At 35.7% G+C, this 144179-nt stretch overlaps 1 protein-coding gene and 1 pseudogene across 1 annotated transcript; both read left to right on the forward strand.

The window, feature by feature from the left end:
• The first annotated feature begins 21946 nt into the window (after positions 1–21946).
• LOC122019353 (serine/threonine-protein kinase ATM-like) lies at positions 21947–105371 on the forward strand. Its single transcript, XM_042576827.1, is given in 78 exon segments — positions 21947–22151; positions 22218–22326; positions 23975–24118; positions 24769–24930; positions 25022–25215; positions 25645–25677; positions 25769–25905; positions 25969–26056; positions 26154–26266; positions 27892–27990; positions 29000–29053; positions 29637–29727; positions 31055–31138; positions 31306–31347; positions 31466–31536; positions 32531–32565; positions 32638–32708; positions 32852–32925; positions 36437–36614; positions 38414–38518; positions 38596–38783; positions 39311–39914; positions 40034–40102; positions 40194–40358; positions 41103–41228; positions 41311–41438; positions 43165–43321; positions 44404–44450; positions 44539–44602; positions 44846–44920; positions 46040–46159; positions 47477–47662; positions 48129–48250; positions 48347–48413; positions 48523–48650; positions 50335–50488; positions 50587–50727; positions 54327–54425; positions 55323–55391; positions 55465–55534; positions 56338–56452; positions 56561–56684; positions 56768–56896; positions 59356–59454; positions 61746–61793; positions 62017–62121; positions 62214–62305; positions 62422–62437; positions 62868–63098; positions 63195–63235; positions 63237–63305; positions 63964–64129; positions 64200–64322; positions 64637–64801; positions 64878–64979; positions 65711–65862; positions 65946–66147; positions 66223–66270; positions 66419–66502; positions 74604–74687; positions 79111–79191; positions 79321–79410; positions 79482–79544; positions 93572–93712; positions 93780–93836; positions 93940–93999; positions 95288–95382; positions 95456–95564; positions 96520–96609; positions 99805–99884; positions 99962–100040; positions 100147–100193; positions 100350–100449; positions 100569–100700; positions 100793–100927; positions 101023–101088; positions 101943–102083; positions 104874–105371. Coding segments are annotated over 78 exon segments (8571 nt in total). The 5' UTR covers positions 21947–22082; the 3' UTR covers positions 104952–105371.
• A 35221-nt stretch (positions 105372–140592) lies between these two features.
• On the forward strand, positions 140593–140698 carry LOC122022195 (annotated as a pseudogene).
• Positions 140699–144179: the final 3481 nt, after the last annotated feature.

Genomic DNA, 144179 nt, shown 5'->3' on the forward strand with positions numbered 1-144179 from the left:
ATTTACCAATCCTCAAATATCTGATGTTTGCATACACAAGCAAAGTTGAAATGAGGGTAATTGAGTTCAGCCAATGGTCATTTTCTTGCATTCTAATCACCATCTGTAAAGCCAATTCTGCTATCTTGTTTTGTGCATATCCAGCGACAATGGCATTCCAAGCCACCAAGTCCCTCTCAGAAATTCTATCAAACATCCTCCTTGCATCATTAATTCTGTGACATTTATCATACATGTTGATGATTGTGGTCATGGAAAAACACATTGGAGCAGAAACCATTGGAAAACAATTAAGTGTGTATCTCTCTTCCTATACGAAGGTCTGACTATTACTGTAGCCTTGAGGAGATAGGTGAAGTTGTACATGGTAGGGTGAATGTCAACATGCCTAATGGCTAGAGAAGGTGAGGTTGCGGTCAAGGGAAGAGTATTTGGTGTGGCCTTTGAGCATGGAGTGGTAAAGCTCCTCAGGTTTGTGCTTGATGTCATTGAAGATGAGGGCAACATCGCGAAGGTTGCCGAAGCAAGATAAGAGGGCAACAAGGCGAGTCTAGAAGATGTGCTCGTGGCGGATGTCGGGGTCGATGACTTGCAGGAGGAACTGCCTGAGCTCGTAGCTGTCGGAGTAGAGTTCAAGTAGAAGATAGGAAGGGTGGGGGAGGAGATGGGGGAGAAGCGAGGGGAAGGAGGAGGAGATGATGGAGAAGGAATAAAATTGGAATAGCATTTGTTTTGATTCCCCTTGCCCTTCCTTACACCCCAAATTGGGGTGTAAGAAAATCTTCCATTTCATGAGTAAGGAAGATTAAAACTTACATTTCCTTTCTTTAGCTCACTCCCTCCCAAATAAAGTTCAAAGTTTCTCTTCCCTCACCTTCTCCCAAATAGAGGAAATAAAAAAATATTGTCTTCTAATACTATCTGGACTGTGCAGTTCAAGCATTGCTTCAACACAGGGAATACATATATTGGAGGCTTGAAGAATAATTAATCAGTATAGAAACTGACAATTATAGTTATGCCCACTCTTGCATATATGCATAAACATCTAGAATGATTTATATGTATTTGTTCAAAGCTCAAACACCCTGCATAAAAGGGGAGCATTTATCTTCGTGTTTTTTCATCCAACTCCTTAATTCACATGAGAAGTATAAATCCCTCCTTATAAGAATGAGTGAATGTTGTGTTAGCTAGAGCCCTAAAGCCAATCATTTGATGATTGTATTTTGGACTTGTTGTATCATATTCTATATAAATAAAGGTATTTGGTTTTTGGTTATTATACTTACTTGTATTGGTGCCAAATAAACTAAGTATAATAACGTCCTTGAGTAGACGGTTCTCACCTATATCAATCGGTTAGTTGAACCGATAGTGAGATGATATAGGGAACACTACTCTTAATCATTCCTAGTCGAGTATTAACATTCAAGGACAATATTAATGCAATAAGACTAGCATGTAGGTCAACTCGATGACTTGATCTCACAAGTCATGGATATAGAGATATCAAGTTGACACATGGGTATGCATTGGAGAATGTATACTGAATGACCCATCATGAGAAAGTATTATGGATCATTATATGAGTGTCATATACTTTCTCATGTGACTATTAGTATGACTACTAGTCCTTAGACCTGAAGTCACCATGGATCCCTACATAAGGAGTTATGTACTTTGGTTTCGTCAAACGTCACCCGTAACTGGGTGGACTATAAAGGCAATTACTGCGTATGTAACGAATTATGCAGAGGGATGTGAGTGATGTAGATGGGATCTATCCCTCCTATATGACGGGAGCGACATCGATATTCTTGATAGAGTGAGACCACAAAGTGCATGATCATGCCCAAATGAGTCAATATAGGATATTGAGCTCATTTGATTGAGTGAGTCTACTTGGAGTTCAAGATTTAGATTGATCAGAGGATGACACGGTCTATGCCTCACATTGATCAATCTAGATGTCTAGGATAGAAGGACACTTGTCATATATTGTGAGGAGTCACAAATAGTAGTTACAAGGTGATGTTGGATCTCAACATTCTTGTAACTTGGGTAGTAATGATGTATTGCTAGATACCGCTCATTACTTATGTTTATAAATGAGTTTAGGGGCATTGCCAACGTTACAAGAACCTATTGGGTCACACACAAAGAACAAGTGGATGGATATTAGGTTCATATGATGAACCAAGATGATTAGATTCATTTGATGAATCAAATTGGAGTAAGAGTAATCCAAATTGGACTAATTAAGTTAAACTCAAGTTGATTCATGTATTCAATGAGTCTAATTTATATTATGACTCATTAAATCAACTTAATTTAATGAATTAGATTCATTATATTAAGTTGGCTTGAATCAAATGGTTAGATTAGATCAACCATGGAAGAGATTTGGTCAAGTTTGACTTGACTTGAGAGGAAGAGGAAGAGTCAAGTTTGACTTGACTAATTGCCACATCATTAGTGAGATGGCAAGATGTGGACCAATGATGATGCTCCATATCATCATGGTGTGCCACCTCATGGAGGTTACAAGCCTCCTTTCCCATTAATGTGGCCGGCCACATTAAATGAGTGGGAGTTACTCATGTGGCCGGCCACACAAGAGAATGAATGGGGAATTAATTCTTATTCAAGACTCTCATTCATTTCATCTTCTTCCTCTAGCCATTCTCTTCTCCCTCTCCTCTTTCTTGGCCGTGAGTTTCAAGGAAGAAATAAGGTGAGTGGTTTTGAGTTTCATGAGAGAAAAGTAGAGTGATTGTCACATAGAAGAAGAAGAAGAGTGTTCTTGTATTTCATCTTCTCTATTTTTCTTTCCAATCCCATCCGAGAGCCCTAGAAAGTGCTAGCACGCTTGTGGTGCTCCCTTCTCCATCCTTGAGTGTTAGAGAACACTTCTTATTCGTGTGGATATCACTAGAGAGTTGTCTACGTTGACAACTTCGAGATCCGGCGTACCGTTGGACGAGCGGGATTTGCGAGGACACGCTTCAAAGGTATAAAATGTTTTTCCTTTGTAGATCTACTGTAGATCATAGTTTGAAACTCGTACTCGTATTTTGAAATCTATCCTTCGTACGAGATCCAATGCATGAGTGATTCGGGGTTTCCGCGACGCGAAAAGTGGTTTTCGCGGCCCGAAAAACCCAACAGTGGTATCAGAGCCATGTGCGAAGCAAGTACGAGTTTATATTCGTATTGTTATGAAAATATAGATCTGTAAACTTTCTGTAAATTCATGTTTTTATAGTTTTAATGGGTATTTTTCTCTAGAAGCGAAGCACAAGTGTTTAGACACTTGTAGGCTTCGACTACCGGGAAGAATTTTCCGAAACGGCAATGTTTCGCCCCAAAATTTTTTGGGACAGCGGGCTTAGGTGCTGTTAGATTGCAAAGGAACCCTCGCGATGGTTAGATCGCGGGTAGGGGCGCTGCCCCTGGCCCCGCAAGGGGATTCGTTCCGCGATTACGCCCGAAAACGCTAAACGGGACCGTCGGAAAAAATTTACTCATAAAATTGTAAAAATTTTGAAAATTACAGAAAATTATGAAAAAATATATAATTTAGAATTATATATTAATTTTGTGATAGTCATGGCCCAAACGACCCAAATTGGATTTAGAAATGTGTTGTAATTCATAATACGGCATGCGTGCCGTTATGTGATGTGCGTGCTGTATTTATTTATTTTATTTTATTTTCACAACCTGCGCGTCGTGCCTTTCTCTTATATTCTGGTTGTAAATTAGATTTAGACTCGAATGTAACTCGAGTTTCAAAATTGTAATGTAAATTTTGAAGCGGTGGAAGGTCCACATGAGACGGAGTTACGAGGAGGGCGCGAGCAACACAAGGTGGTCAAAGGAAAAAGCTTGAGAAGCTGTTGACCTTAGGTTGACCATCCGATCTTCTCATTGGCTTGAGAAGATCGTAGTAGGGTCATGACACAATCACAAAATAATTTAATTAATTGCTTATATGTATGTGATGCTTGTTTAATTAAGTAGTTAATTAGTGCCTAGCGATTAGATTAGATCTAAATCGTGCACATGATGCACCCTTCAATTAGATTAGATCTATCGAGTATATGATACGCATCATCGTTTAGATTAGATCTAAAATGCATTAACTCGTAATACCTACCATGCCGTGATACCTACCACTACCTCGATCGCATGTTGTTGTTGAATCTGCCAAAGCAGAGCAACACATACTATCTTGGTAGGGTACGGAGGGACAATCTTGGTCCCGCCTATCAACGCATGGGTGAGTACAACTCAATTAGATTGAGTATTCCTAGTTAACTCGGTTGGATCGAGTATAACTATAGGCATTCTTCCAACGGTTGGAAAGATAGGTCAAAATCATATATATATTAACTCTCGAGCGTATTAGCCAAAGCTAACTCGAGTTTTAATATAAATGCGGATATTGATCCTATAAACAAGAGTTGCATAGAGATGTAATTGGTAATCGTTACCTACCGATCATACTAAGTCTTGGGCGTATTAGCCAAAGCTAACTCAAAGGGTTACTATAATGTGGATCTTGTCCCACATGAATTATAGAATTCAGTGGGAGCGTCATTTAGTTAAAGGTCTAATTAAATGATTAAGAATATGATATTTATTTCTACATTTATTTCTGTTGTAGATTATCATGACGTCGAATACGAATACCTTCTCCCTGCGTTCTGTCCTTAAGAAGGACAAGCTTAACGGAGCGAATTTCCTGGACTGGTACATGAACCTGAGAATAGTTCTCACCCAAGAACGTAAACTGTACGTTCTAGAGCAGCCCATTCCGGAGGCTCCTCCTGTCACTGCCACGCGAGCAGACCGAGATACTTACAAGAAGCATCAAGATAAGGCATTAGATGTGTCCTGTCTTATGCTCGCGACCATGAACTCTGAGCTTCAGAAGCAACATGAATTGATTGGCGCATACGATATAGTTGAACATCTTTGTTACCTATATCAAGGACAAGCAAGGCACTGGAAGAGGAAATCCAAAGAATACCTAGAAGACCTTACGAAGAAGAGAAATAAGATTTCTACTTCAGGTATACATGTTATAGAAGTCAACCTCTCTATTTCTTCATCGTGGGTATTAGATACCGGATGTGCTTCACACATTTGTACTAATGTACAAGCGCTGAGAAATAGCAAGGCATTGACGAAGGGTGAGATAGACCTACGAGTAGACAATGGAGCACGGGTTGCTGCTATTGCTGTAGGAACTTACTATCTATCTCTACCCCCTGGGCTTGTACTAGAATTAGATGATTGTTGTTATGTGCCTGCCTTGACTAAGAACATAATTTCAGTTTCTTGTTTAGACAAGAAAGGATTTTCGTTTACAATAAAGAACAAATGTTGTTCTGTCTATTTAAACGATATGTTCTATTGTAGTGCACCTCTGATAAACGGACTCTATATTCTAGACCTTGAGAGCCCTATCTATAACATAAATACCAAGAGGTTCAAGTCAAATGACATGAACCAAACCTACCTCTGGCACTGTCGCTTAGGTCATATAAATGACAAGCGCTTATAAGGATGGTTTGCTGGACTCATTTGATTTAGAATCATATGAGATATGCGAGTCATGCCTACGAGGCAAGATGACCAAGACTCCCTTTAGTGGGTACAGCGAAAGAGCGACTGATTTGTTAGGACTCATACATAGTGATGTATGTGGCCCTTTCAATGTTGCTGCTAGAGGCGGTTATAGATACTTCATCACATTTACTGATGACTTCAGTAGATATGGTTATGTGTACTTGATGACACATAAGTCTAAATCCTTTGAAAAGTTCAAAGAATTCAAGAATGAAGTACAGAACCAGCTTGGCAAGAGTATTAAGATACTTCGATCCGATCGAGGTGGAGAATACCTTAGCCATGAGTTCCGTGACTATCTAGCTGAGTGTGGGATTCTATCTCAACTCACTCCTCCTGGAACACCACAGTGGAATGGTGTATCCGAAAGGAGGAATCGTACCCTATTAGATATGGTACGATCGATGATGAGTCACACAGATCTTCCGACATTCCTTTGGGGCTATGCTCTAGACATGACAGCTTTTATACTCAACCGAGTTCCATCAAAGGCCGTGATAAAGACACCATATAGGATATGGACTGGGAGAGATGCCCAGGTATCTTTCATGAGAATTTGGGGTTGTGAGGCTTACGTTCGACGTCAAGTCTCAGACAAGTTAGGACACAAATCCGACAAGTGCTACTTTATTGGATATCCCAAGGAAACTAAGGGATGTTACTTCTACATTCCCAGTCAGCACAAGGTAGTTGTGGCAAAGACTGGGGTCTTTCTAGAAAGGGACTTTGTTTCTAGAAAGACTAGTGGGAGCGTGTTCGATCTTGAAGAAGTTCAAGATGCGAACAATAGCACTGATGCCTCGATGAAAGTTAAACTGGAACCACAAAGTGTTGTGGATGATGTTGTTCCACAAAGAGTTGAGGAACAACAACCAGTTCAAATAGACATATCTCTTCGCAGGTCTGATAGGGTACGTCGTCAGCCTGAGAGATACTCATTTCTCTTGTCTGACCATGATGATGTTGTGCTCATAGATGATGAGCCTACCACCTATCAGGAAGCTGTGATGAGACCAGATTCCGAGAAATGGCTAGAAGCCATGAGATCTGAGATGGAATCCATGTACACCAACCAAGTATGGACTTTGGTTGATCCACCTAAAGGGGTAAAACCCATTGGGTGCAAGTGGGTCTTTAAGAGAAATACTGACATGGATGGACTTATCTATAAGGGTCGCTTGGTAGCTAAAGGTTTCAAGCAGGTTCATGGTATTGACTATGATGAAACCTTTTCTCCAGTAGCGATGTTTAAGTCTATTCGGATCATGCTTGCTATTGCAGCTTACCACGATTACGAGATCTGGCAGATGGATGTCAAAACCGTATTTCTGAATGGAAACCTACTCGAGGATGTGTACATGACACAACCTGAGGGTTTTGTAGATCCACAGTATACTAGCAAAGTATGCAAGCTGCATAGGTCCATTTATGGACTAAAGCAAGCTTCTCGGAGCTGGAATCTTCGATTCGATGATGCAATCAAACAGTTTGGTTTCATCAAGAACGAAGATGAACCTTGTGTCTACAAGAAGGTTATAGGGGATATAGTTGTCTTCCTCATATTGTATATGGATGACATACTACTCATTGGGAAGGACATCCCTATGCTTCAGTCTGTCAAGACCTGGCTAGGGAGTTGCTTCTCAATGAAGAACTTAGGTGAGGCATCCCGCATTCTATGGATACAGATTTATAGAGATAGATCTAAGAGATTGTTTGACCTAAGTCAGAGTACATACATTGACAAGGTACTTCTTTGGTTTGCCATGCAGAACTCCAAGAAGGGATTTCTGCCGATGTCATATGGCATGAGTCTTTCGAAGACTCAAGGTCCCTCTTCTAGAGAGGAGAGAGACCGCATGGATCAGATCCCTTATGCCTCAGCCATAGGATCGATCATGTACGCCATGCTATGTACTCGACCTGATGTCTGACGAGCAGATACCAGTCAGATCCAGGTGAAAGTCACTGGATAGCGGTCAAGAATATTCTTAAGTACTTAAGAAGGACTAAAGAATATTTCTTGATATATGGAGGCAATGATGAGCTAGCTGTAAAGAGTTACAGTGATGCTAGCTTCCAGACCGACCAGGATGACTATAGATCGCAGTCGGGGTTCGTATTTTGCATTAATGGTGGTGCTGTCAGCTGAAAGAGTTCGAAGCAGGACATAGTAGCTGATTCTACAACAGAGGCCGAGTACATTGCTGCATCAGAGGCAGCAAAGGAGGCAGTTTGGATCCGCAAGTTCATCACTGAACTTGGGGTGGTTCCTAGTATTGCTGACCCCATTGAACTCTATTATGACAACAATGGAGCTATAGCACAGGCGAAGGGACCTCGCTCATACCAGCGGACCAAACATATACTACGGCGCTTCCATCTCATTCGAGAGATCATCGAGAGAGGAGATGTGAAGATTTGCAGAGTACCTACAGAGGCTAACATCGCAGATCCCTTGACCAAGGCTTTGGCACAGAGGAAGCATGATGGTCACACTAGGTCATTGGGGCTTAGAGCCTACACTGATTGGCACTAGTGCTAGTGGGAGATTGTTAGCTAGAGTCCTAGAGCCAATCATTTGATGATTGTATTTTGGACTTGTTGTATCATATTCTATATAAATAAAGGCATTTGGTTTTTTGGTTATTATACTTACTTGTATTGGTGCCAAATAAACTAAGTATAATAACGTCCTTGAGTAGACGGTTCTCACCTATATCAATCGGTTAGTTGAACCGATAGTGAGATGATATAGGGAACACTACTCTTAATCATTCCTAGTCGAGTATTAATATTCAGGGACAATGTTAATGCAATAAGACTAGCATGTAGGTCAACTCGATGACTTGATCTCACAAGTCATGGATATAGAGATATCAAGTTCACACATGGGTATGCATTGGAGAATGTATACTGAATGACCCGCCATGAGAAAGTATCATGGATCGTTATATGAGTGTCATATACTTTCTCATGTGGCTATTAGTATGACTACTAGTCCTTAGACCTGAAGTCACCATGGATCCCTACATAAGGAGTTATGTATTTTGGTTTCGTCAAACGTCACCCATAACTGGGTGGATTATAAAGGCGATTACTGGATATGTAACGAATTATGCAGAGGGATGTGAGTGATGTAGATGAAATCTATACCTCCTATATGACGGGAGCGACATCGATATTCTTGATAGAGTGAGACCACGAAGTGCATGGTCATGCCCAAATGAGTCAATATACGATATTGAGCTCATTTGATTGAGTGAATCTACTTGGAGTTCAAGATTTAGATTGATCAGAGGATGACACGGTCTATGCCTCACATTGATCAATCTAGATGTCTAGGATAGAAGGACACTTGTCATATATTGTGAGGAGTCACAAATAGTAGTTACAAGGTGATGTTGGATCTCAACATTCTTGTAACTTGGGTAGTAATGATGTATTGCTAGATACCGCTCATTACTTATGTTTCTAAATGAGTTTAGGGGCATTGCCAACGTTACAAGAACCTATTGGGTTACACACAAAGAACAAGTGGATGGATATTAGGTTCATATGATGAACCAAGATGATTAGATTCATTTGATGAATCAAATTGGATTAAGAGTAATCCAAATTGGGCTAATTGAGTTAGACTCAAGTTGATTCATGTATTCAATGAGTCTAATTTATATTATGACTTATTAAATCAACTTAATTTAATGAATTAGATTCATTATATTAAGTTGGCTTGAATCAAATGGTTAGATTAGATCAACCATGGAAGAGATTTGGTCAAGTTTGACTTGACTTGAGAGGAAGAGGAAGAGTTAAGTTTAACTTGACTAATTGCCACATCATTAGTGAGATGGCAAGATGTGGACCAATGATGATGCTCCACATCATCATGGTGTGCCACCTCATGGAGGTTACAAGCCTCCTTTCCCATTAATGTGGTCGGCCACATTAAATGAGTGGGAGTTACTCATGTGGCCGGCCACACAAGAGAATGAATGGGGAATGAATTCTTATTCAAGACTCTCATTCATTTCATCTTCTTCCTCTAGCCATTCTCTTCTCCCTCTCCTCTTTCTTGGACGTGAGTTTCAAGAAAGAAATAAGGTGAGTGGTTTTGAGTTTCATGAGAGAAAAGTAGAGTGATTGTCACATAGAAGAAGAAGAAGAGTGTTCTTGTATTTCATCTTCTCTATTTTTCTTTCCAATCCCATCCGAGAGCCCTAGAAAGTGCTAGCACACTTGTGGTGCTCCCTTCTCCATCCTTGAGTGTTAGAGAACACTTCTTGTTCGTGTGGATATCACTAGAGAGTTGTCTACGTTGACAACTTCGAGATCCGGCGTACCGTTGGATGAGCGAGATTTGCAAGGGCACGCTTCAAAGGTATAAACTGTTTTTCCTTTGTAGATCTATTGTAGATCATAGTTTGAAACTCGTACTCGTATTTTGAAATTTATCCTTCGCACGAGATCCAGTGGCATGGGTGATTCGGGGTTTTCGCGACGCGAAAAGCGATTTTCGCAGCCCGAAAAACCCAACATGTTAAAGGTGTTGCATATATATATATATATATATATATATATATATATATTCAGAGACAAATTAAATCACATACAACACTGTCTGATTAATAACATTTGACATATTCTAACCATTCCTTGCAGCTCTAGACATAAGTTAGCAGTTATAAATGTTGGATCGTGGAAGTCACTAGAGGGGGGTGAATAGCGATAAAAAAATTTAAATTGAGTACGCAGCGGAAATACGAAAGACAACGCTAACACAAACCAGTTTTACTTGGTTCGGAGCATTCTTCGACTCCTACTCCAAGGCTCGCACTCGTTGAGTGTTTCATTGGGCAATTCGCTAACAGTTCATAAAAAGATTACAAAAATAAGTACAAGAATTTTTTAAAGGAAATACCGACAACAATTGAAAATAAACTTGAGCCACAAGTTGTCGGAGAAGCTTCGTAGCGAAGCAAGAGCATCTTAGAAGTAGCACGCACGAGAGCAGTCGTAGTAAGAAGTTGTTCTCTTTAGCTCCAGAGGAAGGCTCCTTCTATAGGAGTGCTCCGGGCGCCCGGATCCCTTCCAAGCGCCCAGACCGTGACGTCAGCCCAGCCAATATAATCAACGTGCTCTACATTTACGACGAGATAGACTTTTGCCTTCCGGGCACCCGGACCACCATTTTCCAAAAAATCATTTTCCTGTAAGAAAATGTTAGTCCGAGGTAAAAATACAATTTATACTACCCTACAAAATAAAGTGTTAGTAAAATTATATTAAAAAAAGATAGTAATTAAATTCTATCTCACCGAGACCAAAATCTAGTCACGATCTCAACTTAGACACCCAAAATGGTTCTAAGTTAGATCGACGCCTACTGTTCCCTCGACTAGGGAACACATTCTCACCAAGTCACTCCTCTCCAGTGACTTACCTTAATTTACCTATTAGACATCTGGTTAGCCCGTCGACTTGTGTTGACTTCTGTAACACCCCACCCTCCTCACTACTAGACTGTGAGGGCGGAGCGCTACTGGACTACTAACTTTACTTAATTAGAGTTGTTCACATGTAAAGATCAATACATAAACTCTAAAAAAACTCAAAACATACAATTAACTAGCAGCAGAAGACTAAATGACTCATCTAGTACATTCTACTCAACTACTCTTTGTTAATAAATTCTTATGCTAAATCCCAAGGCTTTTATAGTCCAGGCATCACACATCCATCCGTACCTCCTTGTCGCCTTCCTTTACTATAGCTTTTCCTTTCCTTTATCTGCAGTAAAAGGAAATGCATCTATAAGCAAAATTGCTTAGTAAGCGCTATCTAACTCACAAAATCTCGATATGCATGTACATATACTGAAAACTAAAACTTAATGCTTAAAAGGGAAACTACTCATGCTCATCTACTAGTAAAAGAAACAAACATACTGAAATGCTAAACATGTAAAGCTACTCATGCTCTTCTAATAGCAAAGAACAGTAAGCTAATCTAAATAACATGCTAGCATAAAAGAAAACTCAACTTGCTATTTTTTAAAACAAAATGAAACTTATTTCATTTGTTCTAAACTTATTCTTTTATTTCACTTGTTTAAAAACTTATTCTTTAATACTTTTATACTGATGTAAAACTTACTTTACTTGTTCAAAACTTATACATATAATACTTCAAAATAATAATCAACTTTCTTCTTGGGCCCGACAACTGTACTTGCTATGCGCGCATCCCTAACTAGACCCGAGATAGCTGGTCCCGAATCTAGTAAGGTTTACTATTGTAACGACCCAACCCATTTGGAGGCCCATTTGGCGACCCTCGGGTCGTCGACTGTCGACCGTCGGTCGTGCCGTTACTACTAGGTTATCTAAACCTAGGGACGACTATGGGAGCCCAAACCAAGGACAACTGAGAGTCCAGTACAGTGTCATTGATAAAAGTAAAATACTTGTTATCTTTTAATACTTCTAATATATAATGTCTCGGCATTTTCTTTAGCACCTTGTGTGTCAAAATCCCTAAAGTCTTGACTTTAGGATCTACTTAAGGCCTTGGCCTTTTCTTTCTTTTCTTTATCTTTCTTATACTTATTAATACTTCTAATAAAAGAATGCTTCTTTAAAAACTGAAATGTTTAAACAAAAATCTGCATATAAGCTTAATCAAAATCTGCATTCAAGCTTATTAAAAATCTGCATTATAATCTTAATAAAATCTGCACTTGTAAGCTTAATAAAATTCTGCACACTAATGCTTAACAAAAATCTGCACTATAAGCTTAAATAAAAATCTGCACTATAAGCTTAATTAAAAATCTGCACTATAGGCTTAATTAAAATCTGCACTATAAGCTTACATAAAAATCTGCATTATAAGCTTAATTAAAATCTGCACTATAGGCTTAATTAAAAATCTGCACTATAAGCGCTTCTTATGCTTCGAATTCAAGAAGAACAAAGGTCCAAAACTACTCCTACTGTAGGTGAGAAGCACTTACCTTAATTCTTGGACTCACAACCAAACAAAAAGGGCTTCTAGGACCTTGGTCGGCCGCCGGAGATGATGCCCTAACTCCCTTTCATTTTCTGCCCGAGCTCCGCCATCGTATGCAGAAGAGAAGGAGAGAATGGTTTAAGTCACGGAAAAACAGAGCATCAACTTATCCCTTTTTATAACTTAATATTTCTGTTAACTCCTTAAATAAATTCGCTATCTTTTCTAAACAGACAAATCCAACATCAACTTATCCTTTTTATAATCCAATATTCTGTTAATTATCTTAAATAAATTCGCTACCTTTTCTAAACAAACAAATCCAACATCAACTTATCCCTTTTATAATATTCTGTTAACTATTTTAAATAAATTCACTACCTTTTCTAAACAAACAAATCCAAGATCAACTTATCCCTTTTATAATCCAATATTCTGTTAACTATCTTAAATAAATTCGCTACCTTTTTTAAACAGAAAAATATATTTGCCCACCTGGTCAGCCTGGTTTTGACCGAGTCAAAGGTAGTGGGTTCAATTCTCGACTTGGACATTTTTTTGTCAAAACTTTCTTCGTTTAGTAAAAATACCAAACGACCTCCAAAAATTACATAAAAATACTTTAAAAATTTATAAAAATCCCTAGAATATTTCTATAGCATTTTTAAATATTTTTAAATTACTTTTAGGACTCTAATTGAGGAAATTTGGGTCGTTACAACTTCCCTGCAATGCTGAGTTAGCACAAAATGGTAAGGTAAAACAGAATTCAAGTATAACCTAGGGTTATCTCCCCCTAGGGTTGACTAGCTTCACTCACTAGGACTTTCATTACCTAGCTTTACTCATCAGGACTTCCCCCATCTAGCTTCACTCGCTAGGGTCCGGCTTGACTCACCAGGACTGCCTCCACCTAGCTTCACTCGCTAGGGTCTGACTTCACTCACCAGGACTTCCACCACTTAGCTTCATTCACTAGGGTCCGGCTTCACTCACTAGGACTTCCATCACCTAACTTCATTCACTAGGACATGACTTCACTTACCAGGACTTCCACCACCTAGCTTCACTCACTAGGGCCCGACTTCACTCATCAGGACTTCCACTATCTAGCTTCATTCACTAGGGTTTGGCTTCACTCACCAGAACTTTTCACCTGCCTATCCTTTAGATAGGACTTACCTTTGCTAGTCATCTAGTCCTAACTAGACTTCTCTCTTCCAAACACCGAGTCCTATTTGGATTAACCCTTGGTCAAATTGATCAGACTTAGATATATTGTCAAACATCAAAACCCTAGAGGTCGACTACACCAATAATAAATGCTTTAACAAACTATTTTCTAACAACCATACAAAAGCCAGCAGGTAAGAAATTCTTTTGTTATGTAGTCTTCTCTAGACCACAAGCTGGGATATATGCTACTTGGGAAGAAACAAATATGACCATACAAGATCTAGAACATCATTTCTTTAAATAGTACTATTCACTTGAAGAGGCTTTTAATGCTGCTAGAGCCCAACTTGGTGATAATTTTTTTTATTAGCACTTTATTAAAAACAACAATCATGTTGACAAACCTAACTAGCTCACAAACTGAAGAGACTCATACATATGTACAAATTACTGAAGGAACTCATGGGTCTTCTTCCTCTTTTATAGCATTAATAGACAAAAAGCCATAACAACCTAACTATTTAACACTGGCCCAATTAAAAGAACAAGCTGCTACAACCTTCGCAGGCTCATATATTGAGCCTGCCCAATTCTATACCTGAAGACATCAACTTTTACGTTCGAAACTTAGCAGAACAGTCTATATTACAAACCTTTATTAAATTATGTGAAGCCTTAAAGGCCTTCCATAAAAATCCCCCTCCTGGGATAACTATTGTCTATGAAGCAGAATTTGGCCAAAAACTCAAATGTCAAAAAATTGACCCAACCTGTGAAGACTCTGCTAAATACGGATGTCCATGCCAGCTGTTATATTCCTTCCGTAAAGTTAACTTGGACTATGAGAAATATAAAGCAACCTCTTACAAAGGAAGACTTATTACTCCTTTTCTTCTGATGGACTATGGACTACTTTACAAAGTTTGGATACATGATCCAGATTTTGTCAAAGATTTTTCTAAGAAGCTTGGTACTATCATTTCTCTGGCCTAGAAGAAGAAGAAACGTTTGTTGTATGCACTTTTGATAGCTCTTCACCTGAATGGCTTGACCTTAACATTGAACCAGTTAAACATCTGGTTAAACTTGACATCGATGAAGTTGGAGGTATTCAGACGGAACTTGAAGATTATCCTTCCAACCCAAATCTTAATTGTGAAGCTCCTCCTACTATTGGGGATCAACTAAAGCACTGGAGAGCATCAGTACAAGGAACTAATTGGGCTTGAGACTGTTTGACAGATCCAGATAATTACTTCCTAGTCGGAGAAACTTATACTGAAAAAATCTATGGGCCAAAAGATATGGGTACTAGATTCTTCTCTTTCTCTTTTAAAACACAACACATAACTTTGCTTCAACATTATAAAAGAAAAACTAAAAGATACTGCCAGAAGAGACTAGCCATCTCTGTCCTCTCTGCTAGAGCATACAGAGTAGCACTTCACAAAAGTATGCAGTTAGACTTAGTCAGAAGCTCACAAACTCCCTCTCTGGACCTTACAAGTGATAATAACCTAGATAACCTAATGGAGACTTAATGACAACATTGCCCATGAAACGTCATCTATAACGTCCTTTTCTATTGACACAACACCATAGCAACATCTACTAAAAACGTCATCCATGACGTTTTTTTTCCATTTCTCCAACAATATGTCCATCCAACTAAAATGCAGTCATCTGCCCCTCACTAAGCCTCCTTTTGCCATACCCTCCTTCTTCCAATCTCTTACTGCTTTCCACCTGTTCTTCACCAAGCCTCCTTTTTCTTGACCCCTCTCTTCTCTTCTCTCCTTGCTTTCCTTCTTCTCTAAGCAAACACTCTCTCCTCTGCCTATAAAAGCCCCCAAACCTCTCCTTTTGGGGCATCCACTTCTCCCACTGCCATCACTACTGTCCGAAGTCCCTCAGTGTCCTTCAAGTGTGCTCAAGTGTGTTTGTAAGTTTTCTTTGTAAGCTTTTTTTATGTACAAATGTGTAACTATCTCAATTTTCTGATTGTAATTCCTTGTAAAATTCTCCGCTAAATAAGATTTATACTTATTTTTATAATAAACTGAGTTTAGTAACAAAGATATTCTACCTATCTTTTCTTGGTTTTTTTCCTCAGTCCTTATCTTAGTAACCAACAAGTGAACAGTAACTGTATCAAGAATAACCAAAATCATATAAGACCTATGTGAGCTAAGTAAGAAGGGTATCTTTAATCCAAAATCTTATGTATAAGCCGGGACAATGGTTAAACGGTTATATCCTAAATAGGTGAGACTCCCTAGAAAACAAATAAGAATAGAAAGTAAAATAAGCATAAAAAAAGAGTAAAAATTTACAACATCATTACATTACTGTTGTTATTTACTTTACTGTTGTAATTCAATGCTACTACACTTTCCTTTCTACTATTTACTGTATTTTTCCAACGTAAATTTTAAGAAGAAGCATAAAATTTAATAGTATATATATATAAGACCAAGGAATATAACAGAGGGGGTAAAGGTGTCTCATCTCACAACATATCTTCTATAGTTCTTCTCTCTTCCTTGGTGTGTGGTCGACCCTATTCTTCTCCTCTTCTCTTCTTCTTTAATGGCCGATGCATCCCCTTCTTGGAGTTCTTGTGGTGGCCGGTTCTTGCTAGGAGAAGAAGGAGAGAAAGGAGGCTTTGCTCTTGCATCCCTTGGAGCTTGGTTGCTGGCCGAGAATTGCTATCTCTTTGAGAAAGGTGCTTGGCCGAAACTTGGAAGAAGGAAGAAGGAGGCTTGGTGGATTCTCATATCGGTAGATCGTTGCCCACACAATGTCTGAGATAATAAGAGGAATACAATAGAAGATCAAGAGGTTATTTCTTATAAAGAAAGGTATAACTAGTAATTGTTTTCCGCATCATACTAGTTTTCTTTGTATAGTTTTTGAAATACCAAATACAAGAGGCATATGATTCTAGTTTTCGAATTTGTGATTCGAGTTTGTGTTTTTTTTTTATTTTTTGAATTTGTGATTCGATTGTTCCTTTTGGTTAAACCTAGGGTTATATAAGGAAATTAAATATTAGCTTTCATTAAAAGACTTTGTCTAGGAAGTGGTGGATGCTCCCATACCTAAGAAAGCCTAGTGTCTTGCCATGTTTAACTTGGAAGTCGATTTCTGAAATTAATATTTAATTGAATTTGTAACATGGGTGGATTTGGATCAATAATGTTAAGCATCGTTTGCGACCCAAGTCTAAACCACTAAGAACATATAAGTTAAATTTGGAATCAATAATGTTAAGTTTCATTTGCGATTCCTAATTTAATTTTTAAAGAACACAATAGGTTGTTAGTAAAAGGTTCAGGACTTGTACAAAATTTTTATACAGGGGAACCGGTATGATATTCCGCATAGCAACCAACATTTTCTCCCTACTTGGATATAATCGTGGATCAAGCTATTCGCTCTCCAACTTCATGGATACTCGAGTGTTGTGAGATCGAGTTTGCTATTTTTTCTGACTTAGATATAGTTATGAATCGAGCTATTCTTTCTCTGACTCATGGGTATTCGGGGGTTGTGAGATTAAGTATATTATTCTCTCTCGACTCATACATAGTTGCGGATTGGGTTATTCTCTCTCCGACTCCATCTATATTCGAGAGTTATGAGATCGAGTTTATTATTCTCTCTCAACTCTGACATAGTTGTAGATTAAGCTATTCTCTCTGTCAGACTTCACGACTATTTGGGAGTTTTTAGATCAAGTTATTATTTCTCCTGACTCGAACATAATCGTGGATTGAGCATTTTCTCTATCGAGGACGAAACCACCACTTATTCTGTTGACTGGGACTTAGTCATGGATTGATTCTTGTCCTAAGCCTCTGTTGGTTAGTCCTAGGAAAACGTACCGGTTCCACTGTACAAAATTTTTTTTACAAGTGTCGAACCTTTCCTTAAATAACCTATTGTGTTCTTTAGAAGTTAAATTAGGAATCGCGGACGGAACTTAACATCATTGATTCCAAATTTAACTTATCTATTCTTAATGGTTTAGATTTGAATCGCAGGCGGAACTTAATACTATTGATTCAAATCCACCTATGTTATTAATTCTATTAAATATTAATTTTCAAAATTGGCTTCCAGGATTGCATGGCGAGGCATATGACCTTCTTGGATATGAGAGCAACCACCACCGCCTAGACAAAGCCTTTTAAGGAAAGCTAATATTTAATTTCCTTAAATAACTCTAGGTTAACAAAAAAGAACAATTGAATCACAAATTCGAAAAAGAAGAAACACAAACTCAAAAAACTAATTCGAAAAACTAGATCTAATGCCTCTTGTGTTTGGAATTCTTACAAAAAAAAATAACTAGCATGATGCGGAAAACAATTGTTAATTATACATTCTCTTTGTAAACTAATGACCTCGAGATCTTCTGTCGTATTCCTTACCTCGCCTTGGACGTCTTGTGGGCGACGATCCTCCAAGATGAACACCACCCAAAAGCTTTCTTCCTCTTCCTCTAAAATCCGGCCACCACCACCACCAAGGAGAGAGAGCAAAAGGGAAAAGAGAAGGGGAGAGGGAGGGCCGACCACCTAGAGAGACTCCACCAAGAGAATAAGAATTGTGTCTCATGAAGCCTCATCACCCCTTCTTTTATAATACTTACCCAAGAAAAATAAGGGAAGAACTTTTACAAAAATTAAAATTTTCCTCTAGTTTTTCCTTTTCCCTTTTTATTTTCCTTTTCTTTCCTCTTGATTGAATCAATCACCAAATTAGTTAGATGATGATTTTATTTTAATTTTTATTTTGGTCGGCCACCTTACTTGGGCACCAAGCAAGGGTGGCCGACCCCTATAAGAGGAAGGAAATAATTTTTTTTTATAAAATTTTACAAGAAGAACAACTTTTATAAAATTTTACAAGCTCTCTTTCCTAAAGTAGGAGTTAAAAAAGGAAAGTTCTAAACCATGTTTTAAAATTTAAAACTTCTCTTATAAAATTTTCTTTTTTAATATGGTGATAGAAAATTTAAAATTTAAAACTTCTCTTCCTTTTTATAAAACCATGAGAATGGTTAAAAAAGGAAAGTTTTAAAATCTTTTAAACTTTCTTTTAAAACATGTGACCTAATTCAAATAAGGAAAATTTTTAAAATTAAAATCTTTCTTTTAAAACTTATAGTTTTCTACAAAGAGAATATTTTAAAAATTCAAAACAACCTTCCTTGTTTGATTAATGTGGCCGACCCCTACTAGTTTGTTCATCAAACAATAGGGTCGACCCCCATGGAAGAGGATGTGGCCGACCCTTGCTTGGTCACTAAGCATTAGACCGATCCCCTTCTTGGACACCAAGATGAGCTTATATTTGGATGGAATTGAGGCTTTAATGAGGCTACGACAGGGATCTATAGGAGAAATTGGTTTTGGCCTTCTGATGAGCTTGAGTATCCCGTGCTCGCCCCGAACACACAACTCAAGTTCATCGATAATAACTCATTCCACTAGAGAGTTATTATCGCACTACCGCACCAATCCCAAATTACATTATGGGCTCCTTCTTATCATGAGTGTGCTAGTCTCTCTGTGTTTAAGATAACAAATGCTCACTAATTAAGTTAAGTTACTGACAACTCACTTAATTAATATCTAGCTCCAAGAGTAGTACCACTCAACTTCATTGTCATGTCGGACTAAGTCCACCTATAGGGTTTAACATGACAATCCTTATGAGCTCCTCTTGGGGATATTCTCAACATAAATAACTAGGACACAGATTTCTTCTATAATCAACAACACACACTATAAGTAATATCATTTTCCAACTTATCAGGCATATTGATTTATCGAGCAAAACCTCACCCTTTGATAAGTCAAATAAATAAATATTAAATATATGTGCTTGTTATTATATTAGGATTAAGAGCACACACTTCCATAATAACTAAGGTCTAGTTCTTTTACTAAGTCAGTACAAAAAGAACTTACCTAAATGGTCCTACTAAATACACTTAGAGTGTACCAGTGCAATTTATTAATCAAGATAAACTAATACTTAATTACACTACGACTATTCCGATGGTTTGTTCCTTTCCATCTTAGTTGTGAGCAACTATTTATAATTTATAAAGAACCGACAACATGATCTTCTGAGTGTGACACCACACTCCATGTTATCTACTATATAAATTAATTAAACAATTACATTTAATAAATAAATACAGATATTAACCAATGTGATTCTTTTTTTTCAAAAATAAATGTTTACAAAAGCTAGACTTTTAGTATACACTCCAACAGCCTCAACAACTCTCACTTGAGATACTCAGCCACATGGACTAGGAGACCGTTAAATAGAATACCTGTCTAGAAGCCTACACCATGTTGGTGTCTCTATGCACATTTACAATTTTTATTTTTGAAAACCATGCAACAGAAACATAATTCTTTTCTAAATTATTATAATACACATTACACACAATCACAAGAATACACATGTGTAGACATAATCATAGAAAGCTTTATTTATAAATTATACCTGTTGGATAATGTTTAACAGGAATGACATCAACTAGCAACTCTCACAAACATTGTCTCTATTCATATCCACATGGGGATACCTTTGAAATGACTTCTCAAATCCATAAATTCCATCTTCATTTTTGTACTATCCAAATAAGGAAGACAACACGATCTGAGAGAGAACCCTAGCTTGATTTGATACCTGGTGGCAAGGGCAACCCGGCGACACCAAATCGTGGGAGAGAGAGGACAACAACCTTTTGTTATTGTTCGGTGGCACAACAGATGCTGTTGGTAGCTTTAAAGGTCGACGACAAGGGGCTTATGGCCGTCAAGGGGCGACAGCAGGTGGCAAGGATCCAATGGTGGCAGTAGATGGCGTCAGTGGGGTTGGGAGGTGGCGACATAAAAAGGCATTATTTCGGTGGCGGCACAAGAGGCAGAGAGAGAGAAGAGAAAATCCCTAATGCTATATCAATATTTTTCTCCTCGTGGAAGGGTTTTATACACCTTTATTAGGGTTTGATAAGCAAGATCAAACAGATACCCATTACGCCAACCTGATTCATTATCATCGAGGTTTAAAACCAAACTAACTTAGTTTAAAATCAATCTAATTTTGGTTTATTAAACCTAACCAATTTGGTTCATAACTAAACAAAAATGGGTCCAACTCATATACAAGAGGTGTGACCACCATTGCTTCCAGCCCAATAACTATTTTTCATATTTTCTCCTTTGTTTGGTTCTATCAGACTTAATATATCTCAATCTGAGAATTCTATTCTCAAACTTATTTTACGTTTTTCAGATATACTCATAGTGCATGTGATCCAATAGACTTTTGGTTATATTGACCCTTCATAATTAACCATTAATTATGAATCGGTCATGAGTTATTCAAATTTATTTTCTAATTAATTTTGTATATATTAAATGATTATAAATAAATTTTTACAAATTGAATACCAAATTGACCTAGGAACCCTAACATTTACAAATCCTATCTATAAAGAACATTCTTTAATTAACAATTTTCTCTTTAAGCAAATTTGAAAAGTATTGTAGTAAAATATAAGGATATTTTTGAATAATCATAAATAAATATTCTTTTTAGTAAAATATAGGTAAAAAAAGAAAGATAGTGTCTTTATTTGTTGAAAAAAACGAGAGAAAAAAAGAGGAAGCCATTAAAAAAGACGAGGATAAATATGTCCAATGAGATATTCATCCTAATTTTCGTAAAGTTCTTATTGGCTTTATATGTTATTGATTTATAATTAACAACATTTATAGACTACAGTGACAAGGAAAAATGGCAAACTAATTGTTGTTTTATTTCATTCCTTGATAATATATGTCTTTTTTAATATCAATTAATATGTCATGAACATAAATTATATCTGGACCATCTGATCCATTTTTGTTTCTCGATTTAGGCTAATGTAAAATCCTATTCCCTCCCGAATTAATCAAACACTAGGAATTGGATCCATATCGTAAGAGCGGAATATTTAGATTAAAAAAAATAAAAAAATATTAAAAAAAATTAATGTATCCTCCTTACTCTCTTCCTTGCTGATTATTAAAACGAGGAAGTATACAGGAGATTAGAAAACCCTTGCTCTCTTCCTTCGACGTCTTCTACTATTCCTCCGCATCCGCGGTCGCCGTGCTCCCTTGAAATCCTTCGCGCTCCATCACCATGGCGAAGTAGGAGGCGAAACCATTTCCGGAGCCATGGCGACCTCGAGGGATGTCCAGGAGATCATCTCCAAGCTATCGTCCGATAAAGCCAAGGCTCGGGAGGTGAGCTTTCTCCCTCGCATTGTCCTTTATACTCACCCTAGTTGATACTTCTATCGTCTCTGCCAGGAAGGGGTAAAACTTTTGAGTAGCTGGTTAGAAGGTGAGCGATCGGTGGATTTCTGCAAGCTTCTCAGCCGGAACACTGCCAAGATCAAGCCGGATGAGATCCCACACTGTGAGTTGTTTGCAATGCAAGTGTTAGTTAGATCACAAATCGTATGACAAAAAGATACTGTTGATAGTTAGTTCTTCAGATGGTAGAATGATCCAGTTGTTACTTGGGGTTTGAACACTTTCCCGTGGGTAAGGTCCAAAGTCGATCAGAGCAGGTAGCATGGGACTATAGGATGTACACCTGTAAATGAAGCACGAATAGCTCCTACTATGGGTTCAATAAAAACCTTGTGAAACATGTTTTTGCCAATTGTTAGTAGTCAAATTCATAGTGCTATTTTCCTGCAATATAGTGTGAATCCATGTCCAAATAGGGCAGTAACAATTTTGTTCTGTCTCTTGATTGAATGATGCTGACCAGCATAACTGAAAACATCTTCTGATGTTAGTCATGTGAACTCTGTGGCAGGAGACATTTCCACCATATCACAATGGTAATGTCTTATTGCCTTATTCTTCTATCGTCCTCCTCAGACCTGACCTTCACCCCCAAACACCCAACCTCTCATCTCATCACGTATTATTGTCATTCCAGATGCTTGAATCTGAAAGGATGTCTATGTAAGTAGTTTCTGGTTGTTGTGCTAGACACCGACCCACCCTAGGTTGCCCCTCAATGCTTGATTGCCTGCTTCCCTGTGCATCTTCAATTCTTGAGTTTGACTCCTCTACAACTTGTATCTCCTAGGTAAAGTGCTTGGTACCTAGCTAGGCACTATGCCAACTTGATCCTTGGTTACAGGTTTCTGGAAGATGATCATTGTCTCAATTGGTGTACATAACTAAAACAATCCCTCTCCACCATTATATACATCATGTAGAATGCTATGCGAAGCTGCTTAGCATTACATTGATCCATCACTTAACAAAGTATTCATGCTTTTTTTGAAAGTTGACATTGGCCAATTGCTGAATCTAAAGATCCTATCTTGCTATGCATATTGGATTAGGTGTTTACTGTTCCAATGCAAAGCTGTTAGGTTATTATGAAGTCAAGGAGAAATATGGTTAATCCTTTTGATGCCAGCATGAAAGACTCTCCATCACCTCAACTGTAAATGCATTTTTGTCTAAAATAGCATGTAAACATGGAAAAATTGTAAGATCACATTCAGTGGTCTTTTGAGAATTGAGATTGATACTTGTATATCCAGTTAATATGCACCTCATGCTCAAGTGGTAATTAAAGCAAGGGATATCATATATTAAACATGAAGAAAGTTTTAGGGATGTGTGGATGAAATCCATCTCTGCCACCAACTCTAGGGTACAAAGATGGAGGTGGATGCTGCGTCAATTGCTATTTATTTAGATTAGTATGGCGATCTAACTATGTTGTAAGGACATTTATGGAGAGTGACACTGATCATTGATTTTTGTCAATTTAGTGAAAAATTAATGATTGTTGGAGAATGCTGCAATATATCACTGCGTTAACAAATGAGAATTGACTCAATACTTGCTGTTGGCCTACATGTCAGCATAGGTCACAACAATTTTTGACACCATAAACCCTCCATGAGCTTGATGTTAAGATATTTACATTTCATATTCTATGAAAGTTACTAAAGATTGTTTATGTTTAATCTTTAAACAACAATAGGAGTTTGATCTTTGCATCCATGTGATTTTGTTGCTAATTTTGGCAGCTGAGACATGGCCTTTTCTAGTCACGTTGCTCATGAGATGCATCTCGTCAGAAATTTCTACAAGTAAGAAACGCCCACCAAAGTTGATCTTTGCGAAGACTCTTCGAATGACAATTCAGTATGCAGAAGATGCAAGGATCTCAGGTATGCAGAAGAATGGTTTCAGATGATTTATCCATTTCCTGTTGTCATGTGTTCTTGATACTTAACTTGTTAACATTATGTAGTCTTGAAAATTTTTTATTTTATCTCCATCTTTTAACTATTGCTGAATCCTGTTTGCCATCAGACATTCAAAATTCCAGTAATGGAAAAGAATAATAATAAGAAATTGATGGAAAATAATTTAGATGTTGCATTTGAATTTATTGTTGAAGAGTTTAGTTGCCACTCTATGATTGATTGTTCGTTGAAGGCTTGTTGCACATTTCTACTTTATCATTCCCTTGAATATGCATGCTTCAACCATATTTTGTTCAATTTAGATTGCTATGCATGGATAATATACTAGTAAACTTGTCAAAAGGCCCTTGAAGAGGGAAACCTAGTAATTATAGGTTTTGCTTTATCTTTTTTAATGCAATAACAATTTTACCAAATGATCATCAAATTCATAAATGAAAATTTTAATTTTTTCTTTATTATTTAATTACTTACCCTTAAATCATTTTCATTACTATATTTTATCTAGAAACAGTTCTGTCAAGCATGTATTTGTTTTTGTAGATATTTTAGAAGTCAAAACATGTATTTTTATGATTTAATATCTTTTGAGAAAATATGTATTGTTGCAGGAAACAGTTTTCTTTTATTTTCTGTTGTGAAAGTGGTATTCAATCATGCATTGGATGTTATTAAGGATGTTCCTAGCTATCAGTTAGAATACAACAGCATTCTTAGGCATCTTCTAACTGTCAAAGAGTACCGATATCAAATGAGGAAGCGGGTTTATTGCGGTGGGTGTTTCTTGTATTAGCTCTTGCAACCATTTAAAACAAACACTATAAACTTTGTTGTCATTGACACTCTAGATCTCTCTGCTAGCAGGTCTAATAGTTCTCTACACCACCAAGTTGGGTACATTGATGGATTTGAATCCTAGCCAGGCCGGTTCCAATGAGGATAGTTTCCGCACTATCGTAATTCTTTATGTTCTCTTAGAAAACCCACCTGGTGATTATCCAGATAACATTCGAGAAGATGTTGTGCAGACATTTACAAAAATTTTCTTCAAAGTGCGGTAAGGAGTATCTTGTTGGCTCTTGATCTCGTCATATTCTATATGCTTTTACTACTTGAAATAGAACTACTAATACTGACTTCAAAACAACAACTATCAATGCTACTAATAATGTTCTTTTTCCAACTGGATTCAGTATCATTACATGTATGATTCTTTTTCTTAGACTTAGACCCCCTATTCAAATAACTAGAAACAATAATTTCTAGTTCACTCATAAAGGAACTATCATTGTCAACCTCAAAAATATGATTTTCAATATCAAAAAATATAGAGTAATGATCACCATTACTATCCTTAACAAAAAAAGTGTCATCAGAGATCAAACTCCAAATATTCCTGATATCAAATAAATAATCAACATTATTGAAACTATAATTACTAATACGATTCCAACTAGGAACCTTTTTCTCCATATCATTTAGAATAGGTTGTTCACTTCTATCTGTATCAAGGACTAAAGGTTGCCATAATCTCTTGAACCTTGGTCGTGGCTACTAATTTTTGGAATTTAATTGATAAGCTTTGTACATGGATATCTCTTCTCTTTGCAGAGTTCCTTTATTAATTATATGAGGATTCAACTAAGCCTGATTCGAAGTTTATCAGAAGGAGCTCCAATTATAGAACAATTTCTTGATGTTATCACCAAAGAATTTGACCATGGCATAAATGTTGCTGGAGTGCTTTGGTTGGTTGTAGTTCTTTGCTCAGTTAACCTTCTATTGCTTTCTTATGCTAGCATTGCGTTCAGGTATGATGTATCTAAAGATGATAAATCTGGATCTCTTGGTAGCATTCGACAAAGCCTCATGGAGCTTGCAGCCACTGTTTTCTATCAGGCAGTTGCCCTAGATGATTAGTTCTTTATGCTCCTTCTAAATTTATTCTTCAATAATTTCAGATTTTTGATCTTTGCAAAATCTTATTATCCTCCAGGCCTGCAGAATTAAGTGCAAAGCGACTTGTAATGAGAGTAATGAGAAACGGTTGAAGATGGAGCATGCTACTGGTCGTGTTAAGGATGGGATCATGAAAGCTTCTTGCCTATGGTAAATACTACCTTCAACAGAGAGATGCTTGTTGGCATCTTGTTTCAGCATTCATCCTTATTTTATGAATTTCTTAAAAGAATTGAATCTCCATACGAAGTAGGAATTCTCATTTAATCCCTAGAATAACAAATCTGGTTTAAAATGTTCTATTATTAATTTATTGTTGTTAAAGATGATTGGTTAAACACTTATTTGAAAAGCTCAAGATGATAGCTTCAACACTTCTTCATGCCCAGCATGAGGTATGAGCCCAACTATATGCGTGTATATGTTTGATGCGTAGGATTCAAACTTTGGACGTCTTGCTTTGTTAACCACTTATTCCAAAGCTTGAGTTGCATAGAAAGAGACCAATTTATCTAATGGATCACTACATTCATTCATGTGTGATTAATAGTTGCAGAGTAGCCTAGTTTTGATAATTGTTTTATTCTTCCTTGTTATAATTGAGGTTAGAAATCTTTCGCGCATGATAGGATTATTAGTGCATATGTCATGCAGCATCCTTGTAAATTTTACTAAAGGTCTTTACGACCTATATATTTCTACTTTTTTACATGAATGAGAGCCTTGGCACAATAGTAAAGTTACTGTTGTGTGACCTAGAGGTCACGAGTTTGAGTCTCAAAAACAGCTTATTGTAAAGGAGGGTTAGACTATGTACAATAGTCCCTTTCTCGGGACCCGTATTGGGATTTGTTTCGTGCACCTAGTTGGCTTTTTTTTTACATGAAGAGATCCTCTGTCCTGCATAAACTACCCAATTTTTTCAATTGGAACTTGTATAGATGTAGTGCATGGACACATCATATATATTTGCATTTGGTAGGTTCATCAAATCATGAAACATTTGCAGTAGCTTGTATAAATTTGACTATTTTTTATTAGGGGTGTCAAAAATGAATCCGACCCGAAAAAAATCAGGTTCGGCTTGGGTTTTCAGGTTCGGGTTGGAGGGTTTTCAGGTCGAGTTGACCCGGGTTTAGGTTTTAGTTTTTTTTTTGTTAAATTAAATTTTATTTTGAAAATTAAGATGTTTTTATGTATATTAATATCAATGTTAGTATGATAATGATAGAGTATGGACATAAAAGTGAAGAATTATAGAGAAAATAACCAAAAAAAGAAGTCGTCATTTTTAATCGGGTTATTCGGGTTGGTCGGATTTGAGTTCGGGTTGTATTCGGATTCAGATTGGGATTTTTTATAATTTTTTTCCCGACCTGAACCCGAACCACCTGAATTGATACCCCTAATTTTTATGCTGATTTTCTTTGTCTATGGATTTGCATTTTTTCAATCATAGTCTTTATGTTTCTATTCCAGTGGAAATTCTGCTTCTGCTATTACAAAGATAAATAAAAATGTCAGATTTTTTCTTTACAATTTGTTCCGTAGTCCAACCAAAACTGCTTTCTTACAGTTTGATTCTGCAATTAATTGATGACACAATTTTTACTTATACCGCATTTATGCTTGTGTTCTAACTTCTAAGAGTATTGTTTTGACTAAACTATCTTCTAGCAGTTTTAATATCTTATAATTGCTTATTGAGTCAATTTTTGCTGAGAATCTTAACTCCAAATTTGACTTTATGATATATCTTTGACCTTGTATTTCAGGAACGGGGCATTTTCTTTTCTTATTCATAATTATGGTCTTCGACTGGATAAGACCTTATTAATCTATTGGTTTGAAGGTGCGATTGAAGGTTTGAAAAGGTATTCTGTGATGTATAGTGGAAATTTGTTAATGCATTTGAAAAAAAGTCTTAGAATTCTTGTTATCTCTATAAAAGGTACTCTGTGATGCATAGTGGACATTTCCTATGCACTTGAAAAAGTCTAAAACCTCTTGTTACAAATATTGAATGTCTTTTAACATTGTTCTCGTGTGCTCTCTTTGTAAAGGACTCTCCTATGCATTGAGTTTACTCTCATGCATGTAGCTTGTTTCCTGCCCATATCAAAACAAATTGGCTTTGCCATGTCAAAGCAGTTGAAGATTGGAATAACATGAGAATATATATCCACTAGGTGGTTTGCGTAAACTCTAATTCGATAGTAGTTTAAGGTCAAGTGCTGAATCTTGGATGCAGTGAAAGTCTTTGTATGTGGTAAACAAATGAATAGGTTTTTAGTATTTCCACACCAAAACATGATTTCTCTATTTTCACTATGGTATCATTTAAATGCATGTTCTTGTGACGGATTCTTTTCAGTTAATCTTCTAATGAGAAATTATTCAAGCAAATTCAGATTTTATTATAGAGTAAGTTCTGTCAGGTTCACTTTGCAAGCTTCCAAATTTCTACATTATGGAATAAATCTAAATAAAAAACTCAATGTCACCTTTTTCTCCTCTAAGGTTTGCTGTATATTGGGGTCAAGTACAAGAATCTGACTCCATGTTGATTGGGAGCTAAATAGATTATATCATTCCAATCTGATTCACTTCTTGCTTATTCGACCACCTTTTTCATAAGCATGACTTATAGATTGCACAACCATCTTTCTCATAAGAAAAATATATGGAACACAGTGCGATCATTGTATCACTAGGAACCTCTACTTCATATCTGCTAGGGCTGTAGTTGCACCTTTCTTTCCTTCTATCTTATCCAAGTTTTTTTAAAGATGTTATGTTTTATATTTCTTCTTTTGACTTCCTTTTGTGATACTTGAGTAGCTTATTTGCCTAGATAAAGATTGAAATTCCTTGTCTTTTCAGGATACTAGGTGGTTCTACTTTGAATTCACATGATGCACTTCTTTGGCTTTTACGGTATTGCATGCAATCCTTATAAGGGCCACAGTTTTTTATTTTTTATGTTTATGCTTTCTTATTTCCTAAATCCTAACTATTTTCTGTCTACCTAAAATGTTTATTTCCAGCAATTGGGTTCATTAGATCCTGAATCCTTCAGTATCCATATGCAATGATGCATTTTGCTCCTATTTTCTTTCCTTTTGCTTTTGAATTGGCTTTTCAGAAGTATTCCTAATCCTATCAGCTTGCTGTGTTGGTAGGATAGACATACATATTGCATAATCTGGTCACAAACTTTGGACATCATTAATTCATTGTTACTGAGCCATTGTTTGTCATAGCTGCCCATGGGCGTGTTGGAATAGATTATCTTGATTGTTATGAACATTACATACATCATCATCTCCTGACATCCACCTATCTTCTGTCGTCTTTTCCTTAAAAGGTTATTCTGATGTGATCATAGATCTTTGCCTTTTGCCTCACAGGTAGTCTTTACATGTATTCCAAGTATTATCTTTAGTTTCTTGTTAGTTACACTGATTTATTATCTTACAATTTGTTTATCATGATTTTTTACATCAAAACCACTATGAAGGGCATTGCAGGGATTTTCATCTGTGTTCCTGTTTCATGGTTTCCATCACCTAGAAGAGCGTCCCAAGAACTCATGGTTCACCTCAAATGAGGTCATTTCTTGCATAGGTTTAGAGTATTTTTTTCTTGTAACAATAGTGATGCAGTTTCTATGACTGATCCATGTTAAACTTATGCGATTTTGAAATTTAAAAATAATCAATTGATCAAGTGCCCCAAAATATTCAAGCTGATTGCTTTATAATTTTAAAACAGTTCATTTAATTCAATGTCATCAAATACTATTCCAGTGAAGCATTTATGTAAGATTTTGCAGTGTACCATACTAGAATTTTATCTTTTATACTGTGAATCTGCTTCAAAATCTATCATGTGTATGTTAAAAATGATTTCATTATATGAGTTCCCAATATAAACATTTCATTAAAATGTTTTTCAATGTATCGCTCATGACAACATGAAGATATTCTCTTACATGAATTGCTCTTGTTAATTAACATGAGTAATTGTAGATGATATGATATCCACTTGTCCGTCAACATATATCTATTTATTTATTTATTTATTATTATTCCTCCTTTCATGTGCGTGTATACTTGACTTGAATGCTTTAAACTTGAATTGAACAGGTAGGACTTGAACCTAAGACCTCTTGCTGTGCTTTGATGCTATAGTCATTCCTAAAAAATTGAGTTGTTAGGAAATGAGCCAATCAATATATTTATATATTAATGTTAAAAGAAAATGTGCTAGAGGAGGTAAAGGATTGGGAGGTCAGAATTAACACCTGTTTTGTCTTTGATTGTTAAATGAGATTCTTAGGCATGCTTAAATATCAAGAGGTCCCTATCTATGGTTGTGTAGTTGGAGGTCATGGAGAGATGGAAAATGACTCCAAATCCATTTACTTGGAATGCTACTGCTGAAAGGCAAGACGAAACAGAAACTCAACAACAGCTTAAGATGTATACTGCAAATTAAAAACCTGAAAACTGCAAAACTGATGTAAAAATGTAAAATTAAAACTGATGCAAACACAGGTTACAAACAAGCACTAATTTACAACTTGTGTCAACTCTACAACTTGGTACAAACACAAGGCTATGAACTCCTGGATACTGATACAAATATACCATTTGAACCTATATCAATGTTCAATAGAAAGTTTTAAGATCAATTAAAATATTGTTATGTGATGTGCCAAGATTTTCAAGAAGAGGCGTTTTTGAAGTATCAGAGTTCAATTGAATTTAACTTTTTCTCTGATTTGTGAAAATTATGCATGTTTATTTTCCAATGTAATGTTATGTTGGTTTATCATTATCATGAATGGTTTATTTGAATGTGCTATTTCATTATTTTTTTTATTAATTCCTTTATTGATATATGCCTGATAAGCTTAATTTATTTTATTTTAAGATTACAAATCTCAGAAATTGTTGGCAAGAGATTTGGAGTTATTTGATGCGGGGATTACTTGTTCTGAGTAGTTTCTCTTCTATTGTGAGTAAACTTTTGTAGTTATTTCATAATATGCTATTATTATTTTCATTCTGGCTCTCTTTGTAAAATTGTGGTCCTTCATTAACCAAGTGGGCAGTTATTGTTCATGACATTGTTTCTTTGTAAAGTTTATGGTCCTAAGTAAAGTAAGTGGGGCATTCGTGCAGATTGATGTTACTTTGACACTACTTGGCAATATGATTGAGAGGGTAAGCTTCTTTTACCTTATATGAATTCTTTCTGTATGTTTGCTTTGACTAGATTTTTGAGTTATATTTTCTGAATTGAATTTGTGGATATTACTCACATTTGGTTTTTATCTTTCAGGATCAAGTTAGTGTAATTGCAGTTCCTCGAGATATATGGGATTTGAGGACATTTAAGCACATGCCTACAATGTATGTGTTTCCATGTAACCATATTGCACTGCAAGAGTTGTTGATTTTGGGAATCCATTTTTTGTTTTTAAAATTTTCTATCCAATTTAATTAAAAACTTTGAGATAAAATTTTTCTTTCTTTTTCTTTTTAAAATTAGAATCTGTTTGGTATATCTTAATAAGAACGTTCTGAAAGAGATGAAAGTTATAAATCTTGTTTGGAAAACTCACTTTTTATACTCATTTTTAAGGGGGGAAAAAATTAAAATATGTTTGATTTGAAACATTTTCATAGTAAAAATAATTCTAGTAATTGAAAATCTTGTCCAATTTATGCAAATATATCTGTAAACTATAATAGATTAAAATTATATTCAATCAATTAATAAATTGACATGATAATAAATTATATCAGGTAGATAAATATCCTTATAATAGAATTTGTCTTTATTATTAAATATTTTAGTAATAAGATATAAGGACTGAAATAATCAATGAAATGCGAAGTGTAGTTTTTATGAAAAATATATAAGGGTGAAATAGAAACAAACAAATCTTAGGTAAAAAAATTTAAATTTTAAAAAATATGTTGGTGGTGTAAAATTCTGAACTGAAATTATAAATACAAAAAATTAGAGCTTTGCATCGAAGATGAGATTAACTTGTATCTTCGTTGAGGTTGTCTATTAACTCTTCTTATAATTAGGGTTTTGCATCATCATCAAGTCTCTTACTGTCACAATAATGTTGCTTTAATGCTTTTCCTTATCATGTTCCTTAAGGAGTTTTGCTTTTTATTTTTGTGTAATAAGTTGGACATCAATCAATTTATGTGACAATTGAGACAGTGCTGCATCAATAACATTGCTACAGTTAGTAGACTACTTGGTATTCTTTTTATATAGCCTTTTGTCCACATTATGCACTGTTTGAGTAGTATGTATTTATTCTTGGGCAGTGGGCTTTTGAGGTTGTAAAATTTTTTCATTTCATTTTGTGCTTCCTATTAATAGTTTGAGGGCATTTGATCATCTTATTGAGGCACAAGGTATGTGTTTAAATTGTGTTTCTTCATTTTGTATTTTCTTAGACGCATTTTTCAATTGCTTTTATTTTTTAGTGGTTGTAAGATTTGAGATTAATGTTTCTTCCATGACTACTTTCAGATCTTTTAGAACCAAATATAATGTGGTAAATTGTAGTGTAGCCAAATCATGTCATGTATAGATAGATATTAGTTTTATCTTGGTGGGCATAAAACAACATCTTTGTTGGTTATATAATTTTTGTTGTATGACTTAGATGTACTTGTTACTGCCTAAAACATTTTGTAGCTTAAGAAAATCCTTGTTTCAGTTTTTCTCTCTGCTATTCTTTCAAGGAAGTGTTGCATCTGTGTATTCTTTCTGTTTGCTGATTTATGTTCCAATTTATTTTTTTGTGTTATCAATTGTCAAATTTATTCTTCAGGCTTTAGCTTTGCAATGTTCATGATATTTTGTATCTTGCAAAAGATTTGCTTAGAGTAATTTTGTAAACATTTGAGATGAAGGTATGTTCCATGTATTTTATGTTAGAGTATCACTTTTGCCATACTAGTTGCTCTATCATCCATCATTTTCAATTAAAATAATTCTGAAGCATATAAACATGTTTAATCATAATGTCTATATATTTAAAAAAATAATTGTACACATGACATCGTGTGATAGGTGATATTTACTTGTTTCTCCCTATTTTTCAAAGAGGTTGCTGACATAAGCTCCGTTGGTATTAACAAAAAAAAAGGAGCTCCGTTACAATCTAATAATAACTATTAGTACATGGTCACCTAAAAAAAAGAATTATTCTATTTAATATAGCAAGATGAAAAGTACATATTGCTTTTGATGCTCAAACTGATCCCAGTCTTTGGAATTTTCCCCTCCCACTTTACAGTTTGTCAATTTACTCTAATATTTCTGAAAAAACAAGTCAAAATGGCATTCTATTTGGTTGTCTCTGTTTTCACATGCACAAATATCATATGACTTGAAGTCATTGATGTTCTCATTTGGTGATCCAAAAAATTGATTCACATTATGAACCAACTTTGTTGCCACAGTGCATTCATAGAGTTGTGTGAGAGTCAATTCACATTGCAAACTGACTTTGTTATGATGGTACATTCATTCAAAATTGGTCCTGTCCATGTTGCATTCAAATTGAAGCACAAAAAGAGAGGTTATTAATTTAGTCAATACTAGCTGTTTCCATCTGCAGATTGAACTAATTTCAGTAAAATGATTTCTGTTTAGTATAATTCATCACAGCATGCGTAAATCCGTCATAAGTGTTGCAACATTCAGTATAAACAAATCCAGTCTCTCAGAGCACACATGAAAGCACATAATCAAGGAAATTACTCAATTAGCCAATTTTTAATGAATAAAAGAAAATTGCATTTCTTTGATGCTAATAGGAAGCATTATATAAGGAAATGCCATTGAGTCATCTTCCTTTTTCAGTTAGCAACCATCACAGAGTTTGATAAAGAATTAGCTAACGTTAGCAAGTGCAAAATAGTGGCAGGTAGTTTAAATTGAAATTTATTTTGCTCAAAGTATTAGAGCCCTGGTTTCTGTTCTTGGTGATGAATCAATCATACAACCACATTTGAATTACATTTATCAATGAGGGGACTACTAGGCTAAGAAAAACCCTAATCAAATTTTCCCATTAACTTCTTCATGATAATATAACCAAGTTCCACTCACACTGCTCTTCCCTAAGATGGCCTTTATTTTCTCCCAGGTGCAACTTATATAGATTAATAAGTATTGGGGTTTTATTACTATTAATAATGTAATAATGTTGACTTTAATTTAATGTTATCATTAATTAATCTTTATAATGTTAGGCTTTATATATATATATATTTATATATATATATATATAAAGCCTAACATTATAAAGATTAAGCTTATATATACCACAAAATAGTTAATTGTGTTTATATATGCTTTGGGGTTTATAATTAATTAAACTTTATTAATGATATATTAATAATTATTAAATATTTAATTGTGTTTTTATATTAACTACCTTAAATTTAATATTATTTTTTATAGGTTTATAAACTAGTAAAACACCATTACCTTAATAATTATTTAGTTTATAATACTGTATACTTAGTGCGTATTTAAATATATTTAAATATCAGTATATATTAACTAACTTTAGTTTTAATATTAATTAGCTGAATTTATAGTTTATACTTAGTTATATGAATTATATTCTTTGTCATTTAAATTAGCTATTAGATTAATTTGATTCAGATGATATAGCTTCACAACCTGTTCTTGGAATGCAATCAAGCTATGCTGAATGAGATTAAAAATAGAATTACTATGAAATCATTTCATGCTTCAACCTATGTTGAAGCATGCCAATTGTTGACACGGCATGGTGAAGAACTGTATCGTTGTAGTCAAGTTTTAAACTTTGTTCTAATTCAGAGTTTTGGTTAGAGGCTGAAATAATACTATTTTGGAATGGGATTGTTTCGTTCGATTGGGTGCTGGTTGCTCGAAGGAGGAGATAGTAGGAGGTTGAAAATGAATAATATGAGGTAGCTGAAGAAGGGGCCGATAATGCGGTGGAGGAGGAGGTGGACGAGGTAGTGGAAGAGAACTTTCCTGAGTATTGCTGTGGAACCTTACTCTACTTTGCTGCTCCTTTGTTGTGTTGCTCATGGAGGAGGAAGGCAGCTCATGATTCCTGCGGCATGTATCTCATGCCTCGTTGCATGCTGACCTTAGGCCAATTGAAAATTTTTGCTAGTGCAGATCAACATAGAATTAAATTTGATTCCTTGGTTCTAGCCAAGTACTGAATCTTCAATTCAAAATGATACATTAAATATTGCTGTACAGTATCTTAAGAACACTCTTAGAAATAATGTTTTGTATCAGTATTGCCATCATGCCCAAATTTTGAGATATATTGATGTTGGTGGGGAAGTTTATCCATAATAGAAGATCCACATCAGGTGTTATTACATTGTTTTGATGGGCAATTTGATCTCTTGGTATGGCAAGAGGTAAATTCTAATAGCCAGATTATAGAGCTATGAGGCAATCATCATGTAAGTTCATAATTCTTGATTCAATTAGGACATGTTCCTATCGAGTTGATGAAGTTGTATTATGATGAACAAACTGTGCATGCAGCCTTTAATCTATTGTTCCATCAGTGGAGATCGAAACATCCTCTGGTATCTTGGGCTGATATGTGTAAACCAAAGGAGGAAGGAGGCTTGGGATTCCGGGAGTTAAAAAGTTAGAACTTAGCTAAGGTACTTTGATGGATTAAGGTGAAAGCAAACGTTCTTTAGATCAAATGGGTCCACCACAGGTACCCGAGGCGTGCAGATGTGTGGTCTTGGGAAGTATCCCCTTCAAATTCACCTTTGATTAAGAGGTTACCGTTAATAATGGACCAAATTCTTTCGGATACGGGCTCGGCGTCTGATGCTAGACAAAGACTGGCAGGACGACATATGAATTCTTTAGACGTCCCAGTCCTAAGAAGGTATGGGCGCGAACGACATGGAAAATTTACTTGCAGCCTAGTCATGCCGACACTTGCTAGATGCTGGGCTTGGGGCGTCTTCGCACTAAAGATAGGCAAAGTACTTGGAGGATAAGCGGATTTGTTTGTATGAGTTGCATTTCTTTTCAATTATAGGAATCTCTATATTTCTTACTCATATTGATTTTGCATTCTTTTCCTGACATGTATATTTAAAAACTTGAAGAATGGTTTGATAAATGTCGGTGTTTATGTTGACACCGCTATCAAATTCCATTTGTGAAGTCTCTGTTTGTATGTTTTGGAAGAATATTCAACCTTGCCTGCCTTTTATATTTCGTTTCTAGGTCAACTTTTTCGACTACTAAACTAATACTTCTTAAGTTGCAGCAAGCTGGTGTATGGAATGCACAAATGGTTGCACTCGTTCCTGAGGCTGTATTTTCTCTTTGTGCTGGTACTGTGTCTCCTGTTCCTTCTGGACATTTATCCATGGCTCCTAGATCTTGTGAGGACTGTGCCGAGGTTATGCTACTTTTCACTTTTTTATCTGTATATTTGTTTCATCGGTCATTTATTCTTAGGACTGATTGCTATTTGAATGGTACTCATGTGTTGCTCCATGAGGCATTTTAAATACTCCTTGCATCATCACCATTCCAAAGGAATCTTGATATAATCGGTTGCTTATACATTTCTTAGGCATTTTACAAAAAGTTCAAAAAGAATTTTCCCATATATTTCATTTCTTGTAATGTCCAATTTTCCAGCATAAGATAGTTTGCCTATGTTTCAACAATTCTTGAAGTAGAGCTTCACATATGTGACTGGAAAATCGAAGTTATATTGGTAGAGCATCAAAATTGGTACCAAATACTTCAGCTGTATTTTGCATTGTAGCTTGATCATGTGTCTAAAGATCTGAGATCTTGACACATTTTTCCAAAAATTAAGAGACAACAAGAAAAGTGTGGATGACTTCCATAATTGTTCTAATAGAATCAGTTTTTGCTTTAACAAAGAGGAATAAAGCAACAAGAAAAGTTGAATGAGTTATAAAGTGTCTCTTAAATATGGATGAGGTGTTAAGGAACCAACTCCATGTAGCTATTAAGTAGTAAAGAGAAGTGTTGTGTAACAATAGCAAATTGGTATGGTACCATAGAATACCCTTGCATCGATCCCTTCCTACTCCCAAAGAAGTTTACCATTTAGTTATATTATAGACCATGATCGAACTACACAAAATTCTATCCATTTAACATGCATTCCAAGGAATTTTTGTTTAGCAAGAAGAGCTTATGATAATCTACTTATTCTCATTCTTTGGGAGCTTAAATTTGGATGCTATTTATAAGGAATAGCTAGTCACCATGGATTAACTCTTAAGTTGTGTTGACAGGGATGATCATAATTTTTGTTTTGCTTGGAGAACAGTACTCGACTTTGGCCAACACATGAGCATCAATCAATAGCATTGAGGCTACATACTATAGACCTTCCCCGGGACCCCGCATTGGCGGGAGCTTGCTCCAGGCTGCCTTTTTAAATTATTCAATCGATTGCCTATTAATTATTATTTAATTAATCAACATAATTGATTTGCTCAAATATGAACAATTATTGTCTCAAAATCATTCTAGCATGACACAACATAGTACCACTATGCCTTGCCATTCTGGTCAAAAGACCAAAAGTCCATCAAGATTTTCAAACCTTGGTAGTTACAACAAAATAGTATCATGAGTATTGCCTTTCGTCAAACTCTAGTTTTGATAATTTTAGGGAAAGCCATTTGAAGTATGTTTGAGATAATGTTGACAGTATATCCATAAAGGACCTTGTAAATTGTTTGTGGTCTGTCTTCTGCAAAGAAGTTAGAGTTCTTCGTGGTTACAAGTGGTGCGGCAACCATATTAACTTTCTAGCAATGTACTTGTAGCCCTTACAGTGACCTTTCAAATAGATATAGGTCCAAAGTTCACAAATTGCTAGGCTTCTTCTTGCGTACTAATGGCAGGCAGTACTACTGACCTCCATAAGCAGCTTGCATATAACAAAGTAGTCCTTGACAGCAACTCTTATAGAAGTATGTTAAAACCATCAATTGAATAGTCTTATTATCCTTACAATTAAGAATTACATTTTTCAATGTCTATTGTAGAAATTAAAGATTGCAATTTGTTGATTGTAGTAGCGGACACCAATTTTAATACTTCAAATACTGAGGGATCTTTGTATTTTTAATCATTTAGACCATGAAATTACATATTGGCTTTAACAGGTATACCTTACTTTCTTTCTGAGTGATAAATTGATACTAGTGTGGACAGATTCTTCTGATGACGGATGAACTGGAACATCTTGAAAAAGTTTTAGAATGTTCTGTGGAAGCTTTGGCAGAAATTAAATGTGTACCTTCCTCTAAGGTGCATTATTTCTTCATTCATTTTGATTCTTCATTTACTTTTTGAAATTATTACCAATCATTATTGGTATCTTTCAGGAGAAAACAAGCTGCCATAGTTGTGTATGCCTTCCCAATCAGATCAGACAACCATTAATTCATGAACTTAAAGAACACCTTGCTGATTTTGTAACTTCAAATTCCAACTTAGCAGAGACTTCTCTTTCATCTCAATTTTATTTGTGTTCCCTTTTGTGTAATAGCATCTACTATTCAATAATATCAAGGTTGGCTCTTCTTTGTGATTTGTTTGTGCATAGTTCTTCATTAATTGATATTGTTGTTGCTTTCCCTCTTTTCTCTCTGGGTTATGAATCATTTCCTTCTTCTGTGGTAACATATTATGTACTTTTATTTATGTACTGATTACTGGAGCAAGTACTATGAGAATTCTGCTCTTTGAAGCTTCTCAATTACACTATTTGTTGGTTGCTTTTCAGCCCAATTGATGAGTTATTTGTTGGCATGCTGTAGTGTCATACTGAAACTGTAACCTGGTTATTGAGTTAGGTTGCCACTGTATCTACTACTTTATGATATTTCCTGTTCTTGTTTGATTGACAAAAGCATTGCATTTTATGCATATAGAATTTGTTCATTAATGCAATGGAAAAGGTGGGTTTTGTGATGGCTACTATCAATTATTCTCAAGATAACCATCTCTGTTATTACAATATTGCATATCAATTTTTTTTTTTTTTTGCATAAACAGCTGATGCATTCTATTTGCTGGCTGTTTGCTTTCCTTTTGTAGGATTACAGAAGGAGATAAATCTGTCATTCACGCTAAGGTTATTGAGTATATTTTAATGATTCTGGATCACATTCTTTTGGTGGTAGAGGATAGATGCAACGAATTGAGATGCTACAATTTTGTTAATATTGGTTTTGTGCTTGACTCTGCTGGGTCCACTGCATCCTCTCTGTGTAGCTTGTTGTCCTCACCACTATTTAAGCTTTTGAGTGGCAATGATGGCTCTGTTTGCCACCTTGTCAGGGTCACACATGCAATTGAGAAACTGTTGGTCGTCTTTGGAAAATTATTCAATGTGTTGTCAAATGTTTCAAGCAATATGCCTGAGATAGATTTTGACCATCTATCTGTATCATCTATGGATTCTTCACAATGTATAATTGCTGAACATAGTGCCAGAATTGTTGATATGGAGCTTGATGCTTATGTATCTTCAAAAGATGTGGATCTTGTTGCACTGCGTGGGAATAAAAATTCCATTTCTTCAACACCTTTGCAGTGGAAGTTAGAATTGGTTTCTATCATTTCAAATTTTTATGCAGCATTACCATGCTGTACATGGGAAATCTTGTCTGAGATGATGGGGAAAGAAAATGACTCTAAGGTAGCTACTTTATCTTAAGAATAAAATTTCTCAATTTATTTCTCTTTGTACAATAATACAATTTGGATTGTAACTGAGCTTCCAATTTGACTGAGCACTCAATTTGTTTGCTATCGCAGGTTCGTGAAAATATTTTGTTTAACCTTTGCAAACATTTTTCTGGCCCTTCGGGAAGTTTATCTGCCTTGGTACAGCAAACTTATTATTTGCATGGAAATGAATTTTTATATTTGTATTTTTGGTATAGATTGATGATTTGTATTCTTGATATTTGAGCAGGTTAGTTTGATAAGTGACTTTACAAATAAGGATGGAATTATGAAGTTTTATAACAGAAATATTTTGACTTGCATTAATGTTCTGTTGAAGTCATTGGAGTCCATTTATTCTAGCAGAAATTCAAAGAAAAAGAGTCAAGTATCCAATGAAAGCATGCCATTTGAGGTATGGTTTTACAGATTGAATGTTGCCATTTGGGCTCTGTTCTCTATTGAATGGTGACATTGTAATAGTTGTTCCTAAAATGCATAATTTATAATGGGTTTCTTATTTTTACTGTGGGTATGAATTCTCATATAAGAGGTCTTTTGGCCTTGTCTTTTGAATTGTTCTATTACTTGATTCATTTGACATATTGGAAAGTTGTCTATTTGATAATAAATTCAGCACAAATCCGTATGATTTTCTAACCTGTGTATTAGATCATGCATGTAATCTGTAATAACTTGGAAAAAGTTGCAGTATGTTGGCCTAATTTTTAAACAATTAGGCGAAGCTTAGGTTTTAAATTTTTGTTGATTCCTGATGGATTTGTTGGGATTGTCATTGTTTTACGATATAGTCAACATTTCTTGTCAATTTAACTAATCTTATTTAGTTTTTGTTAAAACATAATTAAGCACAAAAGCATGAAGTTTACCTCATGGTTGGTGGACATTGTCATTGTTTTGCAATATTGTTGATATTTTCTTTTGTAGTTACACTATGGTGTATGCTTGTAAAAGCTTAATCAAACACAAAAAAAAAAACATGAGGTACTTGTATTTTTTGTTATGCTTTTTTATTTGTATGATTAATATTTCTGGTTTATGAGGTTTTTTTTTTATTACTGTGCCATGGTTTTTTTGATTTGTAGCTATTTTTTACATTCTTTCATAAATATGATTTCTTTGATGATATGATTTACAGGATTTGAATTCTCTTTGCAACATCCTTAATGCAATTGCTGAGGTTGGTCTTGCAGATTGGTATGCTCGTATTGAGCTGATAAATTGTATTAGTTGTCTTGTTTTGATAGAGCCTCAATCTGCCCAGGTGATCTACTTGTTTTATCATTTTTTAGTGCATCTAAAAACAATAATTATATTCATAGTTAATCTTGCATGTGTTATATCAGGTTTTGATTGAAAGACTTCTGGTCATGCTTCAAGACCCTGATTATCGTGTTAGACTCTTTTTAGCTAGAAAGATTTCCCTCCTTTTTCAGACATGGGATGGCCATAATGAGTTGTTCAATGACATTTGGTATATGTTTTTTTCTTTCGTCTTTGTGATTGGACTTATCTGATTAGTATGTTAGATTAGTAATTTTGTCTTTTAAGTGAATTAACTAGCTTCAAAGATTAGTTTCATACACGACTGATTGCCATTTTGGCTTCCATCTTGTTCCTCAATATGCTTAATCTATCAACATTATTGTATCATAGATGGTACACCAAAAAGATTATAATAAATGGTAGCAATAGGCTATCATAATATTGGTTATATTTCCATGGCTGCCAAATCTACAATGTCCTACGACTAAAATCTGATATCTTTTTAGCTTCTTTTAACCATGATCACCTTTTTATGACTTGCAACTTTTATAATTTAATTTCTTTAGTGCTATAAAAAAATTGTGTCTCAGTTTTTTGCTATGCCAGATTTTTGAATCTATTGGATGTAGGCTTTGTTTGTTGGCTGTAAGATCATATTAACCCATCTAAGTTCATCTTGGCACACTTTTATGCTTGTCAAAACATACAAAGTGTCAACACAACACGGTACCAAAACCTAGCTGTCCTACCAGTGATTTAAACTCTGATATGAAAAAAATACTTGAAACCTTGCCCTTGCCCTAGGTATATTGCTGCCTTCTCTTCTTTTTTTTTTTAATCTCCCTCCGCCACCAATTCGCCACTAACATTATGTGTTGGCACTCCAACATGTTACTGAAATTGTCTTATTCTAGTTGATGACTGAAAATCCAGCTTGGATTGGGATTTCTAAACTCTTGGTTTATGTGTAGACTAGTTAGAAGACCTGACTATTAAAGATGCTCCTTAATTATAGTGCTTTGTGAAAGAATTTATGCTGAGTTGTTTGCACTGTTATGGCTAGCGATTGATCCTAATCTCTTGAGTGATTCTCTATGTTTCTTCTTGTGTGATGAGGCAGCCATAAGTATGAGCCACTCATTAGATTTATAAATTGGTAAACAACTCATTGTTATAAATGATTGATAGTCTTGTCCGTTTTTGTCACTCCAATATAGAGAAGACTAAAAGTGTCAATCCTATATTTTCTCTGTTTTTCAGTAACCTGCATCAAGCTGGACGACACATTTAATGAGTTATCCAAGTCCATATTGACAAGCTGCTTGCTATTTGGATTATCTTACTTTTTATGCAGCCTAAACTTTAACTAAGATTCAAATTCAATATGTCTCTATTTTCTTATCCTGTACCTACATGAAGATGTTGATTGCCTCCTTCAGCTTGATTCTAGCTTTTAAAAATGCATCAAAATGTTCTTCTCTTACAATTAGTGGTCCCATGCCTTTGATTGTTAGGAGAGTTCAATTGATTAATTTTTTTTGAAGTTTTTGGTGGTATCTGAAAATGATCTCTTTTTATTTTTATTTTAACATTAATCATTCTGAAATCATGTTTATGACCATTTTGACATCAGTTCAAGGACCCAACACAAATGTTGGTTTCTGCTTTCTAAAAGTGTTGTAATTGTGCTACTTTCTTTTTCTTGCTAATAAAGTTAAAGGGCTTTCTTTACCCACAATTTATTATGATTGAAGTTACTAAAATCATAACCAACTTATTATATATTTTAGTATATATGAGCTGTGTAATCATGGCTTCTTTTAATTCTTAACATGTCTTAGCACAAATATTTGTTGGGAGGGAAAAATCAATAAGAAAACAGTTGTTTTTTAGTTATCCATTTTTTTACTATTTTTTTTTTTTCTGTTTCATAGTTTGAATTTTGGTTTGGAAATGGTGAGGTTTGGTAAAGGGAAGACTGTGAAGGCCCATCAGATCTTAGATGCAGGTCCACAGGGCACACTTTTTGTAGAAACAGCTCTTATCACTTTGGCGCATCTGGCCTTAGCTAGTGAAGAAATTGAAATTGAGGTACTATGTTAATTTAAGAGTCAGCAACTCAGCATTGCCTAACGTATCATGTTGTTAAGTGCTTTAGATGTCTTGTCTTATCTGATTGATACATTGATCAGTAAGAATGTATGTGAAACGTTTAAATCACGTTGTGCTCCAGAATTCTGAGCTTAATTGATTAGTACGAAGCCTTTTATGCCAGCAAGATTTGTTATCATATTTTGTTATGGGATTCCTTGACGTCATGCTATAAAATGCTTCCTCATCATGCTCCAAGCCATATTATAGCTTAAAATTACTCCTAGAGATACAAATGTAAGACATGGCTCTGGTGGTAGTTCATCCTATGGCACTCCTTGCATTTACTAATGTGTAAACCTTTGCAAGTAAATGGATTTTTTCCTTGCATTAAAGATGCTCACTTTTTCTCCATCAGGTATAACTTACTTTTTCTGCTGGTTCAAGAACTTAAGTTTTCATCTTAGTGACAGAGATTAGCATATCAATGCTGCTATAAAAACTATTGACACCATATATCAAAATTTTAATACCTTGGGTCTAGTATGCTATGCTATAAAATGCTGTTAAAATATCTCCCTAGTTTTTGGTCAATGCATCCAAACCACTGGCATATCAAATGTGACTTCTTTTTGGTTAGTAAATCTTGACTCACTTAGAATGCGTTGGTTTTACTTTAACCATTGCCAATTTTAATAAATACCTGTCATCATGGGATAATAATTTTTTTTATATACAAATATAGTATCAGTATGATGTAATATCAATTAGAGAAAATATCAGTGGAAGTAATAATCATCATCAGTATGATGATTCTTTATGAATACTAAGAAAATGAAGAGATAATGAATTTTATTTGAAGTCGATGACAATTCCTGCGGGTCCTCATTCAAATTTAAAAATCTACTAGTACTATCTCTGTTTTCTATGAACTCACATGTCTGCAGTTTAGAACAAATATATGACTTGTATGGGAATCCAAGACTTTTCTTGCCTCTTAAGATAGATACCAATTTAAACATTATTTCTTTACTTCTATTTGAATGAAATTCATTGGTTTATTCTTAAATCTTATTTGATAGGCTGCCTTTATGATGTGTGTGGTTGCTGCTATGGAGCCTGCTGAACGGTAGATGCTTTTTCAAAGTCTATGTTTGTGAATCATTTATTTATTTTTAAATCATATATTCTTTATTCCATCATCTGATTCTTCCAAGAGAGCTGGTGTATGCACTTCTTGACAATTTATCAAGAAGTCTCCAATATGCTTCCAAAAGCAAGGTAAATCCTCTGTTTCTGATATAAACTTCTTAAATCCAAAATCGCTTCTCTGTTAAGAGCTATGACTATTGTTTTTAAAATGTGACATTGAATTATTGCCAAATTCTTGTCAGTATTAACACATTTCTTGTTGGAGATTATGCTTTTGATACTTGCTGGATCCATGTTACTGCTATGCTTATCAATTGACTGTCTCCTATTGAGAAGAGAAGAAGTTTATGCTACCTTATTGTTTTTCTCCAGTACTTGGAGCAGCTGATCGGTCCAATCCTTGCTCGTTGGGTGGCTTGTGATGTAAATTTAATGTCCCTTATTGAGGTAAGCATAGATTCCTTTAATATGTGCCCATTTGTTCTTTTTTGGTGGTGCAAATTGTTACAATCTCAAGAAAAATTGAGAGGGAAATTGAGTAGGATTAGGTTCTGGAAGCAGGACATTGTTTACTTTTATTTCTTAAATTGTACACAAATAAGTACTTCAAATGCATTCATTTTGAAATCCTTTAAGTAAGATAAGTGGTTTTAGACTTCTGTGTTTATATATCTAATTATGAAAGGCCTGGCAGTCTTGAGCCTTAATTCAAGGAAGGGTATTTTTTTTTAAGATGTTAGAGGTATCAATTATGTTGATTTATGATTTATTTTTTCTGAAAAGACTGATTCCAGTACTTGTTCTCCTTCGGCCGTTTGGCCAATATTTTGGTCAAGCTTCTTCCTGTAACTCTGTATTGTTGTCACAAATAACAAACTATGGAAGAAATTTATGCTCTAGCTTGAGGGGAATTGTTAGATAGTATGTATGCAATCTTAGGTAGTCAGATATTCCATAGTCTAATGGCCTGATTTTAGATTAGACAATCTGGTGCCTACAGAAAGATATGTTGGATTTCTGCTTCTTTATATACTATGTAGATACATACACTTAGACCATCTTAAGCCTAATGGTGGATGACAATGTGATGTAGGTTGCTGCCTTTCTTTTTCCAGTTTTTTTCTTATGCAATTGATCCTTTTGAAGATTTGCCGGCACTTTTGTAAATAGTGCTAGTAAAAAACCCAATGAATGATGTCAGGGTTTGGTTGAGGTCGTGACCTCCTCTCTGCTTGATTGTGCTTGTTCTTTCTCTGTTGGCCCTTGATAAGGTTGAGGTCAGTATGGCTTGTCATGCTTCGTTGTTACATATCAAGCAAGATCAGTTGGCTTCAGTTAAATTCTGTCTTACTTATGCCACAAACCATAGTAGGATGGCTTGCTGTTCCACATCCACTATGACATTGTAATATCTTCTGCTAGATCACAGGTGTGGTAATGGCATGTTAAGTAGAGTATTGAAAGTATGATCAAAGGAAAACTTTCTTTTGTTTTTTTTTAAATTAAGGCAACTGCTAATTCCTCTTAATTTATGATTAGCTACAATGCCGGTTTTCAACATAACAGGTACAAAGTCTATTTTGTGATGAATCAAATGTAAAATGTTTTGTGAAATACTGTTGCCCATGGCTTCTACCTCCTCTAATGTTGTCTGGAGATAATGCTCGTCTTAATTGGATATCAAAGGTAAACTATTTGATTATTGTCATGTATTTACACAATTCTATGAAGATGTATGTGTGCTTTTCCTAGTGTTTTCATTACAACAGATGAAAATATTAACATGGTCTTTTGTGGTTATCCTTGATGTTACGTGCTTAAAGCAAGATATCTAATATCAAGTGGTTGGCAAAGGATGTCAGATACTTGTAGATTGATGCTGACTTTTTTGCTATAAGACTGGTTATGTACTAAATAATTTGATAATCTTTGCCCTAGGCCCTAAAGTTGTTATTTTAAGTGTGGCAATTGACTAGTAGATTTGCCTAGATGATGCATTGTAGCTATTGATTATCTCTCATATAAAGTCCTCAAATTAAACATTCATGTAATTATTGAAAAATCCACTTCCTAGTACCAATTATTACTGATTGAGGAGTCCAACCAAATCATAAACCCTAATTGGGTCAGACAATCATTACCATAACCTGTAAGGAGATCATTTTTTTTAATGTTGATATTATCCACCATTCACATCAAGCCCTGTCTGTTCCAACTCTTTGGGAAATTATAATTCATGAATCAAGTAGAAAGTAAGTTTAATCCTTCATGTTGTGTGTTTGACTTTGCCACCTCTCTCAGTCAATTCATAATTGAAATTTAAGGTCCAAAGAAATCTGAATTAAAATGTATCTCATCTTAATAATATTATAGATCATAGCATGCTGTTCCATGGTTTGACATAATGACATCTATTTTTTTACCTTTTTCTTAGCTGTTATTTGAACTGCATCAGTGTTGGTGTGGCCTTTGTGCTCTGTTGTAGTTCTACTAATGAACAGTAGTGACTTTCTTTAGTTGTTAGTTATCTTAATGTTCTCTATTTATTTAAAACAATCATCGTTCAAGTTTCTGAAGGGGAGCCTTGGCGCAACGGTAAAAGTTGTTGCTATGTGACCAAAAGGTCATGGGTTCGAATCCTGGAAACAACCTCTTGCAAAAAGCAGGGTAAGGTTGCGTACAATGGATCCTTCCCCGGGACCTCGCATGGCGGGAGCTTCATGCACCGGGCTGTCCTTTTTTTTTTATTGTTCAAGTTTCTCCCGTTTTATCATTAGCAATTTTTTATATGATAAGAAAATTTCCCAGCCACCCAATATTTTGACTTCATGAATCTTAGTTGATGGCTATGATAGATCTAAAGTTTCTACTTTTAACCAATTTTTGCATCTTCAGAAGAATAATATAATTTTCATTGACTCTTTTATTACGTTTATGTTGTAGTGGTTTGATTTAACACCCAGGAACATGCCAATTTGATAAGTTTTGGTCTTTTCAATGCAGGTTTCTCTGCAGCCTCTATCTGATCTTGTAAAGGAATACTTTGTGCCAATTTGTGCGTCATGCATTGCGGTGTATTGTAGTATGAGATCTGACAAGGAAATTGCAGGGCTGGCCCTTAACAATTCAATTTTGCAGTTTGGCAAAATTTCTGAGGTTGAGAGAGATGAACTTGTTAAGAAAAACATGGCAAGTCTTCTTCTATTCTCATTTTGTCATACTAATACTATTCTTTTTATGTATAGACGAAACTTTTCTATTTTAGTTTTGGCTCATGTCTTCTCCATGTGGACAGCCATTTCAGTACAGTTTCTGTTATTTTGGTCATTATTCTGATTCTAGGCATTATCTCTCCCTTTTGGTGTAAACTTTCTTTTGCTTCTTGCTCAATGATATGGGGATGATTTTTGAATTTTCTTAGTTTTCTTTGAATAAGCACTAAGTAGGTTATCTTTTTGTTTCTTAATGGAGCTGGTTAAATTTTAGGTGATATTTAAGTATATTTAATCATTTTTGCATGAGTTTCCGTTTTCTGTTTCTAGACCTTTTTCACTGTTTGTCATTCTAAGACTGACTTTCTTCTCTTATGATAATACATTATCTTTCCACTTGTATTTATTGGATTTTTCTTGATATTCCTCTTCCAAATTGACAGGTGTCAATTGTCAGCTTCCTTCTGTCACTTACTTCCTGTTCTGTTGATCCTGAACTGCCATACTTTACAAAAGATACTGTGGTTCTTGCAGTTCAAACAGTTGTAGATGGTTTTCTAGATATGTACAGTCTCCAAACTTCCTCATGTTCACTTTTCCTTTTTTATATTCTGATTTCCTGACATTGTTTATTTTTCTAATTCTATCCTATTGTTGTTAGAGATACTAATCACATCAGTGGTGTTGTGGACAAAATAAATATTTTTCGCCCTGACAGGATTTTCATGGTAATTTCTTTTTCTCGTCATTTATCCTATTTGTCGATGTTGATTTTTTGTGACTTAAATTGGATAACTATATATATGTAGGAAGATAAATTAGTCTTCTCTCATGCAGTTTTTGTTAGAGATACATTATCAGATAACTGCTGCAGTTCATACACGACATATTTGCCATCGACTATCTGCAATGGAGGTTCTTACTCGGCTAATCGGGCATAGGGCTACTAATCCTAGTAGTTCATAGTAAGTCTTTCTAGTTAAGTTGCTAATGTCTATAGCAATTCATGACAGTTTTGATTTGATTTGATTTTATTTTTTTGCACTTTGTAATTATTTTTGCTGCTTGTCATTTTATCTTATTTATCCATTGGTGGTCCTGTAGAAAAAAATTTGAAATACATGTATAAACAAAATTTACAATGGTGGAAGGATACAAGTGATTACTAAAGATAATTATCTTCATATCTAGTACTCTCAACCACTGTATGAAATGCCGTTCCGTGCCGCCCAGCACGGACGGTTTTTACCGTTCCGTCGGGCCTATTTAAAATATATATTATTTAATTAATAATTAATTAAATGAATAAATAATTAATTTATATAATTATTATTAATATAAAGTAATATCTTGTATTAATTTATATACTTATTATTATTATTATTATAATAGATACTTCCATTTTAATTTAAATTATTTATATATCAATTCTATTTAAATAAAACTATTTTTAATTATTTTTTCTAACAATATTAAATTATTCAATAATTGAGAACTTATAATAAATCAATATACAATTTATTTTTATATACACCATAAACATATTTATTTTATAATTACTATAGATAAATAAAAAAATATCGAAACTGTTTAGACATAATAGTCAACTTGGGACTCAACATATACATTTTGAAACTCCTGAAATAGGTGCGTGTATATTGATCCCTTTCAACTTGTTACACAAAATAGAAAAGATACAAAACATTGAAGAAAAAACTCAGTAAGATGTTTGTTGCATATAATGCAGATACAATACTAGTGTTGCATTTGAGAGACTTAAAAGATGCAGTGCACTTGAGTAAAGTTGATGAATTGCTCTCTTCTTCAAAAAATTAAAATATTTTTTGGTTTAATCTTCCTTAACTCTTCCTCAAATTGAAGGCAATGGTAGGTTGCTTCGGAAAAGGGAGTTTAATGGTTGAGTGCTAGCTCTTGAAATTAAAGAGAAGCAAATACCAAGTCATTGAGTAAAAGTTTGATGTCAGTTTGAGAAGATGTTGTGGAACAGAAGATGTGTAGTTCTCATATATACTACAAAAATGAATAAAGAGATACTTTCATGGAGATCAAAAATTTAATAAAGCTTAAAACTGGGTAAAGTCTAACATCAATTGTCACAGAACATCAACATTGAAAGTGAAAGATGATGGTTGCACTCCTTAAGAGTACTATCAGCGATTGAGAAAAGGATGGATGATCATGAATTTATAATGATACCTTCTCTGCGTCAAAGAGGAGCATAGAGTGTATCAATGTTTCATACCCAGCTTCAAATTTTGCAACATTTTTCTAATTCCCTCTCTTTTCCCACTATTATCATTTTTTATAAGAAAAATATTATAATTGTTTTCTCAGAATTGTCTCTGTTACTTTTTTGACTCATTATACATGGTCACGAGTAGAGGAATGGTTTGTGGCGATTTTGCATAGTGGAAACATTTGCAAGTGGAAGAAACATTAGAATTTTTTGAAGCCACAAACTTTTCATGCCCATGGTATGACATGATGACTGTGCAACAGTTTCTTTGGTCGCTAGAAACCACCAAGCTAAACAAACTCCATGCAAGAATTACACTCTGTGCAAATTACTAGTTGATTATTATTTTATGTGGCTGTTCACTTTCAGGCATCAAGTTAATAAATTGTTAGTTTCTATTTCAGCTATATTATGAGTATTATTGGCCAGTTGATTTGTAGTCAATTCCTCCAAGAACAGTGTTGTATTATCCTCTCTACTTTGCTTGAGGCATTTAAAACAGAATCTGGAAAGGATGCTTACAATGTGCTTGGTGAACAGCTTCAGGTAGTTTTTCTCTTTTGGAGTTGCTTTGGTTTTATCAATGGAGCCATTTAGCAGTTCTTTCTTCTTTATGCCTTTCTTATGTAGTGAGTTTCATGCAGTTTTTGGTTTCAAAGTTGGTATCATGTTGCATTCCTACCGAATCCCAAGAAGAAAAGATTGCTCCTCTTTCACCCAGGATAATATCTTTGCTCCATGAACTAATTGTAGATGCTGACCCATTGCTTCTAGATCATATCAAAGTATGGCAACTTTATTTTTGTTGTCTGTTCTGTATTTTATTTCTTTTTAAATTATTTTTGCCAACATCTGATTTCTTGTAATATCTCACTGATTTGACCTTAAGGTTGTTAGATATTGGTCATAGAAATTGTAAAAATTGGAAATAGTGTCTAGTTTTGCAAGGAATAGTTGTTTTTATTTTAATATAAATGATGTAAGATGGTCGTGAAATTAGAATGGAAAGGATGATTTCTATAAACAAATTGATAATCTTCATGTCATCTAGTCTTCTTAAAATTAGGATCATTATTCTGAGGACATGTTTTAAAGACATTCAAAATTGTTTAAATACAGAGAATTAGAACTGAATAAATTTGTTCAACCGGTCAAAAAAGTTGCAAGTATAACAAGTTTTTAAGCATATAGTAATTTCTGTAATAACCTTGAAACTATGAATTGAGACAGATATATTAATTTATGGGAAGAAAATGCATAAATTTATGGGAATATTAGATTCTGAGAAGATGATGATCAAATGTTGATAACATAAATTAAGGATGGAAATTTTACTTTCAGATTATTTAATTAACACTTTCAAAAATATAACATTGAGGAAAGAGTTATTCATAACATGAAGGTTACAGAAGCTTTTAGGAGTGTAAGTATTGAAATTATCGCTATTACTTTTTGAACGATTCAAAACATATATGTATGATTTGGATAACTAAGGTATTCAAGAGAAGTTAACAATTTTCTTCTAACAATTGGATAAAGAGATTTTAGTATTTATTCATACTAATAAAGTTGGAATAAATATTCTTCTAATTATAAATGGATCATGTTGATGATGAAACAGAAAGTTTAGAAAGCAGTTGTTGATACTAGATGAGTGGGGAAGCTGAAATAACTGAAATCAATTTGGTTGTATTATTTTCTAACTATGTATATTAAGACTATTGATGGAGAAATATCAAGAAGAAATGATTTGCATTTGGCTTATTTTGAGTAAGACACCTATACAAGTTCCTAGATAGTGTTGAGTTCTAGAATGGCGGATATATAATAGCATAGTTACTAGTGTTAGAATTATTGCTTGTACAATGTGATTTTGTTTGACTTCAGCTTTAAACCAAAGGCTTCAAATTTGATTCTGAGCTAGCATTTTGGTTTCCAGCCTTAATGCTTTAATCAAATGAATCAACTATGCTAGTGCTTTTGTTGATAGTTGTGCCGAGATTAACCTAAACTAGAGGAGTGGTGAGAGGAAGAGATAGAGTTGTGTATCAATCAAAAGCCTCGTGGCAAGGCTATGGACAAATTTCATTCATGGAATTGGGTCTTGCGGAAATGTTAATTTTATAAGATCTTGGTTCAATTAGCCAATGTATGGTTATTTGGACAAGCAAGAATGTGCAGCATATGTGATAAATATCTTGCACAGAGAAAACTAATAAAGGGAGAAAGTTATTCAACTGAATATATAAGATAACAAGAGGGACATGGCAGTCCCTTTTAAAGGCCTCAACACTCACTTTTTATCCTAGAAACTAGTAAAAGAATAAGTAGGTTAGAGCGCAGGACTTATTAGTTTTCCCTTGTACACTTAACATTTTGGAAAGTTACAGTCGTTTTCTCCAACATGAGTTTGACTTATAACAGGACTTAATAAGGGTTGTGAGCGACACTCACACTTATCAATCTTCAATTGACTGCACTATTATTGTAAGTCAACAGTATCAAATATGAACAACAATCTCTAGTTCTACAATACAATTTCTGTGGGTTGAAGATCTCTGCCACATTAGGTTCATTATATAATCACATTGGATAGAAGCCATTGCAATGCAGCATAGTAATTTCATGTGCAATGTGTTACATGATATTTCTTTATTACATCTAATAAGTCTGTATTCAGTATGTTTATTTCATCATCATCACATGTTTCATCATCAACCTATCAGAATTGCATTTAAATATATGACCAAATTAATAATAGAGGTCAATTGAAGCTTGGGAAACACTTTTGAGGTTCTTCATCAGCTTTTGTTTTTCTCGCGGGTAATGCTCATAATGAGGCCCGAATCTAAATCATTAGCAGTTAATCGACACAGACTCAATTCTCACTCCAAGCTGTACTGGGGTTTATTGATAGCATTTCTGGTACTCTGGTAGGCACACTAATTCCATCCTGTATTTCCTCAGCTACCATGATGGCACCTCGGAATAGGATTTGGGACCTTTCTCATGGAAAATCATATGTATAATAGCACTTGATGCCCACCATTCCATTCTCTGATCCCAAAGTCCATATATTTGGTTAATAAGCTTTGATAGGAGGGAAACACACAATGAATACTATAACAATGCCTCGTATTTGCTTTTTTTTTTTTCAAATGATAAGTCCTGTTTGAACGCCATCTTAGTCGGTCACTCAACTCAATTATGCTTAAATAGTAGAAACTCAACTGTCCCACTTTCTACATATTAACTATAGAAGGAAAGGCTCTTTTGTTGCTCTCAGTTTGCACCAACCATTCAAGTAGCCCACATAGTTTAGATTTCTTGCCTTTATAGCAATGGGGAAATCTTCAAAGTTCAAACCTTACCAAATATCTACTACATTCCTAACTGATGTTACAGCCATCGGCATAAAACCAAAAAAAAATCTAACATATTAGAAACACTCAGTGATGAGGAACGCTTCTCAAATTGCATATCTATGTAAAATTCATATTGGATGAAGGATGATAGGCATCTCACCTTTCTCGTTAAGTTGGTGGGGAATCAGTTGTCATGTGTAACAAAGAGTGACTGTAGTTAAGAAATTTACCATAAAAGTCTTTGAGGAGGCACAAAAATGATCATAAAGGAAGAGGGTGTCTTGCCTCCTTCACCAGATCCTACAATCATAGAAGAAGACCCTTGATTTCCGGTGACTCTAACACCAAGGAAGTGCCACATGGGGGAGAGAGAGAGATCGACTTGGAGGATGGGGATGAAACAGCCCACTCTTGAAGAGACTCAGATATAAAGATGATTTTGAGATCCCAGATCCCTGTGACATATTGATTCACTGTTCAAGCAGTGAAGTTTTCAAATAAATTGGTCAAATATTGGGTCAGGTTTAATCAGATCTGATGTAGCCTGAATAGACACTTTTTCATATTCAAGACATGCTAACACTAATTTAATCAAATCTAAGCCTCAATAACATTTAGCGATTTAATTCACCACGTAATTGGTCAAATTAATTAAAGGATGTGCTAGTGAAGTCTTAAGATTTTTAATGTGTAGGATTATGAGGAAAGATAAGATGAAATTTTGGTGAGCATTTATTGTGCATCCGTATTAGATAGTAATTTGAGTGAAAATATTGTAAGATGGTTTGAACATGTTCAAGAAATGGCCAACATGTGTTATAATTATATAAACTGAATCAATAATTGTTGAAGGTACGATGGGTCATGGGGGAAGAAATAAAAAAAATCCAATTTGATATAACTTGAAAATATGGATATTAGTAGTGATATAGTCTTGCATAAATCTCAATGGAGGTATAGATCAGTATAGGTTTAGGGTTTAGATACTGTGTTTTTTCACCTTGTTTGTTCGTCTCAAGGAGTTGGAGCTTTTCCCGGAGGTCAAATCATTGGAGAAAATACGACTATTTCATGATGACCTCTGCCACAGTTATTCTGTGAGGGATCAACTTTTGAAGGTACATCTTCTCCTTTTCTTTTCTTGCTAACCAGTTGTTTTCTCTTATTCTAACTTGGTATTTCTTTAGTTAAAACGAGCTTATTGTCTTCCTAAAGGGTTTCTTATATGGAGGCATATAGCATCACTGACAAATTATATTTGATTTCATTTCCAATTTAATATGCTGAATGCCAATTAATTTGGATTAAATTATATGTTTTTTTTAGTCTTCGAAACCTTCACAAGAAGTTGATGTCAGGAGAGATTATTGAGAAAAAGATTAATGATATAGGACAGGTGTCTAAAAGAAGCTTCTGGGATAATGATCCAGATGTTATTAGTGCGTTTGGATGCTTGTTGACCTGTGCAGCTCCAATGAAGAAAATATTACGAGTGGAATGCTTGCAGATTTCATATCTCGGGTTAGTGGTGAACTTTTTTTTTTTTAATTTTTTACCAATGACCTTCAAGATATTTTAGATCTTCTACAATATGACATTTGACACCTGCAATTTTCTAAAAGAAAATAATTGCTGCAGACTGGAATAGGTGATCCTTGTCATGTTGTCTTTCATTTGCCAACTATGTCTACTGAAAGCCACACCATGCATTTTGTTGGTTGATGTAGTTGGACTGAAGTGCCTCTTCATATGAGGTTTGATGATCTTCTAATTTATCTTTGAGAAAAAGTTTCTAGCAGATGATTCTTGGAGATTGTGGACATCACTTCGAACATGCAAAGTAAGTCCACTTGAAGCTCATACCATGCATTTTGTTGGTTGATGTTGTTGACTGATCTCTCTCTCTCTCTTTTTGCTCTTCTGGTTGTCTATTTGCTGGTTTCCCCTGTTAGAATCATACAGTTTCATGCTATTAATTGCCCAATGACTTGATGTTGAACTTTGTGTAATGCCAGGATTCTTCAACTGAAAAGGGGTTTGCTGCTTTATCGTCTCTTGATGCATATGAGAAGTCTCTGGTTGTGGTAAATACCTAAAAATATTTGTTGCTTTATTTAATTAGATTGGGATTCCAATAATCTATTTTCCTATCTCCAGGTTCATTCAAAAGGTGTGAATATTGATGTCGTGGAAAAAATGCTTTTGGATATGAGAAAAACTTCTGATGGTGACTTTCTCGTTTTGTTTTTTGAGTTGTAAATTGTTTACTTCTTGAATGCATGGACATGGTCGCTGGTTATTCTTTTTCACTTTTACCTTGTCTAGGAACCTTATTTGATAATTGAAATTTCTTTCCATAAGATACAATGCATTTCTTCAGATATTTAGTTCCCAGTTTTGGTGAGAGACAGATACAGTTGCTGTTGTACCTGTCCTACTCCCCAAGCAAACTTAACAACTTGTTTAGACCTGTCTATATTCATGCAGATGTAATATGACTGGGATCTGTCTATCCGAAGCCTTGAGAACCCAACATCTTGGATTAAGCATATCAGATGTTGTAGGAGTATGAAAAACATTTCTATTTCAGAATAGCAATTCTAATAGTGGTTCAAAATCTTGGTTTAGTATTTATTCAATCTTTGTATGAAAGGTACAGTAGCATGATATCATTAGTGATGCCGACTACAGGTTGGTATACTACAGCATGAGTGAATCTGTGTCAGGTGTTGATTTGGTTCATTTTGCCCAAAAATGATTTTTTGACATGCAAAACTGTTGAAATAGTTAATAAATTTCTTTTTGAAGGAAAATTGAATGTAATTTAATGGGGCAATGGCCAAATTGTTTTCTCTCTCATCGCTTGTACTGAATAGTTCAATATTAAAAAATTATGAATCACTCCTACCCTTCTAATTTTAACCAAACAATCAGATCAATGTTAGCTGAGGCCTCAGTCTATCGCCTGCTGGAAGATGTGGCTAGCTAGTTGATAATCCTTTGGTCAATAACATGAAACTATTGTTACAGGAGCAGTTTCATTGGAAGATTCTTCTCTGTGGACAACACACAGTAAAACTTACAAAATGTGGGTCTGCACATTGGTGCACTCACTTATTCTTCATTGTGATGATATAATTCTTAGGTACTATTTGCTACCTAATTGTTCTCATCATTAATGTTTTATCAAAAAAATATGTCTCAATGTCATATTATTTTAAATTTTTAATATCGTCTTTTCTTGCATTTGCAGACTTTGCCAAAATATAGTGTTACGGAAAGAGGAGATAGCTGAGCTTTTATTTCCAAATGTCTTGGTGAATATAGCTAAGACAATTGGTTCAGATAATCACCTTTGTCATATTATCTCTCAAGAGGTTTGAGCTTTACTTGGAAAGTGTATTTTAGTATTTGTGGTAATTTTAAATGTGGCGACTTATTCCATGTTTATCATTTCTAGGTTGAGAAGAACATCTTTTGTGATTCTAATGACTTGGTTAAGTCAATTCAAACTATGCTGAGTGCATTGAACAAACTTCGATCTATCTATGTTGCAGAAATAGCTGGTTCTTTCTCAACATCTATGAAGGTATGAAACTGATGATATATAGTAAATTTCCTTAAACAAGGAATTTTTGCTATACTTCTAGTGAGTTGGCTAAACTTTGGTTAAATGAATCAACAATCTCTAGTGTCATGACTCCAGAGAGTGATTTCACATATCAAAAGCTACCTCAGTTAGTGACAATATGTAGCTGGAAGTATCCATGAGAATATACATTAACAAAATATCAGAATGGTTTGAACAAATAATAATGTTGGTAATCAAATATGGCTCTACATGTTGAAGAACTATGAGTAACTCTATACACCATCTGAAACAACCAAGATTTCAAAATCATTCATTGCACGCAAAACGAGAGGCCAATGAGAACCACAAATTTGTAAGTGAATAAACAGAAGAGAAAAGACGTGCATCAATTGTAGTCTTAATCTTTAGAGGTCAAGAAGAATTTAGATAAGCTATAATTCTCGTTAGTTTTAAGTTGGACATTTTATTTCAATGTAAAGTCAATTCTCATCTTTATACTTCTATCATCGTTTACTATCCCAAGTTATTTCACTTAATTACCACTATTCATTATTACAAGTTGTTCCACTTATTTATCACCATTTATGATCACAATGCTGGGGACTGAATGTGAGGATGATCATAGAAGCTAGTGTGTTGAATAGCAATTGTATTTGCAATTATAAGCATTTCTACTCTTGCTACAAGCTTAACAAGGTCCTATTAAGATTATTTGCAATGGAATGAAGCATAAAGGAATTACACATAACACAATCGCTAACAAGGCATGTAACGTGGTCTAGAACCCTCCTTACTAATTTACTAGCTATGACTTGTCAGTGAGTCACTCCTGGAAAACTCACTATCTTGCTCCTTGATAGATAAGAAGTGGAGAAACCTCTTACAACATGTACAATAAAGATTAGAGGAAAGCTTAAGAGTATGAGGGCTCAATATGATTAGCCAATCATTATTCTGCCTACCTTCAAACATCCACCTAGCTTTCATCTTTCTTTGATCTTCACTTGCTGTGCACCTTATCTGTCATCGATTCACCATCTTTTATCGCAAATAATTTTCTATTAGTTATTATCTTTTAATTATCACCAATAAATCTCATTAGAGAATTACAAGAGGAGAGGAATGGAGGAAACTGACAACGATGACTTGTTGGTGATTGTTGTTGAGGTTGAGCGGAGTATGGATGAGAGCGAGAGGGATTGGAGGAGAAGGCATGGGAGAGGGAAGAAGAAATATATGGAGAGAGAGAGAGAGGGAGCAAATATAAATAAATTCCAACCTTCCAAAATTCCACTAACCCAATCAATCATAACTTAATTCAATTAGACTATCTCAAATATAAATTCAATTACACTATCTCTAAATTGGTCAAAACGACTCTAAAGTTTTAAACCCACCTTATCCTAATCACGATGTCTATCTGTTGGGATCAACTTAAACCTAGACCGACTTTAGCTCAACCCAAAAAATAATATATTAGTTTGTTTCAGCTTAGTATTTAAAATTTGAAAAAAAAATTGACATGAAATTTAAGTAGTATAAAATTTGGTATGTAATGCTTATAGCACAAAGCTATACTCATAGAGATGTCTGAATTTGTTAACAATTACCTAGTTTTGTCTTTTTTGTTAATTTAGGTGTGATAAAAAGATCCAATAATTGAATGGCTGCTCTCATCCTGATCTAACCATGTCCCGTGTTTGCTTCATGTACTTTATTGTCCATCTAACATAATGAACTCGTGTATTTTATTCTTGAGTAGGTCATCTTTCTCTATTTATATTATCTACACATTGATTCTTTTTTCTGCTATACCCATGAAGATCTAGCTGGTCGTTTATATTCTTGCAATCTCATTTATATGTTTTCATTTGTTAAAGTCATTTTTTTGTCTTTTTGCACAAGGAATAATTCAGCATTTTCATATTTTTGCTTCCTGAAATTCTCTTGCATTTGTTACATGCTGTTTTACTATCTGAACCAGTTCAGAGAGATATATCGCATCTATATATCATTATACTTTTATTTATTTAGGAAAATTTGAAATTTGGTATCATAAATTTATTATCTGAGCAGAAATAAAATGTTATAAGAATTATGCGTCTAGATTATACAACATGTGAATGCAAAGAAGATAAACGGACTATAGATTTTGTAGGATTCTTGATCATTTAATATGTTTCCGCGTTACTTTTGTACTTATAGTATCAAGGATATCTTAATATCTTGGTTTATTGCTTTCCAAATATAACTAGTAGTTTTTGTAGTTAGAAGAGTTGAATTTATTCAAGGAGAAAGTGCCAGAAGTAGAGACTATGTCAATTTGTGAAAATATGTAGTTAATATTCTAGTAATATAGTTTCTCATGAGGGATAAGATTTGTGTAGATACTCTCGTGTAGTCAAAACAAACCTGACTTGATGATGGTGGTTGAAATAATTTATATTTTGTTACAGCATAGCAGAACCCCAACTGGAACAAAAACTCGTGGTGCATCAGCAACTTCAAAAGACCGTTCACTTAATGTTTCTATGTCAAAGTCTTCATGGAAAAAGGTAAAGTCCTATGTGTTTTGTTTTTCTTGATGTCAAAGACCGTTCCCTTTCCATTTGATCAACAAAGATGGTCACTTTTATTGAATACAAAAGTTGCATATTAGGAAAAGTAGATAAGATGCAGTTTGCACCTCGTGTTTTTTGTTATTTCCTACTTAATGGGCTTGTGTTTTTTATAGCTTATAAATCTATGTTGCATTTTCTCCTGTTAAAATATTCAGCATGCATTAAAGAGTAATTTAGTAGATTACTCTATTTTTTTTTGTTCTTTTTGGTAATTGAAAGATTGTGGCCTACGTGCCTAATTTCTAGGATCAATTATTTTCTTTTTTTCTTTTTCCTTTACAAGGAAAACTGTACATATATGTGCTGTATTATTCTAATAAAACTACAAAATTTCTTTGAATTAGTTGTATGGTATTAGAGCCATTTGCTCAAAAAATGTTCTTCATCGTCTTTCTTTTATGTTCCTAGAAAAATGAGTTCTGAGGTCAGTTTGGATAAGGACATTCATCTAGTACATCTAATCTAGACACTTTCATTGTGGTTTCATAGCCCATTGGAGGAGAATCGTCGCTCCGAATCACAAGGTGGATCACAATAACTTCCTTCAATTGTCCTATCTTGGATGAGGACGTGTTTGCATCTAATAAATTCAATCCAGTCTCTTCATTTGTGATTGTGCAACATGTTGAAGAAGGATTGTCGCTATAAATCACAAGTCATGACAAGATTTTCTTTTAATTTTCCCAATGTACCCTCTTGGTTATTAGAGGAAGGAAAAAGTTGACTACATCACCTGTGAGGCATATCATCCAAGCATAAAGAAATTTATTGGGAACTTAATGACTCAATCGAGCCACATAATCAGTCGTACCAATTTGTTCCTCTGAACTATTAGAACAATCTGGGATGTTGTCATTCACTCTTAAAATGTATATCGTAAAATGAATCGTAGTGGCCTATCATTAGCTGGCTTTGTCCTTGATTTAATATAGGGTTGTAAGCGTACCAGGCATTCCTCATACTCAATAAGGGAGGTTGCGACCACCAACGGACTCTACCGGTAAGAGAGTACCTGAAGGATGGGACAGGCAAGGTCGGCGGGACGGTCACACTCTTTCTCCGGAGCAATGGTAGTTAGATGCACTTTGAGGCAGATCAGGGTGATTTAGAGGATAACATGAAATTTAAGAGAAACCTAGAAAAGGAACATTTATATGAGTTTCTAGCCTGTCTCAATAAGGAACTTGACAAGTTCGTGGACAGACTCTAGGTTGAAGACCTACTCCCCTGATTGGTGAAACCTTTGCAAATGTGCCACATGAAGCAAGCAAGCGCCTAGTCATGCTTCGAAATAAAAAGGACACACAAAATGTGTAGGAACAAGAGAACTACCAGTATCCACGGTGCTCTCACTGAAATTAGAGTGATTACTAGAAGAATTGAATATCACAAGGCGGCTGTTAGCATGACACACAATCAGTTCACTTTGATCAAACAAAGGATGTAGAATTGGATAGTCATTTCATTGCTAAAGAGCATTTGTGCATGATATATGTTCCAACCAAGGGATGGATTGTCGACGTCTTAATAAAGAATCAAGGTGAGCAAGCTTTATTTTCCTTTTTAGCAAACTAGAATCAAGGTGATTCATTTCTTTTTTTTTTTTTTTTTTTTGTTCTTTTTGGCAATGACAGATTGTGGTCCTAATTTCTAGGATCAATTATTTCCTTTTTTCTTTGTAGGGAAAGCTTTATATATGTGATATATGTTCTGTAGTATCCTAATAAAAGTGTGTATGCAGATTTCTCTTACTCATTTTTACCTTCATTCCAACATTTCTACTGTTCTTGTATATACCTTCAATATATGTTGATTGGGCGTCCAGTTCTGAAGGAAAATGATGGGATCTCGACATTCTTCAACAGAGCAGCTAATTTTGCTGCAAATAAAAGTGGACTCACCAAAGAAAATTGCTTTGCAGTTAGAGTGTTGGTCATAAGCTTAAGCATGTATTTTGAGCACAGATCTTCTTTGTTTATGTAATAATTGGATTGTTTGAGTAGTATAATTAGTTACTTCTTCCATTGTCAAAATAAAACATATCACCAAACTATTCAATGACTTGATAACATGTTTGTTCAGAAGTGGTTCCCATTTTGGATGTGTTCAAATTTACAAGTAGCAGCATATTTTACCATTGTGTCAGCCTGGTTTTATTGTCCAAATTTTCAGCTTTTTTTTTTCTCATGTAGATGTTTTCTGGTCTAACAAAGTATCTTTTGTAGGTGTACTGGCTTTCAATTGACTATCTTGTGGTAGCTAAAGCAGCTGTTGTAAGTAATCTTTGTTTGTTTGTTTCTCGTGTATATGGGAGGATAAGTTACCTTTCTCCATTTGTTGTTTGTCTAGAGGAAAACCAATAGGGTAACCTAACTCTGGATGTACCTATACTTTTCTGTATGAACAATTGTTAGAAGTTGGATTTATGTAGAACCATTTATGACTAGTTAATGTCTTCTGTCTCTGTTCAATATAATTTCTGTCTCCACATTACAGCATTGTGGATCATACTTCACAGCAGTTTTGTACATTGAACATTGGTGTGAAGAACGTTTTAATGGTCTTCAGTTAGGATACCCTGATTTCTCACATCTGGAATCGGTTGGTCATCATTAATTCTCTATATATGTTAGTTTGTTATTGTTAAACCTATTATCACTTGTATCAGACTGATTTTGTCATTATGTGTTCAGTCGCCTCCACATGTGGATCTGCTTATGACTGCATTTGAACATATTAACGAGCCAGACAGTATATATGGCATTGTCCAAACAAACCAGGTAAAGTCATGCTAATCAAATTATCCCCTTTCAAATTTCTGAATACTTGTAGACAATAGATATAAACTAATTCCCTCCTTATTGATTTAGATATAAACTAATTTCCCCCTTGTTGATTTAGATTGCTGAATTATTTAGTTAGCGAAACATGAGAGTAAATGTTAGAAAACTTTTACTCAACTCTATTAATATTTTTCTCTCTCTTCTTTTTTGTATAAAAGGTGTTTGTTGGTTTGATGAAATTCACACATCCAATCCTAAATACTAATAGCTGGGCTGACAAAGTGTGATTATGATGATATTTAGATGTTTGTGACATCCTCTATAATTACTTGGGAAAAACATAGTTGTTTGCTATTTACATGGATTATTTATATTTAGTTATGCTTTTTTTTTTTCTGCTAAGAACAAAATGTTGCTATCTTTTCATGTGTGAAAAGAATTGTTGATAAATGAACTGTAATAACAATGTTTGGGCTTTGGACTAAGCTAACATCTCTGTCTTCACATGTTTGAGAGGCTGCCCTTTGTCCGTTAACATCACAGATAGTGACAATAAAGCTTTAGTATTATGATTTACTTGTGAGATCTGCTTCCGTTGGCTATGGAAAACATTCTTTTGCTGATTCACTCACTTCTTCTCAAGCCAATGCAGAGAAAAGTAGTTGGAAGTTTTACAAAGGTTTAATGAGATCATTGCAGAAAACAGGTTGCACTCATATATTGGATGTCTACTGCCACGGATTGACTAATTATAGTGCCTATCTGCAACATGATTCTGAATTTGCTGATTTGCAGGTTGGCCTTTCGTTAGAAACTATGCTATATCCATCGTTTTGTTGTTGTTGTGCATGCAGATGTTTGTGATGATATATGTATATTTGTACTCTGCAGTATGAAGCTGCTTGGAGGTCTGGAAATTGGGACTTCTCATTAGTTTCTGGAGAGCACTCCTTATTCAAGACAATCTTCTAGTAGTTGTCAATTCAACGAGAACTTGCATAGGTTTACATAAACTGTATCTTTTTCCTTTATTGGATTGCATCTGGATTGTGGTTTATTTTATTCCTAATCCTAGACAATTGATACTAGATGATAAATGAATGATTTATATTTCTGCGATGAAAAAACTAAGTTCCAAGAAGCACAGAGGAGTGCTGGTAAATCAGAGTAGTGCAAGAGTAGTGCTGGAAGAAATCAAGTTTCAAGAAGCTAAGTAGTGCTAGAAGAACTTATTGAGAAAGTCAAAAGTCAGGTCTTGGTCGATATGGGGGTTTGTAAACCATTAGTGAAAGAGTTCATAAAAGTGTTGCACCTCTCTACAGCTGAATTTTGATTTATACCACTTTGCTCATAAAAGGGAGATCTCATGTAGAAGAGTAGCATATGCCTAGTGCACAGTATTTTAAAATTTTATCCACATAGTGTTGGAGGGCTTGATGGAAGTGCTTAACCTATCACCTAAATTAGCGAACCAAATCCTCTTTCTCAATCTTGACCATGATGATAAAAGTTCATTTTTATCGTCTTAGTGGTGTGCACGATAACTAACATACTGCTTTGACTTGTATTTGAGTTACAAATTCATTAATATTTTAAGAGTTTTACCAATTTAGTTCTTCTCTTTAGTACTTAATATTAGTTCCTATTATTTGTTTGAAAGTTGCCTGAGGTCCTTGTATGAGGGAAATGCCAGTAATGCTTTTCTTTTGATCAAACTTGAATGCTGCCCAGGTGGAAATCAAACCATCAAATTATGTATATATATAGGATTTGCTTCTATCCATTGCAAGTGTGAATATATTCATTCAGCCATTGTGAAACTTCAGGTCATGGGTTTGTACATTTCCTCCTGCATTGGAATAAGCATCAAATTTTCACAGTAGCCTTCATTGGCAGATATTAGACCATCTCGGTGTCTCCTGGGACATCCGCTGGAAGCCACACAATCATCAGAAAACTACAACATACTCAAAGATAACTAAAATTTCACATGATCCTGTTATCCCAACAGAAGACCAGGTATCTTATTTTTTCAGCAAATTTTGAGTAGCTTTATTTTCAAACATTCTTAATTAGAAAGTTCAGGTCGATCACAATAATTTGGCTAAAGTTAAATGCTTATGAAGGTTTTGGTTCTTTATAATGGTATTTTCTACTATAAACATACCACAAATTTGAAACCAAAAATTCTATGTACAATAACTAGATATATAGTTATGTAACCCGTGTTTTCTTAAAGTGGTCCTTAATTTCAGATTAAATCATATTGCATTTTTACTATTCTGGTCTTTTCTTTCTGTCCTGCAAACTGATGGTTGTATTTTCTAATGTAGTTGGGATGGTTTAAAACTGAATGGCGTACTGTCTTAAGGCATGCACAGCTACATTTAAATTTGTTTGAACCTTTGATTGCTTTTAGGCGTGTTCTATTTCAAATTTTAGATTGCAAAGAGTTCACAACCGAACATCTGCTGGAATCTGCTTCAACTTTCCGTAAGGTTATAATCATATTTTTATACTTAAATCCATTTAAGTCTCAGTCTTGCATCTGTTTATATCCATTTTTTTTTTCAGGGTTCCAGGTTCTCCCTTGCTGCTTCTGCTTTAAATGAGCTGAAGCAACTCTGCTGTCAGATGGAACAGAAACCTACATCGCAAATGTATTTCCTTGGAAGGGTACAATTTAGAATGCATATACTGCTTGCTCCCTGCCTAAGGTCACTCTACACGGCAGTAAATATCATAGAGTCATGTGTAACCCTAATGACAACAATAAACCTATATCAGTGTCAAAATAAAAATAATAAAATAATGCATGCTTCTATTGAGTACCTCATTTGAGTAATTACAACAATCCTCATAAATCTAGCAAAGCATGACCAAACATGAATATGCAAAAGAAGGGAATAAACAAGGAAAAGATGTGTAAAATACACCAAATGGATGCATTCTAATCAATTACATGAACAATATGCAATCTCATTCAAAAACAAAATTCCATCATGACAAACAATACATTCTATTCAGCTTCACTATGTTCCCATAAGACTCATACAATGCATCTCAAGATTGTTTCACTAAATACTATTTAGCTTCATAGTTCAGTTGCTTACAAGGGAATGAATGTTATTCACTTCTTCATGTAAGTCTACTCATACAATTAACAAATCCAAGCAAGTCAAAGACCTGACTTATCTAACATCAGAGAAAGAATAGAAGATCATAATGGTCTATTTTCTGAGCATAAGATCAAATTAATTTCAATTTGTTTTATTTCACTTTCTATTATCATCTCAATTGTCTTCTCGAAAAGTTTTATAATGTGACACAATTAACTTTATCCCTGAATTCTATGTTGTGGTTTGCTTAATGCATACTAAATCTTAGTTATTACTAATTGTTAATAGCTTGAAGAAGCAAAACTATTAAGAGCTCAAGGTCAGCATGATATGGCTATCAATCTTGCAAGATACATTGTAGAGAACAACTCCACAGGAGAAAAGATGGCTAACATTTATCGATTGGTTGGGAAGTGGTTGGCTGAAACTAGATCTAGCAAGTAATATTCAGATTTTCTACTTTAGCAATATACTTAATTTTCTCTGTGTAGGAAGAGTTATTTTGTACCTCACTATTATGCAGCTCAAGGATTATCTTAGAACAGTACTTGAAACATTCAGTGGAAGTCACAGAGTTGAGCAAAAGTACAAGTAAGAAATACTTGTCTAGACAATGCCAAAGCTATTACCAGTTAGCACACTATGCAGATGGTCTATTCCAAAGCTATGAAGCAAGACTAGCTTCTAGTGAGTGGCAAGCAGCTCTGCGGTTGAGAAAGCACAAAGTACTTGCTAAAGAATATATTTTCTCTTCTTATTTTCTGCCCTCCTTTCTTTTGCTAAATAATCAATTTGTGCAGACGAGGGAGTTGGATGCACTCATCAAGAGGCTAAAAGGTTCTTCGAAGGTAAGCATACTAGTACCTAGTCTCTCATTCAGCATTCATTTATATAACTTAAATAACTATCCACAATGTTTTGGGAAACATCTAATGTCTGATGAGAAGCATGAAAGAGTTATCAACAAATCCTAAGTCTGTTTAATTCTTTTTTCAGGGTGAGAAAATAGATTACTCAATCAAGATACAAGAGTTGCAAAAACAACTTACAATGGACAGGGAAGAGGCTGAAAAATTGCATGTATTGTATTTCTCCAATAGTTTTGTAATTACCTTTTATTTCTGTTCTCTTGATCCTCTAGTTGTTAGTCTCCTCACCTGAGTGATTAAGTATATTTTCTCTACATTAAGGTTACTCCATATTAATCTGTCAGCATTAGGATTAATGTACCTTTTTCTTGCATCTGAAAATTATTCCAAGTTAGATTACTTCCAGTTAGATTCCTTTTTGATCAACTTTCATAATTTTTCTTAGATCTAGCTAATAAGTTCCAAAATTGGAGTGCACATTATGTACAAAATAGCATGGCATTGTAGAAAAAGGAATGGTTCGTTTGATGGAGGACATTTAGTAGGGATTCAGCATTGCTTATTTATACCTTGTTTTTTATGGAATTCAAATTCGATTTTTTTTTAATTCAGAAAAGTTTTCATTATTTTGGATAAAAATATTATATAACATAGTAGAAGAGTCTAATGCCTATGGTTTAGATCTGATGAGTTATGTCTAAGGGCTATAAATAAAGTTGTCAATACTACTTTGTTCATCGCTCTTAACTTGGTATTAAAGCAAGCATATTCTCATAGGGCAGGGGTTCCTTTCTCAATTTCATTAGAGGAAGTTATGTGTTTCATATGATGGCGCACCCTATCCTATACCTATCAGTGACAAATAGTAATTTTTCATTTGTTCTTCCACCTTACATTCTACCCACCCACCCATCCCCTCAAGAAAAGAAAAAACCCTCTATGTGTTCCTCTGAAGAACCCTCATCCTTCTTTCAGTTTAAGCATCAATCGATTTAGGTTTTTTTTTTCTCTTAAACCCACTAGTGTTATCTCATCATCCTTTTCAAATTTTCTCAAGTGGATGATTAGAACCCTAATCTTATTGTTATTAGCAATTCATTTCTTTGTTGATTGCAACTTCAAAAGACAGATTAGTGATCTTTGTCTCATCTTTGATTGCCTATTTCTCTCGAGTGGATGATGGAACTTAGAACCTTAATCTCTCTCACACATTGCCATCTCTCAGGGCAATATCAGACTAAGTTTCATCTTGATATTAACTCTTTTTTAGATGCTAGAGTTGCTATTCTATCTACTTTACTTCGTAACCTCACATAAGTAATCTCATTGTCTGGTACTTTAGAATCTTGTTGTATCTTCTGTTTGCAGGACATTCAAGGAAGGAAATAAAGTCCTTAGCATCTTTGCCAACTTCACCAATATAAGATCTCATATATTCCTTCTAGAAATAAAGTCCTTTTAGCCTCATATATCCTTGTAATTCCATTAGTACTTCGTTTGTCGGTTTTGTCATTGCTAAAATCTTAGTCTATTTTGTTTTTTTTTTTCTTTTTGTGAGGCCTTTTCTGCTTTATGTAACAAGTTTAACATGAATTGTTAGAATAAGTAAAAGGGTATTTGAGTCTTTTGGTCCTATTTCGTTTCCTATATAAAGGCCTAACTCATGGGGGTTTAACGAATATGAGATTCTAGGTTTTACTTTGAACATGGTATCAGAGCAAAGTTAAAACCCTAATTTCTTTTCTCTATCCGCGCCGTCTCTTTCTGCCGAGCCTTCCTCTCCAGCGACGCGCGCGTGTGTTCTTCTCCAGCGACGCGCGAGTTCTTCTCCAGCATCGAGCTTCTCCAATCGGTGGACGCCCGACGCCTGCTGGTTCGTGGACGCTGAGCTCCGCCTCGTGGACGCCCGACGCCGGCCTGCTGTTTCGTGGACACCAGACACCCGACGCCCGACGCCCGACGCTTGACGCCCTTCTGTTCGCGTTTCCTCTGCTCGGGCGGCTAGGGCACAGAGGCATCCTGGTACGCCCTTCTGTTCGCGTTTCCTCTGCTCGGGCGGCTAGGGCACAGAGGCATCCTGGTGCTCCCCTCTATCGGCTTCGTCTCCCTACCAATCGCGTTTTTCCTCTTCTCGGGCGGCTAGGGCACAGAGGCGCTCCCCTTTCTTCTTCTTCTTTCCAGCCGGCGGCACCTCTTCTTCTCTCCAGCGGCGACGTTCCCTGTTCAAGCTCAACTCTTCGCCGTCAGGGGAAGAATTGGTGGCGTTCCAATTCCTTCCCATCCATCAGCAAGCTTCGAAGAGTTCCTGCTGGAGTAGGGCATCTCCGAAGAAGCTTCCGCATCTCACGTTACCCTGCTGCGAGTTTTCCAGTGGCACGCCCGGTGCTGCGAGTTTTCCAGTGGCACGCCCGGTGGGACACGAACCCACAGTCGCCTGATTTGAAGTCAGATTAAGGATTCATCCGATTGGGCAGAAGAAGCAAGCACAGTCCGGTCCACAGTTCTATTCATGGCTACATCTGGCGCTCCAAAACCAGATACCTCAATCTTTACCAACCATATTACTGCACCCCTTTCTTCCGAGCAGTTGGATGGTAAAAATTATATCTCCTGGGCATCTCACATTGAACTTTGGCTTGTTGGACAAGGATATGAGACACATCTCACTCAAACTGAAGAAGATATTCGAGACGCCGATCGTCCTCTGTGGAAGAAGGTTGACGCTCAGTTGTGTTGTATTATCCGAGCCACCATCCATTCATCTCTTAGGAATGTCTTCCGTACTCACAAAACCTGCAAAGCTGTTTGGACACAAGCTCAACAACTCTTTACAAACACCTCTCGGCGACTCTATCAAGTTTGTGAAGATCTCATGACTATCCTCAGCGCCAATCAGATTAAGGATTCAATGTCAAATTATCTGGGTTCAGTTTCTAGCCTTCTTTGTGACTTCAATGAACTGCTCCCACCTGCGGCCGATCCTGTTGAAGAGCTTGAAAATCGGAAGAAATTTTTTATGTCTTTGGCTTTATATGGTCTGCCCACAGATTATTCTCATGTCCGTGACCAGATCCTGGGCAGCCCCACAGAAGCTACCATGGAAAATACCTGGGCGACTCTTCTCCGTGTCCCGGCCAAAGTCTTGACGATGCCTTCTTCTGTTCCTGTTGACTCGTCAGCTTTGGTCTCTCGACACAAAGGACCTCCACCTCGCAAGGGTGGCAAAGGACGTCCTTGGTGTGATCATTGCCACCGACCAGGACACACGATTGATAAATGCTGGAGTCTACATGGTCGTCCTCCTCGTGCTGCTCAGATTGTCAGAGTTCTGTTACTCCTTCAGCTTCCACTTCACAGTTAACACCTGATTCGACTTCAACACCTTCTTATTACTGACTTTTTGAAATGGTTTGAGGATCGACAGGCTTCGGGTTCCACTGCTACCATTGCAGACGCTGGTACTTCCTTTGCTGGCATATCTCGTTCTTCGAGTCCTTGGGTTCTTGATTCTGGGGCCACCGATCATATCACTGGTAATAAATCCCTTTTTTCCTCTCTCACTACTTCTGGTAATTTACCAATGGTCACCATGGCTAATGGTTCCCAAACTCAATCCCAGGGTATTGATATTGTTCATCCTTCTTCATCTCTTTCAGTTCATAATGTTCTTTATGTTCCTGGCGCTCCTTTTAATTTATTGTCGATAAGTCAACTTACTCGATCTCTTGATTGTGTCATTTCTTTTACTAACACGTCTGTTTCCTTACAGGACCGGAGTACGGGGAGGATGATTGGCTTCGGATGTGAATCTCATGGCCTGTATCGACTTCACCAACCCTCTTTTGTTGGTTCGGCGGCGACATCTCCACTTCTTATTCATGCTCAGTTGGGACATCCAGGTCTTAATAAGTTGAAACAGTTACATCCTAGTCTTTCTCACTTAGAGTCTTTATCTTGTGAGTCGTGTCAATTAGGTAAGCATATTCGTAGTTCTTTTTCTCCTCGCATTGAGAGTCGGGCTATGTCTCCTTTTGCTTTGGTTCATTCTGATGTTTGGGGTCCAAGTCGTGTTTCTTCTACAATGGGGTCAAGGTATTTTGTTACTTTTATAGACGATTTTTCCCGTTGTACATGGATATATCTGATGAAGGATTGTTCAGAATTGTTTTCTATTTTTGAATCCTTTTTCCTTGAAATAAAAACTCAATTTGGTACTTCCCTCCGAACTTTGCAAAGTGATAATGCACGCGAGTATTTATCTACTCAGTTTTGTACTTTCTTGACATCTCATGGTGTGTTGTATCGCACATCTTGCCCTCATACCCTTCAACAGAATGGGGTTGCAGAACGCAAGAATCGTCATCCCCTTGAGACCACTCGGACTCTTCTTCTTCATTCTCATGTCCCTCATCAGTTTTGGGATGATGCCGTACTTACTGCCTGTTATCTCATCAATCGCATGCCTTCATCCACTCTCCAGGGTAAAATACCTCATCATGTCCTTTATCCGCATCAGTCTCTTCATCCTTTACCACCTCGGGTGTTTGGTTCTATATGTTTTGCTCATGCTCTTGATCTCGGAGTTGACAAACTCTCTCCCCGGTCTCATAAGTGTGTCTTCCTTGGGTACCCACGGTCTCAGAAAGGGTACAAGTGTTATTCCCCTACTCTTCGTCGGTACTTCATCTCTGTTGATGTCACATTCTTTGACTCGGTTCCTTTTTTCGGTCCTTCCGCTTTACAGGTCGAGGTTTCTCCCTCTCCACCTGCACCAGTAACTATCTTTTGTCCTCCGGAGGCACCTCTATCATCTCTAGCCTCGTCTCCTCCTTTGCAGGTTTATCAGCGTCGTCCTCGTTCTGCCTTGCCGCCGACCAACACTGACATTGCTGTGGGCACATCTGTAGAGCCTAGTCCTTCGTCGTTTACTCCGGTCTCGTCTCCTGACTCTGATGTTCCTATTGCACTTCGAAAGGGTATGCGTTCCACTCGTAATCCTTCTCCTCACTATGTTTCTTTAAGCTATCATCGTCTTTCCCCATCCTATTATTATTGTCTGTCTTCCCTGTCGTCTGTTTCTGTTCCAAAGACTGCAGGTGATGCCTTTGCCCATCCAGGATGGAAACAGGCTATGCTTGATGAAATGAGTGCCCTACAGAGCAGTGGGACTTGGGACCTCGTTCCTCTACCTCCTGGGAAGTCAGTGGTTGGTTGTCGATGGGTGTTTACGGTGAAAGTTGGTGTAGACGGCACGGTTGATCGGCTTAAGGCTCGTCTTGTCGCTAAAGGCTATACTCAGGTATTTGGATTGGATTATGGCGACACCTTTTCTCCTGTTGCCAAGATGTCCTCTGTGCGTCTTTTTCTGTCTATTGTTGCAATTTGCCATTGGCCCCTTCATCAGTTAGACATAAAAAATGCATTCTTACATGGTGACCTGCTCGAGGAAGTCTACATGGAGCAACCTCCGTATTTTGTTGCTTGGGGGAGTCTTCTGGTCTTGTATGTCGCTTGCGGAAATCTTTATATGGTCTCAAGCAGTCACCCAGAGCATGGTTCAGTAGATTTAGTACCGTAATTCAACAGTTTGGCATGACTCGACGCCATTAATAATGTTTTCCGTAAATTCAGCGCCTTCCATGATGAGACAGGCCGTTTGAATGTTGACGGGATGAACATAATAAGCAATGATCATCTTGGAATTTCACAAGTAAAACAACATCTTTTAAATATTTCCAGACAAAAGATCTTGGCAAACTCAAATACTTTCTAGGGATGAAGTGGCACATCTAAAAATGGGATTATTATATCCCAAAGGAAGTATGCAATGGATATTCGGAAGAAGCAGCAATAAACTCAACAGGAGCAGGAAAGCGAGGGTATCCTACAAAGTCCAGCGTACCATAAACGCAAGCCTCAACGCAGCGACGAGCACGAGAGCGGTCAGTAGCAATCCAAACTTTGTTACTCGTCAGAAAATCGAAATCATCTTCGGTTAAATCCAAAACGGCAGAAGCCTGACTCCATGCAAAGAACATTGGGATGCAGTGACTCGCATTGTTCGATATATCAGGGGAGCACCAGGAAAGGGTCTTTTATATGAAGACAAAGGACATACTGAAGTCGTAGGATATTCTGATGCAGATTGGGCAGGATCTCCCTCTGATAGAAGGTCCACTTCTGGATTTTGTATATTTGTCGGAGGTAATCTTATTTCTTGGAAAAGCAAGAAACAAAATGTTGTGGCAAGATCCAGTGCAGAGGCAGAATATCGAGCTATGGCTATTGCTAGTCAAGAGCTTATATGGTTAAAACAGTTGCTTCAGGAACTAAGGTTTGGAGAGGTTACACAAATGTCACTCATATGTGACAACCAAGCTGCTATGCATATTGCCTCAAATCCAGTCTTCCATGAGAGAACAAAGCATATTGAAGTTGACTGTCACTTTGTCAGAGAGAAAGTCATATCCGGAGAAATATCTACTAGTTTTGTCAACTCAAATGATCAGCTAGCAGATATATTTACTAAATCACTTAGAGGTCCCCGGATTGACTACATATGTAACAAGCTTGGTATATATGATCTATATTCTCAAGCTTGAGGGGGAGTGTTAGAATAAGTAAAAGGGTATTTGAGTCTTTTGGTCCTATTTCGTTTCCTATATAAAGGCCTAACTCATGGGGGTTTAACGAATATGAGATTCTAGGTTTTACTTTGAACATGAATAATATCTATGTTACACCTTGAGGGGATTGAGATATATTAAATTTAGTGTTAAACATACTATCTCATGCCTGAGCTTTAGATAGGATTAGCTTTGATGATATAAATATAAGTTATAAATATACAATAAAAATACAAAATTTTGATCCCTAAAACTAACTATATGTATTATACTTATCTTGCTTGTTTCAAACTTGTTTATCAACAATGGGCTGCCTTTCACTTGATAACTGGCTAGTTTTAAAGTGGTGATGATTGATGATAGTTATATTCCTTGGATTCGGTCATAAATTAATTTTTATTTGTTTATCGATGAACATTGTGTAAAAATTGTTATCATATACAATATTTTTCTTTTCCTTTCATTGTTAGTTTTTGTTTCCATATATTTGTTGTTTAAAATGAAACCATATTTTGATAAGTTGATCTGATTAGAGTTCAAAGTATAAGGGCTAGAGGAAAAATTAAAGAAATTTGTAATCATTGTAACTAGAAATCAGTAGTAATTGAGAAATTTCAGTATTACTCATGGTAGTCTTTTATAGAGAGTAATGGTAGGATAATATCTGTGTAGCTATGAGTTAAGACTAACATGGCTTCTTATTGCCATTAATGGCTTCCATTTTTGTAATCTACGAGGGCCACATAGATTCACAAATTTGTAAACTGGGGCCCCTTGTTCGCCTGCATTGAGGTTCATCCTGCTCTGGTCACAGAGATTGGCATGAAAGACTCAATCCTCACATACATTGGATTTGCCTCATAAAGCTAATAACTAAATGATTATTGCTCGAGATGAACTCAGACTAGTATGCTCTATCAAAATTTGCCATAATTTTTTTACCTTAAACTCTTGAACAAGCATTGATTTAGGCTAAAATCTCACCATGTTCGATTCTGATGCATTTTTAATCAATGAAGTGCTTATTGTGACCAGAGCACTTCATTGGTGTTGCCATACATTGGGGTTCATTCTGATGCATTTTTTAATCAATGAAGTGCTAAAATCTCACCATGTTTGATTCTGATGCATTTTTTAATCCATGAACCTTTAACCTTCCAAAAGATTAGCAACTAATGAACTAAAAAACACTCCTATTTGAACTGATTTTTTGAGTCTCCTGTTGCTTAAGATCTTCATTGGTGTTGAGATGCCCCAATCCTTGTCAACTACTCGTCTGATTTGCTGGATGTTCCATTAACATATTTCATGGTAATCCTGCACAACATTTTGCATGGAAATAAAAGTAAATTAAATTAAAAATATAATAGAAAAATGATATGAACTCATCTATCTCATCCAACTTTGGTCGTGTTTGAAATTATGAATGTCTTGAGATGCTATACTTCTTTTCCTTCTTTTCTTGTTGCATGCTTTATATCATGGTGCTCAAGATTTTACGGGAACTTGTAATCTGTGAAGTGCTTGACTTTATGGATATATGTAATTTTTTCATAAATAAATTCTTCAGCTTTGAAGTCCTAATTCCATCTCTCTTGATTTTGATGGGCTTGATTTTGTTTTTTAGCTATTACAGTGTCACAATTCTGTGAAGGTGATCTAATCATCTCAAACTCTTTATTGTAGGATGACAGAGAGAACTTCCTTAGCCTCGCTTTAGAGGGATACCGGCGTTGTCTTGTTATAGGTGGCAAATATGATCTGACAGTGGTAAGAATGAAGTCTCTGAGTGGGTCTAACTATGCAATTTAAAATGGTGCTGCTTAATGGTTCAACTTGACAAGTTTTGAAATGACTTCTTTAGTGGAGCTCTGTTCTTTCTTCCCTTGTGAGCCAATAAACTTAGATAACTGTTATCTCCTGCAATCCCTCTTCTATCCCATGCTTGTTAAGTCCACATCTTCTCTCCGTTACATTTAGTGAGATGGAGGGGTGCTCTGAAGATGGAGAAAATTCAACAATCCAGTAACTGCTTAGAGTTTCATAAATTCCTAGTATTAGATGATTCCAAGTTGTTATTCATTGCTAATGGCTGCTTCTCTACTTGCTAAACAATTACAGCTGTCTATGGAAGCAAAGTAGTAGTGAATGTCATATCCTTAGAGCACTCATTTTAGCTATGTACACACCCATTATCATGCCACATATGCCAGTATCATACGATGTTATAGAGATGCTAGACAATGCTCATAACAAGTCCTTAGATGATTATCACACAAGCATAATGAAAATAATGTCCCAATATGAAGTTTAAGGAAAAAAAATGGAATAAAATCTGCAACAAGTTATTTCTCAAGACATTCAAAATTGCAGGAGACTAGATGCACAGAAAATCAAAAGCAAACCATAAACGTTGTGCAAAACTTCAATCCGTAGTTGTGTTGTCTCTAAGTTATGGTAACAATAGTACTCTTGAAAACTTGTCCGATGCTAAGATTAGAGGATAATATAAGTAGCAATAGTTGCAAAATATGCATTTTCCAGAACACTAGTAGGAACACCTTTCATAAATTGTCAAATAATAAGATTAGATAAAAAAAGATGAACTAAGGTGAATAAGCTAATCCATCTCTCAAGTTTATCCATCTCTACATGAATGTTAAACTTTGTTAGAAATTTCTATATTCAAATTTCAAGTGGGAAACTCTTGCTTGAACAAAGGACATTCCACCCATATTGAAGCAAAAGGGTTGCTTCGACCACTAGGCCAGGCTCTATCAAACAAAAGGAGTAACTTTTATGGTTACGTATACAATTTTCTCTCCGAACCCAAAGGGCATGCTTGCTAGTTGTGTCAAAGTACCCAATCATCCGGAACCTATTGTCCTATGGTTTCCTGCCAATGGCATAACTTGCATCATATCATGGTTTAAAGTGTCGTGCCGAAACGGTCGAAACGGGCAAAACGTCTCGTTCCGCTCGACGACCGGCACTGGCACGACCCCGACACCAGACCCACGACAAGTGCGACGTGTTACATGATCCCGTGGTCACAGCGGAGGGGTTGCTCGACCCTGCAACAGTAGCGGAGGGGTCGCATAATCCTTCCTTCCGTTTTCGTTGTGGAGGCTGCGACCCTGCGGTCACAGCAGAGGGGTCGCACGGCCAACGTGGTCGCGCCGAAGGAGTCACGCAATCCCCGCAACCATGGCTGGTTGCGTAACCCCGCGGCAACGCCGAAGTCGTGCGGGCTGGCGAGTGGTGTCGGATTTCAAATTTTTTTTTTAAATTAAACTTAGGTTAATTATTTTAATCAACTCCTAACTATGATAGAGATAATCTAAAGAGACTTTATTAAACCCTAATAAAATTATCTAATTAATTTTATATTTTATTTATTTTAATTTAAAAATTATAATAAAATTTTTATTTATTTATTTATCTATTTTCATATCTTTTCCTTTTTTTTTAAAGATTATTTTTTATCTTGTTTATTTTTTAAATATTTATGTTAAATATTTTAGTTTTTAATTAATATATTTTTTATTTAAAAAATACCGAAATTATATCGGCACGGCACGATACGGTACCGAAATCGTATCGTTCCGGTCTAGGACCGAAACTTCGGCACGGGTCGAAATTTTAAACCTTGCATCATATGATAGGTATGTTACCAAGTAGTTTTTGATGTCAACCAAAGGAGAACTAGTTACTAGCATGCCTTGTCAAGTTATTTCATAATGCTTCTATCAACTAAAATTGAGACAATATTCTATTCGTGTAAATGTACTAATATATAAAGGAATGGAATATATTTACAGTTCAATTTTCTAATTATGGAGTGCATAAGAAATACACAATGAACCAAAAAGGTCAAAGAAGGGGTTGGCTTGTTTTAACCAAAATTAACCCATTACAAAATCACTAAAATTGGTCCATTCAGAACTTCACACCTTGATCAGATCAACCAAGTCACTAAGATTGGTTGGTATGTGACTTCATACCTTCGTTTGATCAACCGTAGGATACTCAATTTACTCTCAACGTCAGCCATCATATCACACCACAAAATCTTTCCTCGACAATAGGTTCAACCCTACATATCAATCATCTACTATGATGATCAATATTTAACTTCAATTGATATAAACATACTCGCAATTTTATTGCTGCCATAACTACAAGTACAGATTCATGGTTGTACTCATGATTGTATCGACAAAACCACTCCTACTTTCCTTTGATAATTGAAACTCCTATGCCAAGCATCTCAAAGGAGCTAGTATCACGGATAAAATTATAATGATATTTTTTTGCCTATGGTTGAATAGGATTTGTACTGATTTAATAAAGTCAATACATCCAATAAGATCAATACAATTCAATTGGTAATTATAATAAACTAAAAAAATTGTCATATTTCTAAGTTATTGAAATTAGACATGTTTTTTGTAAATAAATTTGAATTATATCATTTGTATGTTTACATCATTAAGATTTTAATCAATGTTTTGCTGATTAAATTAGGGAATAATCTCTTTCTTGTAATATATGTTGTCATCTTTTTGTTGTGACATTTTTATTGAGTAGGTGGTCTCAATGTCATTAAAATAGTTTAACATAATACTCTTCTATTATTCTCATATGTACATTCCTAAGTTTTTATGGTGTCAATTGATGCCATTTTCTAAAATTTGGCTTTGCCCATGCATGATCTCATAATGTATCATTTCGACTTAATGTATTGGATGAGACAAACTTACTTTGGATTGCTACCATGAAGCTTAGCTTCTCACTTTGATACTTGCCATACTCTAATTTCCAATTCTACATGACAGGTGCAACATACACATAATATCAAATATATGAATGTTTGCCTCTCCATGATAGTGTGCCATCTCACCCTAGGAACACAATCAACACAAAGGTAGCACATGCCCCATTAAGGTTGATCACCTCACCTATAGTAAATGTTCAGGGTCAAGTCGTATAACAACAACAACCAAGCCTTTTTCCTACCAGGTAGGGTCAGCTATATGATTCCTCTTAATCCATTGGGCTCGATCCCCTATCATATCCTTATTAATTTAAAATAGATTTTTTTTTTCTATTTTATCAATGCTAATCAATTCTTCTTTGGCCTACATCTTCCTTATTAATTGCATATTTGTCATGGTTTCACATTGTCTAATTGGGATATTTATTAGACACCTAGTGTCTATATCATCTTAATTCTTAAGTGTGTCTCGCGTTTTCCTTCAATAGGTGCAATCTTCTTAAGCGTGTCTCGTGTTTTCCTTCAATAGGCGCAATCTTCTTAAACGTGTCTCTCAGAGTATTCCTTCAATAGGCGTAATCTTGACTTCTCTTTAATATTCTTGTTTCTTTTCTTGTCTTTCTTCGTATGTCTGCACATCAACTAAGTAAGGTTGGTTATATGGGTCAAGTTGTACTAATGAATGTTATAGTGTAGATCATCAATACAGTCTCACATACCTTATTCATGCCACTCAATCCATGCGTAGGAGCAAGGATTCTGCCAATAATCATGATGACATTATCGTTAACACAACTCAATCCAACACAGAACTTCCTTGATGTCAAATTCGAGCACAAGTCCTAACCTATGTTGCTAGGACTCACTATGCTGAGAAAGAGACACATGACTCATCCTCAACCTCTCTTCTCATATCTTGATGCAAAACTTCTCATTTAAATCTTTAGTCCTCATAATGGGAACAAGCTAACCTCAACCAGATGCCTAGCATGGCCACCTCAAGGCACATTCCTCCAAAAGGACTCAGGTGCACTTTACATATTTGTCTTATCTTTTAGGACAATCCTGTTTGCTCCTCTCAATGGCAGATCTTGGCCACGTGATACATCTCAATACTCGGTAGTCGTTCTCATACTCAATCCTCTTTGTGACTGCAGTAGTCTTATGAAATATTATGAACATGGCAGCACGGTACTAGTGATGTCTTTTCATAGTCTTTGTTATCTTAATTTGTTAGTTTTAATGAATGTTTCGGTTTTCCTTGTAGAAGCAATGGCTGTGGATGTTTTTTGTTGCACAGATTAATATGCTTGTGGTTTCTTACATGGATTGGTTTGCAATGTTGCATGTTGTGTTAGTTTATTAATCATAATACATGTATTGTTTGATTTTAATAGTGAGAGTTACACACTCCAGGTATTTCGTCTTGTTTCCTTGTGGTTCAACTTCTACTCGAGAAATAATGTTGTCCACGAGATGATTAGTACAGTGAAGGAGGTAAGATCTATGGCTGCTTTTTTTCCACTGTACTATTGGAGTTAATATGACTCAATGGTAGAGTCTTCATCCATCATAATTTTCTGCTGAGTTATTCTTTATAGCACATTTGTTTTTCGGTCTTTACAGGTTCAATCATACAAATTTATACCACTGGTATATCAGATTGCGTCAAGACTTGGTATCTATAAAGATGGACAAAGCTCAACCAGTTTCCAGGTTTTTTAGGATATTCCTCTATTTTTAGAAGTATTGTTTTTATTAAACTTGTGAAGCCCCGATATGTGCAGATTGCTTTGGTTTCTCTTGTAAGGAAAATGGCTATAGATCATCCATACCATACTATTTTCCAGGTAAATAATGTTTATTTAACATAGCTATTCCATTATAAATCTTGCTTTACAAGTAAATTTATATTTGCATGCCTCATTTGATGGATTAGAGTAACTAATTGGGCTAGCAATTGGATATGTCAAGCTGATAGGCCTAGTAATTGGACGTGTTCTAACTGTCTGAGTGTGCTTACCTTCTGCAAGTATCACTGATTGGTCTAGTAATTAGTAATGCAGTGTGAAAAATCATGTTGCAAAAGCCACAAACTCCCAATTCAGTTAAGGAAATTATTCATTAATTGACATTGGATCCTAACCAGATTTAAAATAAGGCCAAGTTGACTAAAAAATGTTTATCATATCTCTACAATTATAATCGACTTTTAAAAGGTCTAATTTATGTCTAATTACTATAACTATTAGTTAAAAAGATTTGTCAAATTTTAAAATTGTAAATTCTCAATTTTTGAACTATGTTATTCTCCTGATCAAGGAGAAATGACTTTGTACAAGTTAGCACTTTCTTTGGTTATTTCCAAACATAAGTAATGATTGTCACATGAAATTTGTGAGAATGGTTTATTTATTATCGTTTCTTTGGCTACCTTTCAAAGAATGAGAAATTGGTGGTCCAAAGAATGATATACTGGCAGGATCTTCATCTTTGCTTTATTTCTCTTCCTTTTTAATTGTTTTGTCTTGTGAGTCAAAAAAAATATTACTTCCAATCAAGGAGTCAAATGTTGTTCCGTGCCGCCCGACACAAACCGTTTTTACCGTTCCGCCAAGCGGTCAAAACCGTTACAGGAGGCGTCCTTGTCTCGAGAGTCGCGGACGCCTTTGGCGGTGTCGGAGGAGAAGCGGGACGTCTTCGACGACGCTGGAGGAGTCACGGGACGCCTCCGACGGCGCTTGAAGCGTCCCGCGATGCCTTCGACACTAAAAACGTCGCGCGAAGTCTTCTGCGGCGCCGAAGGCGTCATTGGACGACCCTGCCGGCGTCGTTGGACGCCCCTGAGGCGATTGCGGGTGAGAGATTCATGCGATCGCATTTTTTTTCCTTTTTACGATAAATAATTATTTTATTTAATTAATTTAAACAATTCCTAAGATGTGATATTTCGAACAGGCTTTTATAAATCCTAATTAAATTATCCTAATAAAATATATAAAAAATATATTTAAAATAAATTTAATAAATTTTATTAATTAATATTTTGTTTTTTTAAATGTTTTAAATTTCATTTAAAAATTTCTAATATTTTTTTTAAATATTTTGTATTATTTTAAATTTCATTTAAAATTAAAAAAAATCTTTAAAAATTCTAAAAAATTTAAAAAAATCTAATAAATAATATTTATATTCTGATATTTTTTTATTATTTTATATTTTTTACTTGATATTTTTTACTATTTAAAAATATATATATTATTTAATTAATAATTAATTAAATGAATAAATAGTTAATTTATATAATTATTGTTATATATAAAGTAATATCTTATTATTATAGATTGATCCATTTTAATTCGAGTTATTGATATATCAATTTTATTTAAATAAAACTATTTTTAATTATTTTTTCTAGCAAGGTTAGATTGTTCAATAATTGAGAACTTATACAAAATCAATATACAATTTATTTTTATATACACTATAAACATATTTATTTTATAATTATTATATATAAATAAAAAATACGGAAACTATATCGGCACGGTACGATACGATACCGAAACTGTATCGTTCCGGTCAGACCGAAACCTTTTAAACATGGCTTCCAATCTAGAGGTTCTATTCTATAGGTAAAAGTGCACTTTGTAGCTAGCCCCCATGAGACATAGTGAAAGCACAAAGTCTAAGATTTGAATGTCTCCTAGTAATTTAGCATATTCTCTTATTTGAAATTGAACTATTGTTTAAATAAATTGGTAAATTAAATAGACGTGCATTAGGCTTGATATTCCTCACAGTTAGAATGAATATAAATGCTTTTGTAGGAATCCTAATGGAATTTCTAGGAAAAATGAATGCATACGTTATTCTATATTGTCTTTTAGTTTACAAAGTGCATCAACATATTTTTTATAATAATCATTACTTATCTCAATCTTCTCCTAGTACCAACCTACATCTCTTGCTTACACACGCTAAAACTCTTAATTTGGTGAATAGAAATAGATAAGGAATCAAAAACAAGATTTAAACTTAGGAGGTACTATAAATTGACAAAATTTTAGATGTTTTACTGATATAAGGAATTTTATCAATTTTTGTTCATATCTTGTTCTTTCTTTTAATTTAGTTGGTTCTTTTGAGTTTAAGGTAGTGTGATAATCATAGATTTGGATTCTTGTTTATAATATGTAAACTAGTTCTTAAATGTTGTGACTTACCAGAGGATTTTGCTGAAGACTTAGTAAAAGATAGCGAGGAGAGTTGTCATTGTTGTGCGTCTAGAGGGGGTGAACAACATTTAAGCTGAAAAATAAAACTCATTTCTTTTGCTTTTATTAGTGCAAGGCTAAACTTATCTCTTGTCAATTATGTTTGGAGTACACACAATAAAAATAATAAACACAAAAATATTTTGCTAACTCAAAGGTATAATGTGGTTTGGACCCTAATGTCCTACTCTACTCTACAACCTGACAATCTGGATTAAGCTTGAAATACCCACAATTAAAGAGACTCCTAAGAGAGGTGAAGAAACATTGCACAAAATCTTTTTGGAAATATGAAATAAGCATGAGGAAGATATTACTAGACACGAGCACTAGAAGCCTTAGAATAAGTACGGAGAAGCGAATACTTATTGTGAATGAGTCGTGTATTCAATTTTCCCTTTCACCCCTATTTATATTCGTGGAAAGTCAAACTATCGTAATTTAGAATATTACTATCCTAATTTAAAAGATTCTAATATTTTGCTACAGCTATTTATATCTTGTATTTATAGTTATTCCATGTAATTAGTTATCAATCATGTAATTAGTTGTCAATTTCCTATAAATTAGAATCTGTAATTAGGTATTTTTTTTACGTATTACGTCATATTTATACTACTCTTATCTATGAATAAGAGGATCTTTTCCTCACAAAACTTCATGGTATCAAAGCCAAGACTAAACTAGAAGTTGTCATCTCTCTATCCAAGTCACTGCAACATCTTTCTCAGTTTAAAACTTTTGCCTCATAATCCATGGCCTATTCCAACCAAACCTCCAGCGATTCATCTGCCACAAACACTCATGTTTCTTCGAATATACCAATCAGTTCCCGAACCCCAGTCGACTCCTCCCTTGCCCTTAACATTGATCACAGACTCAATGGCCACAATTATCTTCAATGGTCCAGTCCATGACGATGCTTGTGGCCGGCCATGGTCGCGATGACTATCTCATAGGGCCAACCGTCAAACCTATTGCTGGTGATCCAAAAATTAGAAATTGGAGAATAGAAAACAACCTTGCCATGTCATGGCTTATCAGTTCCATGATCACCAAAATAAGAGGAAACTTTCTCCTCTACTCATCAACAAAAGAAATTTGGGATGCTGTCTGGGAAACATTCTCAACCACCATGGAGTTATTCCACATCGAAAGCACTCTCCAAGACCTACGCCAAGTAGACCAATTAGTCACTACCTTCTTCTCCACATTAACAAGGCTTTGGCAACAATTAGATCATTTTGAATCCCATGAGTGAAAGTGCACCAACGATGCCTACATACTTCAAGAAAATCATTGAAACTAAACGGGTATTCATATTTTTTATGGGACTTGACCAGTCTCTCGATGAAGTGTGTGGCCCAATCCTTGGCATGAAACCTCTCCCTAATCTTCAAGAGGTATTTTCTGAAGTCCGTCGTGAAGAAAGCTGGAAAAGGATCATGATGGGCACTCCAACCAAGACACATTTGTCTGATTCTTCTGCCTTAGCCACTGCCACAAAGGAATTCACATCTCTCGTTGCACGAAAGCAACCTCCAAACCCTGCTTCACAAAGAGGACATCCACAATGTGAGCATTGTGAGAAACCGAGCCACTATAAGGAGACTTGAGATTTGCACAACAAACCTACAAATTGGAAGCCTACACGAAAGTATGAGCATCGAGGCAATACTACTACTGTTGATGCACCAAAAACATCTCCCTTTATGAAGGAACAGATGGATGCTCTCAGGCAAATCACTGCCAATACAGCAACCTTCGTGGAGCAGGGTGCAACCAATGATGATTCTCTAGGTATTGAACATTTTGCCTTTCATGTAACAAATCAACACCCATTCTCCTCTTGGAAAGTTGACTTTGGTGCCTCCGACCATGTGACAGGTGATAGAAGATTATTTACTACATTTGTTTCATACTATGGTTCTCAGACTGTACACATAACTAATGAATCAAGATCTAAAGTCGTTGGAATGGGGACTATACGTCTGACACCCACTCTTTCCCTTCAAGCTATATTATATGTCCCAGAATTAGATTGTAACTTAAGTAAACTTAATTCCGACCTCAATTGTGATACTAAATTTTTTGCACAATCTTTTTTTTTCAGACATTGGATTCTGGGAAGATGATTGGCAGTGTTGAATTCTGTTTCGGGTTATATCTCATTGGTACATAACTCAACTCTCAGTGTCAGTTTGTCAAGAATCTTAAGTCTTGTTTTCATTCCAATAAAGATAGTGACATTATGTTATGGCACTATCGATTAGGTCATCCAAACTTTATGTTCCTAAAGCATCTATTTGCATCACTATTTATTAATAAAAAATCAAATTGATTTCAGTGTGATGTTTGCCAACTCTCTAAACATATTCGTACACATATTCACCTATTCCATATAATCCATCTCATCCTTTTCCCCTTATTCACGGGGATATTAGGGGCCCCAATAAAATACCAAATCTCATTGGCGCTTGCTGGTTCTTACTATTTGAAGATTAACACAAACGATATAGGCAGCCAAATATGTGGTGTAAGAATACTTTTTTTGTATATACATTTAACATAGTATAACCCTACACTATATATACAAATTTTATTTCCATGATTCACAATCCTAGTCATAATTAGTAGACACACCATAAGGAATAAAATATTAATCAAATATTCTTATATTAATTTAATATATTATTTCCTTTTCTACACTCCCCCTCAAGTTGAAGCAAAAATATCTATCATGCCCAACTTGCAAATGAAATCTTTGAACTTGGGTTTGAATTGCCTCTTTGTTAAGGCATCGACAATCTGTTGTTCAGATGTAACAAAAGGCATACAAATTATTCCTCCTTCGAGCTTTTCTTTGATGAAATGCATGCCAACTTCTATATGCTTTGTACGATCATGTTGTATTGGATTATTCACAAATGCTAATTGTTGACTTATTGTCACAGAATAGCTTCATTGGCGCTTCCCAATTTAACTTCGACTCTTCAAGAACTAGCTTTAGCCATAGTAACTCGCATACACCATTCGCTATAGCTCTGAGCTTAGCTTCTGCACTACTACGAGCCACAATAGTTTGTTTTTTATTTCTCCATGATACAAGATTACCCTGTAGAAAAGTACAATATCCTGAAGTAGACCTCCTATCAAAAGTAAAACCTACCCAATCTGCATCTGTATATGCCTCTATGCTTCTCTGGTTGTTCTTTTGGAACAATAAACCTTTTATTGGAGCGGTCTTTAAATATCTCAAAATCTTGTAGACAACATCCATGTGTTCCTCGTGCGGTGAATGCAGGTCTTGTATGAGAAAGGTATATAAGTTTACCTACAAGACGTTGATATCTTTCTTTCTCAATGTTGGCTCCTTTAGATATTTCATTTAGCTTGCATCCACTCATTCTTGTTTCCTTTAGTAGGTCTAGAACATATTTTCATTAGGATACATAGATTCCCTTTCTTGATCTAGCAACTTCTATTCCTAGGAAATATCTCAAGAGTCCCAAATCTTTTATCTCAAATTCTAAGGCAAGACAACCTTTCAAACGGGTTATTTCATCTTCTTCATTTCTTGTGAGTATATTATTTCATCAATATTCACAATCAAGATTGCCATCTTTCCTTCTCTTCTCTGGTATGCTTCACAAACATTGTGTGATCGGATTGCCCCTGAATATAACCTCGCTTTATAGATTTCAAGAATTTTTCAAACCAAGCCCGTGGTGACTATTCTAATCCATACAAAGACTTCTTTAATCTGTAGATTTTCCCCCCAAATTGTTTTTCAAAGCCTGGAGGTGAATCCATAAACACTTCTTTCAATCCTCCATTCAGGAATGCATTTTTTATATCCATTTGATATAGGGGCCAATCAAGATTTGCAACCGAGGAAAGTAGTATTCTGACAGTATTCAGTTTTATGACTGGTGCAAAGGTTTCCTGATAGTCAATTCCATATGTTTGTGTAAAACCCTTAGCTACAAGTCTTGCTTTAAAATGTTCCAACGATCCATCTGAATTAAGTTTCACAGTAAATACCCATTTGCATCCCACTGTATGGTTTCCCTCTGGTAAGGGCATTATTTCCCTTGTTCCACTTTTGTTAAGTGCATTCATCTCATCAAGGACAGCTTTCTTCCATTTTGGAACACTTAGAGTCTCTTGTATAGTCTTAGGAACATCCACACTTTGTAATTGAGAGATAAAACTTGAATAAGAAGCAGATAAATTTTTGTAAGACACATGATTTGAGAGTGGGTGTTGAGTGCAAGTTCTAACACCTTTCCTAAGTACAATAGGAAGTTCTAATGACATAGAGGAGTCGGGTACAATTCCTGGATTTAGATTCAAATGAGTCTGGACTTTAGATTCAGATGTTTGGTCGTGTGGAGTTGTGGAGTCTTGCTTACTTTGGGGTTGTCTCCTTTTGTAAACTTGCCCAACCACTTTTCATCATCAACTCATACTCGAGTATCAAGATTCTGCTCAAACAAGGTGTAGCAATTTTGGTACTAAATTCAAAATTTGAATTTCCTTCTACATTCTCTAATTCTAAATCAAATAACGAGTCTTCCAACTTACTCTCCCCTAGAAGAGGAGTGCTGAAAAAATGTTTAGATTCAAAGAATGTAACATCCATAGACACAAAAAAGGTTTTGGAATGGAGTTCAGAATATTTATACCCCTTCTGGGTAGGGGAATATCCTAGAAACACACATTTGATTGCACGATGGTTTAGTTTATCACGATTATGATGATGTGCATGGACAAAGGCTACACAACCAAACACTTTTGAGAGGTAAATCAGAATATAAGTGAGACATGGGAAAATATTTTTTAAAAATGGTTAAGGGTGATTTGAAGTTCAACACTCTTGAAGACATTCTATTAATCAAATATGTAGCAGTGATAATAGCTTCTCCCCATAAGTAGTACACTGGTCGTGAACATGAGTGACCTAGCTACTTCTAGGTGCCTATTCTTCGTTTCTGCTACCCCATTCTGTTGTGGTGTTTGAGTGGATGAATTATACGTTGTTGTTGAAAAAATTGACCTAGAATTGTTAAAATATTCTATCCCGTTGTCACTTCTGAACACTTGAATTTTCTCATGAAATTGTGTTTCAATCATCATGATTTTTTTTTTTTTGAAAACTTGTCTAGCTTCTGATTTATCAACAAGTAAATACACCCAACTTAAACAAGTGTGATCATTAATAAAAGTGATAAACCATTGTTTTTTTTTTGAAAGAGTTGCTATTTTGAATGGTCCCCACACATCATTATGAATAAGGGCAAAAGGTTTCGATGATTGATATCGATGAACAGGAAAAGATGCGCGATGTTGCTTTGCAAACTGACAAATATCACATTGAAAATCAGAAAGGTTTGTATTGTCAAATAACTTCGGAAACAAATGTTTCAAATAATAAAAATTCGAGTCTCCTAATCTACGATGCCGCATAATTATGTCATCGCTACTAAAACTCTGTTTGATATGATAGTGGATTGCTGGGCTTGTCTACATAAGTGACTTCCTTCCTCAAAGTAATAAAGCCTCCACTCTCCTTAGCACTGCCTATCGTCCTCCCCGAGTTCAAATCCTGAAGTACACAAGAATTTGAGGAAAACTTAACTAAACACTTTAAATCACAAGTTAATTTGCTAATAGGAATCAAATTACAAGAAAGATTTGGAACATGTAAAATATTTTGGAGAATCAAGGTTTGAGAGATGACAATAGACTCTTTTCCAGCAATAGCAGATAAAGAACCATCGGCTATTTTAATTGTTTTTATTTCCAACACTAGGGATATAGGAATGGAACAACCTGGAGGATCCTGTCATGTGATCAATGACACTTGAATCTATTATTCAAGGACATATAGATATGGTTGAAGCATTGAAACAAGCAGATTGCAAGTACCTTTTTGTACTATTGAACAAGATGGAGTAGATTGTGAAAAAGGTGTGGATTGAAAAAGCTTATACAGTTGTTCTATTTGTTCCTTACTGAAAGAGGTCCCCGAGGATTTTTCAGAACTATTTTGTTCTTCCAGTCTAGATTGATAAGCTCTTGAACCTCTACTGCCTTTTTGTTTGAAAGATTTTGGTTTCCAGTTAGGTGGCTTGCCATGTAAGTCTCAACATGTTTCTGCGGGCTTTTTAAAGTGTTCACACACAATTTCTGCCTTTCTTGGCTGTCGGTTTAGAGGTGCGGTAGAAAATTTTTTGCTTAATAGTGCTGAGTTTTCTGAAATAAGTAGTGCCTTCTCACTCAACATGATTTTCCTTCTGCCTTCTTCCCTCCTTCAGCGAACACTTCACTTGATGATGGCAAAGGATTTCTGCCCAGAATTCTTCCCCTAACTTCATCCAATTCACGATTAAGCCCCGCTAAAAACACATAAACTCGGTCACTTTCCATACGCTTGTGATATTCATGCTATCTTTTTTGCACTCCCATTTATCATCATAGCATAAGTTCAGCTCTTGCCACAGCCCTTTCATTTCATTATAGTACTCTATGATAGTTTTTTCTCCTTGTCTAGACTGCCAGAGTCTAGTCTTCAAATCAAATATCTGGGATGAGTTCTCCAAATCAGTTTCACGAACAGTCTCCCATACCTCTTTTGCAATGGGTAGGAAGAAATATGTCCTTCCAATTGAAGGTTCTATTGAGTTGACAAGTCACGTGATTACCATGGAGTTCTCAGATTTCCAACTTTTCCACTTTGGATCGTCTTTGTCTGGTGCTGCGACTTCTCCCATCAGGTAACCCAAATGCCCTTTTTTGTCGATTACAAGCTTGATTGACTGAGCCCACTCCAAGTAATTTTTGCCATTCAATTTGTGGATGGTCAATTGAATTGAGGAGCTTTCGAATCCAGCAATATTCGTAGGAAATATGTTTGGTGTTATAGCACCTTTCGCACCATCACTCATGCCTGAAGACATTGTATTTTGGTCCTCGTTCGATTTGGATATGCTCGTCTCCTTTTTCCCCCGTTTAATTTTCAGCTGGTATGCAGAAGCCTAAGCTCTAATATCATGAAGATTAACACAAACGATATAGGTAGCCAAATATGTGGTGTAAAACTACTTTTTTTTTGTATATACATTTTAACATAGTGCAACCCTACACTATATATACAAATTTTATTTCCATGTATTCACAATCCTAGCCATAATTAGTAGACACACCATAAGGAATAAAATATCAATCAAATATTCTTATATTAATTGAATATATTATTTCCTTTTCTACACTATTAGTTGATAATCATACCCAAATAAGTTGGACATTCCTCATGAAAGATAAATCTGAAACCACCAACATTTTTAAAAACTTTCATGTAATGATTAAGAACTAATTTCAGATAGATATACAAGTTTTCAAGTTTGACAATGCTCGTGACTTTTAAATTCCAATCTAGGCCCATATCTAAATGACCATGGCATTGTACATCAAAGTTCTTGTGTGGACACTTCACAACAAAATGGGATTGCTGAACGCAAAAATCGCCACATATTAGGAGTAGCCCGATCCCTGATGTTTCAAGCTAATCCCTAAAAAATTATGGGGTGAAGTTGTTCTTACGACAACCTATTTGATAAATAGGATGCCTTCTCGTGCCATCAACTTCCAAACACCACTCCAAGCCCTTGCCCACCTATACCCAAACTCTCATCTTGTTTTAAAATTTCCGTAAACATCTTTGGTTGTCATGTCTTTGTCCATGTCTACTCGCATAACAGAAGTAAACTTAATGTGCGTGCAATTAAATGCATGTTCATTGGGTACTCGAATAAAAAGAGCTACAAATGCTTCTCGCCTACGACCAATAAATTCTACATTACCATGATGTCACCTTTTTTGAAAGACGCCCATTCTTCTCCAATTCTGAAATTTAGGAGGAGATTCGTACACTTGAATCTCAAAATTGGCGTTGGTCCTCTCTCATTGACACTCTACCGCATGTGTATTAGCCACCTTTTGACAATCAACCACCTCATTTGGTTGACCAACCTCAGTCTTCTGACAGTCAACCAGTCATCTCAATCTTCCAGATAAGTCCATTAAAGTTTACAAGAGGAGAAAACTCTTGGAACAGACCGAGCACAATCAGGAATCAACTCTGAATCCAATAATACATGAAATAACGCAGGTTGAACCAACGACTAGTCCACAGTCAGAGCCCATGGATTCTGAATCACTAAATAATCCTATCTCTAATTTGGATCTACTAATTGCTCTTCGAAAAAGTACCAAATCCAGTACAATGCATTCAATTCAGAATTATTTGTCATATGCTAGTCTATCACAGAAGTCTAGGATTTTTGTGTTGACCCTAGACAAAATCTAGATTCCTAGAGATGTATTTGAAGCCCTTCAAAGGCCTACATGGCATGTTGTCCTTGAAGAATATCGGGCTCTAATGAAAAATGAGACTTGGGTACTCACACCACTACCACCTCGAGAGAGAGTTGTTGGATGTAAGTGGATTTTCTCCGTGAAACATAAGACAAATGGAAGTGTTGATCGATTTAAGGCATGTCTAATAGCAAGAGGATTCACATAGTCTTATGAGATTGACTATCATGAGACCTTTGCTCCAGTTGCCAAGTTTAATATCGTGAGAGTTCTCCTATCTTGTGTGGTAAATCAAGAGTGACCAATATTCCAGCTGGATGTGAAAAATGTATTCCTGAATGGAGACTTAGTTGAAGAAGTATATATGGAGATTCCATCAGGATTTGAGAATGGTCAGACAAGAGGGAAATGTGTAAACTCAAGAAATCTTTGTATGAACTCATGTAGGCAACACGGGCATGGTTCGAGAGGTTTTCCAAGGTCCTGAAGCTGGATGACTACTATCAATTCCAAGCCGATCACACATTGTTTGTTAAGCACGCCTCCAATGGTAAGGGTGACCATTCTAATTGTATACGTCGATGATATACAACTCATAGGAGTCAATGAAGAGGAAATAAAAAGACTTAAAACTATCATATCCAAAGAATTTGAGGTGAAGGACTTAGGACTTCTTAGATATTTTCTTAGTATGGAAGTCGGTAGATCACGTCAAGGAATATTTGTTTCTCAGTGTAAATACATGTTAGTCTTGCTTTGTGAAACTGGTATGAGTGGTTGTCGTCCATCGGAAACTCCTATGGATCCTAATGTCAAATTGAAGGTTAGAACAGAAGAAACTATTGATAGGGAGCAATATTAGCGCCTAGTAGGTAAATTGATTTACCTCACTCACACTCAACTAGATATCAGTTATACAAGGAGTCGTGTCAGCCTGTTCCTCACCAATCCTTCGGTTGATTACTTGAATGTTGTTCATCGAATCTTAAAATACTTGAAGGGAGATCCTGGAAAAGGACTTTAAAAAAAACAACAAATCGATTTGTGAAAATCTTTACAGATGCTGACTGAGTAGATCTAAGAGTGATCGAAAGTCAACATCTGATTATTGTTCATTTATGTGGAAAAATTTAGTCACTTGGCTTAGTAAGAAACAGTTAGTGGTTGCTCGTAGTAGTACTGAGGTAGAACTTCGAGCCTTAGCTCAAGGCGTTTGTGAAGGAATATGATTAAAACGATTGCTAAAAGAGCTTAAAATCAGCTTCCAAGGTCCTATACAGGTGTATGGCACTGGCTAAGAATCCTTTCTAACATGATTGATCAAAATAAAATCAATTGACATTTTCTCAATGAGAAGATACAAGATAAGATTGTGTTGATGAACTATGTTCCCTCTCATCAACAAGTTGCGGATATTCTCACCAAGGTTGTGTTTGGACCCAACTTCAGTGAACTTAATGTCAGATTCGGCTTAATGAGTATCTATTGCAAGTGTGGAAAGTCAAATTATCCTAATTTAGAAGATTCTAATATTCTGTTACAACTGTTAAGATCTTATATTTATAGTTATTCCCTGTAATTAGTTATCAATTAGTAATTAGTTGTCAATTTTCTATAAATTAGAATTTGTAATTAGGTATTTATTTTAGGTAATACCTCATGTATTTATACTGCTCTTATCTAATAAGATAATCTTTTCCTCTCAAAACTTCAATATTAACGAAAGTGAATTCAAACAAAGCATAAAATAGCTCATTTGAATAACTTCTAGGTTAAATTAGTCAACTTGAATATGCAAGCAACTAACAATAAATATCTAAAAAAGGTAATTGCCTAAGTCAACTAAGTTTTCATCCAATTGATTGATAACATTTCAGTTGACTCATTATGCATCCAATCAACTGAATTGGATAAGATCACTAGCCTATTTGCAAATGACTTATGATTTTAGTTGACTTTTCGAGAATTAAGTCAGCTTGAACCATATTCATGGGACTGATACCATGACAATCGACTAAGCTAACCAATATAGCAGGCTTATATTGTTTAATTGTCACATGGGTCGATTTAATTGGTATTTGATTCTGCTCAAATCAAACAAAGACTGCTCGAGCATAAGATTCTAGTGGACTAAGCAGTTGATTTAGCATACCAATTAACTAAGATAAAACATGACTCAATCTCATTGTATGTTGCAATCCTTCAAGACCATGCTCATATTTAGACTACAACTTAGAACCATCTTTCCACGTTGAAGGCTTTGAGAGCCTATTTAACTTGAAATCATGAACCCAAAGATTACAAATCATACAATCTCTTCTAGTTCACTTTCTTCCTATTGTCATAGTTTTACATTGTCCCAGAGTTCTAAAGGGCAGGGGACTCATACCATGATCAAATCACTATCTTCCAGCTATCTTCCAGATTTTGTAGGTTGCAAACTTGAAGAAGAGTGGGATAAGAGAGGAGAGGGAAAACTCGCTCCTATAGGGTTTGGGAACTCATACCTTGATCAAATGACTATCTTCCAGCTATCTTCCAGATTTTGCAGGTTGCAAGAAGAGTGGGATAAGAGAGTAGAGGGAAAACTCGCACCTATAGGGTTTGGGAACTCATACCTTGATCAAATCAAGAATTTAGCTCTCATTTCATTCTATGCAACATGAGTAATCACAATGCTCAGAACTCAAACTTTGATGCACCAAAGAAGGAAAATAATATTAACTGAAAAATCAAATTTTAGCCTATTTTATTTTAAAAATTATATCCAACTTTTCGAGGTCTAATTTATCTCTAGTAACTATAAGTTTAGCAACTCTTAGAAATTAAGAAATATATAATATATTTTTTAAAAAAATTTGGAATTGATCCTCAAATTTTGAACTACGTCAATTGGACTTCTACAAACTTGAGATTTAAGTCTGTGAAAATGATTCTTGCGTTTGGTCATGAATTTATATATTCCTTTGATGGCTTTTTATTTATTTTATAGATTAGCAATATCAAGCTATGCAAATGTGTTCGTTAACTCTTTTACTTGTCTTTTTTTAGCAAGATTCAAAGAAAAAACATTTTTTAGTATTTGTTGATATTCCCTACAGTTTGTCTATATGCTTCTTTAATTTCTATGGATGTTTATCTAGAATTGCTTCTCAATATTAAACTAAGTTTTGCAGTATAAAGCTAGATCATCCTTGAACTTCCGTTTCTTGTTCAAGCAGCTTCTTGCTTTAGCAAATGGGGACCGTGTAAAAGACAAGCAAAGGAGTAGAAACTCATTTGTTGTAGACATGGACAAAAAACTTGCAGCAGAGAATCTCTTGAATGAGTTATTGACATTTCATGGAGCTCTTATAAGACAGGTACTTTTCACTTTAGGTATCATGTATCCATTTGTATTACATAATTGATATATTTTTTGTATTATAGATGAAACAATTAGTTGAGATTTACATCAAACTTGCTGAATTGGAGACAAAAAAAGAGGTCAGTCATACTTCTTCACAATTTATATATTTAGTATTTTTATTGCCTTAAATTTAACATTGATAATACACACTGAAACTTTCTTGCAAATATTCTTGAACAGGAGACTAATAGGAGAGTACCGTTACCCAGAGAAATCCGAAATATTCGTCAGCTAGAACTTGTAAGGGTGACAATGATTTCCTTAGTTTTAGAATTTCAGCGCATGTTATTCATAACCTACAAACTCCATGCTGTTAATTCTTTTGCTGACAACTTCCATGGATTTAGATTAGTTTTTTTATTTTGTTGCTTCTTATAATTTTTTCACAGCAAAAATAGTCTCCAATGTTTTTGCTTGCTAACAATTTGAACGGAGCAGACCTTATATGGTCAATGATTGTTGAACTGAATTATTTGTCAATTTGGCCGTCAGGTTTTAGACTTTAGCAATCCACCACCTTGCTCCCACTTTGAATGTAGCGTTATTGGATAAAATTCATAACTTCAAAAGCTTAACATATTACACTTCTAACATTATTTTAGCATAAGCTACTAGTAATACGGATGACAACAATGATGGGCATATGCCTTATATGTCTGATTTCCTTCTGTTATCACTTATCCAGGGAAGCTCTTTTCTGGCAGCTACACATTGGCATTTTCATCTTATAAGCCAGTTCCACTAGCAATAATGAAAAAATGGTATAATCAATCTTTTAGCCGGATACTAACGACTCAAATGGAGCATATTTCCTTCAGTCATTCAGAGAAAACTATCTTGAAAGTTGAAATACTATCAAACACTAAAACTGGGCATTCTGTAAGTTGCACAACTGCACAAGTTTCATACAATTTCAGCCTAACATGGAGGAAAGTGATATTGATTTACTTAAATTGGTTTTTGTTAGATTACAATATCATGGATCTTTTATCCTCAGTCCTCTTTATATTGGTTGGGATCTGCTCTAACAAAAACCTATTAGAAGATTTGATTAATTACCTTACAATTTCTTCGAGCCAATGACCAATATGCAATTGAAAAGGAAAAATGGAAGCATAGTGTACTAAGTCTCTATTTGGAATAATGACTGGACTGTGAACAAGTATGTTGTCTGAATCCAGATTGCTTGTCAAATAAGAGAATGACTTTTTTTATTAAGAATACTTGGAATGAAATTTGACTTTTCCTCATGAGTTCTAATGATACACAGAAAGCAAATGGTAGCATTCTGTATAAATCCAGATCACCTTTCAATTAGAATACCGCTGTGGTTTTGTATCAAATAATTGTTATATTTGAATGAAATTTGGCTTCTCATCATGATGGCTGATACATCTTTTCTATGCATAATTGTGGTTTCATTAATTGTCTGATAAATGTCAAGTATGGCATTGTTTCATTCGTGTGTTGTAGATCCAGTAAATTGCCAAGTTGCAAACTTACTCTTCCACTTCTGCTCTTCTTTCAGGTACCAGTTGTCACAGCTACAGTTCCTGTTGATCCCACTTGTCAATATCAGGAAGGTTCTTTTCCACATTTCAAGGGCTTGGCTGATTCTGTAATGTGTGTGGCTTGATGTTTCTACTTGTACAGGAATTTTTACATAGCTTGTTTAGTTTATATTAAAAAATTTCAGGGTAATGAATGGCATAAATGCTCCCAAAGTAATTGAGTGCCTTGGTTCAGATGGTCATATATATCGTCAACTTGCAAAGTCTGGGAATGATGATTTACGACAGGATGCTGTAAAATTTCATTTCTCTTTTTCCTATAATTTTTAAATACTTTACTGAGCTATACTTTCTTCCAAGTTGTAGCACATTTTGCCTCCACATTGAGAATTATTGCTCTATTTCTTTCACATGTAAATGCACTTAATCTTGATGTGTAAATGTAATCAGTTCTGATAGGAAATGGCTTTTTTCATAAAGTTATAATGATCTGATGCAATGTTTGTACTAGTGAATATTTTCTGACCCATCAAATGGAAATTATGTTCATGTTTGAATAAGATTGTTATCCTTTAGCTTACCATTAATCCATCCATAACTGGTTGAGATGGAACAGCGTAGATGATTATCTGTCACAAATCCATCATATTTGTTTGATTGCAATGCATGCTGTAACATTACGGAGAGATGCTAAAATTTAGCTTCTATGAAACAGTGTCTTCAAAGAAACCTAAGTTTGTTGATGGTCATGACTTTTTCCATATTGTTGACATAGATAGATTCATTTTCAATGATCAAGAATTTGCAGATTTAGCTAAATTATTTGAGGCAATTTAAGTTTATGTTGCCAAGGTATGAATACCTTAAAATTTTGACCTCCCAATGAACACCTAAATTTGGGCTACAAATCTTGCATTTTTCTTGTGTACAGTCCTAGGTTCTTATGTGATTACCAATAGGCTTACACCCTGAATTTGAAGTTATGCTGATCAACACCAAGCTTACACTATTTCTTCGACTTTAATATGACTAAAGGTTTAACAGTTTCAACTAGATCCATTATCATCAATACAACACTCAATATAGAAACATTACTACTGTTCAAACTCCTAAATTTTAAGTTTACTAACCTTGTTAACATATTTGCTTAGTTGCAATGCATAGCACTCTCCATAAACATTTCTCTTAATCAGATTTTGCTATAAATATGTAGAACACTAAAATTTTGTAATGGCCCATCCTCTTTCAGGTCATGGAACAATTTTTCGATTTGGTAAATAATTTCTTGCAGAATAATAGAGATACTTGGAAAAGAAGGCTAAGAATTCGTACGTACAAGGTATTAGATGTGTTCTTAAATTATTGAGCAATTTTTTGTCATGTAGCCAGGTATATTTTGCAAGTGCAACTAAATTTTTCCACAAGGATGCTTTGTTGCTCTAATTCTCCTTTTCCTTAATCATGACCTTATTTACATAGTTTTAAGCTTGAATCAAATTGTTTCTGCATTCTTTTATTTTTTCATTCCTTGGTAGAATATATTTAAGTCTTTTATCTGTGAATTTCTATGTAGTGTAGGTCCGACCCCAAACTCAGAACTGGTCAACGAGTTGGGTACCCGTTGGCCCAGTTCCAGTTAAAAAATCGGAACAGGGTGCTGGGTCGGTTCTAGTTCAGCCCCTCTAAAAATCGGCCATCGGCAGTTCAATTTTTTTTTACTGGTTTTAGACCGTTAGAATTGGCGGTTCACAATCGTTGGAACTTCTAGCTGTTGGGATGAAAAAAAAGGTTTTCTTAAAAAAATCTTTCAACGGTTGAGATCATTTGACCATTTTTCTATCAATGACTACGATTTAGTGTTCGTTTCTTTCTAAACTCTATAAATAGAGAACTCCTTTTATTATTTTCACATACATCTTCTCTACTCTCATTCTCAATTCAGTAATTTCTATACACTTTCGACTTCCTCTTCAGAGTTCCGACTACAATGAAAGGAGGTCGAGGGCAAGGAGGCCAAGGGCGAGGAGGTTCATCATCTCGATCTCGGAGGGATAAGGAAATAGCAAATCCGAACATTCAATCCGTCGATGATGAGATCGAACAACTTTCGAATCCGACTTCGATACCCGAAACGCAGAATTACCGATGCAATTACTTTTAAGGTTTCGAAAGTTCCTCTTTTAAGATCTTCTATTTTTACTATACATTTTGATAAGGTTACTCTTTTGTGGGAGAATTACGTGCAAAATATAAGCATTGCAATGCTTCGTACAAATTCTAAGCAACCACCGGCTATGAGTCGTTGAAATGACACAGAAGTGATGCGTCCTGGAATTTGGGATTGATTGTGCTTAAGCACAATTATCTAGATTTTCTACTAGCGGAAGTAGTGATCCTAGTTTATTTTTATATTCTGATAATAAATTAAGAGAATCATTAACTATATTTATTTCCGTAGAACATCTATCATTTAATTTTGGATCTAAATGCACTTTTCAAGTTTTTCATAAAAAAAATCTCTTAATCCATCTGCTAAACGTGTTCCTAGAACTACACCTACAAAAATAATTAAAAGATTAGTAAAACAAAGGGGACAATATTAATTGAAGAATTTAGTAAATTAAATAATAAAGTTTCTTTATGTTCCGATATTTGGAGTGATAATTGGCAAGCACATTCATATATGGGTGTGACTTGCCATTGGATCGATAATTCATAGAATATTCAACAAAGATTGTTGGCTTATAGAGTTTTTGATGAATTACATAATGCTCACAACATCTCATAATTATTATGTTTAATTTTATATGAATATGGATTAACTCAAAATGTTTTCAATATCATTTGATAATGTTAGTTCTAATACTGCTAGTATTGAAGAACTTAAATTTATATGCCAACCTGGTATTGGTGGTTTATTTTTTCATATTCGTTCCGTTTGTCATGTTTTAAATTTATATGTTTAAGATGAATTAAGAATTTTAGCAAATCATATTGAACCAATTAGAAATGCTATTTCCTATTTATAGTCGCATCCATCTATAATGAAACAATTTCTAATGAAACAATGCGGTAAATTTTGTATAATTAATGAAATGAGACCTAAAAAATTTTCAGGTGATGTACCAACACATTAGAATTCAACATATCAATTGTTACAAGATTCATCTCAATATAGAGAATTATTATGTTCATTTTTTGCACCAAATATTAATAATGCTAATATATACAATGGAATATTCGTAGTAGTATTTGTGAAATTTTAAAAGTATTTAATGAAGCAACCGAACAACTTTTCTGTTTTTATTATTAATCGAACAAGTTTTCAGTTTTTATTATCCTACTTCTCATTTAGTTTTAGGAAATTTTTGTAATATAGTATTAGTTTTAGATGAAAATAGTAATAATGAATTTTTATCTTCTTATATATTAGCAATGAAAACGAAATGGGAAAAATATTTTTTTAAAATTTTAAAATTTATTTAGTTGCATTTGCTTTAGACCCTAGATATAAATTAGAAGTTTTACATAATAGGTTTGTATTATAATTTAATTCCATTTAAAGATTCTTCTCTTAATCCAAATAATATTGTATATAATAAATTGATATTTATAAAGAATATAATATAAAATATGGAATACAACCTAATATTTTTGAAATACAAAATACTAATAGCAGTAATTTAAAACTTATAAAAGTATAAATTTTATTAAAAGAATGGACGAAACGTTCACAAGGATCCTCAAGTTTAATAGAATTTGAGAATTATTTTATGGCTTCTTTTAATTTAATGAAGTAAATAGCGAAGTAGATTTCGATGTCCTAGAGTGATGGTCACGGAGTTTTCCCGTCCTATCCAAGATCGCCAAAGAAATTTTAGCTTGTTTAAGTGTGTGACATATTGGATGAACGGCAATTGACTTTGTCTCTCGACTCATTGGAAGCCTAAACATTACTTGACGATGAGACCAGAGACGGGAAAAAAATCCAAGGAATGTAACTTTTAAATGACGAAGCCGAAGAATTTAATGCCGAAGATTTTAATACCGAATGAACAAATACTATGGGAACGGGAAATGGAAGTGAGTAACAACGTCACTTCATAAGGTAAAAGGATAAAAAGGTAAGAGAACTATGTGGACTTTGATTTTCCTATGCCATAAAAGAATACATAGACAACTTAAATAATTGTAAGCCTTTTTTTTTTTTTATGAATTTACCATTTATAATTTTTTTTAATATAATCTTGAACCGTGCCAAACTATGCATGAACCGTGAACCGGTGGTTCCAATCCGTGAACCGTAATCATCTCGGTTAAGGTTAAGGGTCGATCCCGTAGGAACCGTCGAAGTCGGTTCTGAACCCCCGAATCGTCGGTTCCGAACCGTCGAACTATCGGTTCCGAACTAGGGTCGAGTCTAATGCAATGTCTTCTAAAAATATTTTCCATACAAATTTCTTGCATGTAGATATTTAGCTCATTTAAATTTCTAGATGAAATTGTGTCATTTTATCCGTATCTAATCTTGCAGGTAGTACCCTTTACTCCGAGTGCTGGTATACTTGAATGGGTTGATCGTACTATTCCACTTGGCGAATACCTTTTAGGAAGGTTTGAATCTTATTCATGTTGTTTTAATGTGAAATGTTTTATGATCTTGCTTCAGAAAATTATGTGTTACTCTGTAGTGCAAGAAATGGTGGAGCACATGGACGTTATGGGGTTGGCGATTGGACATTTCTTCAGTGCAGGGAATACATGATGAATGTAAGTTGAAATTTTTTGAGATTCTCATCTGCAATAATTGCTGACATCTTATGGTGGTATGATCCAAAGCATACATATGTTCCTCATTGGTTGGTTGTTTTAACAGGAGAAGGACAAGAGGAAGGCATTTGTGAAAATCTGTGACAATTTCAGGTTTGATATTTATCTACCTTGATTAGTAGAAATTCTAGCACATATCATCCCTTGCCCTTATATAATGGGTGTTTTGATACCTCAACAAGGAGCCCTTCTTCCATCTAAATATGAGATGATGTTCGACAATAACTTTAAAATTCATCATTTGATCAGGTCTGTTCTGCATTATTTTTTTCTGGAGAAGTTTTTGCAACCCGCAGATTGGTTTCAAGGCAGGCTTTCTTATACAAGAAGTGTTGCAGCAAGTTCCATGGTCCAAAATTTTTATCTTGATAAATACTTTTCATATTTCCATACAGTGTTTAAGAAATTTCAACTTTTGAAAATGTCTACCAACTGTTTTATTGCCTCACAAATTTGATTCTCTTTCAGGTTGGTTACATCGTAGGACTTGGAGATAGGCATTCAATGAATATTCTCATAGATCAAGAAACTGCAGAAGTAGTCCACATCGACCTTGGGGTTGCCTTTGAGCAAGGACTTATGCTTAAAACTCCAGAGAGGGTTTGTCCATTTAAACTTTATTGCTGATGGCATGCTAGATCATTTGTAAATCCATTTTTGCAATCTCAGCTCACAGTATAACTTCTATTCAGGTTCCATTTAGGCTGACTAGGGACATTATAGATGGGATGGGTGTTACCGGTGTTGAGGGTGTCTTCAGAAGATGTTGTGAAGAAACTCTCTCTGTCATGAGAGCAAATAAGGAAGCACTGCTAACTATTATTGAAGTATGCAGATTTCTCTTAGATCCATTGCAAAACCACTCGTGCCTCTATGTGAATAATTATCATTTATGTTGATAATTTATCTATGGCTGTTGCAGGTATTCATCCATGATCCTTTGTATAAGTGGGCACTCTCACCTCTGAAAGCTTTGCAGCTGCAAAAGGCATATAGATCCTCACATTCATTTACAGTTTTTAGCTTAGTTTTATTGTAATCTTGTTGAATACACCTTATTCCACTTGGCTAACAAAATTTGAGTCATGTGGTGTCTAACAACAGCATAGCCTCATGAAATTGAATCGAGTGAGCTCCATACATTAGGAAAAACAGTTGTCCTTTGCCAATAGACTTGCACAAAGAGCCACATGAATTATGTCTAACAATAATCCATGTAAAGTAGTATATGTTATTTTTGTCGCAAAGAGAATCGCACAAAGAGCCACCTACATCCATGGTTAAAAGTATTATTCTTGTTGGTGTCAGTCCTCGGCTGAAGTGTTACTGAGTAACTGTGTGCCAAGAACATGTTCTCAGCTAGGAGGGATGAATTGAGAAGACAACTGTGAGCTGGAAACTCTTAAGCCAGCTCATAGTTGGCCTAGAACGCTAAGTGAGAAGAAGCCTAGTGGGCCTTCACCTCACACCTTGGCTCACTAGTGGCTTCAAGATTTGTTGGCCAATCAGCATACAGAATAGTTTTTTGAACCATGCCTTTATCTTTCTTATATGGATACATAAATTTTATGATCATGGAGTTTGCATTATCCTTCAAGCTTTGTTGCCCAATCAGCATACAGAATAGTTTTTTGAACCATGCCTGTATCTTTCTTATATGGATACATAAATTTTATGATCATGGAGTTTGCATTATCCATTTTTAGTGTTTGCCATTTTGAATAGTCTTTGAGCGGCTTCAAACTAGTAACTGTGATGCCTATAGCCAAAGGTCGTGGAAACAAATGCATGTGCTTACTTTTGCTTGCACAACCTTAATTTATTTTCCTTCTGTATATTCAGGAAACTGATGATGGTGTGGATGCAAGCCTGGAGAGTTCACAAGATGATGAAGGAAACAAAGATGCTGCACGAGCTACCCTCAGAATCAAAGAAAAATTAGATGGTTATGAAGCAGGTGAAATAAGAAGCGTGCAGGGTCAGGTAATATGTTTATCTTCTTTCTTCTTTGTTGTGTGTGCATGTCTGATCATCGTTTTTCAAGTGATTTGCCAAGGTAGATGATTGATCATTAATTGATTCTCTGTTTAACTGAGTTTGCATAATTTGGAGATGTGTATAAGCTCTTGTTCCATGTTGTCATTAATTTATTCTTAGTTCATCTATGGTAAATGATCAATGTTGCATAATTTATTCTCTGCTAAATACAATCATAAATCTAACTGAAATTCTATTTTCATTGCTCTAAAATTCGAGTATTAAGGACAACTACTACCAATTGGTGCTAGGGTTGTAAACGAACCGAGTCAAGCTCGAGCCAGCCTTGGCTCGAGCTCGGCTCGACTCGATTTAGGCTAGCTTAGCTCGAGCTCAAGCTCAATCAATCTTGTAAATTTGAGCTCGATCTTGGCTCGATCATTTAATCCAAGGCTTGAGCTCAATTCGAAAAGCTTGAATTAAATCAAGCTTTCTATCTCGAACTCGAGCCAAAGCCATAACCTAAGCCAATTTTGCTGTAATTTTTTTATAATGTAAATCAAACAATAATAATTTTAAATAAAAAAATTGACCAAATTCACCCATAAAACTAAACATCAAAACACCAATTATTTGTCTCTGAGATAAAAGAAAAGCATCTGAACATCACAAATTCACAACATAAATATCTCAGTCTCAGATGATAAAAAAAATCATAAGTCAAAAACACAATTATCTCATAAAATATTATTCTTGTTGCCAAAATATCAGACTTCATCCCAACAAAGTTAACCAAATCCAAAAACATGATATTCCAAATTCAAACCACCCAAACTGCTCAAAACACCAAATTTCTGCAACATTCAACATCTTCGTCTCCATCTCAGATTCTCAATCATACTACCTATATTACTATTTGCATTCAATAATATGAAGTGATATTAAGCTTAACTATAATAGCACAATAATTACACCGGAAATACATGTTAAACAAAGAACTGAAATCTTATTTTAAGAGGGTGATACTGGAAGAAAAATTTCCTGGTAAGTTTTCTCTGTATGTAACTTAGAAAGCTAATAATGAAATTTAACTTTCTTTAGTCTTCTTTTTCAGTCCATGTATATGTCGAAGCCAATCACCCCCATACAGTAGAGTCTGCATCATATCGGGAGAGAGTGATGAGCGATCAGAATCAATAACTCTTGTCCCTGCACTAAATGTTGCTTCTGAAGCCATTGAACTCACTGGAATAGCTAAAATATCAGTTGCTATCTTTGACAATATAGGATACTGCATTCTATTCATCCTTCACCATTCTAAACATGAAAAAATTTTAGGAATCTCATTCTTCTTTAAACTTCCCTATTATGAACCAAAAATGAGATGATTTTCTAAACAAACTCATCTACTATTACAAGATTATAAAGGTATTTGATTTTCTAATTTATATCATTATCATATAGAAATAATTGAAGTTAAAGAAAATAATACAATAACATCTTTTCAGTTTCTCTTATTATAATCATTAGAGTCTAAAAATAGCTTGAAAAGATAAATAATTTTCTAACCATTTTGATTTTCTTCTTCGTTTGTATTATCCTCACTGGTGAAATTCATTATGTTGATGTGTTAATAAATACTAGTGACAGTTCTTAGCTTCCAATAGGAGAATTAAACTATACTTAATTTGAAAACCTGGCATCTGTTCTACCCTATTTTTAAATTTGGGGGCCCGATGGTGGAGTGTGGATTGAGGACTATTCTTTTAAATGACCAAGTTTGTGTGTTTATGACATCAAGAAAAAGGAAGAAACAAGAAAGGCACAGAACACAGTGTTTCCCGAAAACTCACCAAAAAAGAAACGCACGCAAGAGGTCTGACCCTAACTGAGGGTGCGGCTGAGTAGGCACGACGACGACTACTGAGTAGGTGGTAATGGTTGAGTAGGTGGCGACGGGATGAGGGTTGAGAGTTGAAATTAGGGTTGAGTGGCAATTAAGCTGTTGAAATCTGAAGTTTAGGAACTTAGGAATTAGAATTTAGGAATTGGATTTAGTTTTAAAAATAAACTTTTAAAATTTACGGTTTTACTTAGTACTTACCATTATTACTTAATGACACTAAATTTATCAATATTTACATGAATAAATAAAAATAATATATTATACATATAGCTTGGCTCAAAAAACTCAACAAGCGAGCTCGAACTCGGCTCGAATATTAAATGAGCCGGCTCGAGCTTTGTCAAAATTAATCTCAAGCCAAGCTTTGACCGAGCGGCTCATGAGCAGCTCGACTCGTTTGCAACCCTAATTGGTACTACTTCTGGCATGTCCTTTTTTGTCATGTATCGAGTCCAATTACAAATCTATTTTCTAAAATAGTTTAGATCTTTTAGTAAATTGTTTTCAATATTCTTTTTAAATTTAGTATTTATAATATGTTAAAAATAATAAAATAAAATAAATTTTATAAATAATAAAAATTTAGTGTAAATACACAGAAAATGCACCTTTTGCAAACAAACAAAGCAATAATAGTTTAATAAATCACATTTTAGCAATATAGAAAATTGTTTTTAGTGGCTTAATGCTTTTGTTCAATTTTCATATATATATTTTTTTCATAATTTAGTTTATGTACAAATTGGAAATATTATTTATAGGCAATGTTAAATTACTCTGGATCTTAAATAATAATAATAATAAAGTGATACATTGAAATTGTTAAATTAGAAAGAGTAATAAAGTAATCCTAGATTGTTAATTCTATTTGGCTATTGTTGTGTATGCAGGTCCAGCAACTCATACAGGATGCAATTGACATTGACCGGTTGTGTCATATGTTCCCCGGTTGGGCGGCATGGTTGTGAGAAAGCTTATCAACTCTGTTGTGTTTCAACTTGCCAGAACCATCTCAAAGCGCCTTCACATTTTGAACCTGTGATGCAGCGACAGAAAGGAGCAAAGCATGTTTGATCATTAAAGTGAAGAATCCAGGGTGCTAGTTGACCTGCCCAATGTTTTCCTCTAGATGGATGGAGTGTCGACATGAAATTTAAGTACTTTATCTGAAAAATTGGGTACCAGAGTAATGCATGCTCACTTGAATCGAACATGAAAAATGTTTTGACCCACCTGTTTTTATCTCCTAGGAAGCAGAAGCAAAATTCGAATATCTAAGTTGCTGTATATATCACACGAATCTTGGACAGACTATTTAACCATGTTATTATAGAAATGCATCTTCGTGGAAATTGCTTATTTCAATTTTATCGGAATTTTATTAATTATATTTGAGTGTGATATTGTGTCGATAGAGATGAAATAGTTATTAAAGCATCTGAAATAAGTAATGAAAAGCACTATTAAACTCTGTGGCTTTAGAAATTTACAGGATTTTAAATAGATACAATCGGATCTATTTAGGTCGATCTTTTATAGAAATTTATTAATGGACTAGGCTATTTAGATTTATGTAAATTTGCAATCGCTAAGAAATGTTGAGCAAGAGAAGGTATAGATGACATCAAATCTTAATTCTAAGCAAGGAACAATGTGAGTTTGGTGTTGGGAGATTAACACTACCATGAGCTTGGTCCAATCCTAGATCAAGTCCAATGTCGATTAGATCTGGCCCAACATGGGCTTGATCTCTCGAAGACCAAGATTATATTCTAGTTAAGAGTTAGTATAATATATTCTAGTTAAGAGTTAGTATAATATCGGAGTACCTCTGGATAGTTTGAAATAAGTGATAGAAATCGTTGTTAGGCTTTTTGCAGCCTTTAAATATACATATGACATATACATATGACATGAAATGGGCGTTTAAGTCAATCAGTGAATTTTGATCAAAATTTATTTACGTTATTTGGATTTTTACAAACTTGTATCACTAGGATGGGTTAAGCGAGAAAAAAATACATATGGTGACAAGTACCTTTGGATTGCCCAAAATAAGTAATGGAGGGCAATGTGAGACTTTTTGCAACCTCAGAAACCCATATGATCTAAAATGGATGCAACTAGACCGGTTTAGGTTGACAACCTCAAAAATTTATAGGACATAAAATGGGCGTCACTAGATTTGTCTAGGTCGTTTTGACGAAACTTACTTATGGACCTAGGCTATCCCTACGGAGTTAGGCTATCTGGACTTCTGTAAACTTGCATCACTAGGAAGGGTTGAGCGAGAAAAAGGTACATATGATGTCAAACTATGATCTAAGCAAGGAACAACATTGGAATGATGTCGGGAGATCAGCACTACCACGAGCCTAGTCTGCCCATATCAGGCCCGATGTGGGCCCGATCTCCAAGAGACCAGGACCACATTTTAGCTGAAAGTTAGTATAATATTGGAGCACTTCCGGAATGTTTGAGATAAGTAATGGAGAGCACTATGAGACTTTTTGCAGCCTCAGAAACCCACAAGATTTAAAATGGACACAACCAGACCTGTTTAGGTCGATTATTGGATTTTGATCAAACCCATAATTAACCCAAGCTATTTAGATTTATGTAACATTGCAACCACTAGGATACCATTGAACTTCTTGTAACATCAGAAATCCGTAGGACTTGAAATGAGTGCAATCAAATCAATCTAGGTCGATTCATGAGTTTTGATCGATATCCATTGATGGACTTATACTATTTGGATTTCTGTAAAGTTGCAGCCACTAGGATTGGTTGAGTCTGTAGAATATAAATATGGTATGAATTATTAGTTCTAAACAATATGAAATTAGTTATGGTTGCATGCTAATTGACACAGAGTCTGAAACAAAGTAATCCTTTTCAGGTTTGCTAGGATTAATTTACATTGACGATTTTCACTGATTTTCACTGATTAGTATTACTGTACCAATTTAGACGTTGTAATATGTATTTGACCAGACGATCAAGTTATTTATGTGACCATTCAGTATACATTTAACGTATTATAGAAAACACCATCTATTACACAACTAATACTACATACATTAGGATTAAATATAATTTGTGAATTGAAATATAAAAAAATAACAACACGACACAGTTGTAGATTTATATCTCCTACCCAACTATTTTTTCTTATATATTATGGATAATTAATCTGATATTACAGAATATGTCCTTCAAAATTGATACTAGTATATTAATTTTAATTTTTTTTATATCTGTTTATTTGTAGTCCATACGAATATGAAGAGTAGCAATAAAATAAAAATGCACATCGACTCTTTCCTAAAATCTGATAATACTACAATCATGAGTTAATATAATAGGCATAGATGACGTGGATTTGCGGTTCCACCAAATTAAACAGCATACTACTCTAATCCACCAAAAGGTATAAAACAACCAACGAGCATGCTTTGAAAATCTTTTATATATATATATATATATATATATATAGAGTTCTTATTCATCTTCCCTCTTCGTGTAACGAACCATTTGAGCATCATGTCAATAGTTCACCAAATATGAAGAATTATATATACTTGTGAACATGAATCCACTATGATTATATTTCCGAGATGATTATATTATTGCTAAAGAAAAGTTTTAAAAAAAAACAAGGCTTAAGGATAATGCAGACTTTACTATGCTACTTAAGATAGAATAAGATTACAATAAAAATACTCGATGTCATCGTTCACCATTACCGATTCAAGTAGAGCCTCCTCTCCCCGCTCACTCTCGTGCTCTCCCCCTCCTTAACAGCCCACAGCTAGCCACGCCTCCCCATTTGGCAACATATTAAACTATTAATTGACAGAAATCGTAGATAAACACGATGAAACAACTAACATATTAGGGTTCTTATCTTTTTCGTTAGCCTTCTAAATATAGAAGAGATAGAAAAGATTGAACGAGCGTTTGAAAACTACGAGACACAATTGTGAGGGAGGCCAGAAGGTTTGTGACAGGACAATTTATTGAGATCACTCATGGTGTGCTGAGTATGGAGCAATAATTAGAACCAAGTAACTATTGACCGTATATATTTTTTAAAATATAAAATATATTAATTAAAAAATAAAATATTTAATATAAATATTTAAAAATAAATAGAAAGCTAAATAAATAAGTAAATAAATTTATTATATATTTTTATAATTAAAATAAATAAAATATATTATTAATTAGATGATTTTAAATGTGAGAAATCTGATAAAGTGTAATAGATATTTGGTTGTAATGACACCCCTATAAATCTAATAAATTGAGTGACAAATTTTTAGAAATCATTGAAAAAATTAAGGGAAAAAATTGTAAATTTTTAACATCACTCCACCAAACTGTAAATTAGAATGGTAAATTTTTAGAAATCAAATTGAAAAATTATAAATTTTTAGAATTCCAATAAGTCTGTTTTGTATGCATCTTGTACGTCTTAACATCAGTCCATCTCTTTGTCATTTGCCATCTTCTTCTAGTCCATCAGCATCTCTTTTTGTTTGATCTTCCCCGCTAAAAGAAAATGAAAGCTTAGAATTTATTTCACGGAAAATTGTATATGATATTGTCAAGCTAAAATTGTTTATACCAGTGCTAAAGTTCTCATTGCCAGTGGGTAACAATAATGTTATAATATATACTTAAGAGTGGTATGGTATATTGATACCAAAATTTAATACTATATCAAAAACTTTAGTATACAGAAAAATTATATTGGTATCTATTAAAGTTTTGATATGTTGATTTTCGATATATCAATTTTTAGTATAGTATAAATTCTATACTATTTACCTTGAAATTTTGAGGTCGGTATATTATATCAAATATCAAACTATGAAATTACATACCGATATCGTACCAAAACATTTCGATATAGTATAATCCTGTATCAAAATTTTCGATATATCATATTTTTAATATAATTCAATAAATTTCGATATGGTTTGTGATATATCAAAATTTCAATTTTTTCCCACACTTATAAATACTAATCTCATCATTGTTAAAATTATTATTGTTTAATGAAATTACAAAATCCAATTATATTTGATATTAATAGCAAGTAAATATTAAAATAAATTTAAATCGGGTACTTATAGTTAAGCTATCACTTTCTTGATCTTTCTTCAAACTCTATTAGTTGTTTAGTTAGAATCATTTCACAAAAGTGTACAATAGAAACCTAAGTAAACACACACACAACAAAAAAATTTGCAGCAATTATATGAATAACTATGTTGTATAAAAATAATAGATAAAATTTAGATTTTAGGTTTGACTATCAAATTTCATAAAAATCCTAACACTAAAGGGGAATTTCACCGACATTAAATGAAATATATGTTCTCAAATATTCAAAAATTCACATGGATTAGAGCCCAAAGAAATTTAACCCAATAAAATAATATGGTCAACACTTTTTTGTCGAAATAAATAAATATTTTTATAGTTGTTATATGTAACATAACAAAGAATTTCTTCACGGCATAGTATAATATAATTATCAAAATTTCACATCAATTTCATTAATTTGTAAATTATTTTAATTCGAACAAAAATTAATAATATTTGTGTGCTAAACAATAAGAAAAATCAAGTTATTGCATGCATAGAGGTAAAGCCTAGAAAAAATATAAGAAAAAACTAAATTAAATTAAAATTTTACTTGATAAAATTTTCAATTGCTCAAAGAATGTAATATGTCATGAATGAAAAAAAAAAGACTATTGATTAAATTTGTCTTCTAAATTTGTTCTAATCCCCCTAATAACTTTCGCATGATTACTGTTAGCATTTACAAATTTTGTAGTGGAAATTGCGTAAAGGATTTTCATTCAAATATTTGATTAGGATTAATTGAGTTTGAAACTTTTAAATTAGACACGAAAGAGAAAGGGGAATCTTGTAGAACATTGGATGGCATGTCCCTGATATAGATTCACATGGTCGAGAGAAATTTTGTGTCTCATATGTTTACTATACTTTGAGATAGCGTCTCTAAACATACGCATGTACGTATTTAGAGTGGATTTAAATATACAATATATGAGAAAGTGGAGAATGTATAGCGTTGCACCACATAATCCACTAGGTATCTACTTTGTCTAAACCATTAAAAGGACAAGAAAAAATTTATTTATGTATAAGCAATTGAATTTACAAATTGAAAAAACTATGCCAATAAAAATGAATACCTGCATCCAATTTCTCTTCATGCTTGCAACCTATTGCATTATTCTTTCCACCTAAAAGTCCTAAATTTCACATGTTTTACCCACTGAATTCACTCTAATCTAGTTTAATCTCATAACTAATTTATTTTGACGAATAAATAGTGTGAATAGAAAATAAAACGAATAAGACCATGCTTACTATAATAATTGACTGATTATAAAATACATATTTTCATCCATAAAAATATGAATATAGTTGTAACGACTCCTACTCCAAGGCCCACGATCAACGATCGTTTTCGGTGGATAATTCACTAATAATTCAGAGGATTACACGGAACTTGCAAAGAGAGATAATTACAAATTGCATAATGTAAATTATATTGACATTATTAGAATTCGGCGTAGAGCGCAATTGTCCGAGCAGCATCGCAGCGTTGTTATCAGAAGTCGGAGCAGAGCGGTGAGCGTAGAAGATGTAGCGTATTGATTTTCAAGGGTGCCTCCAGCAATGTCCGAGATGCCTCCAACTATAGATGTTATCCCCAAAGCCTCGGTAGCGATAATCACCGCAATCTTCTGTTTTTATCCTCTAGAGGATGCCTTCTATGCTCTCCGAGGTGCCTCCGTGCCTAGCTCCAAGGCCCGTCCAACAACATAGGTGGCGCCTCTACACCTTTCCATGCGGGGTCTTCTACCCAGGGTGTTCAAGGTACCTCCAATACCACTGTCCATTCGAAGCTTCTTTATGCATTTCACTTTCTGCAAGATATGCTAGTCTAAAATACCAAAGACACTATGCAAAACAAAGTTAGCATAATAAAATATAATTAATTTAATAGTCTCTAGACTGTTTGGTTCTGACTTTCGAATTTTTAGTGAAACCCTAAGTCAAACCAATGTCTACTGTTCCCTCAATGGGGAACGCATCCTCACCTACTCCTCTCAAGAGAATTTATTTTTTGCCAAACCGACCCTCCAAACCGTTTGGACGTTTGTTCAGCATCTGAGACATCAAGACTTTTCGTTGGGCGTCAAAACCCTAACTCATCCAGTCTTTCGCTTGGTGTCCGCGACTCCTAGGACTTTCACCTAGTGTCTTTGACTCTAGGATTTTTGCCCAACGTTCTAGACCTGCCAAGACTTCGCCCAGTCCCAAGGACCAAGACTTCCTTGCCTAGTCGTGCTAAGATTTTTTACCTGTCTAATATCCACTAGAACTTCTTTACCTGGTCTCAACTAAGACTTTCATCTTACCTAAGATCACTTAAAACTTTTCCTACATACTCAGTTAAACTTGTTAGAATAATAACGCACAGTTTAACTTTGAACCTTTGTCAATATCAAAACATAAGTTTAATTAGTTAGTACTTTCAACATCAACAATCACCTTCAAATTAGCCCCTTTTTAAGTGATAAAGTAGAATAATCTAACAACTTGTATGCTCTCTTCTAAGATAGAGAAGTATAATAAAAAACAAAAGCATGGTTGCATAAAATACTATAGAAAAGCAATCATATAGCCCATAAGCACACTAGAAATTCTAAGGAAGATTTACAAATACAAATACAAACACTAACTAGAAAGATACCAAAAGGAAAAAACATGTAAATCGAAGGCTTGAAGTTTAAAACATAGAGAATTAAGGAAACAAACTAGATTTTTTTAATTACAAATATATCTGGACATGAAATGTTCTAATATTCATACATGAGGCTTTGTCTACCCCTCCCCTACTCCAAGATTGATATTCTAAAAGAACTCCACACGAGTTTTTCAGATTTAGTATATTGATCAGTGTTAAGAAACAGCAAAGCAAAGGAATGACCTTGACCAGTAGGCAAGCTAAGCTACCACTAGTCAACATGGGCAGGTTCAGATTGGGCACATATCCCATGTGTACAAAATTCTTGTCCCCCAAGTTTAAACCACTTCTAAAAGATTAAAAAACCTACAAGCACTATGCCATAATTAATTGTGTGATGGCAGTCCACAACCAAATTCATAAATTAATAATGTGTTGTGCAGTGAGTTTTTGAATGTTCAATTACTATATCTTGGTCGTCTGAATGCTAGCATAAGCAAATCCATCATAATTTAATATGTTTACATTGGAAGATTCAAAAAATTTTTTATCCATGGTTGGTAGTGGAGAAAAAAGGGGAATGACCTTAATGATAAAAGAGTGCATACAAATACTTGAAAAACATCATTGAGGCCACCATTATAGTAGTGGCATGACTTAATCATAACCAAACATTAGCATGCATTTCTCACCTGCAAGCAAGATAGAGACAAACTGCATGAGGTACTTTGCATACTTTGGGGAAATTCTTATCTACAAGCATCTTCAGGAATGGGAATGTGGGACTAACCAAGCTATAAGAGTACCTTATAGAAACGACAAGCATGGTCGATTAAAGAATCTCCATCGCTAATGCTCAGTAGTCATCCGTAATTTACCTCCTCCATGTTGGCCTTGAGACGGATTGACGGGGACGCTAGGAGCGAGCGTATTCACCTTTTGCCACAACTTGCAATATTGCTAATCTCATCTCTTATTGGACAAATAAGGGGCAAAAGAAAAAAAAACATAATATTCACATAAAACTAAAGACAAATAGGAATTTCTAGAAATATATGGCAGGAAAAGTTGGAGCAAAAGTGATAGGAAAGTAATTTGAAACTTTATATTCATTAAGAATTTTAGTCTTAATTGCATTAAGCAAAATAACAAATTAAGCACAAAATATGTAATACATGTAATACTCCTGGAGATATTGGCAGTTTTTCAAGAATCAACTAATTTAGCTACAATACTCATGTTATATATAGAATTTCTCTATTCCCCCATTGATTTTGAAAAGATTTACTTGGCAGAAATTTGATCATCAATGTTAAATCTCTGCAGTAAATAACCAGTAATTCAAATGAAAGCATTGATTTACCTGCATATTTTTAAATAAATTATCATAAACAACAAACAATCAAAAGAGTAGCTAAATCTATGCTCCTACAAACTCCATATGATTAACAAGAAGAAAACAGTCTTTTAGAACCTAGAGCAAGGGTTGAAATATTATCCTGGGGAGAAAATTGAGAAGTACAAGCCCTTCTGATTCAATTTGAACGAGTAAAAAGGCACAACAAGATCGGGCAAAAATTAAAAAGTACAAGTAGGGATGATTCAGTATGGTATAATGAATTTTGCATATGATAATGTTTATCATACTAAAAATGTTGATATAAGGAAAATTATACTAATATCATACCAAAAATTCAGTATATCAGATTTTCGATATTATATAAATTTCATACCATTTGATCCTGCCTGAGAACGGAGGCATTTGATTCGCTGGTAATGTGCTACTATTATTGCTGATTAGGAAGATGGTGTGGCTTCCATTTTGCAAAGAAGAAGACTCACAAAAAATAAGTTAGAATGATAGCTAGGGAAGTCCCCGACGAAGCCACTCTGACGCGCAAGTCAACTCTTGGTGAAGAAGAAAGTGATTGCTGGAAATTAAGGTTTTGAAAGTATGTGCGTGTGTACCTTGGCTCATGAGAGTCGACTACTTTTTATAGGACCAGATCTCTCCGGCATGTTCTTCCCGTGCCCCCTCATTTCTTGCTGTCATGGCCACATTCCCCAAAATAAATTCCCATTACAACTCATTTATGTCAGAGTTAATAACTGTGTTTTCCTCTTTTCACGTGATAACAACTGTATTATTCATTATCCTCCAGGAATAGCATAACTTTTTTCGTTGTTCTAGTTCTTGATAGCTGAGACCGTTTCAGTTTAGTTGAGGGAGACTGAAACGTGAGTAGAGAGTTGGCATTTGGTAATCAATAGCTTGGAGTAACCCGAAGTTGGAAGTAGTCGGGAGTCGGCCATTGAGCGTAGCCAGGAGTCGGGAATAGATGGGAGTTGGCCACCGAGCGTAGCCAGGAGTCGAGAGTAGTTGGGAGTCGGCCATCGAGCATGGCCAGGAGTCGGGAGTCGGGAGTCAGGAGCAGGAGGGAAGGAGCTGCCATATCAAAGGGAAGGAATTGATAGTTTGTATGAAAATGTGTGCATCATCTGTCACATCAGATAATGAGGAGTTATTGGGGCACATGGCGATTGTCCAGGAAACAACATTTATGATGGACAAGACAACCAAATCATTTCGCTAAAAAGAGCTCTATGACATATCGCAGGTGCACTACCTAGCATATCAAGCGTCAGACATGCATTTTTCCAAGAAAGATAAAGCTAAATATAACATTAATGGGCTATAAGAGGTGTGGCCAGCTGGTCGGGCCAACCATTTGAATGGTCGGGTGATAATAAGACTGGGGTCTAGTCAGTCGGTCATGAACCTCCTTCGAGTAGACTTGAAGGAGAAGCTAGTGATACAGTGCATAGTGAGCAGCCCCAAAGGTAATGTGTGATCGATGGTCAAGATGATGTGGCAGTTAAAGTTAAGATGAGATAGTAATCAAAATCAAGGTATATGTGGCTGAGCGAATCACTCTCACCGGGGCTCATGAGCTAGGCTCCCAACACAAATCCAGTTGGCCCAAAAGGCCAGTCGGACATACAGGGCATAGATCCCCATTTCTCCAAGACTAGGCAACCATCCTTCATCAATACACGGATGTCGTTAAGTGTCGAGTATTCCTTGTCATTCTCTCTGGTTCGACACAAAGGTGGTTCAACCAGCTCCTAGCCAAGCCCATTTGTTGTTTCAAGGATTTTCACAAAGCATTCCTTCATCATTATGCTAGTAACCGGTAATATCACAAGATCTCGCTGAGCCTGTTTTCCCTCATGCAAGGGTCAAAAGAGGCACTATAGGTGTACATCAAAAGATTCAACTAGATGACCATGGGCATCCCTTCGGCCACCCCTTCGATCACCCTAGAGATTCTAGTGAGTGTCTTCTCCCAAGGGCTCACTGAAGGGGATTTCTTCTGATCCCTGATTAAGAAACCCCCTAGTGATTTCGACCACCTACTCGGAAGAGATACCAAATATATCAATATAAAGGAGGCACAATCTGCTTGGAAGAAGGAGGTCATTGTGCATGTTCCTGTCTTTGCACCTGAACACAGAGCTCCTCCTCCTTGGGCATACAAAGGACCTAAGCAAGCCCTCCATCACATCCCCATGAGTAGAGGCCTGACATTGTATAGCACGTGGAGACCAAACGGACGTGATTCCCCCAGCCTCCTCGATGGACTCCAAGGTTCTGCACCTACCATCGTTCGTAAACACATAATACTCAAGATTGCTATCAGTATAAGTAGGAGGCGCGCTGAGTGGCTAACTAAAGGTTTCGTCAACACTCATTGTCTCCCAACAATCAACATTACCAGCAGTCGAACAGACTACTTCAAAGAGATCACCGAGATGTCAAGATGCATCAATGAGTGCCTCAATAATAAGAGAACTAGGCCCAAGCCCTTGCCTGAGTTGAACAGGAGCATCCCCCGACGTGGCGAGAAGAAAACTATAGCAACGCAGCTCAGGGAGACATTTGTATGATTGTAGGTGGTTTGACCAATAGTGACTCCAACCGGACCTGCAAGTCACAAGCCCATCAACAAGAAATCCATGTTGTCGGATGTACTCAGGAGAAAGCGCAAGGGTCTGAAATTAGATTTGGGCCCAAGGACTTAGTAGGTATGGAAGTACCCCATGTCGATGCTCTAATCGTTAAAGTTATTATAACTAATTATAAAATACATCATGTTTTTATTAACGCAGGCAACTTGGTTAATATTATTTTCAAGAAGGTGCTCGAGTAGTTGCAAATAGAGAAGAGTGAACTCCAGCCCATGATCACGCCCCTATACAGATTCACGGGCAATGAAGTTCAGCCACTCTGATAGATCAAGCTAGCCATATCCGTAGGGGAGGAGCCTTTGATGAGGATACATTGATCAACCTTTATCGTGGTAGATACGCCCTCGACTTATAATGCAATCTTAGGTTGACCGACCATAAATGAGTTCTGAGTGGTCGCCAAGACCTTTTGTTAGAAAATAAAGTTCCCCATGGACGATCAAGTTGGGGAAGTAAAAAGAAATCAGCTGGTAGCATGCAAATGCTATGTTGATGTTGTCAAGACTGATGCCCATGCAACTCAGAAGAGCCAACGAATGAAGGTTAACGTCATTCATGAAGCACCCTCGACATTAATCTATGAAGAAAAGGAGGAGGTGCGGATTTAGTCGAGCAGGCCAAAGGCCATCACTCAAGTAGCCACCGACCTAGCTTATGAACTACAAGAAGAGCTTATTGTGTGCTTAATTTGCAATAATGATATCTTCACTTGGACTCCCAAGGAGATCATAGGCATATTGTCAGTGGTCATAGAACATGAGCTCCATATCCGCCCGGACACCTAGACGCCCTCCAGTTAAACAGAGGAAGCGAGATTTTAGAGTCGAACAGAACAAAATCATTTGGACATAGGTAGATAAACTACTGGAGGCAGGATATATTCGGGTAGTGCAATTCCTAAGATGGTTGGCTAGCATGGTCCTAGTGTCCAAGCCCGGAAATAAGTAGCATGTTTGCGTATACTTTAGGGATCTAAACAAGACATATGCTAAGTGTAGGAGGATCGGTGGCTGGCTAGAAGGGAGGTTGGATAGCTAGGTCACCCCCAATTTACTTTCTTCTCTACAAGATGTTAGTGCGTAGCGGAATATACTAAACAAAAACAATAAGAACAAGCAAGAAATCACAAACGCTAACACAAATCCTTTATGTGGTTTGGAGATTGCTTGCTCCTACTCCACGACGTGTCCTTGAGGTGGACAAGCCCTTGATCCTTCGGTGGATCAATCCCCGACAATCTCTGGCTAGAACTTTCGCCTTCTTAGTGGAGCAAACCTCTCACAAAGGTCTCTTCCTCTTTACAAGATGAAACTTAGGATTGGAGAGGAAGAGAGTAGACTTGGAAGCTTTGGGTAAGACTAAGAGAGTTTACAATTAACACCAGTAACCTACTCCATGCCCCAAAGCTACCCTTAAATAAGAGGAGAGAGTTGATCATCAATCAACTCAAACCCCCGACACCAGTTGACTGGTCCAAGCACCAGTCGACTGATGGGCCGTTAGAGCCAGCCAACGGCTCTATGCAGAAACCCAAATTTCGCCAACGGCTATGTACCAGTCGACTAGTCCCCGTAGTCGACAAGCACAGAATCATTCTGTGCATTCTGTGAAATAAGATCAGTCGACTGGTCCCCAGTACATTCTCACACACTCATCCTCGGAGTCGCCTTTGAAGTCCTCTTCCTTGGCCTTCGCCCCTCAGATGCACCTGAGCCCGCGACTCCTCTTCATGCCATCCTTCACGTTGCCTCGAAGTCTACTTCCCTCGGCTCCACTCCATTGCTCCTCGTCCGACGGTCCCTCAGATGTCTTTCCACACCATCCTTCACCGACTCAAGGATCCGAGCCCTTGGATGAGCTTCCCACATTTGGCCGTACCAACTTCTCATGTGTTTCACCAAGTCCTGCAAGACTCAAACACATATCAAATACATATGAAAGCCTAACTTAAACTCTTTGACACACACATCAAAACCCAGGTTGATTGCACCAACAATCTCTCCCTTTTTGATGTGTGGCAATATGTTTAAGTTAGGCACAAATAACAACTTTGAAAATTAGAAGCAATATGTAAACATGAAGCATAAAACCAAGCTCCCCCTTAACATATGCTCTCAATCCTTAATTTTCAAAATTTTATACACAAGAATGGGAATAAAGGTTTCTAACTTAAACCTATCCATTTCTCCCCCTTTGACACCATCAAAATATTGTATCAAACACATACACATTCTATAGTATCCATCCTAACAAAATTTGGACCACAAAATTAATTTCAGAAACCATTAGAATGCTGAAAAGCTGGTACTAGTCGACTGATATCTGTCACAGTCGACTGGTACATTCTGAAATCAATTTTCAACCTTCTGAAGCCACATTCAAAAATTCATAGAAAAATCCAGAAAATTCAAAAAAAAAAATCATGAAATTTGGACAACATATTTCTTGAAATGTCCTTTAACTAGGAAAAATATGATTTCATGAAAAGTCAAAGGATTTTTGAAATTTTGACCAATTCTCAAAAGTATCAAAAATATGCAAGTTTTGTATCAAATTAGCACCAAGCTTTGCATTCTTATATTTCAATATAGCTATACCATAGGAAATAAAACATAGAAATATTTTCAAAATATTTAAAATGTCCAACTATGATCTATGGGCAAGATGTCTATTAATTAAATATTTGCTTTCCCCATAGTTGACCTATGATCACTAACACTTTGATACATATCATAACTCATCAAAATAGCATAAGCATAAGTGAATTATTTGTATCATCCTAATATCTCACATTTATGGTTAGAAAATAATGCAGATCATTGTGAGATAAAGGTAACCTCTACTTAGTCCTCTTGATCATGAATCTCTATCAAGGCTAAGTGCTCTCCCTTAAGGTTTCAAGTCAACAATTTTTCAAAAATTTGAATTATGATTTTCATGATTGACTTGACCCAAAATCCTCTAACCCTTGAGGATTGATTTTGGTACCCAATAGAAATTCTTTCTAATTGGGTTAACCAAATATTCCTTGGGGATCCATTTTCTATCTATGGTCTTGGTCTTTGATTGTCCCCTAGTAAGTAGACAATGGTAGATCTTTTCATTGTTTGGTCCATTGTATCCTAACCCATTTTTCTTAAAACTTGCCTTTTGACTCCCAATAATAATGTTTAGGGTTTTAGAGCCAATTTCAAATTTTCTAAGGGCATTGGTAAGGTATTCTACCTTTTCCCTTAACTTCCTATTTTCCTCTTCTAAAGATAAATCATTTGAATTAGAAGAAGAGGAAGCATGCAAATCATTATCCTTAATAGACATGGATTCTAATTTTTCCTTAAGCATGCAAATATCATTTTTCAAGGATTTGTTCTTTTTTTTTGCCTTAAACAAATCATCATTTGTGCTTGAAATAATTTTAATTAAGACATGAGGAGGAAGATTATGTACCTCACTTACCGAGACATCCGAATCCGATGTTTGACCTCCCCATTCACTTGAGCTCCTTTATTCGTCTTCACTTGAGCTCTTTTCCTCTTCATTTTTGGATGAGGTGGAGGCTACATCATCAATTCCTATTAGAGCAAAATTGACTACATGGTGCTCTTCTTCCTCCGATGATGATGAAGGATCATCCCATGTTGCTTTTAGGTTTTGAGCCTTCTTCCCCTTTTCTTTTGTCGTCTTCTCCTCCCTCTTCTTCCCTTCCTTCTTCTTCAAGAGAGGACAATCATCTCTTATGTGTCCCTCTCCTTCGCAATTGTAGCAAATTACCCTCCTTGTTCTACTTTTTTTTTTGAGCATTTCCTAGCATGAGATTTGTTAGTAGAAAATTTTTTAAATGTTATTCTCATTTTTCTTACCATATACGCCTCTTGATCACTATCCATTGAGGCGCTTGATTCTTCGGAGTCGGAGGATGGTGGGGATGAAGACTTCTTCTTCTTACCCTTTCCCTTGTTTGCCACAAGGGCTACTCCTCTTGATCTATGTGCTTCTCCATCTAATCCTTCAACTCTTGTTTCGTGGAGCTTCATTGTTGAGAAGAGTTCATCTAGAGAGGATTTCTCTAGGTCCTTTGATATGTAGTATGAATCTACAATGGAGGTCCAAGTTGTGGTTCTTGGGAAAGCATTTAGGGCTTTCATCATCATGTCTCAATTTGAAAGTGTCTCACCTACACTTGTTAGTCCATTAATAATTTCCTTAATTTTAGAATGTAAAATTGATACCTTTTCTCCTTTCTCAAGCTTGATATTGTTGAGTTGAGTTCGAAGGAGGTCTCTTCTTGCCAATTTTGCTTCCGATGTCCCTTCATGAAGCTCCACTAGCTTTTCCCATAACTCCTTGGCACTTGAATAGGTTCCAACCCTTATTATTCTTGTTGGGTAAGAACATTGTGTAGATGATGTATGACTTTAGAATTCGCTAAATGTTCCTCTCTTTGCTTCTTGCTCCACCTTGTTTTCTCAAGTATCTTATTGTCTTGATCCCTAGGCACTTCAAAACCATTTTCCATAATTAGCATTATGTCAAAATCGGTTTCGAAAAATACCTCCATTCTCTTCTTCCACCAAGAGAAGTCCCCTTCAAATTTGGGTGGATAAATGTTTGAGCCGGTCATTTTGATGAATGCGCTTCTTGGCGATTACTCCGTTGAAGGACGTCCTTACTCTGATACCAACTGTAGGAGGATCGGTGGTCGGCTAGAAGGGAGGTTGGATAGCTAGGTCACCCCTAATTTACTTTCTTCTCTACAAGATGTTAGTGCGTAGCGGAATATACTAAACAAAAACAATAAGAACAAGCAAGAAATCACAAACGCTAACACAAATCCTTTATGTGGTTCGGAGATTGCTTTCTCCTACTCCACGGCGTGTCCTTGAGGTGGGCAAACCCTTGATTCTTCGGTGGATCAATCCTCGGCCATCTCCGGCTAGAGCTTTCTCCTTCTCGGTGGAGCAAACCTCTCACAAAGGTCTCTTCCTCTTTACAAGATGAAACTTAGGATTGGAGAGGAAGAGAGTAGACTTGGAAGCTTTGGGCAAGACTAAGAGAGTTTACAATTATCACCAGTAACCTACTCCATGCCCCAAAGCTCCCCTTAAATAAGAGGAGAGAGTTGATCATCAATCAACTCAAACCTCGACACCAGTCGACTGGTCTAAGCACCAGTCGATTGATGTGCCATTAGAGCCAGCCAATGGTTCTCTACAGAAATCCAAATTTCGCCAACGGATATGTACCAGTCGACTGGTCCCATGACCAGTCGACTGGTCCCCGTAGTCGACAAGCACAGAATCACTCTATACATTCTGTGAAATAGGATCAGTCGACTGGTCTAATGACCAGTCTACTGGTCCCAGTACATTCTAATACACTCATCCTCGGAGTCACCTTTGAAGTCCTCTTCCTCGACCTTCGTCCCTCAGATGCACCCGAGTCCGCGGCTCCTCTTCGTGCTATCCTTCACGTTGCCTTGAAGTCTGCTTCCCTCGGCTCCACTCCATTGCTCCTCGTCCGGCGATCCCTTGGATGTCTTTCCATACCATCCTTCACCGTCTCAAGGATCCGAGCCCTTGGATGAGCTTCCCACATTTGGCCGTACCAACTTCTCATGTGTTTCACCAAGTCCTGCAAGACTCAAACACATATCAAATACATATAAAAGCCTAACTTAAACTCTTTGACACACACATCAAAACCTAGGCTGATTGCACCAACACTAAGGACTATTATCCCTTGCCACATATCGATTAAGTGATTGACTCAACCTCTAGTTGCAAGCTGATATGCATATTGGATGGGCATCAATGCTACCATCAAGTTCCGCTGGCCAAAGAGGACTAGGAAAATGCTAGCTTCATTACTACTGAAGGAAGTTATTGTTACAATGTTATGTCGTTCAAATTAAAGAATGCAGGAGCTACTTACCAATGACTTATGAAACTTACCAATGACTTATGAAGCAGATTGGACGGAACATGTTGGTCTACCTGGATGATATTTTGATTAAGTCCCTTCGAGAGGTCAATTTGTGCATTGACATAGATGAAACTTGTCGAATATGAACATTAAGGGAGTATGGACTTAATCTCAATCCCAGTAAATATTTATTTGGAGCTAAAAGCGAGCGTTTCTAGGCTACATAGTGACAGAGTGAGGGATCAAGGCTAATCTAAGCAAGGTGCAGGCTCTCCAAGACATGGCTCCCCCACGTAGTCTGAAGAAAGCACAACGATTAACCGAGTGGATCACAACGGTGTCTCGCTTCATAGCAAGATTGGTTGATTGGAGCTTACCCTTCTTTAAGATACTCTGTTGGGCGATCAAATTTCAATGAGATGTCGAGTGTGACAAAGCTCTGGAGGAGCAAAAGAATTACCTTTCCACTTTACCTGTACTTGCTAAGCCAATAGTGGGTGAGCCCTTGTAGGTGTACTTGTCTGCCAATGAGAGTGTAGTCGGCTCAATGTTAGTGTGGCAAAAGGGGAAGGAACAACAACCTATGTACTTCTTGAATCATTTATTGAAGGATACTGAATGTTGCTACACCGCTCTTGAGAAGTTTCATATTAGCTAGTCCTAGATGCTCAGAGGTTACGTCCTTATTTTCTCTCACACCCAATCATTGTGTTGACTAGCATCTTGGGTTGAGTGCTCATCAACCCGGAAGCTTTGGGGAGATTAATCAAATGGACCACGAAGCTTAGTGAGTATGATATATAGTATCAATCCAGAGAGGCCATCAAAGCTCAAGCATTAACTGATTTCATGACTGAGATACAAAGTCCAGAGTCAGAAGATATCTGGAAAATATATGTGGATGAATTGTCCACCCAATAAGGTAGTGGATTGGGAATTCTTATGATATCACATAGAGAGGACAAATACAATTGTCCGTTTGATTAGCTTACCGAGTTACCAATAATAAAACAGAGTATGAGACACTGATAGTCAGCCTGTAGACCGCAAGGCATGTGGGAGCCGCTCGGGTCCTAATTTACTTGGATTCTTAGTTAGCGGTTCAACAGTTATCAAGTAAGTTAGAAATTAATAATGAACGACTCAAGTTATATGCGGAGGCATTTGAGAAGTTGAAAGCGGAGTTTCAAGAGGTAATCTTACAGAAGATCCCCCCAGAAAAGAACCAGAAGGTAGATAAATTAGTCAAATTAGCTAGTTCCCTAATCCTGTGGACTCTGAATAAGCCTGTGGAGTAAACACTGTTGATAGCTCTCATTGAAAGGTAATTCGATCTGGAATTACATAGCGACTGGAGGGTGTCGTTAATTCCGTTCCTTCGACAAGGAATTTTACCACTTGATTAGGAGCAGGCGTGAATGATCTGTTGGACCCTGTGGTTGTTTTGATGTGATCAACCAAGTTAGTTAGGTCCTGTTTGTTGTTGATCTCTATGTTTAAGTGTGCAGGAGCTTAGGAGTGCAAGAAGTCGAGCGGAAGACACAGCTAGCGAGAATGACGGCACGAGAGGGAGTCGACGAGTTTGGTGCGTCCGAAGGACGAGAGAGCTGAGGAAGAGTACATCGGTGGGCGAGAAGAACGTGCGCGACATTTGAGGGACGTAAAACCGGGATGGAAGACTGCTGGAGAAGAAGGCTGAAAATTGGGTTTGGGTGAGCCCTATTTCGATTGGTCGAAATCATCCAAGCAAACGGAGCTTCAGAAGTTAATGCAAAGGAGAAAGCGAGCTGGAAATGTAGCTCAAGGAACCTTCATCAAGATTGGAGGTGCCTCCACCTTTGAGGCACCTCAATCAAGCATTGGAGGCGCCTCAAATCTTTGAGGCACCTTCAAGCTTGTTTGAGGCGCCTTAGCCCGGGTCAACTCGACCGTTTGTGCGCGGATATAACTTTATCCGCTTGACTTGGTTGGAGGTGCCTTGAATCTTATTGGAGGCGCCTTGGACCCTCGGGATAGACTTTCTAGGAGCTATATAGAGGCCCCTGGAGCTAGGAAATAAACATTCATTCAAGCATTCAACTCTGTAATCAATTCCTAGCAACTAGTGGGTGTTCTAAGTGTAAAGAGGCTTCTCCGCCTACAGTGAAGGAGACTCTGCTAGTGGAGCTGTTCAACCGCCTTGGATTAACAACTATCTTGATTGTAACCAAATCAATTTCTGGTCTCCCTTTTATTTCTGCTTTTAATTTTATTATTGTTGCTGTAATTTTTGAGTTGAAAGTCTTGAGGAGGGTATAGTTTTATTTTTCAGGTAATTCACCTCCCTCTTACCGGCCCCGCTGCACCAACATGATCAAGAAGAGAGCCGGTTAGTTTACATTGGTTGGGGATCACTTATATAAGAAGATTTTTTCTCGCCCCTTGCTTAAGTGCATCAGACCGAATGATGTGCAGTACATTCTACAAGAAGTTCATTAGGATTCATGTGGAAGCCATTCAGGTGGTCGGCTGTTGTTCGAAAGATTTTGCTGGCTGGGTACTTTTGGCCCACTCTGCAAGTGGACTTGGCTCGACTGATATCAACTTGCATATCATGTCAAAAACATCAAAATATTGCGCACCACCTTACAGAACTATTGAAGAACTCGATTATTTTTTGCTTGTTTGATCAGTGGGGTATGAATATTGTAAGACCTTTCTCGATGGCGCTTGCTCAGAAAAGATTCCTTTTAATGGTTGTAAATTACTTTTCTAAGTGGGTGGAAGCTAAGCTGTTCGTGAAGATAACAGAGCGGATGATCATCAAATTTCTCTAGTAGAACATCATATGTCATTTCAGGATTCCATACAAACTCGTCTCAGATAACGGAAGACAGTTCCAGAGTCAGAAGGTCCAAGAATGGTGCTCAAGTTATGGCTTATCCCTAAAATAATGATTAGGTAGGGATCACTAATAAGGAAATCATTAAAGAACTCAAAACTAAGCTTGATTATGTCGGAGGAAGTTGGGTCGAGGAATTGCCTAGTGTGTTGTTGACTTACCACACTATCCCACGAAAAGCAACAAGTATAACCTCTTTTAATCTTGTTTATGGAGGAGAAGTAGTCATCCCAGTAGAAGTGGGTGTGGAATATGATCTGAAGCAATAATATAACGAGGACAATGTCTGTTGACACCTCATGGAGCTCGATCTAATAGACGAAGTCAGAGATACTCACCAGAGAATATTCCATTCCTCTGACATATACACGCAATGGAACTTTTCTTTGCCTAGAGAAAGGTTGTTGTACATCCTCCATCACCTAACAAGATTCTGACACTCAACATTCTCTGACGCCTCATTATTATGCAGGTTATAAGAGACAGTATAAAAAAAGAGTCCTCTATGCTATCCAAGTACACACACACATATCCATAGTACTATTCTACTGTTCATCTTCTTCCCTATTTTCAGTCGGTTCTGACTTAAGCGTTGGAGTGCTTGCACCAAGGACTCATTCCCTGGCCCAATGATGTTCCCCACTCATGAGCCAGGCTCCCAGCACAAATCTGATCAACCCAAAAGGTCGGTCGAACATACGCGATCCAGATCTCCATTTCTCAAAGACCAGACTCCCAGCATAAACCTGGTCAGACACAGAGCCAGTCGAACTCAAGGGACTCAACTCCCTACCCTGTGCATGTCTCTTAGTGTATAGCTAGCCGAATATAGAGTCGTCAAACCTAAGGGACTCAGCTCCCTACCCTGTGAATATCTCTCAGTATATAGCCGGTCGGACTTAAGGGACTCAACTTCCCATTTTTCTAATCCAAGGTTCTCAGTACAAACCCAGTCGGCTAAGCCAATCGGACTCTCTCTAGGGGACAACATTGTCAGAGAATCGTAACAACCTGTCAGAGAATAATGACTACTCACCAGAGAATATTCCATTCCTCTGATATATACACGTAATGAAACCTTCCTCTACCTAGAGGAAGGTTGTTGTACATCCTCTATCACTTGACAAGTTTTGGCACCCGACATTCTCTGTCGCCTTATTATTGTGGAGGTTACAAGAGGCAGTATAAAAAGGGTGTTCTCTCTGCTGGCCAGGTACGTGTACACATGCATCCATACTATTTTTCTATTATTCATCTTCTTCTCCATTTTTGGTTGGTTCTAACTTGAGCGTCGAGTGTCTACGCCAGAGATCCCCTCCCTGGCTCGGTGACTAACGTTTTCTTCTCCTAGTTCCTATTTTTGTCGTGTAGGTTCTTCCGCGTCATTAGGATTTTCGGCGTCGTACAGTCAACTTCAGAGTTACCTAGCCATTGTGTCATCTCTCTCACTTTCAAATAGGATCAGGTCATTTCCATTGCCTGGAGAAAGAAGCAGTTAAATTGCTTGAACAAATTCTAAACCAAGTAACAGCATTATGAATACAACATTGATATATGCTTCAAAGTTGACAACGATTGCTAATCACCTTCAAATTAGTTAGTTTTTAAGTGATAAAGTAGAATAATCTAACAACTTATATACTCTCATCTCTAAGATAGAGAAGCATAATCAAAAAGGAAAAGCATGGTTTTGTTTAGTTAATCTAAGAGCATAGAGTAATATAGAAAAGCAATCATATAACCCATAAGCACGCTAGAAATTCTCAGGAAGATTTACAAATAAAAATCACAAACACTAACTAGATTGATATTGAAAGGAAAAACATGTAAATAGAAGGCTTGAAGTTTAAAACATAGAGAATTAAGAAAACAAACTAAATTTTTTAATTGCAGATATATTTGGACATGGAAAGTCATGAAATGTTCTAATAGTTTTTTCAATTTAGTATATTGATCAGGGTTAAGCGACAACAAAGCAAAGAAAAGACAAGCTGCAAGTAAGATAGAGACAAGCTGCTGCAACATGAGATATCTTGCGTCCTTTGGTGAAATTCTTATCTAGCACCAACTAAGAAATGAGAATGTGAGACTAAATTGCTTTCCATGTATGGCAACCAAGCTATAAAAATACCTGATAGAAATCATGAGCAATGTTGATTAAAGAATCTCCACCGCTAATGCTCAGGCCACTTACCATATAGCTAATCTCATCTCTTTCTGAACAAATAAGGGGCAAAGGGAAAAAAAATGATATTCCCACAAAATTAAAATTCAAATAAAAATTTCTTAAACTATAGGGCAAGAAAAGTTGGAGCAAAAGTGATAGGAACATGATTTTAAACTTTATAATCATAAGAAATTTTAGTCTTAAATGCATTAAGCAAAATAACAAATTAAGTGTAGAGATATGTAACAGTTATATGCAAAGCATACTTGGCAGTTTTTTTTTTATCAAGAATCGACTAATTTAGCTACAAGACTTGTGTTATATCCAGAATTTCTCTATTCCCTTATTGATTTTGAAAAGGTTTACTTGGAAGAAATTTGATCATCAATGTTTCTCCACAACAAGTAACTAGTAATTCAAATGGGAGCATTGATCTACTTGCATATTTTAAATGAATTATCATAGACAATAAACCATCAAAAGAGTAGCTAAATCTATACTATCACAAACACCAGAAGTCTAACAAGAAAAAATGTCTTTTAGAATCTAGAGCAGGGATTGAAACAATACCCTGGGTCACAATTTTTCTAGTTAAACCAGTCAAAAATATCTGATACAACACTACTTAAACAGGAACTGAATGGACTCTCATTCTAGGTTTATTAGTTGGACTTGCCGATCTACGGTTTAAAATAACAATAACTAAAAAAAACACAACAGACAAAACCAAACATAAGAAGACCAAATGATACAACACAAAACATTATCAGACAAGTCCTAAATCACACACCTTGCAAAAGGCCAAGTTCTGCCAAGTGATAACAGAAACTAAAAAGATCACAATAGGATGTGACTTCAAAATTATTACAAAAGTTTTTTACTAACTGAAACACGAAGCATAATCATGGAATTCCATCACAAATACAACACCCAAATTTGTACAAATGATCAAATTACATATCCTAGATTACAAAAGGTTAAGATTTTTTTCCTATGTGAATGTACCTTTCTTTAAAGTTCTTTCATATGATGCAGATAATTCATGTTGCAAAATCTTCAAAAGATTACCAGTTAGTTGACTCTGGAAAAAAAGAAAAGAAAAGAAGTATATTAAAAAAAAGTCTAGGGGAAAAAATGAATTCAAGTTACTTAAAGGTTCCATGGCCAATGCTATCCTTCGCAAAAGTGGAACCAATGTCGTAAATCTTGATCGAGAATCCTTCCACATAAAAGAAATTTAATGGAATACAATAAGAAGAGGTTATCCTTCAAATCCTATTCAAAAATTGTCAACATAAACAAATAAACTTGTGCATTTCCATAATACAGAACAACTCACACATAACCGTTGTCAGGACACCTATAGATGGCGCATTCCTCGCAATAACGACTACACCAACTCATTGTCAATGACTTAAATCAACCTACAAAGGATCAGTAAAAAGAAGCAAATTAAGAATATAAAAGAACATAACAAAACAAACACAAACAACAATTGGCATGCCCCAAGTGAACCCTCTTCCCCTACCTGGGAATGATCACTCCATTGGTAAGACAATTCCATCAATATGATCCTCAAACGGAAAGAGAGGGAGAGGAGACCTTACTTGGGTGGCGACTGAGGCAATGAAGTGCGGTAAAGAGTGGCGGCGACGACTGACGGGATTTATATTTTATATATTTAAAATATAATACATCTGTTATATACAATTATATAGCAATTACATGAGAGTTTTAAAATTACAGTCACATTGAGAATGAAAACGACATCATAAATCGAAAATACAACATAATAGTCAATAATTAATAGCGGTTAATAACAACATATACTTAATATACAATAACTAATGAACATGAATAAAAATTTACAGGAGCAAAAACAACAAGATTTCACGAGGGATAGATATTGTTGAATTCGGAGCGCAGCGGAGTACAGTTATTTAAAATCAGATTTTTATTTTTAAATCATACATCTCTTTGTGATACATATAATTTTAAATAAAATAAAATGAAATAAAAAACACCTCGTAGTCCTCGATAGAGTAAATGATATCACAAATAAATGAGAGCCCCACGTGAGACTCCTCTAGCGGTATCTATGTACACTAGATTACGAACTTGACACAATCCCTTAGGTGCTAACTTCTTGGATCGATAAATCTTTTGGAAACACTACCAATTGTAAGATCGTTGCGCTAGAGAGAGGTGAATAACGCTCATGACTTTCACTTTCATTTAAAAACTCGAGAGAAAACTAGCAGAGGAAGAAAAGAATAACAATAAACCACACGGTAACACAACTAAGATTTACTTGGTTCGGAGCCTGTGACGACTCCTACTCTAAGTTCCGCACTCGCTGAGTGTTTTCGATGGGCAATCACTAATCAATCGTAAAAAATTATAATATGATTTAAGTACATGTAAATTCCAATGAAAGCAATATCAATAACTTGTAGAATCAAATCTTTAGTGCATCGTCGTCGGAGCAACTTTCGGGTGTCGTAGAGGCTTTACCGCAGTAGCGCGTAGAAGTGGAAGATGCTTAGAATGTTGTTCTAGCCCACTTCGGGCGCCTAGAACCTCCCCTAGGAGCCCCCACAGGGTTGACATAGCGTGCTCTCATCGAAACTTGATTTGCAAAAATTATCCATCTCCGAGTGTCTGGACCACCCCTGGGTGTTCGGGCCTTGACGTAGCTCTACCAATCAATGTGCTCCAGTTGTTCGATCAGATCGAATTTTGGTTGTCTGGGCGCCTGGAGCAACTCCGAGCGCTCGGACCAGCTTCAGGCCCCAGGACCACCATTGTTTTCAAACTTCAATTTCCTGCAAAATAAGGTTATTCCAGGTAAATAATATATGAAGAATGACAAGATTTGACAGCCTTCGGGCTATCCGATCCTAACTTTGAGTTTCACAGAAACTCTAAGTCGGACCGACGCCTATTGTTCCCTCTTCGGGGAGCGTGTCCTCACCTACTCCTCTTAGGAGAAATTACTTTTTATCAGATTGGTCCTCCAGATCGTTTGGACTTTTGCTCAGTGTCCGAGACTTTTGGATTTCATGCTGGATGTCCGCTCCATAACCCATCCAGTCTTCCATCTGGTGTCTGTGACTCCCAGGGTTTTCACCTATAGCCCTCAACTCTAGGATTTCACCCAAAGTCCTCAATCCGCCAAGACTTCGCCCAGTCCTCTGGACCAAGACTTCATTGCCTAACCGCAGCTAGGACTTTCCTTTACCTAAGATTACTTAAGACTTTCCTATATACTTAGTTTAACTTGTTAGACAACAAGACAACTTAACTTTAAATCCTTTGACATAATGAAAACTTAAGTTCGATCGTCTGATGCTTTTTGCACCAACATCGATCTCTTTTGATGGAAGAAAGCAAAGAAGAAGTCTTCAAGGGAGAAGTGGAGGGAGAGAGTTCATTCAAGAATCTTTCCAAGGATGACTACTTATAGCCTCCAAGGAAGATGAAGAGGTATGATTTTTCAAATTCTCCATTAATCATCATGATGGTGACTATTCAAATTCTCCATTAATCATCATGATTGTGACTATTTGAATTCTCCATTAATTATCATAATTATGGCTATTCGAATTCTCCATTCTCTTTTTTAGATCAAATAAATCCATATTTGATCTTAATATGTTCAGCTTCCTATATTTCAAAATTAACTAATAATCTAATAATTCTAATTCAGAAATAGTAAAATTGATTAATTTTAATATCCACTAAAATAATCCATTATAGATAATGCTCATGTCTACGTGATATGTGACCCTCTAGGTTTTATATATGAAAGTAGTGTAAATCCATACATAGACTAAGGTAACCGTTTAGCAAGAATTTTAAATCACCCAACGTGATAAAATTAATATTAGTCATAAACTATAAACCACCATGAACTGATTACTGTGTAATTTAATCTCTTCATCTAAGTCTACATCCCAATTAATTTAGTACATTATTATGCATCATTATTAAATTAAATTTTTTATTTGATTTTTAAGATATAATAGATTCCTCTTGAATGATAAATGATTCCTCTCATGGCCATGGATTTCAAGTCAATAATATCTATATCAAGCGGTCAAAATGTTAATTCCTAATCTAAGAGAGCGATAAATCATCTATTGATTCAATACTATTCTCTCTACGTTTTGTTATACACCTAACAACCGTATTAATTATAATTCAATTAAAGACTACTTTTAACGACGTCAAAGTGCATAACTCCACACATAGAATAAATGAAAGTCTCAAGTCAAAAGATCATTTACACTCGTTCATAAGAGTAATGACCAATGATGCTTAATATGTGATATCCTCTTAAGCGGGTCATGTCCAATGTGTTGGTCCACTGGCGGCTGGCTAGAGGGGGGTGAACAACCCTACACAAAAATAAAAGAAACAAAAACCTTTCTCGAACTTTACAGCTTTATTAAACTAATACTTGTATAAAAAGTAATTAACAAATTGATTGGAAAGAAAGAAGAGGCACAGAGAGGTTACTGTTGGAGCAATCCCAATGGTCCATGCGACCATGTGTTTTGGTGTTTGGGCAAATGGTTTAAGTTAGGTTCACCCTTGTATTTGATATGTGTATTTGAGTTGTGCAGGTTTGCAGGATACACATGTGACTCAGGTTGATGGCTTCGGGTCCGGTGAAGGATGGAGCATCTAAGGGACCGTGGATAAGGTAGCGAGGACAAGGGCCGAGGGAAGCGACTTCGAGGCATACGCGAAGGATGGCATTGGGGACGAGCCGCGAGCTTGAATGCATCCGAGGGACGAGAGCCAAAGGAAGTAGGCTTAAAGGCAAGAGGTTAAAGCTGCAAATAAAGCGCAAATGAGTCATAAGGGTGAGGGTACGAGTGCATGAGAGATTGCACTCGGAGTAAAATCCTAGTTTTAGGGTTTTACTGTAGCGCTACTGTAGCAGTACTGTAACAGTCGACTGCATGTTTTAGCAGTCGACTGGGGCAGTCGACTAGCAGTGAATAGAATGTCTCTGTTCACTCGGTTAGTGTGGAATCGAGCCGTTAGGATGTAACAGTCGAATTTCCACAGAGGACAGTCGACTGCATGTTTTAGCAGTCGACTGGTAGGCGGGGTTTTTCAACCCGTGGCCTATATAACCAAGCCTTGAAAGCTTGGTTAAGGTTGACGAAATAGAGGTGGTTAACCCCTATTAGTAGTCTACCTGTGCCCTAGCTTGTAAGAAGTTCTTGTGAGAGTTGTGGTGAGGTTTCTCCACCCACAAGGAGCTACGTGAGCTAGCCGGAGGTCTTCCGGGGAGTAATCCACTGACGGATAGGGATCGTCCACCTTACGGACACGCCGTGGAGTAGGAGCTTTATCTCCGAACCACGTAAATGATTGTGTAGCTTGGTTTGCATTCTTTCCTTTAGTATTTAGCTTTCTACTTGCTTTGTTTGCATTTCCGCTTGCGCACTAATGTTGTAGAAAGAAGCAAGTATTTGGGGGCGTCGTCTATCCAACCCCCCTTCAAGTCGGTCGTCTGATCCCCAACAAGTGGTATCAGAGCCAAGGGCGCACTTCACCGGACTAACTGCCGAGAAGAGCAACGCATAAGAAGATGGCCGGGTTGATTGTCCCTCCAAAGTTTGAAGGAGGAAGCCTTGGGGACATCACCTATTGGATGATGAAGATGGAGATCTTCTTCAAAACGGATTGGGACACCATGATGGTGGTAAAGGAGCCATTCAAAGTCCCAAAGGACAAGAAAGGAAAGAAGTTCCGAACACGACATTGGATGGAGGAGCAAACCTCACGATCGGAGGCAAACTCAAAGGTAATAGCAATTTTAATTGATTTATTGCCTCCTAATGTGATAAGTGGTGTAGGTAAATATGAGAACACCCATGAATTGTGGAGCAAAGTGAAGAAATTACCATGGGAGGAATTTTTGCCTACACAAGAAGAAGAAGAAAAATTCGAAGAAAAAGATGAAGTGGTCCAAGAGGAGAAGAAGGACCAATCGGATGTGGAGACCAATTCAACATCAAAAGAAGAAGAACCCAAGGAGATGGGTTTAATTGCTCAAGTTGAGAAGGAGCAAATGGAAGTTGAGTCATGCTCAACATCTGAGGAGGAAAATGAAGATGAGGCATTATCTACATCCTCAAGAATTGAAGAAAATTCCAAGGCAAGTGAAGAAGAAGAAGAGGTCTTGGAAGTGGTCAATCTAGCAAGCACCTCCACCGAAGTGAAGTCAAAGGACCACATAATTTGCTTCGGGTGCAATGAAAAGGGACACTACAAAAGTAGATGTCCTATGGGTAAGAAGAAGGTATCTCCTAAACTCAATTCAATTTATTTTGAATCTAATTTGAGTTGTAGGAAGAAGAAGGAGAAAAAGCACATAGTGTGCTTCACGTGTGGTGAGCGGGGTCATTACCACACCAAATGCCCAAAGAAGAAAGAGATCAAAAAGTTGGCACATTTGAAGAAGGATGAGAAGAAGTGGAGGAAGAATGGAGGCTCATGTCAAGGGGGAGCTCCAAAGGTAAAGGGTAAGGTAAAACCAAGTTTAAATTTGAAATCAAATTTAAATTCCTCCATGCATGCTAGGAATAATTGTTATTATTTATCCATGCAAAATTTTGGATTTAGATATCATGATAGGAATAGGGTTAATGTAGATCAAAACCCTAGGAAATCTATGCATGAAAAATCTAGAAACAATAGATCTAGGGAGACCCAAGGCATTAATCCCAAGACGGGGAGACACATGCCTAGGAAGGGTAGGTCTAGGAATGTCCAATTTGGACAAATTAACTCTAGGGTTAGAAACCTAGAGAAGGAGAATCAAGCTTTAAGGGGAAAGCTTGATAAGTTAGAACAATTCCTTAAGAGATTCAATGTTGGATCTAAGGAATTAAGGATGATGTTGGGTAGCCAAAGACCCAACAATGATAGATCGGGCTTGGGATACCGATCTAGTCCCTCCAAGGCTAATGAGAGATCATATGCTAGGGTGGCAAATGATCATGGCAAGGGAGAGTCCTCCAAAGCTAAGGGAAAGTCTTATGCTAGGATGACATATGACTATGGCAAGGAGAAACTAATAAATGGCAAGGGAAAGTCATTTAATGGTAAGAAGAAATTAACCAAGGGCAAGGTGTCCAAGGTTAAGAAAGTTACGTTTGTAGGCCAAGTGTCACCCGGGGTGGACCGATGTGGCCTAGCCATTGTGGATGAGTCACCTAGGGAGGTGGCTAAGGCAAAGAGCTCTAGGGGGAGCTCTAAGAGTCAATTTGGGACACATGGCCAATGGATCTCAGGTGGATTTTACTTGGGAGTTTAGGTTGGGTCATGGATTGTGTCAAGTGGTTTAGAGACGGACTTGAGTCTCAAACCTAGGGAATTGGCACACATGGATTGTGTTTCATGCTTGGAGATATGACATTGGGGTCATATAGCATGATAATTGGTTTTGGATGTATAGATGCCATATAAACAAATGCTAGGGATGCATTGTGGATTAATATGGGCAAATACATCAAGAGGAAGCCAAAACTAGGACTTTAGGTCAAGGATAAATCGAACCATTTAGCTAGTTTTGAGTTTGTGTCAATCTTGTGATTGGTGATAGATACATTTTTGAATGTATTTTTCTCAAGTAGACATGGGTAAAACAGACATCTCCACAAAATTTGGGGATTTTTGGAGGTCTGTGGAATTATTGGTGTATTTCTGAAATTGGGTCAGAAATGTTGAAAAAAGCTGAAAAACTGTGCCAGTCGACTACTAGTTTTAGCAGTCGACTGCACCAGTCGACTGCTAAAGGTTGCAGTTGACTGGCAGGGAACAGAAGTATTCTGTTCGCTCAACTAGTGGTGACCAGTCGACTGGTACTTCTTGCAGTCGACTGATACCAGTCTGAAATTGCCTTCAGCACTGAATTTTGACCAAGTCAACTCATACAAGTGTATGAAATCCATGGGGGATAAACACACGAGTTTAGGGTCAATTAGAATGCCAAGTTTTCAACAATTGAGATATTGTTGGAGGACTTTTTAGATGTTAGGCAAAGGGGGAGAAGTAAGGTTTAGTTGGGAAAACCTGAAAGTGCTTTTGCGTAGGGGGAGCCTTGGGATAGGTTCTTAAAAAGCCTGTTGTGAAAATCCTAGCTCATTGGGGAGCATAGGTGTAGGGGGAGCCTTGGGATAGGTTCAAATGCATGTTGCATTGTTTTTTTTCATACGGTGGTTGCCAAGTGTGTAACCTTGGCAACGTAAGTCCATTCGGCGCTGTAAGTCCAAGTGTGTAACCTTGGCATCGTAAGTCCATTCGGCGGAATAAGTCCAAGTGTGTAGCCTTGGCATCGTAAGTCCATTGTATGTATTAGCATGTTTATTTGCTATTTGTTTTCCCTAATTTAAACGTATTGCCAAACACCAAAAAGAGGGAGATTGTTGGAGCAATCCCAATGGTCCGTGCGACCATGTGTTTTGGTGTTTGGGCAAAGGGTTTAAGTTAGGTTCACCCTTGTATTTGATATGTGTATTTGAGTTGTGCAAGTTTGCAGGATACACATGTGACTCAGGTTGATGGCTTCGGGTCCGGTGAAGGATGGAGCATCTGAGGGACCGTGGACAAGGTAGCGAGGACAAGGGCCGAGGGAAGCGACTTTGAGGCATACGCGAAGGATGACATTGGGGACGAGCCGCGAGCTTGAATGCATCCGAGGGACGAGAGCCAAAGGAAGTAGGCTTAAAGGCAAGAGGTTAAAGCTGCAAATGAAGCGTCAAATGAGTCATAAGGGTGAGGGTACGAGTGCATGAGAGATTGTACTCGGAGTAAAATCCTAGTTTTAGGGTTTTACTATAGCAGTACTGTAGCGCTACTGTTGCAGTCGACTGCATGTTTTAGCAGTCGACTGGTGCAGTCGATTGGGGCAGTCGACTAGCAGCGAATAGAATGTCTCTGTTCGCTCGGTTAGTGTGGAATCGAGTCGTTGGGATGTAACGGTCGAATTTCCACAGAGGACAGTCGACTGCATGTTTTAGCAGTCGACTGGTAGGCGTGGTTTTTCAACCCGTGGCCTATATAACCAAGCCTTGAAAGCTTGGTTAAGGTTGACGAAATAGAGGTGGTTAACCCCTATTAGTAGTCTACCTATGCCCTAGCTTGTAAGAAGTTCTTGTGAGAGTTGTGGTGAGGTTTCTCCACCCACAAGGAGCTACGTGAGCTAGCCGGAGGTCTTCCGGGGAGTAATCCACCGACGGATAGGGATCGTCCACCTTACGGACACGCTGTGGAGTAGGAGCTTTATCTCCGAACCACGTAAATGATCGTATAATTGGTTTGCATTCTTTCCTTTAGTATTTAGCTTTCTACTTGCTTTGTTTGCATTTCCGCTTGCGCACTAACGTTGTAGAAAGAAGCGAGTATTTGGGGCGTCGTCTATCTAACCCCCCTTCAAGCCGTCGGTTCGATCCCCAACAGTTACTTGGTTTGCAATCAGATGATTATTAATCCAAGACAGTTAAATCTCACTATCAAAGTCTCCTTCAGACAGAGAAGCCTCTTACAGCTCAAACAGTAGCAGAACAGACAAAGGAATTGTTTACAAGTGATTGTTTCTAAGCTATTGAGATCAAAACTGTATTTATAGTCTTGATCGGGGCGCCTGGAAGGGTTACAGGCGCCTGAAGGGGGATAAAATGTTATCCCCATCGCAACGGATCACATCACGTCATGTTTCGATAAAGTTTCTAGTCCGAGCGCCCGGACCGGGTCGACACAGATCCCTTAGGCAAGGCGCCCAAGGGGCGCCTGGATCCCAAAAGTCAACCCTGTGTTGACTTTTTGGTCAGGGTCTTCTACTTTGGTTCCGCTATCTTGGGAGTGGCTCTTCCGCTCCGGCTTTACTCGCTTGGGTGATTTCGGCCATCCGGAATAGGACTCACCCGAATCCTTTTCTGGCCTTCTTGAGTAATCTTTCACTCCGACTTCTCGTTCCTCAGAAATGTCGCTTGCCTCCTTCTAGTCCACTAGCGTATTCTTCTGTAGCACCTCGTCCCTTAGATGCACTAAGCCTATCGACTCTCTCTCTCGTGTCGTTCTTCTCGCTAGCTGCGTCTTTCGGTTGACTTCCTATGCTCCTAAATTCCTACACATTTAGACACAAGGGTTAAAACATAATAGAACCTAACTTGACTTTGTTGATCAAATCAAAACTACCATTGAGTACTTACAATCTCTTCCTTTTTGATGTGAGCAATCCCAAGTTAAGTTATAGTAAACCTTAAACAAATAACCGTTATAAAACTGCAAGTACATGATTTTTTTAAAAAATATTGTACCCTTCTTCTAAACTCAATCTCTAATTCTTCCCTTTTGATCACATTAAAATGAGGTAATCTGTGCAAATAATTGAAAATAAATTGAAATAAAGTCTAAGAGATAAAATATAGTGACTATCATAAAAACAAAATCAAGAAGTTTAAGTTTCAAAGATCTTGACTTATAAAAGAAATTATTTTTAATTGTTCAAATAATTTTGAGAATTTAAAAATTAGAGAAATAATTAAAAGTTGTGATAAAATTTTCAAGAAAGATTGAATTGATTTTAAGCAGTAATAAAATATTTTTTACAAAAGGTTGTATTAATAAATATTTAAAGATAGTTTTCAAACTCAAGGAAATTGTGAAAAAAAATTTGAAAATGAAATAGAGCATACATTTTTGTAGAAACATTATTTTTCAAATTTTGTAAAAAAAAATAATTTTTAACATTTAAAATATGAAAAAAATCATAGGAAAATAATACAACAGTAAAAAAAATAAAAAATATTTTCTTTAATCGATAATATGAGAAGATTTTCTAGAAAAATAAGATTTGCAAAAAAATACCTCTTTGAATCAATTTTAAATTGAAAAATATGATTTTTGTGTTGAAAAAAAATATAATGAATAGAAATTTTGAAAAGTTTTCTATAGATAAGAGATGAAATTATCTTTCTAAAAAAAACAATTCTAATTAATTTATAATAGAAATTATGAAAATAAATTTATTTGAAAAGATTAGACAATAAAAACTTTAATTCAGTTAAAAATTAGGGAATATGAAAAAAATTTAATTTAGGCATGATTTTAGTACCCAATATAAATTCCATCCAACAGGATTAATCAAAAATTTCTTAGGGATATTTTTTGATGATGATTTTCTAATTTAGCCATGATGATATCTAAATTTCCAATTTAGTCTATTATTATTTCAAGCTTGTTGAACATGTGAGCATCCAAGAATATTTATTTCTATTTTTAATTTTTTATTTTCCATTTTTATTTTGTCAAAATCCTCTAATCAACAAGACGTTGCTAAAATTTTTTTTAACTCATTATTTTCTTTTAATAATTTTTTGTTTTCTATTTCCAATTTGCAATAATTTTTCGACAATATTTTTATAAATTCAAACAATTTATTTGGAGGTAGAGATCGTACCTGACTTACCTTGTCGATCTCAGAATCTGATGCTTCCCCTGTAGAGCTGCTTTCTTCTGATGTTCCTCCCCTTTCATCAATGCTCATTTCGGACGAGCTTTCATTATCTTCAGGTAGGTATTCATCAATAAAAGTTGTTTTGGTAACTTTCTCGGTCTCGGATTCTTCTGAGGACCACTTAATGTCCATCAAGGATTTGGATTTGACTTCTTTTAGTTCTTCGAAGAGCTTCAAGAATTTTTCCTAGAGTTCTTTTGCACTTTTGTATTTACTGATTCTGTCAAGATCCTGAGTAGGCAAAACGCTCAGAAGATGGAACTCAGCCTTACCATTTGTCATAAAATCGTTGCGTCGCTTCTTAGTCCATCGATGCTCCTCAAGTTCTTTTCCTTCTTCGCATTTGGGCATATCAAAAATATACTTAATTGTTAGTAAAATATTGAAATCGGTTTTAAAGTATACCTCCATTCGACATCTCCAAAACACGAACTCCCCCTTGAATACTGTTGGGTAGATGCTAGCTCCGGCCATTTCTGATGTTTCGACTGGCGGTTAGTCCTTCTGAAGTGACCTTGCTCTTATACCAATTGTTGGTCCTCTGGCGGCCGCCTAGAGGGGGTGAATAGCTCTGCACAAAAATAAAAGAAACAAAAATTCTTCTCGAACTTTACAACTTTATTAAACTAACACTTGTATAAAAAATAATTAACAAACTGATTAGAAAGAAAGAAGAAGCACAAAGAGGTTACTTGGTTTGCAATCAGATGATTACTAATCCAAGGTAGTCAAAGCTCACTATCAAAATCTTCTTCAGACGGAGAAGCCTCTCAAACAGTAGTAGAACAGACAAAGAAATTGTTCACAAGTGATTGTTTCTAAGCTATTGGGATCAGGGATGTATTTATAGCCCTAATCGGGGCGCTTAGAAGGGTTTCAGGTGCCTGGAGGGGATAAAATTATATCCTCGTCGTAATAGATCGCGTCATGTTGCATTTCGATAAAGTTTCTAGTCTAGGTGCCCAGAAGGGTTTCGGGCGCCCGGACCGAATCGACACAGCCCCCCTGGGCGAGGTGCCCAAGGGGCGCCCAAGTGATCCGGGCGCTCAAACCAGGTTCAGGCACCCAGACCCAAAAGTCAACTCCCAATTGACTTTTCAGTCCAGGTCTTCCACTCCGATTCCACTCGCTTGGGTGTGGCTCTTCCGCTCTGGTTCCATTTGCTTGGATGATTTCGGTTATCCGAAATAGGGCTCACCCGGACCCATTTTCTGACCTTCTCGAACAACCTTACGCTCCGGCTTCTTATCCTTCGGAAACGTTGCGCGCCTTCTTCTCGTCCGCCAGCTTACTCTTTCGCAGCACCTCGTCCCTCGGACACACCGAGTTCGTCAACTCTCTCTCGTGTCGTCCTTCTCTCTCTAGCTACATTTTTCACTTGACTTTCTGTACTCCTAAGTTCCTGCACACTTAGACACAAGGGTTAAAATATAATAGAACCTAACTTGACTTAGTTGATCACATAAAAACTACCACGGGGTATTTACACAATGTGTCTCTAAACTTAAGGTACCCCGAGTACAACTTGGATATTCATCCCCCGATTTATCTCAACTTAATTACACTCAACGTTGATCTAAATATTCATGTCCCCTCTAGATATCTATTCGATCAAGAACTATTTTGAAATTAATATACTCATTAATTCATAAAATATTATCATTAATCATATACGTACAGAAAAATAAATAATTAATAATAAATACTTATCTTTATGAAATAATTATTCATAAAATATATAAAAATTATCTTAATATATAAGTGCACACACTAATAGAAATGTGAGCGACTACATGCAAAAAATTAAATAACGTATCACAATAAACTTTCGTAAGATTAGGTTTACATAATCCTTACATACTAGCCTTTACAATTCATTTAGAAAGAGGGAAAACAAACTAGCCCCAAATTAATAATGAATAGGACACAGCTGATGGTAGAAAACACGACAGTGGCAGCGGCGGCGTCTTCTCGGGAGACAGCTAACGACGACGGAGGAAGTGGCTTGGTGGCAACGGTAGAGACAGCCCACGTGCGAACATTGGTTAATTAGCCAATCAATTCCCAAACCATGATATCAATACCAAATGGAAACAAAATCTTACAGATTGACAACCAAAACTGTAAATCCGGCCAACTGAATCTTTACAATTCGACCAAATTCAATAGTATGTTATCGTTTTTTTAGTCCCACTTAGTAAAATTGATAATATCATGAACAGAAAAATTTCTATAAATATCTTGGATCGACAACATTAGAAAGTATACCTTTCTCGACCTTTTGATTAAAATCAAATATAGTATATATTCTTATCAGTTTAATATTTGATATAAAAAAATTAAATTAATTTTTTATGAGGGGCAATCTATTACATATGTAAAACGATGACTAATATATATTTAAAATTTTATTTATATTTATTTAATTATATATATAATAATTATGAACTTGATTTGTTAATAAACAAAATTCATATATATTTTATAAATAAAATTATTTATTAATTTATTTAAATTTTAATTATAAAAAAATAATATATGTGAATAATATTCATGAATAATTTTATAAATTTTTTATATTCTTTTTAAATTCAGTATTCATAATATGTAAAAATATAATAAATAAATAAAAATTTAGTGCAAATACACAAAAAAAAAACACCTTTTACAAACAACAAAACAATACTAATTTAATAAATCACATTTTTATCATTGAAACATTATATAAAATTGTAGTTGGTACTTTAATTCTTTTGTTCAATTTTAATATTTTTTCATAATTTAGATTATGTACAAATTGAAAATATTATTTACTGTCAATCTTAAAATAAAAATAATAATAATAATAATAATTTATATGTATTTGAAATTATAAAATTATATGGGTATTGTAACATCCTTTAAGGTATCTTAAATGAGTCTTTTTTTTTTTTTTTTTTTTTTTTTGTGTGTGGATGTCTCGAACATAGAAGCTCTTGAATATATTCATGAATTTCAAATTTATCAAAAGTACTCAGATAGTTCTTGAAATAGTTATCCACTAGTAAACATTAACTATTGGTCACCAAGTTACATAATTTATACTTCCTAAAGAAGACATCTAAATAATGTGGAATATGAGCTGGAAGGCTTTCAGTTGTACTACCTCTGTCCTGAACTTATCACTAGTCGAAACCTCTTGTCTCATGTATCTCATCTCTTGTAACAATCAGAACTATGAGTTTAAAACTTAGTACATTCAAACCATAATATGCATTAATCAATTCTTATAACCATGTATTCTAACAAGAACCTAAACTAACTAATTTTAACCCATATCTACTTACATTATATAAACATAACAAGAGCACAAACGTAAACATATATTTTACCAAGCATAATCGTGAACTTTCACACAACATAAATCAGTGCATAATTAAAGTATAAACATAAATATACTAGAGTATAATCATAAACATAATTAAAGCATAATTCTTAAACCTAACTAGAGCATACACATAAGCATAACTAAAGTACAAACATGTGCATAACTAAAACATAGTCGTGAGCATAATACATGCAAAGCATGACCATGAACAAACTACTTTCGGAACATAAACATGAACATAGTTACCCTAGAGCTTAGTTTCATATTATTGTTCACTAATGAAGTTGGTAGGGATCCGAACCTTGGAGCATAAACCCCTATCCATACGTACTATAACTAATATCTTTGGTGAGTTTCTTGGGCGTAGGTCCCCGGGACATGTCATACCCATAATGTAAGCTTCCCGGGCTTGAGTTCTCGGATCGAGGCTTGTAAGCTCCCCAGGCAAGGGTACCCAGATCGCGATTTGGTAAGCCCCTGGATCGTATTGATAAACTCCTCGGACTTTCCCAAATCATAACTTTATAAGCTCTCTAGGCATAGGTCCCCAGATCATAACTTGATAAGCTCCCCAAGCTTGTCCGGATCATAACTTAATAAGCTCCCCGAACATAGGTCCCCAGATCATAACTTGATAAGCTCCCCGGGCTTGCCGAAATTATAACTTGGTAAGCTCCCTGGGCATATGGACTTGATAAGTTCCTAGGGCGTAGGTCCCTAGATCATAACTTGATAAGCTCCCCAGACTTACTCGAATCATAATTTGATTAAAGTCATAATATCCTAAACCTAAACTTCAAAATTAACATAACATATATGGTTATCAAACATGGCTTTGTGCTTAGCATCCTAATCTTAAATTCGAAACTAATATGTATTATAAAGTTATCAAGAAATGATTGAATGCATAGCATCTTAACCTTAAATCCGAAATTATCATGCATTATAAAGTTATCAAAAGTATGATCAATGTCATAGCATATTAACCCTCAATCTGAAACTAGCCTATACTTCAAGGTTAATAAATATGATTACTTGCATTGTATGTTAAACTCTAAAATCCAAAGCTATCATGTCTTATAAAATTATCAAAAGTATGATTAATGTCATAGCATATTAAACCCAAAAATCCAAGACTAATCTATACTACAAGGTTAATAAATATGATTACTTGCTTAGCATGTTAAACGCTAAAATCTAAAACGATCATGTGTTATAAAGTTATCAAAAACATGATTAATGTCATAGCATATTAAACTCCAAAATCTGAAACATACAAAGTTATCATAAAAAATGAAAGAAACATAAGCATAACTAAACTAAATCTAAAACGATCATGTGTTATAAAGTTATCAAAAACATGATTAATGTCATAGCATATTAAACTCCAAAATCTGAAACATACAAAGTTATCATAATAAGAAGTAAAAAGAAACATAAGCATAACTAAACTAAATCTAAAAATCTATATATATTACAAGGCTATCAAAACATGGTTAAGGTCATAATATCCTAAAACTAGAATCCAAAACATTCAAGTTATCATAATAAGAAGTAAGAAGAAACATAAGCATAACTAAACCAAATCTAAAATCTACATATATTACAAGATTATCAAAATATGGTTAAGGTCATAATCTCTTAAACCTAATCGAAATTAACCTCTAACATATAAAGTTGTCATGATGAGAAGTAAGAAGGAACATAAACATAAACCTAAACTTATAACATGAAATTCTCACATATATCTTATAAAGTCTCATGATAAGAAGTAAGAAGAAACATAATCATAAACGAAATCCTAGAATCCGAAATTCACTTATATAACTTACAAAGTTATCATGATAAGAAATAAGAAGAAACATAAACATAAACCAAATCCTAGAATCCGAAATTCACTCATATAACTTATAAAGTTATCATGATAAGAAGTAAGAAGAAACATAAACATAAATCTAATCCAAAACTTAATTAATCTACCATGGTAGCTAAATATCGATAGCTTATATGAACAAATTAATACATGATATGAGATATAGAACATGCTTTTTATTTCCTGGTTACCAATCCTCTCCTTCTCCTCCTCTTAGAGCTTGAGTCGGCGGAAAAATCCAAGATGGGGAAGAACCTTAGGGTTGGCTAGGGTTTCAAGGTGGGAATTAGGGTTTGAGAGATAGTGAAAATCCAAGATATATATTATATAGGTTTTGTCATGACTAACCCTTACGTTGAATGTTTTATCCGCAATTACTAGATTTTTTTACAGGCTAAGCCATGTAAATTTTTATACATACTAAGTTATATCAATTTTAATACATGCTAAGTCATATAAATTTTTTATATATACTAAATCATATAAATTTTTATTATAAATATTTGGATATGTAATAAATTTTATACATATTTATGTTCAATCATTTTCTTTATTTAATTGATCAACCCAAAATGAGTCAAGTCATTCGTGAGCCGCTCGCGAACGGTTCG

The sequence above is a fragment of the Zingiber officinale genome, chromosome 9A (genome assembly GCF_018446385.1).
Source record: "Zingiber officinale cultivar Zhangliang chromosome 9A, Zo_v1.1, whole genome shotgun sequence".
Lineage (NCBI taxonomy): Eukaryota > Viridiplantae > Streptophyta > Magnoliopsida > Zingiberales > Zingiberaceae > Zingiber > Zingiber officinale.